Genomic DNA, 144179 nt, shown 5'->3' on the forward strand with positions numbered 1-144179 from the left:
CTTCAACGCAAGAGTAAAGGAAAAAAAATTTAACGCTTTCGTAAGGTGTACTGCAGTTATTGACGATACTTTGTGACGGTGAGAATTTTTCGTCTACTAAGATAACCACTGAGGTGAAAGATAAGTAGATGTGGCAGGGCACACTTGGGCCCTAAACTCAGATGCTTGCGTGATGAAGTACGATGACCGAAATATTGAGCAGCGTCTCCCGTTTCGTAACTCGGTGAGCCGGTACTGCTGCATGTGTTAACGACTTTTCCATCAACTCTTGATCAAGAAAAATTGGCACAAGCCTTCTTTACCGAGGATCGCCGGATTTCAGGCGGTTTGAGGAAAGAAACTGGAGAGGCGCCTAGCAACGCAACAGGCGGCGACGACTTGGCAGAAAAGCAGCAAACGACAGTCGTCGGAGACGTAACCGGAGCTAATTAAAGATGCTGCGGGCCTATTCCTATGCAGCTCGTCGGGCAGAGGCAGGTCAACATGCACAGCGAATTCCCGGAAACATAGTTCAGCCCTAAAGGATACCGTTTTTTATTGGGATTAAAAAGGGAAAGCCAAAAGAAGTAGGCTCATAATCACCTCACTTGAGTACACATCAGTCTTTGCGCACTGAATGCATTTCATCTTTGCCCAGTGATATCACGAACTCTGTTTCAAAACTGAATTTTTCAATTCGGGGGGCTTACTTTGACTTTTTTTTGTGCTTTTTTTTTGTGCCAAATGACGAGACCGGGGAAAAGAGAATGAGGCAAGGGCAAAGTTGAAACTGTGTTTTAATGATGAGAGAAAGTGCACATTATAATCTTCATCATTGTAACTGCGCACACTGCAAGCCAAAGACCTATCCTGTATGTTTCCAATTAACCGCGGCTGCGATAGCGCGCATTGTTTGCTGCTGCGTACGTGAACCTTCCCTTATGCATTCTTCACACCCCGCGTACTTTAAAAAGCCAATTTATCATTTACAAGATTTTCAAAACATAACTTCGGCAGCTTAAGGGTTATTGGAAATTTAGGTGCATTCTGTTTGCTCCCATGTAGTCGGCTTTTCAAGATTTGTTTGTTTATAGCGGCTGTCCGAGCAGCCTTGATATTAGGTTTATTTGTGATATAACCACATCTCGGCTCCCAGAGGTCAAGAAGCTCCCATGTTTCTCTTTGTTTACCTAGGAATTATTTGTAATTTTGTTTAAAAATTTGATTTCAAGCACATTTTGTCGCGCCTGTACTGAACTTTAGATATACGGCATAAGAAGATTCTGCAGCGCACCCATACGCCCACAGTCCCATAGAGAAAAGCATCGAGGAAACTCTTAAACGATGTGACGTCATGTCTGGAAATGTTTTCTTGCACTCTCTTCGATATTAATAAGGAATTAAATTGCTCATTAGCGTCAATAGAGAGAATGGCGTTATAAGAGTACAGGTGTCGTGACAAGTAAATAGAAGGCAATATTAACGAAACAATTTAATCGGTACACCCCAAATTCATTCATCCTTGAATACATATGTGCAGCTTAATTGTGACTGTGCGAATTGCACTGTGCACCAACAAACATGGACCATTCTGCTTTAGATTTAAAGAAATTAAATTATTTTGACAAAGTCGCCTTCCATTTACTTTTGACTGCGAGTGTACATTTTGTTAATAAAACTCTTTTCGTAGTTAACGCCTGTCCCTGTCTCCTCCCTGAAACCATTGTTCTTGCTGTGCTGCCCTTCACTGTCTTGGTTATAATTATTGATTGATTGATTGATTGATTGATTGATTGATTGATTGATTGATTGATTGATTGATTGATTGATTGATTGATTGATTGATTGATTGATTGATTGATCGAACAATCTTACGATCGTTAAAATACGGCGTGTTTAATCTTACGGCTAATAAGTCATTCCGATGAACTGAGTGATATATCCAACGAAAACGCATGAGACAGATGAAATGAATCCCCGATTTATTTACTTTTAACAAGTGATTGAATAGTTTGGTGACTGATAACGTCGTTCCGTGTTTAACGTTACAGTTAAACAGAAAGCCCTAACGCTAATCCACAACAACCTTACTTCTCTTAGTGCTTGCGGCCGGTGAACAAGAAAATACCGGACACTGACCCTTCCGTTTCAAGAGCGTTGCGCGGCCACACCTGTTAATAGTGCCACTCTATCACGACATCTTGCGCAACTTCTTCAGCTTTGTGAACACTTTAATTTTTACTACCTTTATCTGAAGTTAACGACGACAGCGACAAGAAATGGCAGCGCAAGTCCGAGGTGTCTCACGTGACTGCGTCAAATTAACGCTTTCACCATTCATTCTAGTGCTTGATGAGAAATTGAGAAAAAAAATTATGTAATTATGAGTCATTTTTTCCCCACGTAAAGAAGGTGATGTTAAAGTGACGGTCAAACTGTCATCGTAGGCACTCTGAAGAAAGAATAAGGGCCAAACGAACAGCTGCGGCAGGCAGCACGGTTCGACGCCGCCGTACTGGGGCGTTCACCTGCTCCAAGTCCACTGACCGACCTGAGCGTCAGGTTACATCCGCCCAGAGGTGTTACGGTAACCGAATGTGAACGTCCGCTCGTGTCAACATGGCAGCATGCTCCGGGGCCAAAGTACCCTCGTTAAGGTGTCGCTGCGACAGCCATTGACAGCGCTTGCTTGGCGGGGCCATTGGTCCTTCCAAGGAAGTGACCGACACGGGGAAGAGTTCACCGAGGTCGAGACAAGGATGCGTTCAACGCCGGGCTCGAATGGGGTTTTGAATTCAAACGGATGAAGATGCCTTTGCGAGCGTGCCGCTGTGCAGATATGTTGGCTCCCGTGGCGACACGGTGCTGAAGATAAAAATATAGTGTAAAAATATTATAGGGATATAGTGTATTACAGCGATGACAGGATATTATTACATCATAAATTAGAAAATTATTATAAAGGATAAACAACATACGGCAATATGTTCATTCTTTTCTCAAAAAGGAATTTATTCATTACAGCGAATGCTGCAAAGAATGAATACATATTGTACCCTTCTCTAGGTAAGAAAATAAACTTTTTTTTTTTCTGTTCCGCTCGGGTAGGCGCTTTCGCTCTCCTTGCAGTATGACGTAATCAAAAACTCAGAATGACGTAAACACCTGGTGGTGAATGGGAATGTCATCCGAAGGGAGGGGGGAGGGAGGGGGGAGGGGCAATTTTTTTTTTCACTGCGCTAGCAGTATGAACGACATTATTCCAAAAGGGTGGCGCGTGAAACCCCGGCGAGTGGAGCCTCCACCCTCGAACGTGCGTTCGCCCGTGGTGTAGGGGAGACGCTCGCTCAAAACTTCATCCGGGCAGACGGACGCGGCTTCCGTGGGTAATCCAGGCGTTCACACAACTTGCCTTTCGGGGCTAGTCGGCGTTCCGCTGCAGCCACGCCGTTTTCTTCCACACGACGAAGGCGAAACGTAACAGTACCCTCAACCCGGGTCTTCAGTCTATTGAACTATACCTGTGTTTTTTTAGCGTTGCTGTAGCCAGCGAACTCGTCCTGGGATGTCGACACTGGGCAGAGTCCTAATCGCAAGCTGGCGTTGAAGCATGCTTGTGAAGGCCATTCACTGCGCGCTCACAAGGCACATTCTCACCTACTATGGAGTGGAGCACTGTGGAGTGGAGCACAAGAAAGGAACATACAACGTAGAGCCGTGTACTGTGTCTCTTCTGCACGTTAGTGTTGTGAAATGATTAAATAGTATTCCGAATACACCTGCTAGAGCAGTACCAATTTCTATACAACAGAGAAGCCTTCGAGACACCGATGGTACTACAATCAAGCGTGAAGAAACTACGATCAACTCCGATATGAGCTGTAATGAAGCCCATGGAGGGCGCGAACTTGAAACCATGTCAGCTGCAGCATTCCACTCAGGGATTCAGAGAAGGTTCAATGGACGTGCGAACGTCCGGACATCGTCCCAAGTACAGTTATATCATCGTAGGACGCTAGCGTTTGTAAGAAAAGGTTTCCTCCAAGAAAACACAACTAAAAAACTTAAGCGGAAAAGAAAGTAAGTGAATACAAATTTTCACGACTGATTCCATGAACTCACAGCCGAGTGGCCAGGGGTACACCCAGCAGTGCTGTTAGCGGTGCGTTGACCGACTCGCATCTTGTGTCGTAACAGCGACCGACTCCTCCAAGCGGCCGGTGTCAGCGTCCGAGACCGTCAACAAGTTACTCCAGGCCGAGCGAAATTCTAGTTCAGAGCACGGGGCGGCGCCGGCGGTCATTGGTGGTTGTGACCGAGCCGAAACCGTCAATGGCCATTGTAGTTTTTGCCCGTTCAAAATCCGAGCTCTTTTGCCTGGTCATCAACAGGGGTGACGACCGTCTCAGGTATACCAGCATCCGCACGCTAATCGTCCAACGTTGCGTTGAACGCAGAGAGCTGCGCTAATGAGAGGGCGAATGATGCTCCAAGCGTGGCGCTAGACTCAACAATACCGCCCAAAAGAGCGAAGTAAAAGAAAAGGTCATTTAAGCCATTAGCACAACATCGAGTGGCGCTAATGAGGAAGGTTATTGTCGGACGTTGCGTTCGTGCGGTGATTTCACGGAAATTACCTGTGTTGAAACCCTTCTTTCTTTCTATTGCGGTTCATTTCGCAGTGACGTCAAGCCGAACTTTGATGCCTGTACGATTAGCAGGAGCGATTTCGATGATTCTTTCGTTGAACTCTCATACTGGAAACCATGGACACGTGCGATCAGTGACGGCACACTATGGTCGCGAGGTTGTTGTCCCGCTCTTGAAGTCGGTCAAGCCCCTGGAAATCCCCTGCATAAGCTTCTTTCATTTTCTTGAAAGTCTCACATCTTTTCCCCACTTTTCTATTACCCTCAGCGGCTACTTTTAGCGGATACGAACCACTGGTTGCGTATATATTTTTATCTGTCCGGTTTCCATTACTGTGAACATCCAGAAGGCTCATATAAATAATTAACTTTCTGTCTGTACCGCAAACTCGAGGCGAGGGACGAAAGGAAGGATGTATAGTCCGTTTCTTCAAGCCAAGGGGAATTGGAAATTTAGCGCAGCTGAGAGGGCATACAGCAACTTGCAGTCGTTTCGGGTCGAAGCCGATTCGGGCTGAGCATACGAACTGCGCATGCGCTACACACACCCGGCTGTCATGTAATACAAATACGTCCATGACAGCATATGTCCGTCTAAATGCTGTACAGAACGTTGTTTGAGCAGTGATAAGCATTGTGTTAGGTAAGTATTATCGGAGTGAAATAAAGTGTTCGGATGGAGGCAATTCAAACAAGAGCAATAAAAGATTGATGAGGGAGACTAAATGGTTCCAGGGCTAACAATTAATTCAATGTGAACTCTCTTCTGAAGTCATGAAATGCTATTTATTGTCTTCTCCGTTGTAAGTTTCCTGATTTTTCTTTAATTATCCTTTTTGCGTTTTATTTTGAACCGAATGCACAGGCTGTCAGGTCTTCGATCCAGATCTGGTTTGCTTTTGAGAAATGTAGTTGAGCATTTACGCCACCTCTGAAGACAAAAGGTCTCGAAAGGGAAAAAGGAGTGTTCTGCTAACGGTACGCAGATTTATAGCTTCGTAGATCTCACGATTGCCATAATACGCGGCTGAAAAAAACAAACACGGGGCCGGAAAACTTTTGACCAAAGCTGTACGTTCAGAAAGCCTGGCAGTACAGTGACCTAAGCGTCAGCCTTTCTCGACTCATTCTACTGACTGCCGATTCGAACTGATTTGTACTTCCAACGTTACTCCCGATTCGTACTCCCTACTTTACTGAATCCGAATCAGTTGAAACATTTTTACTTGTTTTGCATCCCTTCTTGTGATAATAGCCTACGTAATGTTCTCTTGTCGTGTGAAACATCGGCGGCGGTCCCTTATCTTCCCCGGAAATTGCACAGCAGTTATGTAAACTATGCACAGGCCTCGCGTATGTCCCTCGTTGTATTTTTTTTCCTGTTTATTTTCTGCCATAACCCAATGTACACCACGTGCGTGCCTGTCTGTTTGTTAATGCACTGTACTCTGCCCATTCGTGCTTTGGCCGCCAAAAGGTGGCTGGCAGTATTGTAAATAAATAAAAAATAAAACTTTGGTCACATGCACACTAGCTATTTTGCCATTAAAATAATCAAGGCCAGGATTCTTGGACATCAACTTTAATTTCGAGGTCATTATGACATGTTAATACTGTTATGGAAATATTGAAATTAATGGCCTATTCTTCTGATGAGTGGCAAAATCATTCTTTTATAGTTTTTTCACCGCTGGCATCGAGTAGCTTAAACTGCCATAGAAAAACAATGGGGAACTTTTTTGACAGTTTCAAAAACGATACTAAAATGCAAACCTGCCAAGGGAAGATCTGCAGGTATATAAATGTTATAGTGGACTCTTGCGGTGTATAAAAAATTGTGGTCATAAAAAAGTTCCTGCTCAAAAATGCGCTCGTCTATAATTTCTGGGTACGTGGACGAAAAGGGTCTAAGCGGGAACAATTAAGCAATAATGCAAAATTACAACGAACAGCAGCGCCCTGCGTGGATGTATGGACCCCCTATGTGAGCACATATGCAAAAGCGGTCTTAGTGGAAGTTGCCACGACTGCAGCTTTCGAAAAATAATTCAAGATGTTTATTTTATGTGAGTTTATTCTCGGGGGGCATCGTAGAATTACTAGTGACATACAGAACATTATTTGCCAGCTTTGGAGGGCTTTCTTCATATGTCGCTCAAATATAAGTCACCCGCCTTTGTGGTTAGTGCACCCCATTTTATTTTCATTCACTTTTGGTTAACGTCCCAAAGCGACTCAGGCTACGAGGGACGCCGTAGTGAAGGGCTCCAGAAATTTCGTCCACCTGTGGTTCTTTAACGGGCATTGACATCGCACAGAACACCGGCCTCTAGAATTTTGCCTCCATTGAAATTCGACCGCCGCGGCCGGGATCGAACCCGCGTCTTTCGGGTCAGAAGCCGAGCACCATAACCACTGAGCCACCGCGGCGGCTTTCGTTTACTTTTCCCCCCACTCGCGAACTTGGAAAATCATGCAGGTTTCGAAGAATAGGGCTCTTTTTCTTAGGGCTCATCAATGCGAGATATGTTATTAGTAAAAATAATTTGTTATAAATTCGCACGCCATTTCGCTCGCTTAACCTTGCTTCACAAACTGTATCACCATCCCACCCTCCACGACGACGACTTTTTGCCACACCCTGCAGTCTTTCCTCGCCGTGACCACGTTAACAAAATAAAACGCATCACATGTCGTTCATTGCTCTACGCGAAATCATTCATTCCTCGCACTATAATAGATTGGAATAACTTGCCATCACACATAGCTACTGAGGTTAACCCACAATCGTTTCAGCATTCGTTAAAGCAAACCATGGACTAACAGATTTGGTATTTTTTGTTGTATTATGTGCATTTACTGAATATTTTATTCTGTGTTGATCGAGTGGCATGGCGGAGTGGATAGCGTGCTCGTCTCTCACGCCGAAGACCGGGGTTCGATTCCTGAGCTCGACCAATTTCAGCCGCCGCGGTGGCTCAGTGGCTATGGTGCTCGGCTGCTGACCCAAAAAGACGCGGGTTCGATCCCGGCCGCGGCGGCTAGAATTTCTTTGGAGGAGAAATTCTAGAGGCCCGTGTACTGTGCGATGTCAGTGCACGTTAAAGAACCCCAGGTGGTCGAAATTTCCGGAGCCCTTCACTACGGCGTCTCTCATAGCCTTAGTCGCTTTGGGACGTTAAACCCCTTAAACTGAACTAAACTGGTATTCTGTGTTGTTTGTTGTTATTATTTGTGTACATTACTAGTTTTAATTCATTATTACGTGTATTTTGTTCAAATTCCTGTGCCATATTTTTATGATTGTATCGCCCCCCCCCCCCCCCCCATGTAATACCCTCGCACGAGGGCCCTTAGGGGTATTGTAAATAAATAATAATCATTACTTCGTTTATTGATTAACTGATTAACTGATCATCATTCAAACTCGTCGGTTGAGACTTGCGGCCGACGACCTTACGTTTAGCGCTCAAATGCACCTTTGGCCTTCCGACCGGCGAAGTACCACAAAAAATAAAAAAGTAGGTTATGCACTCTTCGTAGCAGAATTTCGTCGGCCGCCCACGTAATGATGCTGCAGTATCTGCTTTTACGCAACGACCACTCAAAACCAATCTTTTATGCCTCCTCTTTCTGAATAGGCTCTTGAAGCGAGTCGTGCAGAGGCAGTCCTACGAAACATTTCTTTTCTCCATCTCAAAGAACTGCTCTTTCCCGTTATTACATCAAAGCCGCGCTTGCGCAAAGTGTTCACTTCGGGCTAATTTTGTTCTCTTTATTCACTCCGTCTTGACCATTAATTCCTGCTCCAACCTTTCCCATCAGATTTCAGAACGCAAGGTGAACAAAGAAATAAAATGCGACTTATAAAGTTTTCATGGAAAAATGTTAGCACATCGCTTCACCGGACAAGTGTTCTCCAGTTTCAAGTGCAATGGCCGATGGCCATTTTGCTTCGCGATTACGGCGACTTGGTAATGAAAAGGACGTACGCGCTTTTCATACGGCTGAAATCGCCGAGTGAACGAGTTGTTGCTCTAGTCAGGACTCCTGTTCAGCTCAAGAGAACACGAAGCGACCGGCAAAGTTCATTCCCACAGATAAAGCCTAGTAGTAGTAGACTTAGTTCTGCTTCAAGTTTTTGCATAAAGGTTTTGTAAGTCAGTAGCCCTGGTTCTTTAATTCTTCCTGACACCGCTGCACATACCTGTTTCCAGAGAAAAAGAACCTTTGTCTAAATAGGCGGTGCACACGTGAAGAAAGACAGATATCGAGTTTTGCAACGCGAATCGCCAAAATCAATTTTTTTCAAACGAACGTTCAATATTTTTTTTTTATAAGCACCATAAATGTGGGAAATTCCTACATCAAAGCACTACGTTTTGCCGAATTAGCATTCGAGGGATCGTGAGGTGATATACTTTTGTTTTTATATGCACATGACATTAGAAACTCGGAGTAAAATGACATCATCATCCTCATTATCAGCCCGACTACGCCCACTGCAAAGCACGTGGGCGTGCTTTCTCTAATTAACTCTGTACTTTGCCAGTTGCGGCCACCGTATCCCCGCAAACTTCTTAATCTCATCCGACCACCTCACTTTCTGCCGCCCCCTGCTACGCTTGCCTTCTCTTGAAATCCACTCCGTTACCCTTAAGGACCAACGATTATCCAGCCTTCGCATTATAGGCGCTGCCCGAGCCCATTTCTTTCCTCTTGATTTCGACTAGTATGTCATTAACCCGCGTTTGTACCCTCACCCACTCTGCCCGCTTGCGATCTTTTAACGTTACACCTATCATTTTTCTTTCCACAGCTCGCTGCGTTGTCCTTAACTTAAGCTGAAGCTTTCCGTTAGTCTCCATGTTTCTACCCCGTATGTGAGTACCGGTAAGATAGAGGTCTTGAATGCTTTTCTCTTGAGAGATATTGGTAAACTGTCATTCCATGATTTGAGAGAACCCGCCATGTGCGCTCTGTCCCATTCTTATTCTAGTTATTTCCCTCTCATGATCCGGATCAGCAGCCATTACCTGCCCTAAGTACACGTCCCTAAGTACATGTCCCTGCCCTTGTCACTTCCAGCACCTCGCTACCAATTGTGAACTGCCGTTCCCTTGCGAGACTTTTGAACATTACTTTGGTCTTCTGCATGTTAATTTTAAGACCAACCGTTCTGCCCTGTCTGTCTAACTCTTTGATCATGCTTTGCAGCTCATCTCCTGAGTTACTTAGCAGGGCAATGCCATCAGCGATCGCTGATTACTTTGGTATTCTCCATTAACTCCGATCCCCAACTGTTCTCATTTCAGGCCCGGAATAACTCCTGTAAACACGTGGTGAATAGCATTGGTGAGATCGTGTCTGCCTGCCTAACACCCTTCCGTACCGGAATTCTTTTGCTGATTTTATGAAGTAATATGGTAGCTGTGTCGTCGTTATAGATATCTTCTAGTATTTTCGCTTAAGCCTGGGCAAGCTGTACGAGAAAGTGATCACGAAGAGAATCCAGTCGCACCTGGAAAACGAACAATGGTACCCGGACAGCATGTACGGGTTCAGAGCCAACCTCTCTACGCAAGACGTGCTGCTCCAACTCAAGGAGGAAGTGCTCGAGGCGATGCCGAAGGCGGGCGAAAACGTCGTCATGGCCCTCGACATAAAGGGGGCTTTCGACAACGTAAGCCACGCTGCCATCATGGAGGGCATCAACAACACCAACTGCGGGAAGAGAACGCACGATTACGTCAGAGCCTTCCTGAGCGACAGAACGGCGACCGTGGGGCTGGGCGAGCTGAGAAGCGACGTCTTCCCCACCCCGTGCAAAGGCACACCCCAAGGATCCGTCATATCGCCCGTCCTCTTCAACGTGGCAATGATTGGACTTTCAAGACGGCTCAAGGAGATCCAGGGCATCCAACACGCGATGTACGCCGACGACATCACGATATGGGTCACCCAAGGATCACTCGGGGAGAAGCAAGAAAAACTACAGGAAGCGGCAACTTGCGTAGAAACTTACACTAGAGAGAGGGGCCTAAGATGCTCGACGGAGAAGTCGGAACTCCTCAGGGTCGGCAAGCATCCCACCCAAGCGACATTGGAGGTCGTTCTCGAGGGCCACAACATCCCGGAAAAGAACATGATAAGGATCCTGGGCATGTGGTTGCAAGGAAGCCGGAAATGCAGCCACACCATCAGCCTGCTGAGTAAGGCGGCAGAGCAGGTGGGCCGTATGATCAACAGAGTCTCCCAAAAGAGATATGGAATGAGAGAAGACGACACTCTCAAGCTAGTTAACAGCCTAATTGTCAGCCGAGTCACGTACTCCCTGCCGAACCACGCGACGACCAAGGCGGAAAGAGAGCAAGCCGACATCATTCTCAGGAAGGCGTACAGGACTGCTCTGCACCTACCCAAGCACACGTCGAACGAAAAGTTGCTCCAGCTAGGCATCAGCAACACCTTCAGCGAGCTCGCCGAAGCTCTGCTGGAAACGCAAACCACGAGACTCAGAGGCACCCCCACGGGACGAGCGCTGCTAAGAAGGTTGGGTCGGGACACGAGCGGACTGGTAGACAGATACGCGGACGTACCGGACCACCTTAGGAAAACCATTAACGTAGGACCATTGCCGAAAAACATGGACCCCAATCTTCACGAAAACAGACGAAAAGCGAGGGCCGAGTACGTGGAGAGAACGCTAGCCCAGTTAGACAACACCGTATACACGGACGCTGCCGTATATCCGCGCGAGAGAGAACGCGTAGCCGCGACGGTAGTGGTAAACAAGGAAGGAAATATGATCACGTGTGCCACGGCAAAGGTCGCCGGCACAGCGGAGGCCGAAGAGATTGCCGTCGCGCTGGCGGCAGCAGAAGGCTACAGAACGGGACGATCTCTCAACATACTGACGGACTCGAAGGAGACGTGTAAGAACTACACGAGGGGCAGGATCAGCAGAACAGCCCTTAAAATACTCAGCGGGGTAACCTCCGCCGAGGAGAAACCCAGGCATAACCTAATCTGGATCCCGGGCCACGCGGGCATAGTGGGGAACGAAAGGGCAGACAGCCTAGCTCGAGGCAACGCATTCCGAGCAGGGCAGTCAAATGCTCCGGAGCTCCGCCTACAGGCTTGCGAGGGGGGATACGCAGAGACCTTGCACTTGCATAGGGGAGCTAGGATTAGATATCCACCACCACACAAAGCCCTAACAAAGGAGGAAGCGACCGTCTGGCGCAGATTACAGACCAACTCCTTTCCTAACCTACACATACTTAATAAGATGTTCCCGACACAATACAGAGCCACCTGCCCTTGGTGCGATGCCACACCTACACTTTATCATATCACGTGGGAATGCGAACGCAACAAAGCATTCCACCAACACGAACACCCGAGTGCGGAGCAATGGGAGAGTCGGCTCACCAGCGGCGAGCTCGCGATACAAAGGGCCTTAGTGCAGCACGCGACTGATGCAGCACGACTCAGTGGAGCCTTGGAATAGGGGCCCAACCTTGCTGACGAGAAGCCTCAAGTCGCCAGCGCCAGGGAAGACGACGGAGACTTCACAACCGCGAATCCCTTGAAAGATACAATAAAGTTTTCACTCACTCACTAAGACACTTCTGCACCCTTAACCCGCAATGCCTGCATGACTGCTGAAGTTTCAGCTGAGTCAAATGCTTGCTCGTAATCAATGAACGCTATATATAGCGGTAGGTTATATTCTGCGCATTTATATATCTGATTGATAGTGCGAATATGGTCTACTCTGGAGTATCCTTTGCTAAAGCCAGCCTGATCATTTGTATGATCCAAGTCCAAGGTTGTCCTGATTCTATATGCGATTATCTTAGGAAATTCCTGGTAAGCAACATACACTATGCTGATCGGTCTGTAATTGTTCAAGTCCTTGACGTGTCCTTTCTCATGAATTAAAATATTATCAGCATTCATCCAAGCTTCTGGTACACTCGGGGTCACAAGGCATTGCGTATACAAGGTGGCTGATTTTTCGCGCACAATCTACCCTCCGTCCTTCAAGAGATCTGCTGTTACCTGATCCTCACCAGCTGCTTTCCCCCCATTGTATTGCTCATTAGGATTTACTTCCTCCTTCGTTACTGGCAGGATGTCCCGTTGCTGTGCTCGACTGCCTCCCTCCGTAACTTGATGATTACATTTGCTTCTGTATAGATTAGTGAAGAACCCTTCGGCTGCTTTGACTACTTTATCCATATTGCTAACGACACTGCCCTCTGTATCTCTTAGCGCATACTTCTGGTTTTTGCCTTTGCCTGCTCTTCTCTTCACTGCTTTTAGGCTACCTCCTTTCTTTAGAGCATGCTTGTTTTCCTCCATGTTAAACTTCCTTCTGTCGGCTACCTTGCGCTTGTTTATTAACTTTGATAGCTCTACCAGTTCTGTTCTGACATTATTAGAGGTGAAATGCTGTGTGCTCGACAATATCGAAGGGCATGCTACTATAAGGTCACTGCTTTGAGAAATACTTTTGCTCTGTTCATCATCATTTCATCATCATTTATTTACCCTTAAGGGCCCCAGGGGGCATTACATAAGGGGGGGGGGGGGGGGGTCGAACAGTAATCGTCACAAAGAACAAAGTTGGAACATAAACTATGCGTTGCGATAAGACCAGGGCTAAATTTATGCCACGCATAGAACTGCCCCGTTATCTGAAAACGTATTTTAAGAAAAAGCTGCGAGTCTGCCATCCTACCATCCTGCCAGTGCCGCCGGGTAGCCACTGGTGATACAACGGGTACAAGATTTGCCCTGCCCTGTGCTTGGCTTCTTGGTGAAATTCTTGGGAAATGGGTCTTTGACCTCATCTTGAGAAGAATAAAAAACCTTGTGCCATGGCGCTCTTTGGCCAAAGCTGACCTTGCACCGTAAAAATTCATCATCATCATCAAAACCTCAAGGCATTCACTTCCGTGGCAATCCGAAATGTATAATCTCCCCTTTCACCGTTTCCTTATCAGGCCTCAGAAGTTGTCGTATTAATAACTAAGCACAGAAGTAATGCAGCAAGTGTCTTGTCAGTTTAATATTACCATCAATACAAAAAGTTTGCTTATTCAATTTTTGATGACACGTTGCAGGTTGTTCGTTTGTTATTTATATTTTTCAATTTAACATCCTAGCTCTTTCACAACCTTTTCATATTTCCCTCTCTTCTTGCACATTCCAGTCGCTTTGAGTTCACAGTTTGTCCAAGGACTCCACAGTGCCCAAAACGTGACAGCGTTATCCCGGCAAATTTCCAATGCTCGCCATGTCAATTGACTTTAGTGCGCTCCGAAGGCGTTTTGCTGCGGTAGCAGTAGTAGTGATATTTTGCAAAATCACGGCGCCGTTGTTGTGAGCGGTGAAAAAGTGAGAAGTTCTCCTAACGTAGCTGAGTCCAACGGCGGCGGTAGTGACCCGGTTTCTGTCTACACACGGTAGCGGTCACACGACGGTTACTGACTCTGCACTGCCTATAACAAGCACTCTCCATAATCGGAACGTCTGACAGCAATTTTCAGTGACTGCCTTACATTTTTCTTCAACTTGTCACTCGCGATATTTTGAGAATGGGTGAATTTTCACGCAAGTCTTCTTAAGAGACAGCTGGCAGCACGGTCGCAAGTTGACGGCACTTCAAGCTTGTTGCCACCAGCACACATTTCATACTAAGGTGTCATGTAACGGCGCGCATAGCTAACGACGTGACCATAATTCTACTAACTTCCCAGGGCCACTCCCGCTGTTCAAGCTCGCCTGATCATTATCAGGTCGCGTACAAGGTGATTGATTTGGTTTATTAGAATTTAACGTCCCAAAGCAACTCAGTCTATGAGGGATGCCGTAGCGGAGGGCTCCGGATATTTAGTCCACCTGGGGTTCTTTAACGTTCTTTAAAGGGTTCTTCAACTTACATGCACAGTACAGGGGACTCTAGAATTTCGCCTTCATCGAAATTCAGCCGCCGCCCCCGGGATTGAACCCCCGTCTTTCGGGAAAGGGGTACAAGGGGCAGCAGTGTGGATAGTATCATTGTAGCTCCTACTTTAGGCGGTGCAGCCTTATTATTCTCCTTGGACCCAGAACGTATATTGTGTCAACGATTTTTTTCGAACGCTTAGGATACAATAACCTGGCCACAAATACAGGTGTGTAATATTCCTTGCGGCATTTCGAACTTTCGACTGTGAGTCCGATGTTTAGTTTACTTGAAGCTGCGACATTTCCAAGGCACATGAAAAAATCAAGAACCCTCATTTCTTCAATCTTCAATGTATGTCTCTACGTAGAAAATTCTATTTCGAATGCTCAGAGATATCTAAATATTTGCTAAGCGTTGAAATGCACTTGAGTTTGTTGACCATTTCTTAGGTGCCTCCTTAAAATGTCTATGTACTGACTTCTCCTTTTGAAAAAAAAAAATCCGCAAGAGAAGGAAATAATGCAACTGGAGCCGTACTTAGATGCGAACAGCTCAGTTTCAGAAGGAAGCCGAGGAACAGGTTTTCACGTGGTGAGACCTTCTTCAATGGCTGCAGCGCCTGTGATTTCGTTGTGCAGTGCATCCGATTAAATCATCGAATGGTGGGAGTCAATGAGATAATATGTTATAGAATAAGCGTTCGCAAACACGATATTCACTTGAAAAAAAAAAAACACGTTGTATTATGGGCTTTTACAGGGGCGAAACACTGGCAAGAACGACGCGCAGACAAAGCGGGGGAGCAAGACGCTAGTAACTTCCGGGCAGCGGCGCGGCCTCAACGTTCGTTATCCGGAGCACCCAGACTCCGACACGAGTCGCAATGTTGATTGGTGGAGGGGGCAGGTCGACGAGCACCAGCTGACCAACCGGCTTCCAGGTGAGGCGCGGGGCGTGGCCAATGAGCGAGAAGTGCGTGTTCTTGTTGACCAATAGCGAGCCAAGCCGCAAGAACCCGCTGGTGGGCCACTGCACCAGGAAGGCGTACACCACGGGCCCCTTGTCCGGAGGTGGAGGTGGGGGGACTGTGGGCGCCGGACCCGACTTGGGCCGGAAGAGGCTGTCCCTCTGGTCTAGTCCCGGTGTCGGCTCGGCGGACGGTGGTGGAGGCGGCGGTGGAGGGAAGTCCGAGGTGGTGTACCTAAACGTAATGAAATAAACATATAGAAAGAAGGAACAACAGGAAGATTAACAAGGCAGAACGTACAGTTGGATTAACTATTTCTCAACGTTTGGAAGGCCACCGCCATTGGACTGTGGAAGGCCCCTGCGAACTCTTGCTCGCAGAACTCGAGAACATTTACGCGTAAAGCTCCGCCATTATCATTTTGCGGTTCGAATATTACCTGTCACGAGGGTCGTCGAAAGGCTGATTGGGATGGAGATTAAGGGATTGAATGAGAATAGAGAAGGATAGGAAATATTACTTCAACGTGCCATAAGATGGGACCATAGACGTGGGTTCATTGCGGTACATAAAAAGCTGAGAACTACGCCCACTGCGTTTGTGGATAGGGGCTGTGTCTTTTTAAATATCTAAATAACAATTTTACAGCATTATGGGATTATCGGAACCGAGAGCCTGATCCCGGATTGTGTTTTTCTTTATGGAGGAGACGTAGCGGATAACAGAAATAGAATGTTCTTAAAGCTACATGTTTACTTACACCTTCCTTTTAAAGTGACAAGGCTTCAGTGATACAATTTCATTTTTATTTCATTCCTCTATCCCTTTTGTCTTCCGTCATTTGCTCTAGTGGTGCTACGGCTCCGCCGTCAACCGAATATGTCAACAGGCGCAGAAAGCGCTCCTATCGCTTCCATTTTAACAACAATCAACCCAGCTTTATAGACCTTTTCAAAACCCTCGGAGCAACCGGTTTCCTGCGGTGTGGGGAAACCACGGGGCAGCTTCATAGCTCAGCTTTTCCCTTTTAGAAGATGATGTGTTCCCAGCTGCCTCGAGCAGCCCAAATTCCTATACGACGGCGCCGTACGGTCTCTTTATGAAAACGCTTGTATCAGAGAAGAAAAGTAAAGAATAGACACGTCCTCATTAGTGTTGAATTGCGCACAATATTTATAAAGTAAAAATGCACAAGCCCGGCCAACTTTCAGTTCTCCTGCGGTATTTCCACTTTGATTTCCAGGAGCAGTAGTCCAGTTGCCAGATGTTTATGGACAGACTGGCGGCGTGCAGTAATACACACTTTTCTTTTTTTATTGCAGCACACGTCAGCCAAAGGCGTTTGACACGTGAAAACGCAAGCAGTTTAAGGAAGAGAAGAAAGAGTGGCAGAAATTGCGACAAATAGAGGACGCTGATGAAAGAAGGAGGGCACGGGGGGGGGGGGGGGGGGGCGGGAAGGGGGAATAGACGTGCCACCTTGCGGTGTATGAAGAGCAATCCACTGAAGGCTGCTACAGTAAGCTTTTCTATCTTGCGACATGGCACCGATCCATAGGAATCATGGGATTTCACAAAATTCTTACAGCCCCGAAAAAAAAAACATTACAGTCGCAGAAATTGGGTGCAATTCAAAGGAGCATCTAATGTGCAGTGCTGCTGTTGAATGGCCTCCACTCACTTCGCCAGGTGTGTCGCATGACTGCTTTCTCTACGTATATCCTGGCATAGCCGAGCTAAGCCACTGCCGATTTTTGTTTTTGTTTTTTTTTATGCGTGCATATTGCAATCACTCAGTTCAGCCCTTGGGCGCGGCCGGGCAGCCACCAAACCACGTGAAAAAAAAAGAAAATAAAAAAATGAAAGAAAATGGAAAAAAAAGGGAGAAAAAAAAGACGGCTGAGCATGGTGGCGGTTGCCACCGCCACGTTTCAAAGGGGGCGCTCCTATCCATCCATGCATCCATCCATACGTCACGGAGGAAAAGCTGCTGAGAAAATCGAGTGCCGCCAAGCAATACCTCGCGCAAAAAGACCGCGCAATATGCAACGCATTCTTGGCTTAACCAAGCTAAGCCTGGCCATCTTTTTTCGTGGTTTTGGTTTCCCAGGGGAAAAATAAACGGTAAGAGCGTTGCTTCTCGACGGTCTTAGCCCGCAGCATATTTCCGGGAGAGACCACCGTACCAGACGTCGTTGGACGCTGAGTCGTTCTGGGCAACCCACGGCTTGCTGTTGTACACGGCTTCACCGTGCAGCGCCAGCCAGGTGCCCAGCATGGTGAGGCGCTCCTCGAACACCATCGGGATGCGTCCGTCGTGCGTGGGGCCCAGCGTGATGAGAAGGTTGCCGCCACAGCTGACCGTCTCCACCAGGGTGACCACCAGCTCGTGCTCCGTGACGAAGTCCTTGAGCTGCGCGTTGCGCCGGTATCCCCACGACGGTTTGTCCAGGGTCATCACGTTCTCGAACTTGTACTTCTGCAGTGTCTCTGCGATGCGTGGAAAAAATTGAAAAATTAATCGGCATTTACCCTTGTGGTAATGAGAATTGGGATGGGTGCATTCGGATGGGTGCATTCGGATGGGTGCATTCGGATGGGTGCATTCGGATGGGTGCATTGGGATGGGTACATTCTGATGGGTGCATTCAAAGAGGTGGGCTGTAGTCCATTTTTTCATAGTCGCTTCGTCGCTGAAGGAATGGGAATAAAATTCAGGGGGCACTTTGGCTTAAGAGCTGCAAGACGAAAGCGTTTCCTCGACCACTGTTTTTTTTTGTTTTTTTTTTTAGATTTTATTTTTCATTTAATTTTTGTTTGTTTTCTTATTTTTTATTCTTTTTATGTTAATTATGAAACCCATGCATTCACTAGATGCGCCTTTATTCATGCTCAAATCTTGAGCCTTCGTGGCGGAGTGGTAGCGTCTCCGCTTGAAATGCCAAAGCCTCTGGTTCGATTCCAGCATCGACGCAGTTTCTTTTTAAGTAGTGACGCCGAAACGCGGACAAATCTGTCGAAACGGCTGCCAACACGGCTGCTAACGACAAAGCTTTCGCCTTAAAACGTTGAGATTTTTTCTAATGGATGAGACGTGGCCAGGCTTGATGCGCGGATTGATCACGGGCGAAATGCTAGCGACGAAGGCGAACGGGTTTGTTTTTTTGGAAGAACATAGCCGCAGGCACACTAATGTAAATACGCTGAGCTCGAACATTCACCTTCAAACCGCAATCACTTGCAAATCTACTCAGTCTCTGATGTGGCGGGAATGTTTATCCTGTGTAAACATAACGCACTTCAAGCTAGTTTTCGCAGCTAGAGCACTACATAGAAGATATAAGAAATGTTATGTGCACTATTTATTCTAATTTATATTTAGTTTCCTACTAATCAGCAAGAAGTTTAACATTTACGTAGTACAGAGTCCGCATCGACGCCGCAAGTTAGTCATTAAGAACGGAAAATTGGGATTAATATACCACTGTAGCATATTCATAAAAGTCGATACCCGTATGAATACACGGCACGCCATAAGTTCCCAGTCCACAGGCTCTTCCTTCTAGCATTTATATTCTGGCACTTAATACGCCTATTAAGCTACCAAGGTTCTCAGAGGGGAGAACAATACTTCACCTATCTCCTACCGAGAACCTGAGGTTCTGTGGTGCCGTGACGCCCCATTACACGACCCTGAAAAGGACCCTTTGGACATGAGAACTTTGGGCGCATTCTGTACGTCTCAACTGGTATACTATATCACGTTTAGGCAAAGAAAAAACTTTCTTTCTTTGACTGGTCTTTGCATAAAGAGCTTAAAACATTCGAGAATGAAGGAGATCGGGTACAGTATTTGAAGAAAATTTTGTCTCTTAGAAAAGAAGCAAACATAGAAGCAAGCACTATAAAATGTTTACGTTCGTCATATTGCTAAGAACATTGATTGAAAACTTTTCATTTTAGATGAATATTTACCCATCTCGGTCGTGTATATCACTGGTAGCTAGGCCTCATAATAATCCTTTTCTTTCCAGTTTATCCTCTTTCGTCTCCTTTTTAAGCCTTGGTGAATTTTGGCTTACCATCCGTTACTGATAGAAACCGTATCTGTCGTTTGAAATTCTTTTTCCAGTTAATTCATGGGCAATACAACATTGACATCTCGAAAATTGTTAGTTACTCTAGTGGTTATGCAACACGCCTGAGACATTCTCTTTCCGTAAAACCTTTATCCGCAAGAACGAACTGCTACAAATATTCCTATTTTCCGAGAACCATTACCGAATGGAACAACCTTGCTGGTCATATAGTCGAAGAAAATAATTTGTCCCATTTTGAGGAGCTGCTGCAACAAGTGAAGAAATTTTGAATGTTCGGTTGATGAGTAATTTGTTTAGATTTACTTAATTATATGCTTGGCTCTATGACTGCAGTATATATATTCTGAGGTTGTGAATAGATACAGTACAGTGTGATGTACTAATTTCGTTGCTGTGACGCCTTGTCTGCTGTATTTCCTTTTCTTTGTCCTTTGGTGTTACACAAATCATGTACCCACCTGCGATGGTCTTGTAGTTCAAGACCGCAGTATTCATAAATAAATAAAAAAAATATTACCGGTGTTAGGCCACATAGACGTTGTTTGTAATTTTACGCGGAACGTTCCCTCCGCCCAGCGACAAGCTGGACAGGGCGCACGCGGTGATCCTCAGACAACTGCAGACGCTCACGTACCCCAACCCGGAACTATACCACAGGCTTTACCCCGGTACATACCCGACAAATATATGCAAGGTCTGCAACGCCAATGTAGCCACTTTAACTCACATGCTCTGGGACTGTAATAAAAACCTTCACGGTGCTAATTCCGGAACCCTCCCGCCGCGGTTGGCCGCTGCCTTGCGCAGCCCCAGCCTCGGGGACCAACTCTGGGCCGTCCAGCAGGCCCGCGAGGCGACGGCGAGGCAGCGCCTCGACGTCCCCACGTGGGAGACCTAAGGCCCCGTCGGCGAAAGCTCTGCAGGACTATGAATAAAGTTGTTACCAACCAACCAACGAAGCATTAATGCGCACTTTATCGGGTAGTATTTGGGGGGACAGAATGTTCAGGAAACAATACCTTTTTGCTTCCGCGACCATTTCCGTAGAGCGACATCCAATTTTTATCATGAGAAAGCTAAATAAATGAAAATATAAACGCGACACTGACGGTTGAAAGTTGGTAAGGACAGAAATCTCGATCTCCATTGCTACAGCAGTAAAAGAACATGTGTTTTCCTATGTGTAGGCAGCCGAAGAATTTTTTTCTGACAAGAAGTGCATGTTCAGCGCGCAAAAGGAAAGCTGCTTCGATTACGACCGTAGAAGCTCCTGCAGCACTCATACTGCTTGGTTTTCTTTACGTAAGGTGTTCTTGCTGTAAAGAAAAAAAAACTTGTTAGGAATAAAACTAATTCGCGCTGTAACAACAGCTGCATCTGTCGCGGCATTCGCAGCGCTATCCAGTGGGTGATGCAATGAAAACACCGTTCCTCGTGAGGGCGCAATCGGCCGTCGTAATCATTGCCGCGCTGTATGGCGTCTTTACTGAAGTACAATACCTATCCAAACTACGATGACAATGAAAGCTCTGTAAGAGACGCTTTGCTATGTTTCCGCCAATACTTTCTATTTAGTAAGGAACAGCAAAGTGACTGTTCTGGCCATGAAAAAAAAAATCCGAAGGTGTTCTGAATCCATTGCGTTTATCGGGGGTAATCATCAACTGCGCAGTACCTCCCATTTGGTGCCAGGCCTTCTCGGAGCGAACGCAATGCCACGCCCGGGCGTTCGCTTTCCGCAGAGATTGAGTACTGTAGCATCGTTCGCACCGCCAGGCACCCACACTAATGACCCGTGGTATTAAAGGTGGCTACCTTCTTGAAGACTGGAGAATTGGTCTTTGGTTTTTGAGGAAAGGAAATGCCGCAGTAACAACCTCGAATCTCGGAGGCCACCCAAAGTGCTCTTCAGAGTACCTGAACTGCAAGACGAATTCGCCAGTGGTTGCTGTGGCCGATCGGCCAAGTGTGCCTCTCTTTGAACCACAAATATAGTGCAAACGAAGCTGCTGACGTCACGTGAACATTCGTTACACAGGACTCCTGAAGTTCATCATGGAACTGCCTACTATAAATGCTGAAAATTTTCATGGGATGCTTAAGGTTCGCCTTAAGGGTAAAACGCGATAGTGTTATACCCTTAAGGGTATAACACTATCACCCATCAGAGGCTTGAGGTGCGCTTTGCGAATAACAATAATAATATATTCATTTGCTTTCATTATATACATGATGGGGCTTCGTGGAGCAAAAGCAGCCGTAAGGCAGAGACTCAAGCCCCAATACTTGCAATGGCAAACGAGTGACCACAGATACAACCAAAGAACATGTGAATGCAAACATCACAGTGCATTTGTAAAGAATGGGCATCAAAAATAAACATTACACAATAGTAATGAATAATGTAATAAACAAAATGCATGGTTTTGCATATAGGTTAAAAAGAAGCAGAAAAACAAAGAAAAAGCATATTACAAGGACTCAGAATACGATGTACACATTTTTCTTTTGGGCATCAAAAATAAACATTACACAATAGTAATGAATAATGTAATAAACAAAATGCATGGTTTTGCATATAGGTTAAAAAGAAGCAGAAAAACAAAGAAAAAGCATATTACAAGGACTCAGAATACGATGTACACATTTTTCTTTCAAACGCTACAGCTTCTTTCTGTGATAAAATATCATAGTCTCAAGGTTATTCTGGATTTAAGAGAGGAAGTGTAAAAGTAACTCCTGAAATGATGGCCCTGATGGGTAACTATTTAATTGGGACGAACTATTGAGCAGGCGGGGCAATCTATTTTCTAACGTGTGTAATGTGTATCACTTAGCAGCGTCATTCTGTAAATTCTTAGATCGCGGACAGTCCCAGATCGCGGTGAAAGTTAGCGGGGCACACCGCCTTGTGCAGTAGGCGCGAACCCACATGTCCATGCTGGACTTACTACTCTGTTCCATCCATGAGGCACAATTGGAGGTCTACGTACAGGAAAGATTCAACTCCACTATCCTTTCCTCCAATTGTTTCCATACCCTTAATTTTGACTGTCATCCACCTAAAATGCTATCGATAGACAAGACGTACGCAAATTTTAAGGTGAAAGCCTTTAATGCTTCATGCTGTCGTTAGCAATCCGTGTCGGCAGCTGTGTCTGCGTCCGTGTCGGCAGCCGTGTCGACAGATGTGTCCGCGTTTTGACGGGTGTCCACCGAGATATGTGAGACAGTTACTGCGTAATTTCCTTTCCTCAAATACAATTTTCAGTTTCTTCATTACGGCCGCTCTTTCTTCTTTCACTGACACTTCCTCCCTTCCTGCACGGTGCGGTTGAGGTGTCCACCGAGATGACAGAGAATTACAGCGCCATTTCCTTTCCTCAAAAAAGCGTTGCGTTCAAAGGGCAAGGCAACGCGCCGAACGGATGGTGGCGTTCCGTGAACTCCCTGGCCGCGCTACAACACGCTGTCGCGTTCCACTCCTAAAGGCGAAACTTAAGCGCCATTAATTAGGTGTCAATTAGTGCTGAGTTATTATTCAGTAATTAGTCATTAATTACTAATTTGTCATTACTTCATCATCAGTCATGTGTGACGTCGTCCAGTGGTGCCGTCACCAGTGTCACATAGGCAAAGTGGTGCGGAAAACGATTTCGCCTCTACGCACTTTAGAGAGTCAAAGTGCCCGCTGAATTTTTTCCCAACTGCTTCTCTCAGCGTCGTAAAGCGAACATGACTTAGTTTAATTATTCTAAAGGGCATTTCTTCCCTTCGTCTTATTCTTATAACTGCATTGTGGACATAGAGCACAAATCCAAGTCCTTCCTTCTTGGTTTTGTTGCTAGTCCTGTTTTTTGCTGTTCTTTTTTTTCAAGCGTGCGCCAACCTGTGATTCGGACGCCAGTGTTACCCTCACGGTAACAGAAGCTGGACGCACAACCCACGTGCAGTGCCACGCAGCAGGGTCCACTTCGAGTGGTTTACGTGCGCCAAGGGTCATTGAGACCGCACTCCACTGCACCCGGATGTCACGTTGACGTAGTGAATGGTGCCTGTACAGAGCACTCGATCCGGTCACGCGTGCTCTCCTGAGCTAGACCTACGCACTCGTAATGATACTCCTTTGCTGCTCGCTACGCGCAGTGGAGTGGCTTCCTTGTCGTTGAGCGACACTCTCCATTCACCATCGAGCATCTTTTGACAACCCGTTAGCAACGGAAACCATCCAATGGAGAGCAGCTATCAAGACCTCTCCGCCATCCTCACCGCGACTAATGTCGACTGACAACCACGAGCGGCCGTAATCGTGGGGGGGGGGGGGGGGGGGGTCATCTGTCTGTCTATCTGTCTGTCTCTTCCTGCCGCAGACTGAGACGTTTTACCTGTATTTATTCAGGCGGAAGCCTTTAATGCCTCATCGTTGCAAGCAGGAGTTGTCGACAGAAATGTCACGCTTTTCAGTTGGTCGAAATGGTCCTGACGTCACAGTGCGCGAATTTCATACGGGGCCAATTTTACTTTGGCTAGTAACCAGGAAACCAATTAAAGGGATCGTATAGTGATGCTCCAAGTAAGTGGGAATGAGTTTAGTTCATTCCTTAATCACCCAATTAGCCTAATAAACCTTTCTAATCAGACCAGATAAATAAAACCGAGTAGGAAATTGGTCGAGTTCGGGAATCGAACCCCAGTCTCCAGAGTGCGAGACGAGCGGGCTAACCACTCCGCCACGTCAGCTTTTCTTTCTTTATTGCACTTTCACAACGGGTACAAACAAATAAAACATGTCAGCAACACTTGCACTGACACAGCAAGTTAAATTTTTTTCAGTTCAACCAAGTCATCCAGCACATTTAACCAAGTTGGCTGATCAGGCAGTGCCTGATACACTTCCCTCAGACGTATGGGAGGCCTAGGAGCAGATGTGCTCAAAAGGGATAAAAGAATGCCAGTTTACCCATCTTTGAAAACTTTCTTCTTCAAACTTCACACCGGAACACTGTCGGTAAAAACATGGATGCATGATAAAGGACTCTTTGTCCCTTGGTCAACAGATTGTTTTCTATGTAAAAAACCTGAAACAATAGATCCCTCCGCCATGTCTGCTCGATGATTTGGAATGAACAAAGGCGCGTCTAGTGAATATGATGTCTTCGTTCACTCCCATCTTCCTCCCTTCCCGTTACGGCGAGGTTCGGGTGTCCACCGAGGTATGCGAGACAGATACATTTCCTTTCCTCAAAAACCACTTTATCGAGCAAGGCGTACAGCCGAATGGGCGATGGCGTTCTGTGGACTCCCTGGCAACGTTGCAAGACGCTGTGCGCGTCGCTCTTAACATCTTAACAACACAGTGTCACGAGCAGCAACACCGCGCTTAAGGCCTTCGCCTCACCGCACTTTAGGTGAACAAAGGGCGCCCCTGAATTTTTTAGGCGGAAGCCTTTAATGCCTCATCGCTGTAAGCAGGAGTTCGACAGAAATGTCACGCTTTTCAATTGGTCTCAATGGTCGTGATATCACACTGCGCGAATTTCAAACGGGGCCAGCTGTACTTAGCCTAATAACCATGCGACCAATTAAAGGGATCGTATAGTGATGCTCGAAGTGAGTGGGATTGAGTTTAGTTAATTGCTTAATTACCCAATTAGCCTAATTAACCCTTCTAGTCAGGCCAGATAAATAAATAAAACCAAGTAGGAAATTGGTCGAGTTCGGGAATCGAACCCCGGTCTCCGGAGTGCGAGACGAGCATGCTAACCACTCCGCCATGCTAGCTTTTTTTTCTTTATTGCATTTTCACAACGGGTACAAAGAAGTAAAACTTGTCAGCAACACTTGCACTGACACAGCAGGTTAAAATTTTTTCAGTTCAACCAAGTCATCCAACACATTTAACCAAGTTGGCTGATCAGGCAGTGCCTGATACACTTCCCTCAGGTTAGGTTAGGTCAGGTCAGGTCAGGTCGGGTCGGGTCGGATCGGGTTGGGTTTGTTGGGTTGGGCTGGGCTGGGTTAGGTTAGGTTGGATTGGGTTAGGTTAGGCTAGGACAAGTGGTATCTTTCGCCTAAATTACTAATAAGTGGCTGAGTGGCGAAAATTCATCAGCTACTTGTTGATAGTAACAGACTTGAGAGACGCAGGTGCGGTCTGGTTCTACAAGAAGCCAGCTGCGCGTGCGAAATGGCAGATGTGTGCGTGCTTGGCAGCTACCGCCACTCCGCCATGCTAGCTCGATGGTTTGGAATGAACAAAGGCGCGTCTAGTGAATGCGGTGTCTTCGTTCACTCCCATCTTCCTCCCTTCCCGTTTCGGCGAGGTTTAGGTGCCCACCAAGATATGCGAGACAGATAGATTTCCTTTCCTCAAAAACCAATTTACCGACGAGCAAGGCGTAGAACCGAACGGGCTATGGCGTTTTGTGGACTCCCTGGCAGCGTTGCAAGGCGCTGTCGCGTTTCACTCTTAGAGGCGAAGGCTAACATCTTAACAACGCATCAGTGACACAAGCAGCAACAACGCGCTTAAGGCTTTCACCTCACCGCACTTTAGCTCAACAAAGTGCCCCCCTGAATTTTTTTTTTGTATCCCCTGTAGTTTTTGTCTCTACGGCTTACTATCTGTCTGTCACATTCCATTGCACGAGCTCCGACATGTAGTTTTTTTGTATCCATCAAAGTTTCTTTCTGTCACTGGGTGTATATAAGAAGCTCCCGCGAGCAACTATACTTCATCATCATTATTACGCCCACAGCTAGGCAAAGGCCTCTCCCATACCTCTCAATTAACCCGAACCTCTGCCAGCTGCAGCTACCTTATACCCGCGAACTTCCTTATCCCATCCGCCTATATGTGACTTTCATCCGGCCCCTGCTGCGTTTGCCTTCTCTTGGAATGCAGTACAACTATATTTAGCCGGGACAAAACATGCGCACAACCTCGTGTGCTGTGTGTGCTTAGGGCCTCCTCCAATGAGGCCCCCAGGCGAAGGCTTGCCTTTCTTGTTCCTCTCTTTCCCCCTTTTTAATACCGAGCAGCTCTTCTGAAGAAATCACCAGCAGCCTTTCCCGCATCAAAAGCTCTCCACTTGCACTCAAACGGCGCCCACTTCGCTCTCCGGAATGATGTCACGTTTTCAGACGCGTGAACAAATACTCCTGCCATCCTCCAGCGAGCAAAAGAAAGATTGACCTGCCTTGCTCGCACAGAAGACGCGCCAATATTGCACCTTGCACCACCTGTCTTCGTGAAAGCAATCTTACATTGCCACGAAGAGTTCTTGAAGTCTACCCTGGGTTTATTCCTTTCTTCTCTTACTTACGACGCATATCAGTGAGCTTCGCGCTACTTTGCCCACTTTCCCATACATGCAATGCCCGACAGCACTTTTATGGCAGGAGCCGCAAAATTCCTTATTAGTTTTAGCGCATCAAGCGGACAACCTTTTGACGCTTGCAATATAGAGGCGCCACCTGTGAGCGATGAAGTGAGCTATTAGTGGCGCCCTGAAATCCTTTCCTGTGCGTGTCTGCGGGGTTAAATTTGTTTCTATCTGGCGAGTGGCGTTGCAACTCGAAAACTCTAAAATTTTTATCACTTGCTGTTACTGCTTTCGCATAACGTGGTCAATGGGGAATCTTGGCAAGCAGTTCGGCTTAAAAAGCTCTGCGCAGAACACAAAACAACAGGTGGCGACGCAGTTCGCGCTTCTAAACACAGATGGCGTGACCAGCTTCACCAGCGCGTCGGAAATTCAAATTGGATGCCAATATTGAGCAGACAGGATATACGGGGCTGCGAAGTTATCGCTTGCAAAACTGCAACGCTACACTCGTGTACGGTGTATTTAATTGAAAAATGTAAGCGCTTTTTTAACGGTCTAGGCACAAATATGTGCCAGCGACAACTCCAGACTTTCAGCTTCACAACGCATAGGTTAAGCCTCGCTTGCGCGAGGTGGAAAAGGTGACAAACCAGGCTTCCTGGAGTAAAGATACTGTGCAACTCGCTAAGAACTGCTGTGCATCGAAAAATAATTCTTCCTGAATGGCGGATATCGTTTCTTCTGCAGCTACGCGGTATTCATGATAATATGATTGGATTTATTGCCTTGAGCGCATGCAACGAATTTAACCGAAACACACCCGCTTCCATCGTTGCAACTTCTGCGACATCCAGTTATATCGCGGCGATAATACAAAAATGCATTTTGAGTGTTGTGCAGTGTCACGTGAGCAGCCCAGGGCACTCTCTCTCTTGTTGTGGTTCTCTTTCTCTTGTCCCCTCCTTTTGCGCAGTTACTTTTTGTTCTCATAATGCTTGAGAATAAAATTACGAGAAATGCTTCTTTGCCCAGTGATATCTTTTGATGTTCGGTGACATGTGAGACACAAAATTGTCGTTGCAGTGTTGCGAAAACGCTCGCGGAACTGCAAAGCAAGGCGACCCTTAGCGAAGATTTGTTCAGCTGGTGGAGTGAAACCGACTACTCCCAACGAGAACTTTACATGCGCACATAAACACCACACAGTGTACGGTTCCTCGCAGGTCCAACCACCAGCATCTAAATTTTGCAATGAGCTACCCTCCTGCTGCATATTTCATGGCATTGCTCCGGAAAAAATTTAGTTAGTCGTTATATTAAAGAATCCTTTCTCCCTCCTTCGTAAGCATTACAGCGGCCGGGAGGCTAAGAGCAACGCTACATATACGATGTAGATTTCATCTCACATAAATAGTTTCCTTCAGTATGTCAAAGTTCATTTAAACGGACTGTTTAGCTCAGGCAAGATCATAAGTATTATGGCGGGCTGGATAGAACAGCTCTTAATTTGAACTATATATAACTCGAACACACTTTCGGTGCAGATCGAACACGAATTATCGATATTTAAGCGCAATATCAAAGATGACATCGATGAATGTTCATTTCCCTTATTGCCTTTTGCATTGTGACAGGAACAAATCGTTACCCAAACATAGCTTCTAGGTGTTCCCGCCATAGTTTCCGGCTCAGTACTCACTTGGATTGTGCCCGTCTTTGCAATTCCTGAAGTCACCGTGCTTGCACCAAAGGCCTTTGCCCCAGCGGTCGTTGGCGACGACTGTCTCTCGAACAGTGCTACGCGCAAGAACAGTTAAAAACAGTTATTTTCACTTCGTTCACGCCAAACTCTTACATACGTTAACAACTTGACGTTGCAAGCCTCCGAGGGTATAGTAATGAAACATTCCTCGTAGATGAAAGTTTATTTTGTTGCTAGCGCTTAGCCTGTCCTCTAGACTTCTCTAGACATGGTATAAAGGCTGGGGGATGCATCAGGTGCTACGTGGATAATCGAAATTTTGTGAATCTGTCGGCTACACCTTCTTATCGGTTTTTCTCTACAACGGAGGACGCAGGTAAACGGAGGACGCAGGTAGGGCTTCCGTAGGTAAAGGGTGCCGTTGTTTAATTCAGCGTCCCGGTCGTATCCGTGAAACGTATCGACAGAAAACTAACGTCTTCACTTGATTGTCTAGGTTATCTCGGACAAGAAGATAATAATAAGCTGTCGGATGTCTTCAGAATAAGCATCTTGACGTAAGACTGCAGAGTTTTGTCGACCTTTCGCCGATTCTGCCAGATACAGAAATGCTAAAGTGGAAAAGCTCCTGTCCGTCCAGGAATTGGTTATTTTAGGAGAGAGAGAGAGAGAGAGAGAGTATGATGAACGAAAGGCAAGGAGGTTAACTAGGTTATGCCCAGTATGCTACCCCACACGTGGGAGGGGGTGGGGGGGACGAAGGGAGATATAGAAAGGGTAGAGATGAAGGTAGGCGAATCTTTTGCTGTAAGGCTGATTCCATTCGAGCTGCATGCACCTGACCTAGGCACATCATTCGTGTGGCTTCACCTGTTCGAGTAGAGCCAGGCGAGGAACTTGGTGCTCTCCCAATACGAGTCGGGCGCTTCCCAGTCGCCGTCCGCCCAGACCACTTCGGGCTCGTACCTCTTCACCAGGTCGTACAGTTCCGGCAAAATCTTGAACTGCAAGAAGGCGGAGGGCGCAGTTTCAGAGAGCATACCTACAGGGCCCATTGCACTCCTTTCTTATCAAGCGTATACAGAGCATTGACGATTCTTCTGAATGTCAGAGCTCAAAATTCCCGCCTTCTCTGCTGGCATGTGAGCCGTGAAGGAGTGTATGCATTTTCCTCGGGATTAGGGGTGTGCGAATATTCGAAATTTAAAAATATCGAATCTAATATGCTCCTATTCGACTTCTAAACGAATTAAATAATGCATTTTACAAATTATTTGAAACAAATCGAAAATGTTCTCGGGTGTTCGAATACTTTTCAAATACTTGGTATGAAGTTCTAATATGGCACGCCATAATTTTTTTTTTTTTACAGCTGTTTAGAAATCAGGGCCGACTTCGAGCCCGCAGAACATGCTCCCGTGATCTTTATGGGCGGGGGTAACGGTTTAGAGCATCTATACGAGGTCTATTCGTGTGCCGCGCCGTTGATAAGACCAGAAGCATTCTGATGAAATACACGGACCCCAAGATTTGGCGACGTTGCAGGTTTAGCAAACTTTGCCCTAAGGCGCACAGCTCTGCTTTCTCTGATCTATTAAGAGTTTCAGTTCTTTATTCACATTTCTCATCAGTAGCAAAAAGTAATTTTCCTATGCGTATGTCATGACAATCAGTTTACATACTCAGTGTGCTGCAGCCCCCTCCTGTTTTTGCAGTGAAAAGTATGACTGCATGCTTTATAGCGCACTGCTGCAGCACCAGCGCTAGCACTGCATTGTTTCGAAGAAATATTCGCACAAGTACGAATATTCGAGCTAATATTCGATTCGCACTGGATTCGGTTCCCAGCTACTATTTGCGAACGCTGTTTGGCAGCAAAGCTGCGGCATTCCTATAAATATTAAGGCGAAAGCCTTTAATCTTTCCAGTTGTGAAGTGCGCTGCGCCTCGGCGATTTCGCTAAGCGTGTTGTGAAGGCCGAGCTGGAGCAAGCAAGAACGACAGCAGGCCGCCAGATCATGGAAAGTCTCGGCATCCGTTACCACGTACAACAAGGCCAGAAAGTCGCCATTCCAAACGCGATCAGACAAACGCTAAGAGTCGACCCGATTCCACGAAACGTCCACCCGGAACACAACCGGGGAAGAAGAGTGGCCAGGGCCAGAGCTCTCCTGCACAGCCATGGAGACGATACGGGGACAAGGTTTGTTGACGCCGCGGAATACGCAGAACGCTCGCGATTCGCGGTTGCGGTCGTCGATTCGTGCGGCAAAACGCGCATAACGTCAAGTGTAGCGTGCGAACGCGCAGAAGAGGCGGAGGAAGCGGCGGTGGCACTCGCCCTCACGGATCCGACGTGCACCGTGGTTCTCTGCGACTCGCGTCAGACGGTAAGAAACTTCGCCAAAGGATGGATCTCACAGAGAGCGGCCCAAGTCCTGAGGAACCGGCAAGTCCAGCAGGAGGTAGAATTCCAAACCAGAATTCAATGGTTCCCGGCGCACATGGGAGAAGTATCGAGGACGTATCGCAACCGCAACGAGACGGCACACGCCAAGGCGCGCGAGCTCGCGAACCGCGCCGGCGACCGTCGTCCGTGGAATAGCACCAAAGACTGCTTGATCAGCTACAACGAAATTACCAAGGCCCTCTGCCTGGCCCGCCGAACCTTCCCTCCGCCCAGCGACAAGCTGGACAGGGCGCACGCGGTGACCCTCAGACAACTGCAGACGCTCACGTACCCCAACCCGGAACTATACCACAGGCTTTACCCCGGTACATACCCGACAAATATATGCAAGGTCTGCAACGCCAATGTAGCCACTTTAACTCACATGCTCTGGGACTGCAACAAAAACCTTCACGGTGCTAATTCCGGAACCCTCCCGCCGCGGTTGGCCGCTGCCTTGCGCAGCCCCAGCCTCGGGGACCAACTCTGGGCCGTCCAGCAGGCCCGCGAGGCGACGGCGAGGCAGCGCCTCGACGTCCCCACGTGGGAGACCTAAGGCCCCGTCGGCGAAAGCTCTGCAGGACTATAAATAAAGTTGTTACCAACCAACCAAAGCCTTTAATGTCTCATCGTTGTAAGCAGCAGTTCTCGACAGAGAACGTCACGCTTTTCAGTTGGTCGAAACGGTCGTGACGTCACAGTGCGCCAATTTCAAACGGGCCCAATTGTACTTTGACTAGTAACCATGCAACCAATTGAAGGGACCATATAGTGATGCTCCAAGTAAGTGGGACTGAGCTTAGTTAATTGCTTAATTACCCAATTAGCCTAATTAACTTCTCTAGTCAGGCCATATAAATAAATAAAACCTAGTAAGAAATTGGTCGAGCTCGGGAATCGAACCCCGGTCTTCGGAGTGCGAGACGAGCATGTTATCCACTCCGCCATGCCAGCTCGATGGTTTGGAATGAACAAAGGCACGTCTAGTGAATACGGTGTCTTCGCTCACTGCCATCCTTCTCCCTTCCCTTCCGGCGAGGTTTAGGTGTCCACCGAGATATGAGAGAGAAATACATTTCCTTTCCTCAAAAACCAATTTACCGACGAGCGAGGCGTAGAACCGAATGGGCGATGGCGTTCTATGGACTCCCTGGCAGCGTTGCAATACGCTCTCGCGTTCCACTCTTAGAGGCGAAGCTTAACATCTTAACCACACATCAGTGACCACACTTTAGGTCAAAAAAGTGCACCCCCCTCCCCTGAATTTTGACGGGTGTCCACCGAGATATGTGAGACAGTTACTGCGTAATTTTCCTTCCTCAAATACAATTTTCATTTTCTTCATTACGGGCCATCTTAGTCTTTCTTCTTTCACTCCCACTTCCTCCCTTCCTCTACGGTGCGGTTCAGGTGTCCACCGAGATGACAGAGATTTACTGCGCCATTTCCTTTCCTCAAAAACCGTTGCGTTGAAACGGCAAGGCATCGCGCCGAACGGGTGGTGGCGTTCCGTGGACTCCCTGGCAGCGCTACAACACGCTGTCGCGTTCCACTCCTAAAGGCGAAGCTTAAGCTTAAGCTTAATTAGCAGTCAATTAGTATTCAGGCATTAATCAGTAATTAACCATTAATTAGTGATTTGTCATCACTTAGTAATTAGTACTCAATTACATGTGACACCACCAGTGCCACAGAAGCACTGAAAGTGGTGCGGAAAACGCTTTCGCCTCTACGCACTTTAGACAGTCATAGTGCCCCCTGAATTTTTTTGATTTGTTTTTTTTTTTAAATACGATTCCGACGCCCCAACTAACACCTTAATTAACTCAAAAACACCGGCTAATGTATTTCGCAGGGCCACTTGAACAAACAGCCCTCGTCAAAACTACCCGGTCCACATGGTTCACCGTCGAGCCATGCAGTGAGTACTTGGGCGCCGCTAAAAGTTAGAGAAATCCGGCGGGATATGTACAAGAGGCACCCTCCCAGAGTTCAGGCATTTGAGTGGCAGAAGTGTGCTCCCCATATCTCCACAGCGACTCCTGTGGACCGGGAAGTTTTGAAGGAGGCTGCACGTTTCTTTGCTCCGTTTGTGTTCGTGTTTTTTTTTTTCGTATCCGTTGTCTTTCAACCCTATCTCACGGTATCAGTGAATTGCATGCTAGAACGACAAAGCACTCTTACTAGGTGCACGTTTCCAGGCACTCCAAATAGATCATCAGGTATCGTACCGGGGGAAACGACAAAACACCCCGCTCAGAATGGAAACTTGGGCAAGTTTGGTACGGTTCACTTGTCACATAGCGCTAGACACGGACACAGGGAGACAGACAGGACGTAGCGCCCGTCCTGTTTGTCTCCCTGTGTCCGTGTCTGTTTAGAGCTATGTGGCAACTGATACACGCTCAGAATTGCTCACAAAAAATCAGCACAGCAACAAAAAAGCAAAGGGAACACCGGACACGAGTAAACAACAAGGGGATAAAAAAGCATGGTGGCAGAAGAGCACAGGGAAAAAGCAGCACGACAATACAGCACAGCGCAGTACGATGCAGCGCTGGGGGAAGGGTGAACTATCATAGCCATAACCGCAATGGGTAAAGCCCACCCCGTACTGCAGCGGCGAAGTTAGTGTCAGGTAAGTTAGGCATGCTTAGATTGTATGGCACAGTACTTGCAAAAACACCTTTTCTATATCTCATCTACACGTCTTCCTTCAAATGACATTTAGTTTTTCGTTAGCATTATGAACTTCTTAAGTACTGCAGCGGATAATCACATTTAAGTACCTCAAGTGGCTCGGGTGATAAGGCTAAAGGGCCAGTACCAGACTTCACTGTGATTCTCGGCACTCGGCAATAACTGGTGTCGCAATAAAAATCAGGTGACCAGAATTTATTCGGCAAGGTTGGGTAGATAGTGGACGCAAAACCGAAAAACAAAAGGCAGACGGATGTGCAGTCCAACTTATTTTCTCAGTTTCCCAGAATCGTCTTGCATAATCGAGAAAAAACAAGATCATTAAAACCAGGCAAGCCAGGACTTCATAACAGATAGTTCTGCCGTACACACTCTTCGAACATGGCTACACCATACTGCGCTGCGCTGTTTTGTCACTGTGCTTTCTCCGATGTGCTGTTTCTTTTTTCCTGTGCTGTTTTCTCGACGTGCTGTTATTTCCTGTGCTCTTTAATCGCCGTGTTGTTTTTTCCTGTGCTGTTTAGTCGCTATGTTATTTTTTGTGCGCTGTTTTGACGCATGCTGATTTGTCATGTGCTCTTTATATGTAGGCCAGTTTATACTGCGCAGGCAAGAGAGCTCTTATGATCTTGAGGAAAGGCCAGACGCTGCGTAACTATGGGGGGGGGGGGGGGAGATAAAAAAATGGCTGAGGCTTAGCTAAGGTTAAGCTTAGTCAGATGCGAAGCATATTGATGGCTAGGCTTGATAATACATGGCTTTCCTTGGTTGAATACTTGGTCATTTTAATACAACCACTAGAAGTGTTGCCGTGGCAGCTATATACGGGATCATCGGTGAATTCAATGCAGAGTGTACAACCGCTGCCCCAGCACCGGCTACAACAGCATTCTTGGCACCCATGGAAAGTACATTGGAAAGCTGAGGCAAGCTCAGCTTTATACCGCTGCTGTAGCGTCACGTGGTCAGCTGCAGCGCCTCTGATGTGGAGCCTCCACCGCCGCGGCCGACCGCGTGAGCCGGCAGCCCATCTCTCCTCTGCTGTGACGTCATGTTGTCACGTGGTCAGCCGCCGCGCCTCTGATGTGGAGCCTCCACCGCCGCGGCCGACCACGCGAGCCGGCAGCCCATCTCTCCTCTGCTGTGACGTCATGTTGTCACGTGGTGTCACGTGGTCACGCTAAAGGTCAATGGTAGCTCCACCGCCGCGCTCGACGGGCTGTAGTGTAGCTGTAGTAATATGCTTCGCATAAAAGAAGGAGGGACGAACGAGGAGAAGAAGAGAAGGGAAAGATGTGCAGACCCTACCACGCGCAACGTCGGGCATGTGTGGGTGAGCCTTGTCCATGCGTGTTCAGAGGCGCAGTGTCGCCGCTCACCTCACGCCTGAGCCTTGAAGATGCCTGTGTAAGTTCAGAGCCTTTCGTTTAATCTCCTTTAGTCATGCATTACCTCAGAAGAATGCAATCGCTTCTGTGCTCACTGCCTAAGCTAATAAACAGACGCGCACGTGTTCGGTTACTGCAACCCAATTAGTTGGGTACGGCTTCTAAAATGGGCGGGTTTTTGGCTGTGCAACTGCCAGCAGCACGTGTCTAAGCCAGTATGCGTTGCACGTCGAGGTAGCTACTTCGAAATTCCATTTAACGGGCTCGTCCTGTGCAACGAAACAGCTTCCGTGAAATGAGATTTCGTTCCAAAAAACGGTTGCCAAAGAAAGAGGCTTCAGTCTTTCTATTAATCTGTGGTGGCGCAAGTGGGCAGCGCATATTAAGGGAAGAAAGCAGAAGCATCGCTTTCGCTAAAGGGATGTTTTCGTTGGTGAATTTTAATGACCGTGAAATTAGAAATTAAGCTTGCAGAATTCTCGTATTTGGCAAATTAACCCGAACAAACCCGTTCCTATGTGCAGTGAAGTTACATCATTGATGGTTTTATCTTTGCTCCTTTTTGGGCCAGGTTTCAATATACCGTTAATTTTGCAAGGATTACGCTTCAACGAAGATACCATTGAGTGCCCATGGCCGCAAGGAAGCTTCAGAAACCGACAGCACGAAATGCGACTTTGTATTACTAATGGAAAAGCGGTTCTTCATTTACATGACCGGGCAACAAAACTGCAATTACAGTCACACAAAATTGCATTTCCAACTTAAATTTATGTTCAAATGTTTTGAAGTTCTGAATGTTCATGCTTAGCTACCAGGTTAAATTAAATCTACATTAGGGCAAGATTAAATCGTGAACTTTCACATTTGTTTCGTTAGGGCACCTTGCAAAATGAAATGCTTTAATTCGCCTTTAGGGCAAGGCATCTACTGGCTCATTGTTTTAAATGCCTGTGGTCAAGATTAGTGTAGTTCAGAGGGCAAATGGGTATTTCAGAAAAGGCTGCAAAACGAGTCTTTGAGTGAAGCAAGATATCTTGTGAATTTAATGAGGAAAATATGATTAAGCGGACATGAAAATGTGCTCATCAGATATGTGTTCTCTTTATCCCATGCACTCATTCGATCCGATGGGCATATACTAAAAGTTTCGCACATGAATTTACGCCATGTCTCTGAACGAAACTGCGACGTACATGTCCTTAATAAAGTCAGACGAAGACTCAGAGAGATAATCTCAATCTCGGAATCGGTGGGTCACTGCAGCCCAGATTTTGTTCCCAGAAGTGACATAACAAGACGAAAGGCTGTCGATATTCCATCCACACTTAAACGTAGTTGTCCCGCGATAAGAATGCTGGTCAACTGAATTCAGCCTTTTCGTGACGACATTGTAGTCGTGGGTGCAAAAGCACCGTCACCAGCACAATATTTTTTTACTGCACCATAAACAGCTGCAACACTGCTTTTTAGCTATATTTAGTACATTTTCAAAGTGCTGAGTGTCAACCACGTGATGATGTACCGAACAAACACTAGGAGGCGAGTCCGACTCGGCAGAGAATAGATAGTTTCAGCATTGGGCGTACCGCTACTGCTTACCGCGTACCGCCAGAGCCACCTAGACTATACCGCGCCCCGCCACTGCGCATGTGCAGTTCGCCCGGACGACGCCAGATGGCGCCACGTTCTCGTCAACAGCGTGGCTGCCTGCCGCGTTTGGACCAATTAGCGCGTGCGCAGTGGCGGAGCACGGTACGGGCTATGCTAAAACTATCTAATACCGTGAACACGTGTTTTCATTCGCCTTCGTCCCTCGATTCAGTTGCTAGACGCGGCTCCTACGCCTGCTAACACTGTGTCTTGCAAAACTTTTACGGGCACACTTCAGTCTTCAGAAGATATAAGCTTGCGCATCAGCTGCACACTTTCCACGGAACTGTCTCCGAGGGTGGTATTCTCCCGGTGTCGCCTTTTGCGACATGTCGCATTCGCTCTTCGCTGATTGTATCAAGCCGCGGTGACGGCGGCGTGACGACAACGGATCCGCCTTCCTGCTACGTCATCGTGACGTCGCCTCCATTTACTACGCTTTGCCGAACAACGTAATGCGCTGGAGCGATTCGCACGGGCGACGGGCTACGAAATTGATACTAGTCGCTATGGATCCCACAAGAATGCCGTGTCCGCGGACATCGCTACCCGTTTGCCTCGCCCGGCGAAGCTTTTCGGCGGGATTACCGGCTGCCGAAGAGCGCAGTACTGTGGCTACCGTCTGCTGAGCCGGGCTGCCGCTCGCCATGCGAACTTCCTTTGCACCATCGCAAACAGACGACGAAGCAGACGTTGCCCGCTGCGACGAGATGGCCTTGGCAGCGTTTGCGCTAGCGGCTACATGAACCTTCAAGGGGATTTAATGCACGTTAGCGGCACGAAATAGTGTCCGCACGAGCCAAAGAGGATTTAGACCAATGTGACGACTTTTACAAAAATACAACTGAACATTAAACACCTCCCTGTTGTCGCTCATATATGTTTCAGACACCGACACGAAAAGCGTCATGTTCTTCACGGCTTAAAACGCACTCGCACTCGTGAAACGAATGATAAATTGAAATAAGTGCCATCAGTCCTGCATTGTAAATACTCATTGACTGCAGTACGTACATTATGCTGCTTGAAATAAAAAATAAACGTCTTTGCAATAATTAACAACTACTAATCAAAGATACGAAACTACTGCTCCTAGTGAAACAGCAGTGGTATATTGTCGCTTCTCGGAGGGAATGAAAGCACCGCCGACGAAAGTGTCGGCGGCGTTTTCCGTTTCTTCGAGCCACCTAGACTACTTTTTTAGGCACCGCACTTTTTTAGGCACCGCCCTAATGCGACCTGTCGCAAAAGGCGACACCGGGATAATACCACCCAGAATCCTGCGACGGAGCCTTTTTCTTTCAAGCTGCTCATGAAACTACGGCTGGATCGTTTGGTCCCCGCAATTTCACGTAGCCTATTCAGCCTACTCGCAATGCGGGACATGCTATGAAGTTAGGAATGCGCTCGGATCAGTTCATATTACATAATTTTCTGCGTTGCGTGAGCACAGTGGAAAAGTTGAACTGAGTACGAGCCATAAACCTGGGAAAAGTTGAACGTAATGAATTGCATAAGAGTGGATGATTGCCACGTCAATGATCGAAACACATGGATCAGCTTCTTCTTTTCTGCATCATGCAAGAACTGGCCCATGTATGCAAGAGCGAATGTAACGAACGCCATTCCAGTGATTTTATTGTCAGGTGACAAGCTAGGAGTTTATATAATCCCTAGGCAGGTTTGCATGAATATTAAGGTGTGCTTTTATGTAAGTGTAAAGAGAGACGAAAAATACGGAAAGAAGGAACTGTGTCGGAAACTCTTGATAGTAATTTATATTCTTATCTCCTGTTTCAAAAGTAAAGACGTGGATCCTTATCATGAGCATTCTGTGCGGAGTCATGTGCTCTTCGTTTAAACCAATCGCAGTGAGCCGAACATTGCGGCAGAGTGGGGTCCAAAATATCACAAAAGGTTTTTTCGTCATAATGTAACAAGAAATTCTTCGGCAGTATTGTGAAGTCACCTATTGTCACAGCAAATTACCATAGGAGTGTGCTAAATTCGGCACAGACTTTGGGGTATGAAAGCACGAAGAACAAGGAAGAATACATCAATCGCCAACTTTCAACGATATTCATTTTCAGTGGTGCGCATTCTTACAATCTTTTTATTACCAGATACGAAAGCACGAAAAGTAACGAAGAAGACAGCATAGCAAGAAAAATAGTTATAACATGAATAGTTGTAACCTTTGCGCACCCGCTATTTTTTGTTAATATCTGTAAGCTAAACACTTTTTTCTTTGTTAGCAAAAACTACCAAAATGGTCACTTACATAGCCCGCCCCCCCTTCCCTCCATCTATGAACGAAGCCATGGGCAATGTCTCCAATGGCTCTCTTATGGCTTTGTTCTTGTATCTGAGAAGAAGCGACGTCTTATATAATCAGGTTTTGCACTTGAGCTGTTTGTTTGACAGGGCATCCGTAGTGCTACCTGTAAGCATGCCAGGCTTCCGAGCAAAATAAACAACCTTCTGTCAATATCGCCGAAAGAACCTTCAAAAGGTGAGACAATGTAGGCACTAGGGACCTTGCGAATTCAGCAAAATTGATTGTCGAGTTCTCAGTAAGATGGTGTCGTTTTGCTCTGTAGTGAGCCTGCAATCTCGCATAGTCAAGCGTTGGATAAGCCTGCTACACAAACTCGGATTAGGCTGGATTAAAAATGCTACTTGATTCGGATTATGGCATGCCATGAATGAAAGCGACTTCCAAACTGAACATGACTGCATGTGCTTTCTCTGTGCACATGGCGTCAGTAATTCATGTAACATTTTTTTGTTTGCTTTTCAACGACAGTAGTGCCATAATTTCGCAGACAACACTTTCGTGAATGCAGTGCTCGTTACCTGCATAAAAACTTCTGCTCCGTATACAAAAAATGAATTTCTTTCTACATTAGCACATTCAGTGGTACATTCAGTGGCGCCGTTACAAGTTTATTGGCGCCTTCTTTGGTAGAAGTGTCGTACTCTATTAAACAACATTCTAACGTCAAAATTTGATTCTCTTGCGACGTGGAACAATTTGATGGTGGAACAATTTTTTTTTTCACTATATGGTAGCTTTATCAAACGCGAAAACCAAACCGCATTAAAATCGGTGTTGGTATCATGTAATGAAACCATTTTCGAGCGCACATGAGTACTGATGTCATAATCGGAGTGATGCCCTAGCTACAGCATCCTCTTCAGGCAGAATCACAGAAGAATTGAGAAGCAATAATCGAGCATATACATCATGTTATCTGGGAACAAGATTCACACTTTGTTTTTTTTCTGCCTGACTTCGCTTCCCCAAATATTCAAGTAGCCCTTATTTTGAGAAGAATATCTTCCCATGTTGTTTCCGACGGCGTGCTTTTTTTCCCATTCTTACCCCCGAGCAAATATCCCGGTTCTTATGAACCTCGGCGCTATAAAAACAAATTCATTTTTATCTTCTTTGCTCGGGTTCTTTTGAAATTCAATTCCCCTGAACCAAAAATAAGGTGAAATGAACAAATCTGTGGGCTTTCCGGCATTTTGTGAGTTCTTCATGCTGAAAAGTCTTTTGTCTCCAAGAGATGCAAGGAGCATACTACGTCACTTCCTGCACGTGCACCATCACTTTTATTTCCGCCTTAATCGGGCACCACGAGCTTTGTTCTCCTTTTTCACACATTCTTGCCTCATGCATTCTATAGAGGATTTTAATTTTGCTCAAACGTGCCAGCCGTTGTTTTCGTCACTTCAGTGCGTAATCAGCTTCCTTCCGTAAGAAAATCCTCGTCTTTCGATTCATGCTCCTGCTTTCAATGTTATTTCTCGCACGTGCGGTCTGGCCACGTGTCGAAGATAAAACAACAATTCAAGCACATGCAAGGACATCCTGAGCAATGAAGAAGAGATATCAAGTGGGCAAGAGCTGCCTGTCACGGGGAGGATAATAACGCACATACACACAGGAGAAAAAAATGATAAAAGGCAGAGAAATTTGCCCGAAGGGCCTTCGATGTTCAACCGCTCTAGCTTGCTTGCCAAGAGAGACAAGGGTGGGGATGGGGGGTGGAATTCTCGGCCTTCCGTTTCGACCTCGGGCGTCGCTGTCAATTTGCATCGCTAATGTGAGCTGGAGGCGTCACGTGGGCAGCTGGACGTGCAGGGGAGATAGGGGGCGCTGGCATCGGACCGGAAGTTGGATGCACCACACTGGGGCGTTCTGCCGCGTGTGGTTGCATCCGCTTTAGTTTGTCCTGTTCCAGTACTCTTCGCCACCCAGACATTGTGGAGAGGAGGTGGGTTTAAACTAAGTGCTTGCAAAGTGCTTGCAAGGAGTGGCCATGAAAAAAAGAAAACCTTCTGTACGCAATTTTCGAAGGTGAAATTAATGACTGTAATGCAAGAGTGATGCGTTGAGTAATAATAATAATAATAATAATAATAATAATAATAATAATAATAATAATAATAATAATAATAATAATAATGATTTATTTCCACCACCATACAGTGTTGGAGGGGATGGGAATAAAAGCGGTTACCGCTTGACAAAGTTCCCACCCCCCTGTACAGCAAGTGGGCAATGGCATGCGACGGCACTTCTGAGAAAATAAAAGAGAGAGAGAGAGAGAGAGAAAGAAAAAAAGAGACAGCATACAAATACACAAATCGCCAGTGTGTATAGAAATTCAATGCGGCTTTAAGAAATAACAACAAAAGCAAAAAAAAACTGTTATAAAGATTATAACAAGTGCATGAAAACGCGGCATACCGCAGTAACAAGCAAATAAATAAAAAATAAATGATGTAATGGAAAAGGTTCACACGAAATAAGATGGACACCAGAATATGATTTAGCTCAGCAATGAAGAGGACACGTCACGTGCGGGAGGTTGGGGTTGGATTCCCAGTGGCGCTGGTTTTCCCACCGGTGGTACAATCGGTGCAAACTTTCCCATGGCCTGATTCTCGGCTTCTCTGAATTGACATCTTGGAAAACGAGCATCAGATGTAATCTTCTGCATGCAAAAATTCCTTGTGCAATGGAGCTCTTTGGCGAAATTTGAACTTGTGCCATAAAAAAAAAAAACATCAAGAGGACGAAATATATGTATATTGATAGATGAAAAATGTCTTAAACCTCGTAGTAAAACCTACGTATGGTTTCAGCACACATATCATGGCCGAAGAACTAAAACTAAAAAAAGGGGTGCGCTTGGTAACATGAAATTATATAAAAACATAAAACACAGGTATTGAAGTGGTACAAGCACTAAATATGCGCATGGTCACCAGTAATGCACATCCTTCAACAGCTGGTTTGTATTGAAGTGTTGCGCAGGATCCACGCAGTGAAATTATGAGAAATAGGAAGCCCGCAAAGTATGAAAATACATTGCCGCATCCTTTCGGTATGGTTACCCCATGATTTCCGTCCTATGAGCATCGTGTCACGCTGACTGCGTATGCATACGAGCTTTCCGCATGCGATGCCTGCATAGTCCGCGAAAGTTCCCTCTGCTCCGAATGAGTCACATAGAAAACGTGTGGAATTCATATAAAATTTCACACTAACCGAACAGAAAACATAAACAGTTATGACAATAGCCACATGGAAAGCATTAATGAAGCCGCGACCAGTCCATGTGTCAGCTGTATGTATGCATCGTTGTGTGTGTGTGTATAAAACAGAGGTACACAAGCGCGAGTGTCTTTACCCGGAGGTAAACATTTCGATTAAGCGGTCCCAGTGACTGCTTCCGCATAATGAACGGCGAAGAGTATCGGAGATTTACAAAGCACCTGTAACCAATTTATTTAAGTAGATGGGCAATGCGGACAGAAAGCCTCTACATAAAGCCACCGTTATATCTGTCACAAAAGGAGCTCCATGCAGTGGAGATAAAACTTGCACAACGTGGACAGGCGCCAGCTAGTGAAAGAATAGACTTCATGCTTGTTCATGGTTAGCGCTTTTGTTGTTTGTCAGAACAGGCTCATTTCTTTTACGAACAACCAGCACGGAAAGAAAAAAGACTGTTAACGCGTCCCTGTCTGTTGATATTACTGCGGCGCAAGGTAAAAAGGGTATGCAAGAACTTAGAAAATCAACAAACAGTGAGAAGAAAGGAAAATGACGGTGCTATATTCCTCCGGAATGAACATCTGCCTGCCGCGAACATCCGGTAGAACGCGTGTGCCATATTTTGTGAAAGGGCATCAACCACATTAGTATCACCGGCTTTCAGCAACTATTGTGCGAGCAAGTTCTCGATTTTTTCTAGCTAGAAAACCGTCCATTCAACGTGCCTTTTTCGTAGATATGATTCCCTGACCTATTGACATGACTTTCACGCGACCATTTGCATAGAGCCGATGCTTTTCTCGCCAAAATACATTGCTTAATTGAGAGAAAGCCCACATACTTTACTAATACTGCCACGGCCTGGAACAAACAGCTATACCTGCACCGGCGACGCCTCCATACGTCGGTGGTGACCCCCACTCAAAGGCCTCATTGATGGAAAAGCGCGAAAATTATCTGTCATGCAGTAATCACGTGACACAAAAGGGCACTTGCTCGCAAGTGCCTGGTCCCCGTTATAACTGGGTAACATTCTTACCGCACAGCAGGCAACGCGGGGGCTTTTGATAACGAGGTGCTATGGCGGTGACGCCGAAGCTATTTCAATCCAGACAAAATCCTAATATCCAGTGATTTCTACCAAGCATTTGTGCTGTTTTTCTTTCTCACCTGTTGTTATCTGAGAAATAAATATAATCTTGTCGTTGTTGCTGGGTGCCGCCCACTGGCGGACAACTCTATAGCATGTTAGAGAAACGCAATCTTAAACATCTCTAACATCCCTAGCTTCCACAGTGCTGCGTGCAATTAGCGGGAGGCAGGGGGTGAAGCCGTCATTCTGAGCGGATCGCGAACAGGGTGGGGTGGTCAGAATGGCACTCGTGATTGAAGGGAAGAGGAAACGGGGCTGACTGAGGCAGACGTGTTCTCATCGATTAGTTAAGGTCACGGGAAAAGACAAATATTAGCGCAGCTAAGTTCGGATGACATGGTGCTAAAGAATGTCTGACGATACGGATGACCTTATAATTAACATCGGCAAAACAGGCGAGCTGTGATGGCCAGAAGGAAGGCAAACGGTGCCATGACAGAAACTCAGATTGACACTGTTTACTCTTTTACTTGGGCCTCCTCTCGAGTTGGTTCGTCTTGCCGTTGAATATATGGGCCGTGCTCACCCTAATAAATCTGCAGAAGCTGACGGAAGAGCTAGATCGGGTAAAATATTCGTGTCCAACATTTTCGGACAAAAATTTTCAAAATTCATAAATTGTATGATACCGATGTAGAAGCATTAAAGGTAATAGTTCATTCTACCGATATGTAGCGAAATCTTTCTTTTATAAGGCTTCCATCGCTCGCATCGAGCCGTAGAAATAGACAACCAATGGGGTACGCTTTTGATGATAGCAGAAACGTTAATAGAAGAAAAAATGCAAGGCTGCCGACGAGAGATCTCCGGATATATTAATTGTTATAGTGAAATCTTAAAATACATGAAAAAATTGCGCAGATAAATTCTTTCCTGTTTAAAAGTACTCCGGTCCAGACTTGTTATTAAGTACGCGACCATATAAAAGGTTAACACTCTGAAGCAAACAGTGGTGTGTAGAATGGTCAGGAATAGAGTGTCTGAAGCAGTGTTATGAAAAGATCTCGCCTATATTACACAGAATGAAGAATACTGCTTGAAAAATTAAGAGCAAAAAATTGCGTGGACACTTTGGCAAATAAAGTGCTGAGAGGCGAAAGCCGAGGACACTGCCGTGTTAACTTCCGGTGGATGTGACGTCACACTGTTCCCGTGGGTATATCGATACCATATTGTACATCTTTCGGGAATCTTAAGTGTTAATCACGCTTAATTACACAGTTCTCCATCTAATTTGACACAAATCCGACGTTTTTCCGACCACTCTCTCACAATTTTGGCTATGCCGTGACGACTTCCAGTGGATGTGACGTCACACCGTTCCCGTGTATATATCGACGTCCACGCTATTTCGACGCAATTTAGAAATTTTTGCCTATAATTAGTTAACTAATTACTCTACAGTCATCAAACTTGGCTTCTAGGTTCATTGTTTCTTCCTCTATCTGAAGCAGCCATTGGTTTTCTTCTATCTTTTTTAGTTTTCGAGTTAAACACGTGTGACTTGCTTTGTTAACGTACGATAGTATGAGCCATTAAAGGCTTTCGCCTTAAAAAGAAAACTAGAATTGAAGGATATTCACATCCATGTGCGTTGCTTTGGGACATGAAACCCCCCATAAACCTAAACCTAGACCGCATGCTCAGCTGCACAGCGTAGAAACAATGAGGAACTGCCGGAACACGCACACGAACCGTCTACACCGCAGTGGCTCCTTTCGAGTTTACGCGCATTCCTTTCACAAGAAAAGCTCCTTAAGTGCATCTTTATTTTACGCGCTCTAGGGCCGCTTCTGACGCCACCTCACACGTCACTATATTTAAATACAATGAAGGCAGGGTTTCGGGTGGCAGCTGCAATGTCGGAAGCTCTCTGCTTGGCTTGGATGAAAGTGATGAAGTAGCTAGCAGCATCGAACACCGGTTAAGCCAGCGTTACTTAAAATGACACGCGATTTATATACCACGAAGAAACTAGTTTGACCGTTCCTGGAATCATTCACCGGGGGTTTAATCTTTAGTTTAGTTGTGGTTTGGTTTACTGCGCTTTAACGTCCCAAAGCGACTCAGGCTATGAGGGACGCCGTAGCGAGGGGCTCCGGAAAAAGGAGTTTTGGGGGGGCGGCTGTTGGTGATTCATGAATTCGCAGGATGGCTTAGCGTGAAACAAACGAGAACAAGGGAGGGATACAGGACGAGGGACATAGGACAGGACACATCTCCGGAAATTTCGACCACCTAGAGTTCTTTAACGTCAACTGACATCGCACACAGCACACGGGCCTCTAGAATTTAGCCTACTCCAAGATCGAACCCGCGTTTTTCGAATCAGCAGCCGAACTCCTTAACCACTGAGCCACAGTCTTTGGATTATGAAATTAATGAATGCTTAGGTGTTGTGTAGGTTGGAGCAATTCAACGTCCCGAAGTGGCACGTAGGCTACGATGGACAATTTAGTGTATAGTTCCCGACTTTTTAGACCATACGGCAGGTTTTGACATGCACTGATTTAGGAGCGTTAACGAGCATATTTTGCATTTCGCCTCCTAGGAGGGTCAGGGTTGGGGCTAGTGGGTAGTGGGTAGCCAGTGGAAGGTTAGCGCTTGTGTTGTGTCCCTTCAAATTTGTGCGCTATGGATCCTCATGCCTCCTAGGAGTCTCATAGCTGAACGGTGTAAATATAATAAGAAAATAAATGGTCATTTTCATCCACCCAAAGTTCATTTATGGCATACCATTGTCGATGTAAACCACCATCGATGATTAGTATCAATGTAAACAATGCTGAAATAAAGAAAACTTGAATTTGAGTATAAAGATTTTAAATATGGCCTGTTTAAGCTTACGATCTCGTCAGCTTAATCAGGACTACGCATACGATTTGGAAATTCGCCTATATGTTCGGAATCTTTTAGGCAAAACAAAAATTTCACGTTCGTTTTTTTTTTTTTGTCTTCGATATTCTACTTCCTCATGCTAAAAGTTAAAAATATGTTCAGGAGGTAAAAATCAGTGGCACGTGGACCAGCTTTTGTTTCTCTCTGTTCTGCCTTCTGTAGAAGAATCGGCAGGATAACGACACCTTATATCACAAAAAAAAAAATGTGGCAACCTCGGATTTCTTTGTACTTTCAAAGAAGCAGCGATGCCCTTCCCTAAGTTTCTCCTCAATAGCAAAGACGATAAGATGTTTATCACAAGGTGAAAACTTTATTATATGAAAGCGTTGCTTACTCTTTCAGGTTAGCATTGGTGGGGAGTTAATATCTTTTCGCACGTAAAAAAATCCGTGCAGGCTTATATTCGACAAAAATTTTCAAATTTCTCTTTCACGCTTCCAGGCGGTGCTTTGGAGACCAGCTATCTTGCGAAATTTAATTATAGCCGGCTGCGTTGATATTGAATCAAGTACATTACATAAAGACAGCGCGGATTTTCACCTCAACGCACACTTTCAATCTAGCAGTGTGCATAGCGATTGCCGTGAGGCGATTCTGTGAAATGATAGCATGGTGATAATTCGGACGCCGTGCAAAGCCTCGGCAGACCGCAGGTCTAATAAGAAGGCGCTTTCTTACGTGTTGGTTTTCATCAATAAGCGGTCAGCCAGAGGAGCGGCAAACAAAATGATTGGATTTCGCGCGAAAGACGATCTCAAATTGATTGGATTTCAGACGAAAAACAGTACACCAGTTCTTCCCAGGAAAAAAAAAATCACGAAACACGTGTAGCATCACTCTTAAATGCATCAATTGTGAATACCTGGAATACAGTAGACGGTCGATTATTCATGCTCCTTTTATTTGAACGCCTGGTTTGGCCGAACTTTGGCTGCGTCACATCGTATCAGGAATTGAAAAATGACTTACATTGGAGCTATGCGTAATTAGGACGCATTGTCTCATTCTAGTGCTAATTATGGACCTCAAGAGCTCTTTATGGACTTCTGGCCATTCTTGATCATTTGTGACACCCAAACGAAAATAAAAAGTGTTTCACAAAAAAAAGGAGGTCGCACTGCTCTCGAATTCATACGGAGGGCCACGTACGAATCTTCACGTTCTTCTACAAAAACAGCTTTGACAGCTGCTGCACCAACCGCCTTTACCAGACCATAATGAGGTTCGAAGACGCATAATTTCGCAGATCGATTGCCTAATTACTCAAGAGGCGCGACCTCTTTCCTAATTACGGGTCTTCGAGCACTGATGATTCCCAAAGACTTTCACTGGTGTGAGTCACATCTGTATACGGGAAAGGCTGTAACTAGTTCGCTTAGTGCTTCATTAGCGACACGTAGTCTCAATTAGGTCACCCAAATTGCCGCTATAACAACCGCATGCCTCATCTTTACTGACAACAAAGAGTGGGAAACAAAAAAATTTAAGGACGATTCTGAATGACAACGTGTCTTCAATATACAGTTATAACCTTTCCACTTGAGCGTACAGAAAAAATTTTCATCCGCTAAGAACGATACTACCGTTTCCAGGTGGTAGCTTGGTGTTGCAAGACACTGAGGCCTAACACGAACTTCTGGGTGCAATAAATGCGTTCATATATAAAACTAATTAACATAGGACTAAGTAGTGTCGTCGGGCTAGCTGGTACAATACTTTAGACATGGTAGTTGCGCAAAACACACACAAACAAGACAGAGTACGGGATGAGCAATACCTGTCCCGTGAGCTCGTCCCGTACCCTGTCTTGTGGATGTGTGTGTGTGTGTGTGTGTGTGTGTGTGTGTGTGTGTGTGTGTGTGTGTGTGTGTGTGTGTGTGTGTGTGTGTGTGTGTGTGTGTGTGTGTGTGTGTGTGTGTGTGTGTGTGTGTGTGTGTGTGTGTGTGTGTGTGTGTGTGTGTGTGTGTGTGTGTGTGTGTGTGTGTGTGTGTGTGTGTGTGTGTGTGTGTGTGTGTGTGTGTGTGTGTGTGTGTGTGTGTGTGTGTGTGTGTGTGTGTGTGTGTGTGTGTGTGTGTGTGTGTGTGTGTGTGTGTGTGTGTGTGTGTGTGTGTGTGTGTGTGTGTGTGTGTGTGTGTGTGTGTGTGTGTGTGTGTGTGTGTGTGTGTGTGTGTGTGTGTGTGTGTGTGTGTGTGTGTGTGTGTGTGTGTGTGTGTGTGTGTGTGTGTGTGTGTGTGTGTGTGTGTGCGCGCGCGCGTGCGCGTGCGCGTGCGTGCGTGCGTGCGTGCGTGTGCGCGTGTGTTTCGTGCATCTACCATGTCTGAAGTAATTAACATATCCGGCAGAACTGTACTGCAGCGTCAAGGCTGAGGGCGGTATTATACCCCTGTCACACGGGCACTTTCGATCCTCATTGAGTCAATGCTCATCGAACTCAATGCAGATCGACGGTTGTCACACGGCCACTTTCAAGCGCAATCGAGCTCGATCCTGCTTGACTCGATGCCGGCCCCTCAAGAGTAGAGATGTAAAATTTCATGAAATTTTGAATGGCATGAAATAAACCGTTTTTTTCAGGGTTTTTTTCACGAAAAATTGGAAATTTTGCAAAACATTACAAAAACAGATTTATTTGCAACCGCACGACGATCAATAATAATGCTCCGAAGTTCAGTCGAATATGTAGTTATAGATGTCATATTGTGAAACAAACTTCTTTTTCTATGGCACCGAGAAGATAAATAATGATTTGCACTTCAGGCGAATATGGAAATATAAATATCATATTTGTGGAACGAACTTCTTGTTCTATTGCACCGAGAAAGGGAACATGAAAACTGATCTATAACCCACTCCACATCGGACTCAGAGTCACTGTCGCTGGATGTGGCACTACGCGCAGCAGCATGGATTGAAGCTGTGTCCACAGCTAGGTTCGACTGCACATACGCAAGCTTTCGAACGCGTTCCCCTGAAAGCCTGTTGCGAATCCTTGGATGGACGTTTCCGGAACGGGACTAGTTTAGTTCGCAGCTGGCGAATGAAGGAGGTATCTGCATAAGCCGGCAAGCCAGACGAGTTAGCGGCTGGTTGGTGCAAAGGTCTTGCCACCAGGTAGATGGGGCCACGTGCTTCGCTGAAGACCCCTGTCCTGGACCAAATTCCTGCGGATGTCCTGTACTCTGCTACGTTGGAAATCAAGAAGCTAGGCTTGTATTTGGCTGAAACCGCTTACGTGCACAGCAGCCTATGTTATTTAAGCCGTGTGTGTAGCGCTGTAGAATTTGCAGCCATTTTGTTCAAACTATTAGTGTGTTTTTAAGTCAAGCCTGGAGCTTATATGTGAGCTGGCCTTCAACCCGCGCACTCGCAGCACGATCGTTTTAAAAACACTACCTGGCACCGGCGATGACGACTGCTCTCCAATCTTTTAACGATGCATGCTGTAGTGGTTTTCAAAGCAAAAACAAAAACCTAAACTGAAACCAAACAACCACAAAACCTTCAAATTTCATTTTGAAATTAAAAATTGAAATTTTCGATGTTTCTTTCCATTTTCCCTCGTCTGAAAAAAACGAAAAAAAAACGGTTTTTTTTTTCAAAATTGCAGTGTTTTTTTCAGGCCTTCACATCTCTACTCAAGAGTGCTTGAGGTTCCAAGCACGATCGAAAGCACTCTCGCTCTCACGAAGCTATAAAAATAAACACTAGTTAACTAAACAAAACTACAACTGTTGTTGTTGTAATTGATTAAAATGCAAGACAGAACATTTTCAGGCACTATGCCTGCTTATATGCAAACATATTTATATATAATCTCGGCACCACGCTCCAAGCTTCGCCGTCAGTGTAAACAACTAAGATGGCGTCCTCCTGCTCGTCGACGCGCAAACTGTAGAGCGAGCGCGAGACAGCCGCTCTCATCGACTGCTGGCTAGACCGCCGAAATAATTTGCGGCACCAAAAGAGAAACGCCGTAGTCTACGCAGAAATCGCGGAGGCGTTGCGGACCCTCGGGTTCCATCGCACAACAGCAGAAGCACAGAGGTGCGTCGCACGTCTGGCTACGGATTTGGCTGCCGCTGCCCCCGACTGCCCAGTGTTGCCGGACATCACCTTGTTATAGCTGTTGGAGAAACATTTAGCGCCACCTAACACACATGAGGGAAACTTCTCAAGGAGCATTGAAAATGCCCGTGTAGCACCGGATGTTTCGAGCGTGCTCGAAAATCTCGATGCAGATCGAGTTCAATGAGCATCGAAAGTGCCCGTGTGACAGGGGTATTAGATACTTTCAGCATAACGTTTACTGCTACCGCTCCCACTTACCGCGTAACGCGGTCCGCGGCTGCGCACGCGTTCTATGGTCTCGACGAGCAAGGTGCGCGCGCTACTGACGGGAACGTGGCGCCATCTAGTAGGCGTGGTAGGCGGCAGCGATAGCAGTACGCGTAATGCTAAAGGTATCTGTTATATTTCTTTCTCATTGCTGAGCACATGGACTCACGGAAAGTGGGTGCACAGACAGAGCTGAAGCAGCAGGGAAGGCTTAGAGGATTGGAAGAATGAAGAAATGACAGAGTCAATAAAAAACAGAAAGAAGCATTGAAGAACGAAAAAAAAAAAACTACGAAATCCCGCAGGGTAAATCTTTCACTCTAAAAAGGCACGAGACAAGCACCAGCGCTCTGAGAGCGGCTAAGGACGACTGTACAAAAAAAAACGACCGAAAACATAATAGTCAGGGATCCAATCGTACTCCTAAAGAGGAGTGTTTAAAACGAATTTCAAGCGCAGAAATTACGAAGAGAGGAAACGGACCGGAAAGAAAAAAAAAATGGCTGTTCGGTAACAGACCGCAGCGACAATTAACGTGGGATAATGAGAGACTCTGATATACGAGCACGTCGCAGGAAAGATTTTGGCAGAGCGGCTACCTCATTCGTCCTTGAAACACTCACTGTGCCGCTGGAGTTTTATGGCTGAGCACAGAGTAAGAAGCGAGGAGTTTTAAAGCACCCTCCCAATGAAACAAAGGACGTAGCTTCGCATATCTAGAGCCAGCCTATATCGTTAGGTACCCGCTTACGCAATACATGCAGAAGCGCAATAGAGATTCAAGGTGAAAAAAGAGAGAAGAGTGAAAAACCATGCAAGCTTAAAGCTGTTCAGATGAACAGACGGTAGCATGAAAAAGGTAAGTGGAATAGAAAGGTCGCTCCATCCTTTCGTTTTCTTTTTTTTTTCATAGAGATTGCCAACCGCGAAAAAATTCGCAAAAGAAGTCAGAATAAAGGAGCTGTTTTAAAAGAGGAAGATGGATTCTGGAAGAAGCGGGAAACAAATGGGGATGTGTTAGGAGCTTTTTATTAGCGGGATTAGGAAGACAAAAGAGGCAGCGTGACTCTAACGAAACCGAGTTTCATGAGAGCGAAGGCGCGAAGCGCGACGCTAACCTTGACTATTATGTTCGGAGATCGGGAAAAGAAAGATAAGAGTGAACTGTGGTGGAAAAAAAAAATCTCGAAAGAAGCGACGGCAGTGAGATTCGGGGACTCAGTTATGCGGTATTTTTTCTTTTTTACTTTTTGTCTCCTTTCAGTTTCGAACGCTGTTGCCGAGCACCACTCCAGCGATACGTGACTGTCGAGGGTCGTTTGGGTAAAGCGACGTTTGTGCAAAGCTTATCCGAGGTTGTCGCGCTTTTACGCTAAGCGCTTCAGTCTCAGCGCGCACATTTATTTTCTTACTTCACAAAGGAACTGAGTGCTTCTTACAAAGCAAGGAAGATGGTACTGAAACTTGCACCTTCTGTAGGAACAAGAGACACCTCTCAGGGTCCTAAGTAATTTACTCCTTAGAAAAAAGACTGTAAAATAATGAATGAATACGATAGCTAAGAAAGTGCGTCTATTGCTGCGCACTTTTAATGTGACAGTAAGGTAAACTTCCTTTTTATTGTTGTCTTAGATTGGTTATGCGTTCAGTTCACTTTTCTGAACTGATTTTAAATTTCTACCCCAGAGGACGGAAACTTGTCAGACAGGAAACGAGAAAAGAGGAAAAAATCAATGTGGTTTCGCTGGCCTTCTATAACTTCCTTGAAAGTTGGCAGTGAACAGAGAAAGCAGTGAAGGGGAAGCGGTTCTTTAGAACGTTCTAGCGCTGCTACACGCCGCAATAGTTGATTAGCTTCCTCAATTACATCGTATAAGTATTCGCAGGACTGTGTTCTGTGTTTGCGAAATAAAACTTCAGGCTTACAAGAAACGGAATCGACCTCTGAGAATGTTTGATAGTAGGTTTAAGCAGATGTGCTTGTTCGCTATCTGATTAAATATAAATTCCTTCTCTGAACGATAGCTTTCATCCCCTTTTTTACCAACGTATTGTTGCCTATTATTTTGGGCTTTCTTTCAAAATAAATATCCTTATTTGAAAAGAAGCTATTCTAATGTACTATCGCGCTCAATATGAGTTGCAACGCGCGGTTATCGACCGGGGTTCGTTCCGTGGTGTGTCTCCTCCAAACAGACGCTCGGAATTCTGGGAGAAACTTTTTCCTGAGCGGGGGTGCTGTTGTTTCCTGAAACAGCAGTTTCTCCCAGAATTCCGAGCGACTGTTTGGAGGAGGCACACCACGGAACGAACCCCGGTCGATGACCACGCGTTGCAACTCATATTGAGCGCGATAGTACGTCTTGCAATAATTGCACTGCAATATTTACGCCAGAGTAATAGAGATATTGAAATTACGCCAGACTAAAAGAGATATTGAAAATGTAATATGAAACTAATACGCTTATTTTTTCTAGCACTAATGTCATTTTTTCTAGCGGGAAATCTGTATCTCTGCTGCACCCAACTGAACTTTTTATGCCCGTCACAAATAGTTGGTGTGACCTCAGGGAGCTGTTTCGAAGAATTACATGTCGTGGGAGAGATTGCTTTGCCTGCTAGTCTCCGGAAAGCTCATGTATTTTGGCACGATGAAGCCAAGTTGATTGGGCTGCAGAGCCGATGGTAACTGCGTTTTCCAAATTATAAAAACTGTTATAGATATTACTTACGGTTGGCTAGACGCCTTTCAATAATTAAGCGCATAACAGTAATAGTTAAAAGAACTATTCACTATTAGTAGCCAGTCTGGTACGTCTCAGCTGCATTCTAACGTACTTCCACCACTGGCAATGCTATGCGAAAAATGCGCTGCTCTAACTCAAAACAGTATGCTTAAAAATTGTGTACAGTCTTAGGTGAACTACCCTGTATATGAATCGTTCATACTGTAACTCATTATAACACAACGATAAAAAACACAAAAATATCGGTGCTTGAAGGCGTCATATCTTTTGTAATGTACGACATGGCAGCCATCATCGTCTTGCATAGGTCGATAAGAATCGGTCCGCCGTCGTGGTGACTCAGTGGTTATGGTGCTCGGCTGCTGACCCGAAAGACGCGGGTTCGATCCCGGCAGCGGCGGTTGAATTTCTTTGGAGGAGAAATTCTAGAGGCCCGTGTACTGTGCGATGTCAGTGCACGTTAAAGAACTCCAGGTGGTCGAAATTTCCGGAGCCCTCCACTACGGCGTCTCTCATAGCCTTAGTCGCTTTGGGACGTTAAACCACATAAACCAAACCAAACGAAACCAAGAATCGGTCCGTACATAAAATAACATGTTTGGGAGAGAGCCGGTACTGCCCCTTCCTGTTGGTTCCATAACGAAGCGACGTGTTTTTTGCGACGCTTAGCGCTTGCGGGTGTCGCAACCCGTTCTGTTCTTTTTTTTACGCAACGAGAGAACTTCGAGCATGCAGTTTGCCTATCTATCTGATCCTGGCTGGACGTAGCGTGTTTGCCTGAATATAATAAGCCGATTTCGAGTATTAGGCAAATCTGAAAATTTGTGAAGCCGTTAAGAGAAGAAAAAAACATCGAACGCGACTCAAAAATAACAAATAATACCAAGAAAATCAGGAACAACATCTGACGCTCATCATAAACTGACTGAATATTCGTTTGCCCTCATCAGTGAATATTTCTCTTTCAGTTTCTGTATCCTAAAAGGCGATACCCACCGCAGTGCGTCAGTGGCTCTATGGCTTTGGCGTTCGGGTGCTGATCCGAAGGTAGCGGGTTCGATCCCGTCTGCGGCGGCTGTATTTCGATGGAGGTGAAATACAAGGACTCCCTTGCGCTGTGTGACAACAGCACCCTTTAAAGAAACCTAGTGGATCTAAGGTACATACGAAGCCATACGGTATCCCTCATAGCTCATGAGTAGTTTCTAGACCTCATGCTGCGCACACAAGTACCAATGCCCGTAACAAAGGTTATAAATGCCATTAAAATTCGCTACTTCAGCTTCTACAACATGACGACGGCCTCGTCACAGTCCTTAAACTGCATTCTAGTTTCAGCGCAGCTGAACAGGCCCGCCCGCCCCTAGTCTATCCAGCAACGTGCAGCTGGCAAAAAGAAAAGTTTACGGGATGCGGGTAGGCGGAGAAATAGTTCATTTCGGCGCCGACACGCAAGCCAGTCGCCCTAAACACGTGCAGGTGTTGCGGGATGTGTGTGATCCACCTTTTAGTACCAATCGCACGACCTGTCGGTTAGAAATGTATAAAATCTTTCACCGAAAAATAAAAAATATATTAAGAAAATTATTTGCTTCCACCGCATTTCAGGTAAAACAGACTTGACCACGGATGGAAGATTAGAGAAATTAAATGCAAAACTACACTTATCAAAATGCATTTTTTGCATCTACCATTCATTACTGGAATCGCGTGCCCCATGAAATTGTTGATTGCCGTTCCGAACCTATGTTCCGCGCGTTGCTATCGGATGTATGAGTGCGCAGTTGGCTTCTTTTTTTTTTCTTTCTTGTCTTTTTGCTTTCTGTTTCTACATATTCATTAATTTTGTACTTGGTGTGTCATGCCATGTTTCATTTCTTTTTTTTCTTTTTTTCTGGCCTATTCTTCTTTTATGCATCCCCCCTCCCCCCTGAAATAATGCCTACGGGTGCTGCAGGTCTTTCGAATAAATAAATAAATAAATGCAAGGCAACTGGGTTCCCAAACAACGGTGCCACAAATTTGCTGCCAAGAGAAAATATCTGCGGCCCATTGCGTATGCGATGAGTCCGTGCTGTCTGCGTTCAGAGACTTAACGAATTATCCACTGCTACGAACTATTTACGCTTGGAAGCAATATTGTTTTGGCAAGCTTACCCAGAAGATTCGTGTTGCGGAACAAAGTTTTACGCAGGTAGTATAGCTTTTGCGCCCTGCTCAAAGGTGGCGCCGCGATGAGGTTGCCTGAGTCGCATTTTTTGATCGACACTCTGAACAGAAAGGAGTGAAAAGGTAGTGAGCTCTGCTTCAGCGCACTCCGTCTTAAAGAAGGGAATGCACTAGACGACAATTTACTCCTTCTTTACTTCTATGTATGCATATTCTTGTTTAGAGTGTAACCTGACCAGCCAGATTTGAATCCGTGATTTTAGTGGGGCCCTCAGGACAAAATTAAGCTTGCCTGTACCGATATATTCTCCTTTCTTTCTTTCTGTCTTTCTCTCCTCCTTTCCTTCTTTCTTTCTTCCTTTCTTTCTTTCTTTCTTTCTTTCTTTCTTCCTTTCTTTCTTTCTTTCTTTCTTTCTTTCTTTCTTTCTTTCTTCCTTTCTTTCTTTCTTTCTTTCTTTCTTTCTTCCTTTCTTTCTTTCTTCCTTTCGTTCTTTCTTTCTTTCTTTCTTTCTATCTTTCTTTCTTTCGTTCTTTCTTTCTTCCCTTCTTTCTTCCTTTCTTCCTTTCTTTCTTTCTCTCTTTCCTTCTTTCTTCCTTTCTTTCTTTCTTTCTTTCTTTCTTTTTTCCTTTTTCCTTCTTTCTTTCTCTCTCTCTTTCTTTCTTTCTGTCTTTCTTTCTCTCTCTCTTTCTTTCTTCCTCTCTTTCTTTCTGTCTTTCTCTCCTCCTTTCCTTCTTTCTTTCTTCCTTTCTTTCTTTATTTCTTTCTTTCTTTCTTACTTTCTTTCTTTCTTTATTGTTACTGTCGGCCCTGTTGAAGGGCCATTAGAGGAGTGGAAAGCACAAACAAAAGAAAAAAAGCAATTCTAACAAATCAATAAGGCTAACGCGCAAAGTATGCGGCTACACGTATGAATTAACAGTAGAACAGCAGCAATGTGTGTAATCCCTACAGCACAATATGGCACACGCAGACACACAAACACAACCACAATGGCACTGCTATCACTGATAATAGAGTTTTTATAAACCAGGAAGAGGAATAAAGTTAAATAAAGGTGTCTCGATCACCGACCGATTCCGCAAGTAAACTTTGAAGCTTCAGCACAGATTACTATGCAGGGATTCGAGAGCGTGGGATATTGAGGCGTTCACTTCAAAACGGCGATCACGTGGTGTTTTGTTTTTTGGCGTAAACGTTAAGTGTTTGTGTCGATTGACGTAAAAAGTTCTAAAAGCAATAGTCTCAGAAATAAAGGCGTCTTTTTGCTGAAGGAAAAACATGAACGTATATTCAGAAAGAACCAGAGGATCGATATTCAGCCCGAATGAAAACTGGCAAGAGTTACACTTCAGTGTCGCTTTAATAAAACACGTCGGCTTATATTCGAGTAAATACGGTAAATGCCAAGGGGAAACGCAGCGAACGCGGCAAAGTTTAGCGACGTAGCTGTTTCGAGGCTTGCCGGATTGAGCAAGAGCGGCAACGCGACATTAGCGCTGTCCTCAAACGAGAACTTGATTGCGCTCTGTCGTGATAACGGTGGGCGCGTTAATGTCACTTCCTCGCCCGGCAGTTGTGCGGATGACCATGTTTGATAGTTTTCCGCGTTCCCTAGAGTTGCGTAAGCTAACACGCTAGCTGTCCTTAACGTCATTAAAAGTTCAGTTTCTTTGTGCAATGCATGGAACGAAACTCCCAAAAAAGTCGGAAGCCATGGGAAAGTTTTAAACATTCGACACGGAAGAGGAAGCCCTGAATATATACCACAGCAGAAGAAGGAAAAAAGCAGAAGTTACATTGCGCATGCGCAGAATGTAGTTGGAAGCATTGCAACTCCTGAAAATGTATTTAAAACTTCGTCTGCATCGCTGTATTTATAGTACTAGGACTCGAGAATTCTGCGGATACTTATATATAGGACTCGCGATAGTTGCTAGAGAATAGGGAAATTCCCTATTTCCCAATTCTAGAATAGAGAGATAGTTTTCCTTGATATTTTACTACTTGGTATGAAGTAGTACCATGAATCACATGCCATGAATCACAGTTACCGACCCGCCCAAGTTTCTACCCTTGTGAATTTTACCACTATTAGGAAAAAGTTATTGCTACTAGGAAAGGCAATGAGGGAGGATTTTTCTTTTGTACGTTACACAACCGCTAGGAGTAGAGGAAGAGGGTCTGCATATTAATTAGCAATACATTACGAATTATTAACGAAACCAGTATTTCTTAGTGCCTTAAAAGAAGACTGAATACAAATTAATGCTTCATAATAAATATATCGACTGACAATCAGATTTTAAAAAATAGACCATGGATACTTTCACTAAAAGCGGAGTTTTTCTAAACTGGAAAAGGGCAATGAAGTGATACTGCTTCTTTTCTCGAACAAACTACACTGACGTCAAAAGCAATTGTCTCTTCCTGACTGCTGTCATAAAATCTCGACGCGGTTGCCGTCAACACCAACGTTACGAGTTTGAATCAGATAGAGGAGACAAAAATAGTGAAAACTTTGAATCCAAATTTCTCACACGCCAATGCCTCATTGGTGCCAAAGAAACACCGGAAAAAAATGTCTCACTTCTAAGAAAGAAAATTCGATGCAGTTGCAGGTGCAGGTATTTCACCATATTGTTTTTCTTAATTTTAACTCTGGGTCCACAAGGTGATCACTTTGGTGAAGAGGAAGAGATCGTAAAGATATATATTTTTTTTATTCCCGCACCCCAGTGCTGTGGAAGAAGTCTAAGAAGTTTATTTCTTTTTGCTATTTAGCCGCTATAAGCGCACAATAAATATTCGGCGAGGAACCCCAAAGAACAGCAGAGCTGAATGTACAGCGCATAAAGGTAATGAATCGTTGCTTGGCATGCCCTGAAGCGCGGACAGGAGATACGCCGTGAACCGCACGTGGTGAAATATATAACAAAAACATGCAAACGCAAAGGTGAGCTCATCACCGCAAGAATGATAACCGATCACGTCTTCTTAAGAAACGCTAATTTCGCTCAGAACAGCGGCGGAATTGGGTACGCAACGATAAATTCCCGCAAAGTTGATTACACAGCGTATATTCTCGGCTTTTAATCCCCGAAGAAGAAATATCCTCGCGTGTAGCAATTTTCAGCGCGAGTATGCGAAACACGTGGCTAAAATATACGTTAACGTAATACTATGAGCAATGAATTTTTCCTTCATTTACTTCCTCCCATTTTAATAACACGCACGCGCCGCTGAAGATTAGTAGGAGAAATAATCAACACATCCACAAAGCAGCCTTCCTCCTGCCTCGAGTGTGGTGTTTGCTTGAGAAGCGGAATTGTATGCTGTAACCGTCACTGAAAAATTAAGCCTCGTGCCGCCGCCACAAGCAATTTACGAAAGTCTTTCAATGGTGGCCACCGCCCTAGCCTAATGCGGCTTCTCTTTGTTATGTGTGCGGAGTTTATTTCGAAACAATGTCGTATTACAACGGCTCTTTTAAAGCTGCGCCCTCTCCTTCCTGATCAAGAAAAATTGGGCAAGTGCTCATCTGAGTTTTGTAAGACCGCACGTTCCCAAGACACCAGTGAAATTTCTTCATGCTACAAAGAGGATTGGGAGGCAGAAAACCCGGTTTCAATAACAAAACGTTCTCGCTAGCCCTAGCTAAAACAGCCAATTAATTTCATACCTTGTAGGCTGTGCTTACTATGCTTAGACATAAGTACTGTGCTTACATGTCAACAGATCGATATGAAGAGATGCCAAAAAAAAAGTTTATATGCACCGCGAAGCTCGGACAAGCATCATGCCACAGATTTTGTCGAAAGACGACAGATAAGCACCTCTTCCGCAAAAAAGAAACATAGGGGTCTTCTTAACGAAGACAAGGAGACAACATTTATGCTAATATTCCGCAGTGCGTAAATGAGTATCTAATATTCTTGTTCCTTCCATTGTATTATCAATGAGATTATACTAATCCGACCCACTAATCTATCTTAATCCATTTTCTGGGAAAGTCATTCTAACATTTTAAAATTTGGCGGTGCCCTCTTAATTGATCCACTGGCACTCACGCGGTAGTGATGAAGCCACGACCCTCTCTCTCAATCGCATTCATAGATCGCTGGGAGTCCTGACATCGCTATGAGCGGAGTGGTGCAGCTGTTAATCGATGCGCCACCGGCCTGCAGGTTGCTGTTCCAATACCCAACCCCCGCGCTGGTGTGGCTTCTGAGACATAGGTTGCTCTTCCCGAACTCCCGTAAGGCTCATGCACAGCGGAACACTGTGCAGGTGGCAACTGCACTAAATCTGGCAACGGTGGGCAGGTTGTGACGACGTCACAAGGTTACGTCCCCTCTCACAACCAATTAGGGCCTTTCGTGGGGAATTTAAAATTTCGCGGTGATCTCTGATTGGTCAAATGGGGTTACGTGACCCCGATGACGTAATAAGAGAATTGACCAATCAGGGAATTTCGTTAAGGTCAAGGCGCAATTTTTTTTGGGAGACTACAGCCTAAATGCTATCGTATTAAAAAAAGTCTGGTGCGTATTTATATCCATAGCTAACTCTGATCTTGATAATTTTGAGGAAAAAAGGAAAAAGATAAAAAAAACTGAAGAATAGTAAGTCTTTGTGGATGCTGACTATGAAACCCATATCTTATTACATCAAGTCTGACAGCCTTCTGGATGCAACGACGGTACTATAGCCGCGTTTACAAGGATGCGACACAAGTTTTTTTTTTATTGTTTCACGGATTCTCTCCGTGTAAGGGGCAGAGGTAAAGGCAAAATTCCTGACAGAGCCTTTGCGCCCCCACAGTTCAAGGCAGCATGACGTTTCATTCACACACATATTTGCTAAACATATTTTTAACACATAACTGAAAGCAATAAAAAATTCGATTATTCAGATCACGTGTCTTCAAAGCATTACTTTTTCTTGAACATGATAGATTTTGAAAAGGCAGAAGAGACATATGCAATGGGTATTATGTAATAACACGCAATAGGTATTATGTAATAAGTCGACTCCAATGCCCTTTTTGAGGGAAAGAACAGGTTTTTAGAAGGACAGGCGTGACCCGTCCTTTATTCCATGCCTGGAAGTTCTCGCACTTTCCCTCTAAAAATGGACTGTTGTCGACTCCTGTCGCCTTCATGTAACCGCAGCTTACGTCTAACTCATCTTTCTGTGACGTCGTTTGTGGTAGCACTGGAATGCGTCGCGTAAAATAACTGCTAGCAACTGACTGCAGTGCGGCTCGCGCTGGCTGCTGATACGATGGCGGGTACGTAGGTCCCTCGCATGCCGTATTATAAAGCCGGGAGTTTCATATTAATAATACCAGAAGACAAGTCAGCCCCCCTATCATCGATTCAATAAGGCATGACGGGAAGTATACGTGGATGTCTACAGAGGCGCCTTCGAATGTGCATGTGGCTTTTTTTTTTTGTTTCCAACCGGTTTTGCTGTCTTTTCACTACAAAGCGTTTCGTCGTCGTCGTCATCCCCATCAGACAGATAACGTCCACTGCGCGAGAAAGACCCCTGATAAAGATCTCCGATATTCTTTGGCTTAGACTCACCATTACCACATATCCCCAGCAGCAGTCCTAATACCATCTCTAATACCCCCCCCCCCCCCCCCCAGCTGTCTTCCTTAAAGGGCAACTGCAGCAGTTTTTTGAGAATTCCGCGATATTCAAGGATTCAAATCTATGTAGGCTGTAGGTAAAGCATGCCAAGTGTTTTTGCACTAGCATTTAAAATAATGACGTAATCGACGATTGAATTTTTTGCTTCTCCTCAATGCAACAGAGGAGTGCAGGAAAACTCAGCGTGACGTCACGGAAGGTATGATTTCAAATTAGCGCTGTCGTCAGCCACACCCTGCCCTGACGCGTTAGACGCTGCCAAACAACTCTCGGCAGGGTTCGCCTTCTGTGGCGTTGGTTTTGTCTCCTTCAGAGCAGGCGTTTGTGCGTTGGAAATGTACCGATACCTTCGATGACGTCATCATGCGCACCCCACGGCGTTGTGCGCTGCGGAGAAGCTTGAAGGACGTCCGGATTTTATTCAGCGATTACCTCACTATTTCAAGTGCTAGCCCAAAAAGACTTCGCATGCTTTACCTGCAAGTTTCACACATTCGACCCACTTAAGCTCGTTGATTTCTAAAACCTATGCAGTTTCCCTTTAAGTTCAAATCTACTCTGGTAGCCTGCAGTCCATTGTTTACGTGCGTGCCCTACTACATGTCAAGCACTTTTTTTTCCCTCTGATATATCACTACTGTAAGATTACCCCGAGTTCGTTTTCTAATCCACATTCCTCTCTTTGCTAGCAAGGCTACTTCTCCAATCGGTGCTGGCCTCTAATTTCAAGCCTGTTCGCAAGTCTTGTTATTTGGGCACCATAGGGCGCTACTGATAAGATACAACTGTTATATTCTTCATCTAGTAATTTCGCTTTGTGTTTGGATTCTTCAAACAGTGGCAGCATTCTTCAAATGGGTGCTGTTTTTTTGTTTATGTAAACGATAACTCCGCTTCGAAGCTTCGCAGAGAAAGGACACAGTGTAAGAAGCATATCGCATTGATACTCATACGCGCAGTACGTAGAATGCTAACTGCATTAATTATTGGTAACTACTTTTGTTAACGTGCGGCATTTACATATTTTAACATCCGGCAATATAGTACAAGGTTGGAAGATAGTCAGGTTGGCCGAGACGAAAATTTGCGGATATAGGGGGCAAGATGAGCTGGTTCAAGTCTGGTTTAATTGGAGGTCAATTGGAGAAGCATTTTGTTCTGCCATGAAATTATGTTTGCTCCTGCTGTTACTGCTGATTATGATGAATTTCTTGTCTTGACAAATTGGCCGTTAACTTCCTATGTTAACCAAATGAACATAATAGTGCGCCCTCGAACGTACCCCCCCCGCCCCCCGCCTTCACGCCTCTTATAAACTTAAGCGCTACGAAACTGAGAAATTAAGCCGCTCTAGAGTGCACTATTCCGACATTCTCTAACGCATCACAACGTCGCAAGTGTCACACGAAAAGGCTGCTGTTTTGTTATTGTCCTCAAGTCGGATAGAGAAATTCATACGACGTCTTACATCTACGAAACGAAAGCTACGCCATTTTGTTTCACGTACTAAGTTTTTTGGTGCCACATTAGTATTCTGAAAGGCTACAATTTCGGTTGTCTCGGCCATAATGTCGTGCAGTAGAGCTTCTAGATATAGAAGTCTCATTTCGGGCTGAAAGTTACGAGCTTCGTGGCCATACGACAAGTGCAACAAAATGGCGTCTTCCGAGTGAACGACGGTTGTCACCACCCTACACCGAGTTTCTGTTTTGGAGGCACCCGACCTGCATCTCGACCGACCAGCCCTCCCCCGAAAAATTCGAGTCTCGTGAAATATGCGGAAACTGATTCTTTCTTCTCTCTGGCTCGAACGCCCGAGTGGAGATGAGAGGGAGCGCAGTGGAACCGCTGTATGTCGCTTCTAGGTCGTATTTACACTGTCAGCGTTAAACAAGAGCTCGCGGAACGTATCATACGGGATAGCGGTGGACGGCTGAACGGAAGAGCTCGAAAATAGGGAGAACGGCAATGAAATGCGCGTAGGCGATGAGGTGCACGCACAGTGTTTCAACTGAGCTTAAACTATTTTGATTTCTGGTGGGGATAGAAGCATCGCTTCCCCATGATTCGCCACGGCAATGAATTTCTTCGCAGTGAATCTTCTAATAGGTGCTACTACAACTACAGCCACGCAGGGCACTTAACCTGAGGTAAAGAGCACAGTAATCGTGTGCTACAAACTAGAACTTCCGCCTTCACGTGCTGGCGAACGAGACTTTCCTTCATATCGGAATGAGGTACGAGCGTGGTATGGGTCGTGAATTACGCGCTCTCCAGAATCTACCATTAGTGGTGAAGCAATCCCAAGTCGTCTTCAACTGAAGCTATTTAGGCGGGCAGCCTTCCAGACTCTTAAAGTGGTTAAAATTAAGCTCAAGTGGTGTTCTAGTGAAGCTATAAAGGGAGCTTATACAGTAATGCTGTCCGATTGTGCTTCTGCTTAAGTTATCGAAGAGAGGCTTAGCAAAGCTATCAAAAAGGGCTTTCACTGAAACCGTCCAAGCGGACTTCTAGTGAAGCTCTCTAAGTGTACTTCTGCTCTAGCTATCAAAGTGAGCTTCAAGTGAATGTATTCAATCTGGATTGGAGTGAAAGCATCGAAGTGGGCTTCGAATGAAGCCCACTTATTTCTTGTGAAGCTATCAAGGTGGACTTATCCCGAAGGTATCCAAGTGGGCTTTTAGTGAAGATTATCAAAAGGGCAGACTAAAATTAATGTGGTCCAAGGGGCCTGACAGGGAAGCTATCCAAGTAGGCTTCTTCACGCAATAGATTATCAAAGGGCAAATTGCTCCCCCCCCCCCCCCCCCCCCAACTTTATGTAAAGAGCAACCCTAGGATCTTAACGGACAGTATATTATGATGATGACAATGTTAATGACGACGAAAAACGCGCGACGCAGATGCAAACACTATATGAAAGTGGGCCTAGCCCTTGATGTATGCAGCCTTTGTCAGTAATGTGTGGCACACTGCGTTTGCTCTCAGGCATTCAGCGCGGCTGTCGAATGTGTGAAGTATTTTCGCCTTCCCCATTCCGAAGCTTAGGACTAAAAAAGCGAAGCGCAGAGCTCCTTTACACGACTTAGAAATGAGAAAACCCTAGGGGTTACATATTTCTCATAGGCTACCGATGTGGGGGAGCAAGTGAGAGGCTGTCAAAATGTGCCATACCTGGTCGTGTGGACTAAGAGCGATTGAGAGTATGGGGCCTGTGTTACTCTCGCCCACTTTTTCTCCGCCGAGGTAAGCAATATGTCTAGTAGTTTCTTCTTTCTTTTGTATTCACTTTCCCGTGTTACGTTAGGTGAAGCGGCGGTGTTTCAGTAATTCTCTGTGATTTGCCTATGGGCCAGAATGTATGGCTAAGCGTGCGTGCGGAGATGCATACATCTAAGCGCCTTTTTATTGGCGGCCTTATTCCAGGGTAACCAAAATATGACAAATGAGAATGAGCTATCTTCTTGCATGACGCAGCATAACACTGATGATGATGAGGGAAAGGTTATGGCGAAAAGTAGCACTATGTAACGAGGCGTACAACAATCCTACACGAATACCACATGTTTATCAAACGTAGCCAGTGATAATACATCTGGTTAGTCTCAATCGCATCCACTACACTCACTGTGCTTGGCGTAATATTAAGGCAGATGCCGTGTTCATCATGCAGCCTGATTCTATTCGACCTCAAGGAGTCTTCAGCTCCCGTGCTGTGAGAAACCTGAACAAATAAAGCCTGCTACTGAAACCTTCGTGACCCCTGATAGTGCCCGATAATCCTCTTTGGCTTAAGAAAACATGCTACACCGGACGACCCAGCATATGCGGAACACGCGGCAAGATAATCCATTTTGCCTCTGCCAACGGCGCTCACCTGTATGAAGTCGTTCGTCCTGAAGTTGTTCTCCCGGTCGTCCAGGAACAACGGATTAAACCACTCGTACAGCGAGTAATACACACCCAGGCGAATGTTCGTGGTAGTCTTGAGAAGCCTGGCGAAATCACCTGCAGGAAGTTCATGGAAACTTATCAGGCTCAAAAGACTTGTGAACCCGCCTTCAAGAAGTGTACAAGCATAGATTGGGCACAACAACCGTGACGAACTTTCTGTCTTTAGAAAGTTTAGTTTAGTTTAGTTTAGTTTAGTTTAGTTTATAATAAGGGAGTAATTACTCATTGACATCCACCCGAGCGCAGCCATACGGCTACAAAGGACAGTTATATAGCTTTCACAGAAACTTCGTAGTTAAAGAAAAATTCGTCCTGGTCCGGGGTTCGAACCCGGGACCACCGCTTCACCGGAGCAGTCGCTCTACCAACTGAGCTAGCCGGGACGGCAAGCTTATGGTAGGGCGAGAGCGAATTGATCGATAACTCGAAGTAGGAACAGTGTTGGTCAAATGTTTTCCTACTTCCTACTTCCTAGTTCCTACTTCGAGTTATTGATCAATTCGCTCTCGCCCTACCATAAGCTTGCCGTCCCGGTTAGCTCAATTGGTAGAGCGACTGCTCCGGTGAGGTGGTGGTCCCGGGTTCGAACCCCGGACCAGGACGAATTTTTCTTTAACTACGAAGTTTCTGTGAAAGCTGTATAGCTTTCCTTTGTAGCCATATGGCTGCGCTCGGGTGGATGTCAATGAGTACTTACTCCCTTATTACAAAATCTACTGCACCTCAGGGGATTCCCCTAAAATATTTGACCAACACTAGTTTAGTTTAGATTAGTTTATGGGGGTTTAAGGTCTCAAATAGACTAAGGCTATGAGGGACGCCGTAGTGAAGGGCTCCAGAAATTTCGACCACCTGTTGTTCTTTAACGTTCACTGACATGGTCCAGTACACGGGCCTTTATAATTTCGCCTCCACCGAAATTCGACCCCCGCAGCCAGGATCGAACCCGCGTCTTTCAGGTCAGCAGCCGAGCGCCATAGCACTCAGCCACCGCGGCGGCTAATTACAAGTGGAGGTTATGAATTTAAAATCTAAAGAACTTTAGACGCCTAATTTTGATAGCATGTTTTCTTTGATGCCTACGACTTTGATATATATGAATCATAACATGGTATTTGCCTGCGAGCGCTGAATAAATTATAATTGAATTTCTTCCCCACACACACACACACACACACACACACACACACACACACACACACACACACACACACACACACACACGCAAGACGCACGCACGCGCACACACAAACACACACACGCACGCAGACATACGCACGCACGCGCGCACGCACACGCACACATTTTAGTGCCTCGCCGAAAGCTGCCAACCCTCCTGGATCATTCATTTCGATGGCGTGTGATTTTTTTCTTTAGAGCAAGCGTCCTTGCCTTCTAAATTTACCTACCACTGAGGAAGATATCATGTGTCCCCAACCAAGGGCTGCACAGTGCAGAGAAGCCTGGACACCGTCGCCACTTTAATCGGCGATTACCTCACTATTTCAAATGCTAGCACAGAAAAACACTTCCTATATTTTTCCTGTGCAAATTTCGTACATTCGACGACTTTAACCTCGTCGAGCCCTAAAGCCTCTTCACTTTCCCTTTAAGAAGAACGCTGTTTTCCAGTCTGAATAAAGTAACACGACAACAATGATCCGGACATCGCTCGTCCGCTGAGCGACGCATGTGCCTTCTAGGAGATTTTGTTTTTTTTCTGCCATTTATTTATGATATCCGTGCCGCTAAAGGGGGACCCACAATTTGATTTCTATCTTTCAGCCTTGAGCGATGAGGCCTTGTACTGCCTGGCAACGACAGTGTGTCCTCGAGTCTTCGCCACCCGCGGCCATTTCCCCGAAAGAAAAAAAGCGGGAGGGGGGAAGCTTAGCGACCAGAGTGATAAATCTGCCTCTAAGAGAATAAAGCGCGCTCGGGGTGAGTTAGCGCGGCATAAATGTTTTACCACAAGGCTCCATTGACCTTGTGCACGTGGGCATCTTCGAATTTCGTCGCCTTAAAAATGGCGGCACGAAAAGAACATCAAACTGTGCCCGCAGGCTCGGCTTCCGAACGTTTTATCCAGTCTGCCCTCTGCTGCATTTCTGTACGCTAATATTGGGCAATAGATTTCTTCAACATTTCTCGGCAAAAAAAAAAATATAGAGAATTTACAACATTCGACTTAGAATGAAAATCACGGGCTTTGCCTTTGGCAAAGACTGTGTTTACTGGTTTTACATGCATTAATGACTGAACTGAGGCACACACATGATGATTGATTCCATTTTTGTGTCATTTTTTAACGGACACGCACGAGATGATTTTGCTCGGGTCAGAACCACTGGATTATTAATAAGAGAGCCTTATGTGGCTCTTTCGCGGCAGCAAACACTGTCCGCAGTTTGGTCCACACGATTACGTCATTCTCTGAAGATAAATGTGTGAAAGTGCGATCGTGACAGTGTGATAAAATGTTGCCGTTGGAAAAATTTGGTTGATGGGGTGTAATCAGGTGATTAAACGCGAAATAATACATTAGATGACAAAATAGCCATAGACGTCGATATAGTACATGGACGTCAGAGCAGCCAAGGACGTCGACGTGGTATGTGGACGTTTTCCTTTTGCATTACTCCAATGCGGGTAGCCGCAGTGATCTCAAAGTTTTTGCTGGGTAGCAGAAGACGATGAGGAGCGATCGTCCTAAGCATATACACGCAAGAGACGATGACATACGCAATTTTTGCCAGGCTCTGAACGTCCCGGTTAAAGATTTCGCTCTAAAATAGGAAAAACTGCTGCTATTCTATGCAAAATTTCTCGCTCAGCCAGAGTGGTGTCGACCTTTTGCTAGCTGTCGTTTAATTCAGCCCTGTGAGCACTCCAGTACAAACGGCCGTCAGTCGGCGCTCGTTCGGTGGCGCCGTTAAAAGACAGAGCTGGGGCAGTTAAACAAATATAAAGAAAAATCTCTGCCTCTTCCGTAACGGAGAGTAGAGTATGCATGAAATGTTTACGGGCATAACACATTACTTGTAGATGGTACTAGTCAAAATCTTGAAATGGGTCTAGTCGAAATGGGTCTAATCGAAATTCGGCCACCGTGGCCGGGATCGAACCCGCGTCTTTCGGGTCAGCAGCCGAGCACCGTAACCACTGGAGCCACCGCGGCGGGTCAATCCAGCGGCAGGTCTTTTACATGCGTGAGTGTGGGACCGCTGCGCCATCCTTGGGGAAGGCGCGGAAGTAGTTTTTCCGCTCAAAGCCCTTCTCGCCCTGAAGCTCCCCTCTTGCTCTAAGCGGCCCTCTCTCAAAGCCCCTATGAGTCTCGTCAAATCTCGTACGCTGCCCGGATGCTCTCGTTTCAGCTCCCGGATGTGTGGAATTCAGTGCCTGGATGTTGGCTCTCGGTCTCGGCGTGACGTCCCCCCACTGCCGACAACGGGAGCTAAAAGCATTTCATGCTTAAAAAAGCGAGTATGGTGGCAACTGCCACCATCCCATTTCAAAGGGGACTCTCCTATCTTCCATCCATGCAACGAACATATGTTGCGCCACAGAAATCCATGCCATTCTCTCGTCCCAGCGTATTGTGAAACGATTGAAAGTTTTTATTCTTTTCGCTTTTTTTTGGAACCCATTCATAGAGCTTGCGTTAACGAGAATGCAGCATGGGCGACGTAATGTCGTCACTCACGACGAGCTCCGTTACCGCTTACGCGTGGGCCCCAAAAACGAGGAGTTCCGAGGAAAAAAAAATTTCACTTACCGAGCAGATCCCGTTTCGAACCCACGTCTACCGAGTTCCAGTTCCATGAGCGCTTGGACGGCCATAGCGTGTAGCCTTCGAAGTGCTTCGCCGTGAACACAGCGTACCTGTGGGTGGAAGTTAGAACGGCTATTCCATATCAGTTTCGAGCCCTGGTTTTTCTATGAAGCAGGAAGTTTCCAGTGTGCCGAAAAGCCTCGAAGCAAGAGCAACAGCGACCTTTACGTAACTCTCAGTATGAAATACGAGACAAGTTTCCGTGTTTAAGGACTAAAGTTCATAAAACTTTTCTTCTACTAATTTTTTTTTCTGCTCTTACGCCTACTTGACGTGGTGTTTTATTTCAGATTAGCGTGTTTTAACCGGTACTAGGGGTCACCATTCCCCATAGTAAAGGCTTAAAGAGAATTATCATTGTCTTTTTTTTGCATTCGACGTGCACCTTTCGTTACCCTCTCTGATGGAGTATTCTGCAGACCTGTCATTAGTTGTGTCTCCCAATTATATGAATAAATACAATTTCACATCTTATAGTACGATTCTAACACAGGGTGGCTTCAGCCGAGCCTTGTCACATCACTGGCAACCGAGGCTTTCGTTTGAAATACCTACATTAAAAGTGTTTGAAATGCTGCCTTAACACATTTTGGGCTCATAAATAAAAGAACGTCCGCGAAACTTGCTTGTTATTGGGTATGAAACTGCCATTTCATGCATTATTTACACTGTTTTAGAGGCGCACTGTATTGTTCTACATAACACTGCCCAATGCCATTTAGTTATGTTTAGATGTTATAACCTAACAAAATCATTCTTAAAGAAACTGCGAGTGAAAAAAGCTATTCGGATAGTTGTTTCGGCGTGCAGCTGGCAAGTAGTGGTAAATTGCACAAAACGTGATCTGTACTACTTAATTTCTTGTGAGCTTTTATTCTTACAAGCATTCCCTTCAATAGGCAAGAAGTTTCGCAAAATTGTTTCGGTCAAAAGAGGTATGAAAATTTGATTACGTTAAAATACTTTCATTTTCATGTTTGTCACATGATTTTCATGTTTAAAAAAAAAACCATTTCAGAACCGCTGCGTGAGTTTTAGGCTGCTATGTTTATACACAACCATTAAATAAAAATCTGACGAAATGATCTGACACTGATCCCGGTTGTATTTTTTTTTTCACATTTTGTTGACATCTGCGTGATCTTAATGATGTAAGTTTTCAAATTATATTGGGAATATTTGAAAAGCGCGGGTTCACCATTTCAGACGTCAGAAATGCTCGTTAAAGCGCTTTGGTAGAGCTCCTTAGACTGCACAATCACCAAGAGGTAAACCAGAGTAACAAGAAATCAACAAAACACACTTTAAAGTTTCCGCAGTCCACAATCTCACTAATGAAGCAGCGCGCCAGCTGGTTGCTCGATCGCTTGTGAATAATTAGGCACGAATCGATGGCTACAAGTGCAGCCGCTCACCTTGACAAGTGAGGCGGTAAGTACTTAAGCGTGGCAAGCCGAACTATTCACCTGAAGGCCAAGGAAAGCCCTGACGAGCTCGTCGCAGGATCCTGAGAATTACGTTAATTACGTCGCAGTCCAAACGGCATAGCATCAAAAACTTGGCCGTAGCGACAGCAGATCGTTGCAGTAAAGAAAAAGCGCGCCGTGTTCTTTCGCTCAAGTAAATAAAGTTCTGAAGCCTGAGCTCAGTCGTAGTGAGAAATCTACCGAACCCAGGAGTCCGGCCCGCGCTGGTTCGGAGTTCGAATAATTAGAAGGGATCTGTGGGCCTCAGACGATTTGTTCTCCGTGGTCTCAGGTGTTGGGAAATCCCGGTCGGGCCTCTTGAGGTGTAATCTCAGCGCACGTGGAGATGCTAATTACTTCTCCGGGTCGGAGTTCCCGCGCTTGTTACCAGTAAAAGGCTTATATGCTTTGCGCAACTGTAATAATGGTTGCTGCAGTCACGAAGGTAATATACTGCTTTAAAATGTAGAGCTCATTATTGCTGATGTCAGGTATACGCGTAATTTATTCGAAAACAAAATGACAGTTTTCAACTACAATGCAAGGAAATTTGCGGTGCTAAATATCTCTTCTTACCACGGACGAGAAGTGTCTTTATTGAACTATGAAATTTCACGTGTGTTGGAGCGCTGTAACTTTTCTAAACAATTTAATACATAATGCTTCTTATGTTAGGTACTATGTGCACTACGAGTTTTAAAGCATGAGTAGGTATACTAAACCTTATAAACTGTAGCGTGTTTTAGAAAGCCTAAATAAATGTTAAAGATTTGGTCATTATGAGCATGAATTATTGTACAAGTGTTTCAGTGAAATCTTTACTACGATGCAGCGTCTCTTCACCTCCTGTGATCAGATGAGAAACGGTCTTCGCATGTTGAAATTAATCATAATTGATAAATGATGGTTTAAGTTCCGAAGCTCTAAGGGGTTACGTAGTGGAGGGCTCCAGATTAATTTAGACTGTCTGGAATTCCTTAATGTGGGCTGATATCGCACAGCGCGCGAACGTTTTTGTATTTCCTTCACCGAAATACGAACGCCATTTTCGTTATCAAACCACAACATTCGGATGAGCAGCCGGACTCTAAAGCCCCAGAGCCACCATGGGGGATGACATATCAAAATCAATCAGTAATTAACCTATTAATCTAGGCTTACGTCATAGTCATCTCTAGAGCCTGTTTTTGTCAAGCGTGCCCGTTATACCTGACACCGGACTTGACGAGCAGGTCGATCCACCGCTCGGGGTTGTAAAACTCGCACGTGAAGCCAGAGGCGAACTCCTGGTAGGTGACGTTCGGCCGGAAGTTCAGTCGCATGAAGTCCGAGAAGAGGCTGTTCTGGCGTCCCTTCCAGTGGTACCAGAGCCACTCGGAGCCGAAGCTGGGCACCGAGAACACGCCCCAGTAGAGGAGCACCCCGACCTGAGAGCGGCGTGAAAATGCAGGAATGACGTCACTCGCGCCACTTCTTTCTCCGCTCCTTCACCTGCTTATAAGCCTGTCCTCAAGACTCGCTTAACGCGCATACCCGGTCTCGCCTTTCCTTTCGCCATATTCGTCTCCTCCTCTACCTTGCCAGGCAAAGAACGCGAGAGTTAACGGGGCAAGCACACATGGTCCGCAATGTTAAAACAAGCACGCTCCTAACCTCAGTAATGCTCCGCGAATTCGGGTGGTGTGACACAGCTCACTGTCACAAAAGCCCGCAGATCAGGGTACATACAGAGCGTCCTGTACCCATGTAACGCCTCTACTGTATTCCCTTAATATCTACCCCCCCCACCCCCCTCTTCAGAAGTGCTCGGCGCCACTCTGTCTCGGCAGTTAAATAAGGGCCCTAGCGAAGCAAGCGCTCCTTTTCCCTGGGTTTTAGTACTTGCCTCACAACAAAGGTTTTTTCCTCCTGATCTTCTGAGCCAGAAGGGCTGCGGTTCGATCCCAAGGTCAGCGAGGATTTAAAGCGACGAAAAATGTTTCAAATCTGAGGCCGCCTAATACGCGTGCAGGTGTGCACAGAAGTTTTCGGAACACAGAAAAGACGAAAAAAGCCAATTTTTTAACCGCGATGCTATTTAAGCCAGAGGTTGTTTCGTTAGTCGTGCGCAGCGGCGGCTGTGTTCGCACTAATGAGGTCACCTAAGGATGCCTGACGCCCCCTGTCGGAGAGGACGAGAACTATTGTATTAGTAGTCTTCTGTTCCGACAGGTGGTGTCAGGCGTCCATAGGGGGCGCAGGCGCAGTCGCAGTCGCAGGCGCAGTCACTCTTCCTGAGGCCCTAGGGTTTAAAGATAACAATGGTCATGTAAATAAATCTGCAGTGGAAGTTAGCAAAAAGCGATTGGAGGATTGGTGGCGGAAGAGCAGAGATGTGGCGTAAGGTTAGAATTGTAGGAACCGTAGGTAAAGATGATGGCGATTCTTAATGAGAATTGCCAACGCAGTAAACAAAAAAATAAAGAAAAGCTAAGCATGATGGCAATTGCCACCACCCCGTTTCGACGGGGGCGCTCCTATCCATCCATCCGGGGGGGGGGGGGGGGGACTATAGACGACAAGAGATAGAAATGACGAGCATAATCATACACCCACACGAGCAGCAGCGACGGTGGTGATCGGACGCCCCCTTATCTGCTTTGTTTTCGCCTTACAGGTGGGTTACCCCTGACTGCCTGCTGCCATAGTGCGCTGCCTTGTTCTGACCTGAAGGCGGACATTCCAGTGTGCCTTCCGACGCTCAGCTTCCGTGAATTACTTACATCTGCAGATTTCAACGACGAACCCTGCTGCACTCGACTCAAGACAGCACTAAGTGTGACGTCACAGACTTTTGCGCCACCGCGCTTCTACCGGCCGAGCTGTAAACGGGTCACACGAGCAGCAGCGACGGTGGTGATCGGACGCCCCCTTATCTGCTTTGTTTTCGCCTTACAGGTTGGTAAAAAACCTACTTTTCTACTTGCCATTTTTTCTTTCACCACCGCTGCTGCTGCCGTGTTGCTCGCTGCTGCCTTGTTGCTCGTTGCTGCCTTTGTTTTCTACCGTGCTCTCAGTTGTAGTGTTAGGAGAAAGATTTTCCGAATTTAAACCTGTATGTTGCACAAGCTATACCAAGGCTAACATGCCGGGGACATGCCCTTCCTGCGAAGAATGTCTGCCAAATGACGGACTCGCCATCAAGTGCGCCGAATGTGAGTACACCTACCATCTCGGCAATTGCTCTGGTGTCTCTGCGTCAACATATAAGGGAAAAGGCGAGAAAGGTCGCAAAGCGTGGCGATGTCCAGAATGTCGCAAAACAAACGCAGGAAGCTCTGACACACCCAGTACGCAACCTGACCTTGCTAGCTGTTTAGCCGGCATATGTCAAAAACTTGATGCTCTTGCTGGCCTGCCTGACCAAGTCGATGAAGTGAAGAAGTCCATTGAACTAATGTCAAAAAAATACGATGATATACTTGAACAACAGGTAAAACATGAGAAAGAGATCTGTACCTTAAAGAAACGTGTTAGTGCACTTGAGACTAGAGTCGACGCTGATGATGTTGAGTCATTGAAAATGACTGTGAACGACCTTGAGTGGCGAAACAGAAAGCTGAACCTTGAGGTGCACGGCATACCGGTGACAAATGATGAGAATCTGATGGAAAAGGTAAATAACGTAGCAAAATCTGTGGATTTGCCAGAGCTTACATTGAATGACGTCGATGTTGTGCACAGACTTCCTTCAAAGCCAGGAAAGGTGCCCGGGATCATTGTGCGGTTTTCAAAGCTCTCAACTCGTGACATGTGGTTTCAGAAGCGTACAGCTTTAAGAGATGCTCACTCGGATGTATCAGTCAGCGAAAACATGACGCGCCAAAGCCGTGAGCTGTTGCGCTTAGCAAAGGCATGGGCAGGTGAGAATGATTACCAGTACGCTTGGCACCGGAATGGGAAAGTGTTCGTTAGAAGGAAACAACGCGATCCTGCGATTGTCATTCATTGTCCAGCAGATTTGGACCAGTTGTAAAGCCAGTAATGTGCGGCAATATGCGGCACTCTTTGTCCAATGGCTCTTTCTACTGATCTAGTTAATCTTTCTGACCTCAATAGTTTCATTAAGCCTGATAATCCTCATTGTTGCTCTTGTATTCATGTTAATCGCAGATCTGGTCGAAATAAGCAAGAAGAACTTGACTGTTTTTTCAGAGAAGTGGAAACTCGTTTCAATGTTATGTTTTCTGAAACGTGGTTTACTTGTGAAGGTGACGTCTATGTGATTCCGACGTACAAATGTTTCTATATGAACCGATCCATAAGAAGGGGAGGTGGTGTTTCAATGTTAGTTTCGAATATTATGGAATCAGAAATGGTGCCTGAATTTTGTTGTATTACGCCCCATTACGAAGTCCTGGCAGTCAAGTCTGGCACAAGGATATTTTGTGCCTGCTATCGTCCACCGGGTAGCAGTTCTGCTGAGCTCTTTTTATTTCTTGATTCATTCCTAGAATTTGTGAACATGAACCAATATCAGTTAATTTTAGGTGGCGATTTTAACATTGACATGCTGGCCAACAATAACACAACAATCGAGTTCAATACTTTACTTAACGTCCACTCCTGTGAAAATGTCATCATGTCACCTACACGGATTACGACAGAATCAGAAACACTTTTAGATCTTTTCATAACAAACTCCAAAACAGAAAGCTTGAAGTCAGGCACCATTGCTTATGCTCTGAGTGATCACATACCAATATTCATATCTGTCAATCTTGCTCCGATTTCTCAACGACAACCCAACCAAATGTCATTTTATCGAGTTATAAATCATCACACGTTATGCGAGTTCAAGGAACGCTTATCTATTGTTAACTGGGAATATGTTTTTGAGGAAAGCGACCCTGATGAAGCATACGAAAAATTTTTAGAGATTGTTACTGACATTTATAATGCTTCCTTTCCACTTAAGAAATTCTCCCAGTCAAAGAAATGTAAGAAACCATGGGTCGACAAAGACATGTTGCAGTTGATAAGAAAACGCGATAAACTTTACAGAGTGTTTTTACAAAGTAGATGTCCTGAAGCACTGAAAACATTCAAAAAATTTAGGAACTTCGTTACAAAGCAACTTCGCGTCGCTAAAAAGCTATATATTTATAACCGATTTAATTCAACTGGTAGACAATCTGAAAAAGTTTGGAAGGTTTTAAAATCTATCTTCAGTAATTCTTCCGAACTGACCACAAAAATTAATCATGAAGGCATTGAATTAAAAGGTTCTGATCTAGCAGATGCCTTTAATGACTACTTTCTTTCCTTTGCTGACACATCAAGCGGCGACGTAAATCTTTCCTATATGAGTGCCAGAAATAGTGAAACAATATTTTTAACACCGGTTACAGTAAATGAAGTAATTACAGAATTTTTAGCGCTTAATAATAGTAAAGCTACAGATGCGTCAGGTTTTCAGATACAGCCCATAAAATTTACTATCGACATTCTTGCACCTTCCCTCGCCCATATCTTCAACCTATCCTTAGTTTCCGGTGTTTTTCCGCGTCTTATGCAAAGGGCAAAAGTCACAGTAGTGTATAAAAAAGGAAACAAAAATGAAATGGGAAACTATCGCCCGATATCAATCTTACCTGTGTTTTCCAAAGGCCTCGAAAAAGTTATTCTTAAACGGCTATCCTCCTTCACTGAAAGATGTAACATTATCACTACCGCTCAATATGGGTTTCGTAAAAATAGATCGACTGAGTTAGCTCTCCTTGCTCAGAAAGAATTCATACTAAAACATTTTGAATCCAAAAACATGGTACTTGGTTTATTTTTAGATTTTTCAAAGGCGTTTGACCTTGTTAATCACTATGTGCTGCTTAAAAAATTAGACCACTACGGTATTAGAGGCATAGCCCATATGCTGATTTCCTCATACTTGCGACATAGATCTCAGTTTGTTAGTATTGCCGGTGAATGCTCCCAGTTGAAAGCGGTAGCTTCTGGCGTTCCGCAAGGGAGCATTTTGGGTCCGTTTCTTTTTGTTCTTTATATTAATGATATTGTTCGCATCGATAGCACTGCTAAGTACATAATTTATGCAGATGACACTAGTCTGTTTTTTTCGGGTACTTCAACGGCTGATCTCGCAAATCGAGCTAATAAAACCTTAAAAGAAATAAATACTTGGACTGCTGATAATCACTTAAGAATTAACGTTAGTAAAACTGCAGCCGTCATGTTCCGCCCACGTCACAAACACTTTGAACTTCCTCTAATTGAATTAAACAATACCAGAGTAGAATTTGTGCAGTCTGTGAAAACTCTGGGCGTTTACTTTGCAGCAGATATGTCGTGGAATGACCATATTAATTACGTCGTTCAGAAACTTTCCAGAACAGTTGGTATCATGCGCCGCCATTGCCTTAATTTTCCTACGTCAGTCAACATGTTACTTTATCACTCTTTGTTCTCTTCCATAGCCAGCTACGGATGTATGGTGTGGGCAACAACAACAGCTGAAAATATTAACAAACTCACTGTCTTACAAAAACGTATTATACGCATTGCATGTAAAGTGCCGTATTTCTTCCACACTGCGAGCCTTTTCCACCGACACAACGTTATTCCAATGAAATCCATGTATAACTATAGGCTGTGCTATAAATATAAACTCGCCATAATGAAAAATGATGACTTCTTACTTACACTTGCTAGGTTAGAGCAAAGCAGAACTGTGTATGATACCCGCGCAGCAGAGCCTTGGAATGTTAAGAAATGCCGTACAAACTATGGCAAACAAATGTTGCAGCATACCTTACCGACACTTCTGAACCAGTTGTACTGCCACAAGAATCTTGATGTCTCCAATATTTCTCTGAAAGAATTGCCCCAAATATTCGTGTAGTTCTTTTTTTTCTTGCTATTACCATTTTGAGTGCACCTGTCAGTTCTGCTGTCCTTTATTTTCTCCTCCCTGTGTTTGCCTTTATAGTCTCTTTGACCTAATATAGTTCTTTTTTTCTTTTACAAGCAGAATGTACTGCTTACTGAACGTACATGTGTCATTCTATGTACAGAACATACGAGTTTTTTCTTACTATTTGTTTGATGTCCTATTCCGCCGCCGTCAATGCTGCACTGTAAGAGGAAGCCAGGACCTCTCAAGCTGTCTATACAGCTTTTTCCCTGGCTGTCCTCGCAACACCTAGTTGCGGAAATAAACCTTCAAACCTTCAAACCTTAATTAAGTCAAACCAAACTCAAACAGCATCGCTGTGTCATCAGTCTTACACAAGAGTGTAATCTGCTCTACTTTTTTTTAAATCTCAAAATACAGACACGGTATGAAGGGTGAGCCTTTGTATCTCGAAGCGCTACCTGCTCAGTGCACCTGTTAATACCAGGCCACCTTTCCAGACAGTGAGTAAAACCGCGCCTTGCGTAACTGCTGCGTTCCGAAAACTTCAATTAGCACCTTTACGTCTGTTTCAGGTAGTAGAATCGCCATGAGCTGCAAAAAGAAGAGCTGCCTTTCCAGGTGCATAGGTAATATACTGTGCTGTAAATAAACCACACTTGCCCTTAGCATTTACTTTATACAATTAATGCTAGCAAATCAGCAGATTTTAGTACTTAGTGCCTACTACCCATTAACACAAATTGCATTAGTCAATGATAGACGCACTGCAATCAGCGCTTTAGCAAAATGGCTCAGAAAAAGCCATATTTCTTTTCATGCAATAAAGATATTAAAATGGGTAAATTTTCCGCAAAACTAAGCGTATTCTTCGTAATCATACACAATCACAATTCCGAAGTTACCTGGTTCAAATCCCAATACCAATACAAACCGACAGGTTTTTCGAATGAATGTAAGCGTCCCTCATTCTCGTCCAGTAGGACGTATTTTTCAAGCATGGAACGTATGAAATATGTTTTGTATCACGCTTACTGTACGAGGTGGATTTAAATTGCTCTACAGGAGGTCAAGTCATTGACCTCTTGATGCAACACTTTGGTCACATAAGAGAAGACAAGTCAGTAATTGTCTTTATTGAGCTGTTTCATATGGAAATTCAAGTCACTCTAGAAGAAACATTTACAGGATTATCGCCTTCCTGTTCAATATAGCCCATATAGTATTTTCGTTTATTATGTTGGCGTATAAAATGTCGTGCTTATCGCGGTTACCAGGTAACATACCTTAGCCTGATCGTACCACGGGGGCAGCGGCCGGCTGTCGAGGTGGTCCCAGCGGGCGTAGTACTCGTTGGCCGAGCTCACAGGCACCAGGAGCGTCAGCAGCGCCAGCGGAAGCAGCAGCGGCAGCTTCGGGCAGAAGCGGGCATTTGTCGCGTGAGCCGCCATTTTCTTCGGCTTCTTGCTACGAACTCCCACCGCATGCACGAAGCTTCCAGAACACTGTGGCTGCTTCCGCGGCCGGCTGAAAAGGAATGTGCAGCGAAATGCATTATTTATAGCCAAGTCTAATTTCCAAGGCGTTCAGTGTTCGTAAAGCGCAATTTCTTTGTCTACGAAAATAACTATGCTCACGCCTGGTTGCAGTTTTCAAATTTATTGACATGCACAGCAGAGGCCATAATAGCGCACCCTTTGTCCGGTCTGTTCAGTCTTTCCGAACTTCGTCCCTTAAAGATGATATATTATAAAAATAGAACCATTACATATATGGCACTCTTCCTCCCTTTTCCCATTCCTCGCGCCATTTCGAATTGCTTCACTTATGTCTGATTAAGACCAGCTAGCTGGCAGTCTTGCTGGAATTAAATAGCCTTACTCGAAGCTAAAATAGGCAAGGTGAAACACACACACTTAAAAAAGCATTAAATAAGCCTCCTCAAAGTTTGACGTCACTGACTTTGGCACCGCTGCGCTCCTATCAGCCGAGTTGTAAACGGGCCGAGCGGCAGCGATGGTGGTTAAATGGCACCCACCATATCTATTTCCTTTTCGACTTCGGCAAAATACATCATGATTTTAAATGTTTTTATCACTGTGTCACTTATCACCGCTGTTGCCGTGCTACTCGCAACCTGAGGGGCATCAAAGCGACGTTGTTCTGGGGCGCGCAGAATCAAACACGTGCGCTGATTGCCGAAAAAATACTAAAAACACTATTGACCTGAGACTCACCCACGATCACTGCCACGGAGGAAGCGTTACCATCGCGCGTACTCCTACAGAGTCTTCACATAACCGATAAACTCCGCATGCCCTTAATCGGACTCGTGGGTCCACGCCTGAAGCATACGCATGCTCAATGCGGTGGTCATCCTAAGCATAAATGCGGCTGACTCCTTTTTTTTTTTTCATCTGCGAACAAGGCCCACATACGTGACCCGGAATGTGATTTGTTTTTAGCCCAGTTTTATTCCTTTTTGCGACTGCTAGTTTTACAGCGAGTTTTTTTCACGTCATACGATCGGAGTTTAACTCCACAAATCGACTCCAGCTGTGAGGGAAGTTGTAGCGCTGGGCTACGGATAATTTAGACCATCTGGGTTTCTTTGACGTGCACTGCACAGTACGCGGTCTTCAAGCATTTCACCTGCATCAAAATGCGACCATCCTGGCCGGGATCGAAGCGGCGTCTTTTGGGGCAGCAGCCGATTAACTCAACCACTGAGCCACCGCAGTTGCCCTTGCCGCATGTGTTTTCGTTGAGCATTGGCTACTAAATTAGTTTACTGTCAAAGACCAAGGAGGTCGAGATGCGAAGTGGCATGGTTCTTCACCCTCAATAATTTACTTTTTGATAACGTGTAAGAATCGTCGTTTTGGCCTCCATCAGCAATAACTTTTTGTTTTGTTATTGACTTCTAAGTGCACGCATCCTCCATGACTTCCTGCGGCGAAGCTTGGTTATGCTTGTTTTTGTATCATTGTTTATTCCCACAACGTGTGACCGGATCGCGCTAAGTCATCGCGTCCACGCGCTAGTAATTTTTTTTAATGATCGGGATGGCTCACGACGTTGTAGGCCCACTAACTGGAAAGTTCGCGGTCATCTTGAAGATGGAGCGCGACTAATACCGAGCGGCATTAGGATTCCCGATGATCGACTTGTGCGTTTGCCGTTACCGCTGCCGCTGCCGCTGCCGAGGAGCTCTCTCGGGGGCACAACACCCTTCCAGCAAACATTGCGCCAACCTCCCCTTCTCCGTCCGTACATGTCGTCGCAGTCACGTGACAACAGTGTCGTTGATGTTCTTCTATTTTATCTGTTGTCTGGCGCGTTCACGATAATTTCCTCCTCGGTGCGAATAAACACAAAAAAAGAAACCTCCCCTACGATTGCCTTGGCGTCGCTGACTGCTGGACTGCTTAGTACCTTGGCAAGATCTCGGCCTTGCTAGACAGGCACAATAAGTCTCAGCCAGGTCCACGCTAGAATGGTCCCATTCTGTCTGGCTGATTAGAGGGAAATAATGCACTCACCGCTTGGGCCCAGCGTTTCTTCGCCAACGGACCCCTGTCTGACCCCCAACACCGACAGCCGCGTCCACTTCCTCCTCTTCTTCATCCCGAATGAACAATGACAGTTTATCGGTATTTATTAACTGAGTTTTCTGCAGAAAGAAACGGGACAACGCAACTTAAGGAACGGAGTTATAGTTTCTTTTTAGATTAATAAAAGACGGCCATATTACATCGTTAAAAATACAGAAACGAGCAGACGAACAAAATGGGCACAGCGCAAATATAGGTAGGAAATTGGCTACGCGTTTAAAAGTGGCTGGGGTTTCAACCCGGGTGAACCTAGTTTACAGAGCTGAAGACGACCGTCTTGCTCTTATTCAGTTCCTACTTCAATCTTGGCACGTTTTCACGCTCTATCCTTCGCCACCGCGCCCAGTCCACGTTCTTGATCATAAGAATCATCAAATTCAATCAGATGTCTTCGATACACAGCCGAAACACTGGTACCAGCACGCGACTCCTCCATGGCTATCTGCGAATGTAAAAGTACTCTTCGGGCTTTTTATTATCTTATCAGATGAACGGTGATTCATGTGGTTCAGCCAACAGCGAGGTGAGTGTAGAATCACGTTGTTCAACACAGTTGGGAAGGCAAGCGAACGCCGCCGGCTCCGCCCACCGCACCTGCGCCGAGGCACGACGAGTCACATGGTATGACGTCACAGCCACACACCCCCGCTCCGCCACTTGGATGTCATTCTTCGGAACAACGTGACCTTGAGGTTGTGCACAGTAGAACAAGTGCTTCCGCTTTAAAAAAACATGACCCTCTATGCCTCCCGACCCTTGGCCTATCCACTAGAATGAATATGCGCCATCTTTTACCAAGTCAACAACAACAAGACGATTGTCATAGCAAATGCCCATGGCCCAAATACCCAGAGGGGTAACATTACAGGCCACGCAATGTTACACCTCCCAGCAGCTGACTACTCAAGCCCAAGGTTAATAAATATAGTGAAATATAGGCAGAGCCAGGATTTGGAATTTCACTCAGACGGCAAAACAAACGAAAGATCTGATTTTTCTTCTCATCTCACACTTTCTAAAAATATAATAAACTTTACGGAGGGCACTTAGCACTACTTACGTACTATGTGTATGTATGTACGCGGGGTATTCGGCTGCGGTGATGGCGTATTGCTCTAGTGAAGTGACCAGCGAGGCTCATCTGTTCGCGCTAAGTTTGTTCGAAACTCAACTTTCCTGATGAAGTCGCGTGGGTTTTCGGACCGTCTGGCGTGGACAACAACACCGGATTTCCCGCCTCATGAGCAATGTAATAATCTCGGATTAGTAAACACTCAGTCCACTACCCATGCAGAATCGGACGCGCGTATTTAACAGCACTATCGCCGTGATATATTCCAGTTCGTGGTGACGCGTGACCCATGCGTGGTTTTGCACAACGTCATCACTGCTGACGGTGGCGCTAGAGTCACAAGTAATTCCTATGTACGCCCCTGCATCGGTCTCCTGGCTCACGAATACCGCCTAAAAATATACCACTAGCTCTCCTTTTCTCCGAAAACTTTCATTAGGCACGCGCTATCCCTAGAAAAAAAGCATTACCTATGCTAAAAAGGGCAATGAGAATGCGGCATGATCTGCCGTTGTTCCAATTTAATATTCCTCGCCCGTCAAACCCACGCGGAAATGAAGTACAGTGTTGTGTCGTAGTCGATCCACGGTGATCGCGCTTATTAGAGATGGCTGAAAATTAAGCTTCCGTACCTATTCGTTGCATGTCCCTAATCGAATCGTTTCTAAAGGTCGCTTAAAATGGCAGCGTGTGCGTTCGGTGTATTCGGAATTCGGGAAGTAAAATACGCCCGCCGATACATTCCGTGCTGAAGCAAGCGCGTAGCCATAGCTCGCTTGTTGAATTCCGCGAGGTCGCGCATCGCTGCACTTTAATCTGCAACTCGTGCTCCGCCTACCTTTCCCGATACTGGAACATGCAGTGGACTACCCAATGTATGCTTTCAAACCAGAGTATTATCCCATGTACCTTACCGCTCCTTATCTAAAAGGCAAAAGAAATATGCTAACTGTAATGTACAAAGCTAGGCTAGGAGTAATTTAGAAAGCGATGTAAAGAAAAATGATGGGTTTAGCATTCAAAGAAAGGAAGAGAGCCGTGTAGACTAGAGGTAAAACGCAGGCCGATGATATTTAACCCGACATTAAAGGAACGAGAGTATGGCAGCTGATCTGCAGGACAGAAAAGCCGTTCGTCTGTTCCACTACAGTGATGGACACCAAGACAAGAAAAACGGAGCCTGTGGTGACACACAATCAGTGGATATAAGAAGCTTTGCAAATTTGCTGATATAACTTGGTCGCAGCTACAGGGCGAAACTGGAAAAATTGGAACTCCTGGAGGGAAGCCTTCGGAAATCAATTAATTCCTTTCAATAAACTTGTTCAATAATTCCTCAAGTGACGTGTACGACTACAATCAGTATGCGCGCGGGTGAACTGGGATGGCCATGCAAATTTAGGAGACGAGAAGACATGTATACGTGATACCTATATCTGCTCGACTTAACCTTTCACCTCTTCATCGTTTTTCTTTCTTCGATTATTTTCTCTTCGTAGAACACGCCGTAGTTTGCATCAGTCCTTAGTTGCAACCTGTCGTCTGTCTTCTTGACCGAATAAATATTTCCAACATCTTTTCGTCAGCGAAAGAAAGTAAAATCTCCATCATCCTGCTTTCCGCGGACGATGATGATGATGATGATGAAAGACTTTTATTGGTAGAGGTAGGTAGGATTGGACCGACTCTTAAAGGTGCACTGAAGAGGAATCTGAACTCGTCTTTTTGCCGCGGGAACTCGATCTACACGTTCTGAGCATTCTTAGAAACCTCGATTTATTGCCCTGTGTGGCAGATTTTCCTAATTAAATCGAATTAACGTCTGGCTCCCGCCTTTTTTTTTAATTCTCTCTCGTACGGTGGACGGAGTCGACCAAGGCGTGGAGTGCCTTGCAGCCAGCTCCGTGGAGGCTTTGCTTTCGTTTTATTTTGTTTTTTAGGTTTCTGTGAATAAATAGTTTCATTCGCAGATAATATAACCGCAAAATAAGCCCGCAGAAATAAAAATACGCGCGGACTATTTGCTTCTACGGACTACTACGTATTACTCCGCCGATGGCAGAGCGGCAAGCCGCCGCGGGACTGGCTGAAAGGCACTCCACGCGTTGGTCGACTCCGCCCACCGTACGATGGAGAATTAAAAAAAAAAAAGGCGGGAGCCGGACGTTAATTCGATTTAATTAGGAAAATCAGCCACCCAGGACAATGAATCGAAGTTTCTAAGAATGCTCGGAACGTGTAGATCGAGTTCCCGCGGCAAAAAGACGAGTTCAGATTCCTCTTCAGTGCACCTTTAAAGGGCCGTCTCTCACAAACTCTAGAGGGGGTCCCTAGTACGGGACCTCAGCGTCGATACCATCTGGACATTCTTAATTCCGGAAACCTTTCCTCATTCATGTTAGTTGCCCTTCCCATGCTTTCATGCAATATTAAGGCGAAAGCCTTTAATGCCTCATCGCTGTCGAGAGAAGGTTGTCAGCAGAAGGCTGTCAGCAGAGGTGTCACGCTTTCTCTAGTGAGACCAGAAAAAAATCCTTCTGCACGATGGGATTCGAACCACCATCCTTACGTTCCGCAGCCGAGTGTGCTAATGGTTAGGCTACTTCCTGCCTTTTTTTTCTTAATTGCATGGAAGAACTTCCGTAAAAAGGGGAAAACTTCAAGGAAACTGGTTCGCGTCTGAAGTTACCGGGCTGCTTAATAGGAGCCCGCCATAGCCCTAACTCAACACTGCACCCCCATCAAAACATCAAAATTCAGGGAGGCACACACATGCATCTAGGCACGGCAGCCAGCTTGGAGGTTCTTCGCGTCCAGCATATACACTCCTCACCAAAGCACACTGTTCACGAAACACAGATTTGGACGATCTTGGTGGCTCGGCATGTCTGTCCATCATACGGCTTTTCCAAAGACTGAATAGTCCCATCAACACAAACAGGTCATAAGGCACAACACAGTTTTTGCCAACAGGCAGAAATCTAATAGTGTTTGGTGTAATTTCAATGTCCTTCTTAAGAGTTCGTTGTAGTATGTCCCAAAAGAACATGGCATCACGGCACAGGATGAAGCAATGATCAATTGTCTCAGGCACGTTACACAGACGGCAATTCACATTCCAGGGTACAAACATCCCCTTGTCATTAAGAAATGTCTTGACAGGCAGCGTCGCTGTGTGTATTTTGAAAAAGAACGTTTTAGCGGCTGCCAACGCATACGCAATTCTCCTTATCTAGGTCGCTGGAGAGTGTTTGCAGATAGGCGTCGAATCAGACGTATGCCTCCCAAATGCCCTCCATTGTCTCGAGCATTTAAGATTCGCAAACAATTGTGTACTTAATTAACATCGTAACCACACATCAGTGACACGAACAAAAACACCGCGCTAAAGGCTTTTGCCTCACCGCACTTTAGGTCAACAAAGAGCCCCCTTGAATTTTTACTTATTCAGCACTTAGAAGAGGAAAAAAAATGAAAGCGGGCCAACGAACACGCGCCGAAGAATCATCGCACTCGGTCGAAGAAGAGGAAGAGGAAGAAGAAGGCAGTGGTGGTCCGGGCGTCTCCGGCGAAGCAGCAGCCATGCGCGACCCGATGTACTTCGAGAACTACGGCGAGCCGCTGGACTTCGAGGTGGCCGACAAGGGCGAGAAGGTGCTCGTGCCCAACTACATGGTGAGCTATGGCTACTGTCTCCCCGTATATCTCCAGAGTGGGACAGACAGAGATACGCCTCATTGTGGCTGAATGATGGTGGACTGGTAGAGGAGAATACACTGCCGAAGAGCCGGCTTGCTCCTGAAAATGATAAGTTGATGAATGTTGCTCTGAATTAAAAAAGGAGCCCAAGAGGACGAAAAGCAGACGAGAGCAGACCAAGCCAAGCTCTTGTGTGTTTTGTTTCTCCATCGTCCATCGTCGTTGTCACGCTATCGTTTGAATTACTCATGAAATGTGGACTTTGCAGAAAGCTAACCCGTAGTCCATCATTCCATTTGGAACTAGTGGCCTGGAGAAGCGGAGAGGAGATAACCAATAATCAGCGAGGACTAATCGAATGGTTCCCTAGAGAGGACAAATACGACAGGGGGTGGATGAAGTCGGTTGGGCGGATGAGAGAGGATTTTTTTTTTTTTTAGAATTGGGTGCCCACAGCTGGCACTGGGCAAAAATTATTTTAGAACAGTAGGAAAGTCCTTTGTCCACCATTGGGCGTAGATTGGCAGATGATGATGATGATGGTTACTAGAGGACAAAATATCCTTGATACCATCTACCATCTGTTAGCCGTCCTGATCAGCTCTATTGGCAGAGCGATTGCCCCGCAAAGTTTGTGTTCGAACACAGGACCAGGACCAATTTTTCTTAAATTGCGAAGCTTGTTTCAAAGCTGAAATGCTTATTTCTGTCTCCGAATGGCTCGCTTCGGTGAATGCTAATGAGTAATTAGTCCCTTGTTTTCATTGATTGCAGACGAAGTGAAGTTCATGTGAATTTCGTTAGGTTTCCAGGTCTTTTCAACGAAAAGCGATGCCGATAGCTCTGTATCGGCATTGCCGGGCACTTATTGCTAGGATAGAGCCGCCGCGGTGGCTCACTCGGCTGCTGACCCGAAAGACGCCGCTTCGATCCCGGGCGCGGCGGTCGAATTTCGATGGAGACCAAATTCTAGAGGCCTGTGTACTGTGCGATGTCAGTGCACTTTAAAGAACCCTAGGTGGTCTACATTTCCGAGCCCTTCACTACGGAGTCACTCATAGCCTCAGTCACTCCGCCACGGTAAATTCCCATAAACCTTATTTCAATTAATGCAACCAGTAGCTTGAAACAATCTGAACTGGAACTGCATCGCTTAACCGCTGCACCACTGCTTCGGGATTGGTATCAGGACTCTAGTGAACTATGAATGCAGACAGTTACCTATGTCACGGCGTTAAAAGAAGATGACGAGAACGAAGACGCCGAAAAATAACAGAAATTAAAAGGAAATCGGTAAATTATCGCCGTTAGCAACGGCAACCTCTTAGGCATTTCCGTCGTGTCGTCAAGCGAGCGCCACTGGACTTTTTTTTTCCCCTACTTCAGAGCACATTAAAGAACCCCAGGTGGTTGAAATTTCCGGAGCCCTCCACTACGGCATCCCACATAGACTGAGTCGCTTTGGGACGCTGAACCCTCATAAAACCATAAATTATTTCAAGAGTATAGCGCACCTTCGAAATAGAAGTTACTTTCGCGATCGTTCGCGTGCTTACTTCTTCATTCTCAGCATCTCGATGTCGATATTTTATCAATTATAATACCTTGCATCAAACTTTGCATATCCCTTCAAAATATTTACCGCTAGTATTTTGCGCTTGAAAACAAACGCATTGTCTTTACGAAGGCCTGAGTATGCTGTGTAGGCGGAAAAATAGTTCATTTCAATGAAAACAAAAGTGTCCTGGTATAGTAACTTGAATTTCAACCGCACTCGACAAACTTGTGCCGCTATTCTTACAAGAAGCTATAAGAAAACATTAGTGTCTAATAGTTACACCGGCTGCTACAAGTGCCAGAGGTGAACTGAAACATCCACAGAATGACAAAAAACAACACGAAATTCAACGTAGCCGCAGCACCAAAACTCACAAGGCAATTCGCAACAATTTTATCTCTAATCTAACAAAATATAAAGCGGAGAACTTTGTGCATCGAAGTGGACGGTAGCAGCAGCGAAAGAAACGAAAGTGAGATGAAAACACTTCGCTAATCTTACTTTTCTGCTATTCTCACCGTGTCTTTCTCTGTTCGGTTCGTTTGCTCACGTCTCAGCTCGCTTCACGGCCGCGCCGCGCTGCCTGTTTGCTGAGCACTTGGAGCTTGCACTCATCAGATGCGTCCGGAGATTGTTCGTTCTGCCGTTTCTTTTGTGTGCGGACTAGTGCGATATTCGCCGCCATGTCCTCTCGCTGCTGACGAGCATTATACGAGGTGCGACTGCTTTCAAGCTAGGCAAGCCGCCTAGCTGGAATTGTGCTGCTCTAGCGGTGTACGGGATTCTAGGTGTGCCCATGGTTTTATGACGAGAGTGAGGTATTACTGCGCTACCTCATGAGCTGCAATTTGTCTCTGTACAACGTCGTTCGGATTGCTTTGCCTTAGGGTCCACAAACAGAGAGGCATATACTGTGTACTCATGCAATTTTTAGTGCAAACGGACCTTGATGGTCAATGTTTGAAGTTATTTTTCCCTTTATTACGAGACACAGGCAGAAACTATCACCCACATTCCGAATGCAAGAATAATCCCGCCTGTCCAGTAAAACCTTCACCCACCGCTAGCTATCTTGGGTCTCCTCATCTTTTGCAGGCGTACTAACCCCCCACCCCCACCCCCCTTTTTTTTGGAGGGGGGAGGGGGGGTGGGGGGTTAGTACGCCTGCAAACGATGATGGCGGGGGGGGGGGGGGGGGACTGCTTCCGTCATGGTTAAGCCGAATGCTCCACAAGAGCCTTTTGATTGCTACTGTTCGGATAGCCTGAGGCCAATGATGGCAGTGCATTACACATATGCCGCTAAGCCGAAGGTCGCGAGACTGGTTGCCGGCCGCGACAGCACTGTTTTCGTGGAGGCTAAATAAAACACATGCCCGTGTTGCACGTTTTGACATGCACTGGCACTGCTGGAAGTGCACTTAGACTGGAACTGGCATCCTGCAATCAAACTGGCACCTGAAATACTCGAAATTAAATCGGATCCCTCCGTTGCTGCATGCATGGGAGCTCAGTGTGCAGCTTCGACGGGTAAAAATTCAGTTTATAAAAAGCGGCTTGCTCTTTCGCCTCGTAAGGAAAATGTAATTTTGGAAGCCAAACATAAGATGGGCAGAGGAGCTTCAGGGATTTGTAAAAATGACATTTTCGCGGCTCGGGCATGACCTGTCTATGAGAGGGTTCTCTTTGTGGTAGTGTGAGAGCGCCGGAATAGTGCGAATACTGGTGGTTCAGACGGCGACAATGACGACCCAGCGATGACCCAGTGACGAAGAAGATTCCGCACCTGATGCTGATAAAGAATGCATTGGGGGGGGGGGGGGGGGGGGTTGTAAAAGGCTCTGAGCAGTACTCCCAATAAAGGTGCGGTATTCCCCGTAGGTTAAAGAACCACGCTCCACGAATGTCTTTCAGCAAGAATTTTCAAAATACGTTTTAGTTGAAGCTGAGTTATGTGCAGCCATAAATTGAATTTCAACGCAATCGCGCATTTTTCTCTCCTCTGATCACTCTTTGCACGCTCAAAGGTTGGCGCTTCTCCACCAGGCCCACTGCCGACTCACGTGGTAATTGCTCCTGGCCCCAAGCTTGTTGACTCGCCAGAGCGACGCTGCTTACTAGCCGCGGCCATTTTGGCTGCGTGAACGGCAAAACGCTGTTTTCTCAAACGATAGTTTATTTAAATGTGAACCTGTGACCAGAATTGATACAGAGGCCATCACTGTGGCATGGAGTCACTACCATCTCTCAACTTATGCACAAATATCGCATGCTAATTTGTTATTGTCAACGAATCACCGTCTTCAGCATTGTTAAGAAAAAATGGAGAACATGTATATGTTCTCACTGTAGCGATAAATTCTTCTAGGAGCGCGGTTGGCGTTTCCTGTCTGTGTAATCGACTGTATTTACCTTAACTTTATATAGTTACTCGCATTGTGTGTTCTGGAGACCGGTTTGTAGACGAGAATTAACATCTAGGCACTTGCGCTTTTTCGTCAGCCTCCTAGACAGATCTTCCTTGTACTTTTCTTCCTCTCTTAACTACACGTTCGTTCATTCAACTGCTGCCGACCTCTATGCAACGCCACCTGTTGTATGGCAGGTCAACTTGCTCAGCATCATCACAGTACTGGCCACGATAGCCGTTGTGGTTCGAGTGGGCGTAGCCTCGTTCCGCGACTCGCACACCGCCAAGGGCCACATCGGCCCGAACATCGCTGCGCCGCCGCCGCCGCCGCTCTCCCTGCTTCCCGAGGCCCAGGAGCCGCTCGAAGGATGGTCCAACGAGGAGTGGCGAGCACTCATGCCCAGCCCGAGACCCATCGTGTGCTTCATCAACCGCGACGGATTCCTCAGGTGACTGTGCGCCCTCCCTCAACGCTTTCTCCGCACGTAAATGTTAAAGGCGCAGATCTTAGAACATAGGAGTTGGAGGAGGAGACATCGTTTACTTAAACACTAATGTGTTATAAGAATGGTTTCGTTTCGTTTGGTTTGGTTTACAGGGGTTTAACGGCCCAAAGCGACTCATGCTATGAGGGACACCGTAGTGAAGGGCTCCGGAAATTTCGACCACCTGGGGATCTTTAACGTGCACTGACATCGCACAGTATTAGAACAGTCTTAGAACAAATCTTAGAACATATGAGTTGGAGGAGAAAACGTTTACTTAAGCACTAATGTGTTATAAGAAAGGTTTGGTTTGGTTTGGTTTATGGGGGTTTAGCGGCCCAAAGCGACTCAGGCTGTGAGGGACGCCGTAGTGAAGGGCTCCGGAAATTTCGACCACCTGGGGTTCCTTAACGTGCACTGACATCGCTCAGTACACGGGTCTGTGTGATGTCTATGCACGTTAAGGAACCCCTGGTGGTCGAAATTTCCGGGAGATCGGATGGCTGTTGTGCAACTTCTGCGGGCAGTATGCTGACCTATACTATATGGTGTGGGCCTGCCAGTATAATGCAATTATAAACAGTATAGAATGGGAAGCGGCCCGGTCTAGCTCAGAACTCGAGTCTCAGCGGGCACTGGTCCAGAGAGTTCGGGCAGCGGCGGAAATAGGGACTCCCACCCAGCGCAACAGTCGTATCAGTTGTGAAAGTCCGCTTAAAAAGTGACAACTCCTAAAGGCCACTTTGCAAGTGCTTACAGATGGTGGCTACCAATGAAAGCTTTGGGTTCGATCCCAGCCGCGGCGGTCGCATTTCCATGGAGGCGAAACTCTATAGAGGCCCGTGCGCTGTGTGATGTCAGCGCACGTTAAAGAACCCCAGGTGGTCGAAATTTCCGGAGCCCTTCACTACGATGTGCCTCATAGCCTGAATCGCTTTGGGACGTTAAACCTCATTATTCATAAACCAATAAAAGTTGTCGTTATATGTCGCCATTATCTTTTGTAGCGCGTTCCTTTCTTGGTTCTTTACCTCTTCATTTATCCCTCGTACCGTTATACGCATGTAGTTTTGTTACTGCATCTGTTTCACTGGGTTTGTTGCTACAAGTATAAGTGTTTATCAACAATATCGAAGTTTGTAGATTGAATACAGTTAACGTTCCTGACCACGGGCGTCACTGCACTCCATAAAAGGTGGCACATGTGCTGTGCGTGGAAAATTGAAAAAAAAAACAAGGGAACAGCTCATATTCGGATGCAATGGTCTCCGTCCGGATGTCGATGCGAGCACAGTCGCTCTGCCTGAGGCGCTATGGTTCTGAGGTAACAATCATCATGTGAATTAATCTGTGTTGGAAGCTATCAAAAAGCGATTAGAAGATTGGTGGCTCAAAAGCAGAGAGGTGACTTAATATTGGAAGTGCAGGGTTAAAAATTGTATTTAAATAAAATTGTAAATGTAAATAGACATATCTATAACACCATTAATGAAATGTAAAGAAGAATGTATGGAATAAAAGCCGAGCATGGTGGCAACTGCTATCACGCCGTTTAAAAAGGGACACTCCTGTCTTAGATCCAACCATTCACTGAGATTTTGGCCCACTAGTGCCGCCGTTTCCTCATGCATTTAGAGTATAGGAAGTTCCTTAACTGATAACATCAAAAAGGCTGTTAATTGGCACTGCGGGCCATTCTATTGAATTTTTTTTTCCGGTTAGAATCGGCAGTATGGCTCTTTCCAGATATTTGCTGGTATCTTTCCGCCAACACATAGCTTTCGTTGCGTGCTGCCGTTGTGTCATTCCAACTCGTGACGTTAATAACGAAAGGACCCCGTGATCGCCGTTCATGAAGTGAATGGCGGCGCAGCCTAACATCAGGAATCCGCGCTGAAAGAAAATGTTTTGAGTGAAACACCGCAGTTAGCTTGCGAGAACTGCCAGTGGTGGCAATACCTGTATTTATTTCTTTTTACATTTTCGAGCTCGCAAATCTCCGTTTTCTGCAAAAGTACCGTATCTCTAACAACAATGCGGTAACCAGTAGATACTGGATAATTTTAGTTCTTCCACAGCGTTCCTTCAATAACTACAATATTACGGAGTCCATTGTTGTTGTCAAAAGTAAGCCGAATTCTAATGTTTGTCGCCCGCATCGACAGTATTCGCATATCAATGTGACTTGAATCTCGCTCATGGGTCACATTATCCATGTGACCCTCTGGTCCTATCAGTGAGTCGTGTGAAATGCTAAGCTCCATAAACGCGACCATGACTTTGCACATAATGGCCCTCATGACTTTCTTCCTATCGTCTGACGCTGAAACTTGGTAGGGGCAAAATCTGGGTCTGTAACTTGACGCGCCCTCAGCGGCCATAAAAAAACACACTTCGTTTAAATATTTTCATGTTTCATTGAACCGTTATATATGTGACATCCAAAGCATATAATTTACGAGCAGGTCCCATAGCACAAAAGCTTGAGGTGGTACTCCAGTGGGATATTTCCAAGGGATATTAAAAGCACTGGGTATATATTCAAGCTATTGATTAAAAATGAAGTCCAGGTAAGATATCATTTTATCATGTCTGTTTACAGACTGCAAATCTAAAGCCCAGATTTTATACCACATTCCTTTTCGGAGCAAGAAGTCTAAAATGAACACCGGCTGCTGTTTTACATCCGAATGATGCGACGGAAGAGCCACAAGGAAAGAAGATAACTGCCTTAAGCGCTCTATTTGTGGACAGTATGCACTCGCATAGGTGCTTGCAATTTGTCTAAGGTGTCCTTGCCGGCCTTTTTTACCGGCTCAATATCCTAGAATTGTAGTTTGTCAGTGCCTCTTTAATCCATCACTCACCTTACCTGGCAGACCGTACATAAACAGAGATCAAACCGATACGAGCGTGGCCTGGGAACTTTTCCGTCTCTTTGACTCTCCTCTCGACGATTGGAGGTGTAGCCGGAAGCCCCAACGATAAAGCAGCGTCGAATGATTATTTGAGAAAACATGGAGTACCGCCGGCTGTTCCACAGTTTGTTTTACCTCTTCTTCCTTTTCTTGTCTTGACGCGGCAAATTTGAATCGAGTGGCGCGCAAAAAAAGTTTCATCTCAAATACAGTTTTCACACGAATACACTTCGTCTTTTGCTGCCTCGCAACATCAACACACCCCGCACAAAAGCATAGAACGCATTTACACTAACAACGAGAATTGAGTGGAGGCACCATCGGGATCCCTTCAGAAAAAATAAGAATGCTTACGTGCCGTGAATGTGAGCGAAGCATTGATTACTACTTTATTCGTCCTCTGTGCCCCGCCCATCATGCGGTCTATGATGACACTTTACTAGCAGACAACGACGGCGTACGATTCGATTGCTGATCACGAACGCTGCAATTTACATTTGGCAACAGTGTCCACATTCAGTTCCTTTACGTCTTTCGTACTCAAATAAGTACCGGTAATAAGGGCTAACCTGAATTGGCACTAGAGTCACGGTACTTGGCGCCACAGTCGCGACCTCCGAGTAAGCTCTCTTTAACTATTTAATTTACTTTTTCCTATCAAAAGGCCTCCACCCGACACGCTCGTCCTGCGGAATTTCCCGGGCTTCTACTGCAACGAGATCGTGTACAACGGCCTGGCATTCGAGAACAGCACTCTGAACCTACTGGCAGACGAAACGGACGATACCATCATCCTTCAACTGAACCGCGTCCGTGATGCCCTGTTCCCCCACTGGAAAGTCATCCTGAACATCTTCGTGGACGCTGCCACAGCCAAGCGAATGCACGAGAGCACCGTCTTCCTCGAGTCGATCTTCGGCTGGCTCGAGGAGCGCCATGTGGATGGCCTCAGTTTTGAGTTTGATGACGACACCTTCCTGGGTGACCTGGACAGCGCTACCAAAGTGGTAGCCTTCTTCACTGCTGCAAGGGCGGACCACCGCTGGACCAACCTCACCCTCTCCGCCATGCTGCCGTACGGGCCCACTGTACTTTTCCGCGAGGAACTGTCCGCCGTCCTGGACCGCATCTTCATTAAGACCCACGGTCTCCTGGACGAACGGTCCGGAATCACGCAGCTGGCCGCTCCTCTCGACAACGCCGGATTGATCCACCGCCATTCCAACCACCACACTGTCATGAGTCTTCTGGAGGAAATGGAGGACAACCTGAGCAAGAAGACCTGCTTCACACTCTCCCTGTCTGGCACGGCGTTCACTCTGCTCTCTCCGTCGCAGAAGAACGTCGGCGACCCGGTGAAGCAAGTCCCGCTGGAGAAGACTTCTTTCTCGGACGTCTGCGGAGTGGGCGCTGGTCGCGTGAGGAAGATTGAGGATGACACGGCGTACTCCGTTGAGGGCGACACGTGGGTCACGCACGAGGACCAGTTTACCATCTTCGAGAAGACGGCCAAGGTTCTCAGGCATTGGCACTTTCTGTGCGTGGCGGTCGTGGACGTTGACCTGGATGACGTCCGTGGTGAGTGTGGCCGTGTCTACCCGCTGCTGCGGCGCATCTATGAGACTTCCTACATCCTGAAGTACTCCTGACCTGGCTTTTGTGTTTGTAAAGTGCTGTTGTTTCTTATGCAACCATTACTGAGAAAAAAAACCATCACCGTAAACTCGTCGTTAAGTTGTCTTCTGCGTAGCCGTTTCGGGTCTTCTTTTGCAGCCATCTATTTCTCCCAGACAACCGCAGTGCTGTCGCCATCCTTCCTCTTCTCTTTTACGTCTCTTTTTAGTGGTTTTCTGCGACATAGCGTATTCTGGAAGTCACATTATGTGCATTTATGAAAGACGAAGCAGAAAAGGGGGGGGGGGGGTGGAGGCGGGCTGTAAGCCGGAACAGCAATTCTGTAGTTATGTACCTCCAGCATTCCCTAGAAAAAACAGAACGGACGTTCTCTCTGCTTAAGAGCCTGTTATAGCTAGCCGGTAATCACTTTCGTGCATCGTATAATACACTGAGGCTTGATAATGCACTAGGTTTGGGGTCAAAATCTCTACGAGCCGCGGGCGTCTGAACTGTGCAAAGAAAGGAATACCTGCTTTCATACTACTCATACTGCTAATGCAGTAAAATTTGCAACTACTTCCAGGCTTCCCTCCCATGACGCGAACAAGCGAGAAAGGAGGTTTTGCTACCACCTTATCTCTCCACGATGAGTGCACCTATTTCGAGGCTCACCTGTACAGTACGGCTGCTCAAGCCACATCCATCGCAGGAAAAGTGCATGAAAGTTTGTAATGGCTTCTGTGCTCTTTCGTGATTAGTAAAATTCCGTCCAGTTCCTGCTTTTACATTTGTACGCAGAATGCATGTGTACGCGGCCAAATTTCTCTTAGTTGTTTTCTTATGGAAGCTCGTGAAGTTAAAAGAATGGGGCGAAGCCCTCACAGATAATACACGAAACGCCCAATCGTTCGCTTCCAAAGTTATACCTGAAATACAAGATGCTTGGAAAGCAAAATCACGTACATTTCGTAAAACTGCATGCCGGAACCCCTAAGGCGCCTTAATTCTTTTGTTTTACCCGTCATCAATGATAAGATTTGAACGACGTCTAGCATATGTTCTAGAGAGATTTGTTCTGGCCCTGGGAGACTTTTGCGCAGTCTGTCAGCTTCTTTTTTTTTTTGTTTCTCGCGTATATTTCATTGCATTTCCCCTACGACCGATTTTTTTTCAGGGCCCATGAATGAAATGCTCTGGTGCATTTCTTACATGTGCCCATCCATTACACTGCGATGCTAGTCACATTACTCAGTAGACAAACTCAGGGACAGTATTTATCTATTCATCAGACTGACTAACCCAAACGTCTTCGTGAAGGAAGAGAAAAATTCCCTCCAGGAATCGCGTCATATCGCTGGGAAAATAACGTGGGGAGCACGTGTGGACTCAGCGGCTGCAGTCCTCAGACAATCCAGCGAGCAGGCAAGAACTGAAAGAGGTGCAGGAGCGTCTAGAGATTGTCCCCACTCTTGTTTACGCCAGAGCGCGAGCCCACCTGAGGCCTCGTGAGAGTCTGCGCGGAGCTGTCAAAGTGCCAGCTCCTCGGTTCCTCATCCGATGTGGCCTCTGCGCTATGCAAAGCGCACGTCTTTTCTGCGTCCTTCAGGCACTTCCGCGTTAACAAATAATAGCAGCAGAACGTTCTACATATATGATGATAAAACAGCTTGGTAATAAACTACTGAAAAAACTGCCAGATATAGAAAGAAAAATGACAGAGTGGATGAAAGAACAAACGCGGGTTGGTGACATCCTAGTCACAATCAGAGAGAAGAAATGGGCCTGGAAAGGACGTACAGTACGAAGGCAGGATAACCGCTGGTCCTTAAGGGTAACGGAGTGGATTCCAAGAGAAGGCAAGCCTATCAGGGAGCGGCAGCAAGCTAGGTGGGCGAATGACTTTAAGAAGTTTGCGGCGATAGGGGGGCTGCAGCTGGCGAAAGACCGGGCTATTGGAGGGGCATGGGAGAGGCCTTTTTTTCCGACAGTGAATGTAAATTTGGTGATAGCATGGGGCGGCAGAAAGTTAGGTGGGCGGAAGAGATTAAGAAGTTTGCGGGCTTAAGGTGCCGCGGCTGGCACAGGTCAGGGTTAATTGGACGGGTAGGGGTATCCTCCCGCCTTTTCCCGATAGTGGATGTAAATTTTGTGATCACAGTGATTATAAAGATGTTGAAGATGACGGTATGTATCGCTTTCAACAAACTTTCACTCCCTGCCCTCCTTGTGGTAGACTCCACCTGTGTTGCTCTCCCGTGTGCTTTTCTTTTGCCTTTAGTATGTACAGGTGAATAGCAACCTTTACCTCCCGATTCTTGGCCGATCCCCCAGTGTGGGTATGTGCCATCTTTTCAAAGGCTAAGAACAAAAACTATTAATGCGTTCACTTAAAATGGCGGTCGAGTTGAAGCAATGCAACATAATTCGAATTCCCGGCCTATTCAGACGAGGGAGCTCGTTAATAGACAAAAGCGATAGAGGTTACTGAAATGTCACTATTAACGGAATATTTAGTGGACCCGTTGCATCACTTTCCGTAGTAGCGCTATGCATGCAACTGATATCTTTGCGGACCTGAAAACCACAAACTGTCCCGCTCGGCAAACGTTGCAGTTCTTTTTTAACCACATGATATATTCATAAGACATACCCAGAATAAACATTTTCTTCTTATGACACATTTTTGCCTTAATATTTCGTTTTGTTCTTGAGCTGCGGCGCTGATTCATTTTCAGCCTCTTCAATATACGACGAGTATGTTGACTATTTTCAGCCCATCCATGGTTAAGAACTGGATATAAAACACACTGACAAAAATATCTGCTTTTGAGTTATGAGCCTCCATCCCTTATTAAAGGATCCCTGCTCATGACAACTCTCCACAGTGTCCTTTTGTGTGTCAGATACTGTCAACTGAAGTGTAACCAGCAAAAAAAAAGAAGAAAAATGTGGTACGGGCAAGCAATAAATGCAAGAACACTTATAAAACTTAAAGGAATGCAGGTTTTGTCATAATGAACAGAAAATTACTGAAAAGTTTCAGCAGACTTTGATTGATTATTGTTTAATTGGGTACGGTAAACAAATTTCTTTCCTGGTTTCTAACTGCTTTTGTTCCTAGTGTACAATATCCAAAACTAGTTTAAACTTAAACAGAAAAATTACCTGAAAAGTAATGTTTTTGTGTGCATTGGTTGTTCCCTTTTATATTGGAGGGACCCGCACGTGTGGATTCTGTTAGCACAGCTTTTGAAAAATGGATTCGCTACCATCACTCACACGTCTCCCTTCTTTTATCGCATGAAGGAGCCATTACGGGCAGTTATCAGGACAGTGTTGGTATTTCAAAGCGCGTCATTTGAAGTCCAGCCTTTTTATCCTTGGGGAATAATTCAATGTCTTTCACTATAGAGTTTTCAGTCTTAACCTGCGGTATTTGGTGAAATGGACCTGGAAATCGTGCTCTTTTCATTTTTAAGTGATTCCCGGGCGCGATAGCCGCGTTTAGATGTAGGCGAGACCCAAGGCGCATTTGCACTGTGCGATGCCACTGCACGTTAAAGAACCTCAGCTGGTAGAAATTAATGTAGTCCCACACTACGACGTGTCTGATAGCAGTTTGTGCCTGATAGCAATGTTGCTCTGGCACGTTATATCCCACACATCATACTGTACCGTTTCGTACCATACCATACTATGCCATACCATACCATAGCATACAATACCATACCATACTATACTATATTATACTCGTATTTACTAAACAATGCCATACCATGCTATACCAGACCATACTTTGGAGCGAAAAATTAGCGGCGCAAGCCAGCCAGGTACGTGATCGAAGACCTCAGTTATTGTTTCCAATGTGTGCACTTCGTTCCGAACCAGTCAAAAGATGTCTGCCTTGAGAGCGAGCCCTACATGGAGCTAGTCCCATCAGCTTACTCGGTCCTGTATAGCCGCTGTTAAAAGTATACTTCCCAAGTGTTTTCCTTTTTTGCACTGCAGTGCTGACTTCTGAAACTTCCGGAAGAACTCCTCTCGACTTTGAGAGACCTGCGACGTGGGTGATGCAGAAGAACCCAGACTGCATGGTGCAGTAACAAACCCTTCTGGCGGTATGTTCTTCACAAATGCTGTGGGCTCGAGCTCGAGATCTATACTCTTCCAGAAACAAGATGTCGTTTTTGTCGCAAGAAGTTGACTGCAACATCCTGGCCAGCGCCCGAGGCAACCACGTCGGAGTCATCACAGAGCAGTAGCCAGACACAGTTTGACCAAACTACGGTTATGCTTTATGTTGGTGAGATCGGCTCATACAATAACCTCACGTGCCGCTCTGAGGCATTGTTGATGACCACTCTTCTGGTTCGAAACGTGACCTTTTCGTAGATTTCAGTATCGGTTCAGTTACCCTTTGGCTTCAATCAAAGTGCCCATCAAAAGCATTCTCGGAAGTCGAGAACCAGAATGGAAAAACAAGTATAACGGCTTCAAAACAAAACTTCACCCTCGGACAAAGCCTGAAGCTTTGCTGCATTGTCCACTTAGCAGGATAGAAAAATAAATGAAAATTTTTCTCTAAGTCAAAAAACTTGGACATCAGAACTGACGGCGAAAGATATCTAGTCTGGACTGTGCAGCACTAGTTGTGCTCGAGAACAATAGCACGCAACATAATGAAAACTGAACACTGCAGCGCCATGCAGGTCTCTGAGGGAACTTGAGCACGCTTCAGGTCTAACCTTTCAGGAGCGGTTCGGATCTCTCGGCAGCAGAGCGAACATCGACTGACACGTGCCATTCTGTTCAGCCCGTGTGTCTGGCAGCGAGCATGTGGCGCCCTTTCCTTCACGCGAGACTGTTTTTTGCTGCTTTAGCATCAGTGCTCGCCGATATTTCCTTTACATGCTCCATTGCGACTGTGCCTCGAACTACTTCATGTCATGTGCGCTTCAGATACACTTATTACATGTAGACATCTCTGTGCACCTTAAAGCTGGAATTTTATTTTGCAGTTATGAACTTCTTCTTCTTTTACTGTGGACAGTATTCAAGAGGAAACTCTGGTCATGGGATGTTTCCTCTTCTTCGACTCCCTGTTATACCACTCTGGATCGATCCTCCTACATGTATCAGGTCCCAAATCGCAGAAACATAGGCAGCAATCGTGGCTGGAAGCCCTTATCGGACTGCTTTCTACGTTTAGTACCGTCATGTACCGCTAAAAGCATGCCCGTGTCGTTCGGCCAGCACGGAAGAACCAAAGAACACAAAGTGAAAGGAATCTCGACTTCGGGAATTGCAGCAGGCCATTTTTATTTATTTATTTATTGTTATTCCAGGTACAACTCCAATGCACAAAGCTGAGCGGATCCATAGCCAAAAGCTAGTAACGAATACATACACATGAATATGAAAAAATGAGGCGGAAGAGTGCACGCACGAAATTTGTAGTGCGAAAGGAAACATTTGTTTCCTTGAACGCTGTTCCTCTGTGAGTCATTTTATCATAACTATTATTTATTTGATTATTTCATGGTGTCAGTTATCACGTTGTAACGACGGTCACAGTGCGGAGGTGCAAGTAAATATGGGCTGACCCTATTGTAACGTCTCTCAGAGGCATGTGACACCTCTGATAGAGAGACATGCTTGACCGGTCGTGACTCGGCTGAGAGGGTGGTGGTGGTGAAAAACTGTAAATGCTTAACAAAGTGAAACCCGGCAACAGCACTTGACATGCAGATTTACTAAGTCAAAATAGCATTATCCCGTTTTTTTTTCAATTAAAAAGAGAAGGATAACGAGCTGGTCCATCTATGACATCTTAGTGTCTTATGTCTCTGCATCATTACTGGTGCGTTTTAGTATGGTTGCGATTATCAGCCTTTTCGTTTTCCGTTTTCTGCGCCAGTGTTTACGTAAATACCCAAATTAATAAGAAGAATAATAAAAAGAATAACAGTTGAGCTTCTTCTGTAATCTTAAATCCTTTAAATTCTTTGTCACAGTTCACTTGTTGCCTCTTCTCGCACATCCTGACTAGTTTCTGATTCTTTGACTTTTCTTTTTTATTCTCACAGATGTCGCTTTTTGTTTTGGCTGGGATCTAAAATCACCCGGATACTCAACGAAGGGCAGCTCCAGCCATTCAATTGCCCCTTCTTAACGACGTTAATCCAGCCGGCTTAAGCCCCCGTCGCCACCATTAGCGTACCGTGCTCAGCGTTCCAAACAAATACACGCACAAACAGCCATTACCGTACCTCTGAGCAATCTTCTCGGCTTCTCGGGAACGTTCTCTCCAAGCCTGATGAGCGCGCCCAGAGTCGTTCCGGGGAACCTGGGGAATCCTTCCCACTTTTTGAGTGCCAAGTAAACACGCATGCAAGCTCGTCGGTGGCGAGAGTTTGCCTGCCAATTTGTTCGGGAAAAACACTCAAGCGCCAGACTTGGAGCAAACATCGATCGGCTTCTCTTGCCTCTCTTTACTTTCATTTCCGTTTCAACATCGAGCAAGACTGCTTGTTCCCGCGCTTTGAGGGAGTGGATGGTGTGCAAGACACCCACTTCGTGCTCAGATACGCCCTCTTGGAACGCGATCACGATGATTTTGTGATGACTTTGTGATGATTTTGTGATGATTTTGTGATGATTTCGTGTTGAGTGCTGCAGACATGTTTTTCGAGGGCATACTTGAGAAGTGGTTTTTTTTTTACTTTGTTGAAGTTTTCACAGTGTTGACGCAGAGAATATGTTGTGAAGAATTGCTGCACTTCATGCAAAGGCATGGATCGGGCCCTTCACTATAAGAGACACCTGTCAAAAAAAAAAAATCCTTGAGAAGAAATTTTACCGCCGGCAAAATTATGTGTTGATTGTTTTCAATGGAGAGAAAAGGTCATTGAACACACGGCCAGTCATAACATCACTGTTTTATTGAGTGGCAGGTGGAAAAACAAAGAAAAAGTCGCGTCTTATTGTGTAGTTTTTCTGTCACTTTTTTTCTGCACAGCCGAGGGCTGCCAATACACGAGTACTAATTTTCGTCATAACTAGGCGCTCTTATTTTCTAGAGCAATACGGCCCCAGTTCGTAAAGAAAACGCCGCCCGTTGAGTTTGTAATAACTGTCTTGAAGAGACCCAGTGGTGTTTTAGCCTTTTTTACGGGTAACCAGTTCTCTCGACGAGGAAAACATCATATTAATTCACTCTCATGAAATTATTTACCGTTCCTGATCAATCATCAGAGCGCACAAACCAATTTTCTCTGCGCCATTTTTTTCTGTTCCACCGCAAGTGGTTCCATATATTGTTTGAGTGCCTCGCGCTGCGTGCTCGGATGAAAGTGCGGTTCAAAGCTGCCAAAGGAGATAAGGAAAAATGACTGAAAGACAGAAAATTACACGAATCTTCGATTTCATTGAAGGCAATTAAGAACTTGCATATTATTGTTACTTCCTGCTTTTCTGTGCCATGTACGGGCTCCAGTGCGTAAGGCAGCCCCTCAGACGAAAAAGGCAGCGCAGAACAAGTCTAGCGCTGCAAAATGAGACGGATGTTACCTGTTTATTTTTGAGTATCAATCACTGCTCTGTGCTTCAGTGCATAATGATGTTTGTTTTATCATCAAATGTGAATTATATATTTATAGCATATCCCTGTATTCCCTTGGGCTGCAGTATGGTCTGTCTTGAGGCTATCACTTCAGGAGGGAAGACAAAATCACGCAGGTATGGAGGATATAGTGATGGTTGCATTTGTCGTGGCATTACCGCGCAATATTCTGCGTAAAGACATGGTCATTTGCCTTCTTCTGTGTCCGTTTTCGCAGTGCAGTGTCCCGCCTTTCTCAAGAGTTGTGTACGTTTCTACGCCTGGGCGCTCTTTACGCTACATTCGTTGAATACAGTGCGCTATCCTCTCCGTCTTAATTTCTGCACTTTGGCCTTAGTTAATGGCCTCCTTTTTAATTTATGCTGCAGTCATCAAGGCCATATATATGTGGCTTTGACAGAATGCCTGGAAGATATAAATGCCAACATGCGACACTGCATTAGGACGCTCTGCATTTCCTCTTTCGACTTTTGTTTTCTCTGAGGGAATGCATGCGCAGCTAGCAAACAACAGCAATAGGTAAACGCTAAACACGAATACGCCTACATTAGAGTAAAAAGGGATTAAGGTGTCCTCTAGCACGTGCAATTTCATAAAAGAGAGTACAATAGAGTGCAGCTTATTTCCTTTTACTTGTTTTAGTATGGAGTCTACAGGAACTATGGTAAGTTGTTTTTCTCTTTAGTTAGACTCGCTGTAACGACCGACGTAAACTAGGCGTACCATCCACCCTTACAAGATACCCCCCCCCCCCCCCCCCCTTTACTATCCTGTGCGTTTGAGTCGCATGGAATTAAATCCGCCGCCATGACTGATGCGTTTAGGAAAGTGTCACTAGGTTTATTTTCCTCTCCTGCTCCAACGACGAGCAAACTGGAGTAGCCGTGTAACGCAGTGTGATTCCGTCTCACCCGTGTGTAATATTATATAAAAAAAAAATATATCCCGTCAACTCTGCGGGAAGGGACGTCCCCACACACTGCCGAACCTGTTCATCCTTGTTCAAGCATTATTTGTCCCTCTATAACGGCGAAAGCCGTTAGTGAGACCCCATCCTCAGCGGTCGCGTAGCTCAAGGCCGTTATAACCATCGAAGTTACATATATCCACTAGCAAAGGCAAGTACAACCAAGCCAAGTGCTGAAGGAAGAAGAGAAAGAAAGAGGAAAAAGAAAAAGCAAAAAAAGACAGAAACTAATGCAACCAAAGAGACAGGAGAAAAGAAAGAGAACGAAGAGAGGGCAAATAAAAAATAAAGACAAGGAAGTAGGAAGAAGGAAAGCAAAATGAGACAGAAGCCAAGCCACGACAAAGAAAACCAAGAGAAAGAAGAAGAGAGAAGGATAAGAAGGAATAGAAGGAAGAAGAAAGTGAAAAAACTAGGAAATAAAGAAAGCAAGAAGTAGAGAAAATGAAGGGACATCACGGTTTTCTACGGTATGTTCTTACTGAGCCTTAGCCTAGTTTGGTTAATCTTTGTAAAATATCTTTTCTTTCAAGGTCACCTGAATAACACGGATGAACACCTCTGCCACATACGCCTTCATCTGTACAGTCTGCGCTATACGTGACCTCGTGCGTTATGTGGCGTATGAGTGCTGAGGTATTTTATCACTGTTGTCTGAATGAATTTCGAACAGGACTGTTATGCAGGTGAATTTTTCGCTGCGTACACAAAGATGTCCCGAATTGCGGCGTGCAAGCTTTTCAAGCAAGTGTACATTTTAAAAAACCCCTCACCCGGTGTCGCACGCCCAATCTTCAGCACCCATTCGAACTCTCGAGTGGTCACCGGTGATGGCGAACGAACAACTGCGAGCAGTAGTGGTAAACAAAACGGCTGCGGGAACGGTTGAACGGGTGCGGCGAACGGCGCATGCCCGCATGCTGTCGCTGAGCACAAAAGGCGCAGCAACGCATCGACAATAGGCTACGGGAGCACGGCACGTGTCGTTGGGTTGAACAGCGAATAGCGCGCAGCGCGTTTCTCTGCGCTTAGGAGAAACGAGTTCGCCAAGGAGCGGTGCGGCCTGCGGAGCGGCGGTCGTCGCTTTTGCACAACGTTGTTGTGCAAATGCAAATGCAAAATATTCACATGTTAAGAACAATCACACGTTTTATGGCGAATGTAAGGTGCAGTGCGTATACCTCACTCTCGCTGGACACTTGTACCACGCCGCGAAGGAAGACGTGATGGACGGTATGGGAAGAGGGGCGCAGGAAGTGTCGCTGTAGTTGAGGCATCCGGGTTAACAGAGGGTTTACAGCAGCGTGTACCGGCTACCGTCACCGTTTACCGCGGCCGCCAGCCCTCAATGCTCGTACGCAGATGGCACTATCTACTTGCATCTTCACCGTCGACGACATCTGTGCATGCACATTGTTGGCTGGCGACCGCGGTAAACGGTAGCGATAACCATTGTATACGCTACGCTAAACCTTTCCGATTTCCAGCAATCACTGCCATGGTTTGCCCAGACAGTGATGTCGGCGGCGTAGAGGCTGAAATGGATGTCGGGAGCTAGCTGATGGGTTGAGCTAGCTGTTGGGGTAGGTGAAAAAGTGATATGTTGAATAAAATAGGGGGGAGGACGGCTCCCTGGGGCGTACCTCGTGCTCCCAGCGTGATCCCTGGCAGGCTGCGGTCGCCGAAGGTAAGCCACGACCGCGGTAAACGGTGGCGATACGCTGCGCTATCGCTATCGCTGTGCTATCGCTATCGTATTGCATACGCTGCGCTAAACCTTTCCGATTTCTAGCAGTGTGGTTATATATAAGCACTGACAATAGAGCCTTTTAGTACAGGCGGTCCCTATGTGTTAGGGAGATAGGGGAATACCGGACCGCAGGCGCGCAGGTGCAGGACAAAAATGTGTCAGGTTATTGTTCTGGGCATGCGCAGTACCACCTCGCTGATCCCCTATCCCCGAAATCGATAGGGTCCTCCTATTCTAAGTCTCTAGGCTGCAGCGCATTGGCTTCTTGCAGTTCGCCTCAATAGAAATGCAGCCGGTACTACTACCTTGTACCCAGCCGTTGAATGCCCTGACAACTGAGACACTGCTCAGCTTCTGAAGGACGCCGTTTCTAAATGCCCGAAAGCGAGTATCGATCTCTATAATGAGCGCTGTCCTGGACGTTGTCATATTGCTGGCTGTACTGTTATGAGCAATTGGAGCACGCGCAGTGGAAGCAGTAGCACGAGCGATTTGCACGAGTTCGGAACCACCTAATAATTAAGCGTTTCGAGTTCCTGCACCCTGCCCAGAAATCTTATGGGAACGAAGCGGGTGCTTGCTAAATGCCTAATTTAAGAGCCTGTTTTTTTTATCAATTATGTTTCAGTTCTACTACTGCCACCTCCATGATTTATAATTATCCATTCTGTCTTTCGCAAGTAAGATCAATATATGGGTTTTTACCTTTTTTTCGTTATTCCTTTATTCAATTTTTGGGTTCAGTTGATTCAACGAATTGCTATCGGCGTGTTCGGTTACACAATTGTTTTTTCAGAGCGCTTGTTCATATGCCATTTCTCGTTGCGTTTGTATAACATTTTTTGGTTTAATTATTTCGCACCATTTCTATGGCAGGTTTGTACCAATTTGATACATATTTTGCATGCTGCGACGTTCTTTTCGTTCTTCATTTTTTCTGCAACTCGTGTACGATTATAATACCTTGCTCCTTGCAGATTTATCAACTGTCCAATTATATATCACAGGAAGGCCCGGTGTATTTGTTTGAATGAGGCCTTTTTATGTAAATTATTCTTTGCGGATACCTTTATTTTTAATAATAAAATTCTTTTCTTTTTTTTGTTGCTGCCACGGCTGACGAACGTCAGAGAATCAGGGCATAAAGATTGATGCGTGCTTTTTAATGCAATAATAGACACTAGGCGTTCAAGCGCATCGTTTGAGTCGCAATGACAAAGTTTGCAGTAATCCCAGTCTTAATTCCTCTTTGGCGAAACTGTAAAACCCTCTACTCATAGATGCAAAGAGACAGTTGCTAATGCTTTTCTCGTTATCGTCTTAGAAACAAGCATCCTTTCAAAGAAAGTGTCATCTGGAATCCACGCGAAATAGAACCACAGGCCGCGATTCTTCAGAAATGACTCTCGGCAATATAACCGCAGCTTGTTTTACAGAGGCCCATGGTTTCGCTGATGGCTCCTTTTCCGGTAAGAGTTCTTTTTGTGGTGGCTATTCATTCTCTAGACGTAAACTGCCCCGTGCCCCACTGAGCTGGCGGTATCTTCTGCAACGAGTAGAGCTGGAATTTAGGTGATTTTGAGTGTACTCATATTACCTCAACAGCGCAGCAGAAACGGGGCGAAACGGGAACAACAGACAGGCGCTGACTATCAACTGATTTGTTTAGTAAAAAACACAAAATATATATACAGCAAAAAACAGATGCATTTTTGTACACATGTATATTACGTTGAGTTGTTTCCGCCATAAATCAGTTGGTAGTCAGCGCCTGTCCGTTGTTTCTGTTTCGACTCGTCCCTGTTGCGCTGTTCAGGCAATATGCGTCTTCTGCAATGGCAGAATGAGAAAAATAGAGGAGGCTTTTCTGGATGTCCCCTTGCAGCCATAAATAATATGTTTAATTCGCTGATCTAAGCATGTGAAGCAAAACATCTCTAACATCTCCAAGACAGTGACCGAGCAACCTTTCGCCGGGTAGTAAAGCATATGAAACAAACACCAGACCTACATCCAAACTACAAAATATGGCACAGAGACCCTTGATTTGGAGTCTCTCATAATGCCTACGATAGCAAATATTTTTTTTCTTCTTCTTGAGCCCTGAAAGTGGATATGGTGTTGCCGACAAAAGCACTACCAGCTTTAACTAAAGGTTTTTTTTTTTAGTGGGATTTGACGCACGATCACTCGTGAATAAATGCGAGCACAAAAAAAGTGAGCAAGCCTGGAGTTTTCGCTCTCATCCTCACTTAAAATCAAAGATTCCGCATCGACTCCTTCCTCATTTGGACGTATTGTTCCGCGGCCTTCGTTTGAACGCAGAATTGACTAGGTCGGGTTCATTAAGAAAGTAATGCTCTGAGACCCATAACCAACCCTACTGGGAAGATACGCACGGTTGCTTTGCAACAACGCAACTTGAAATGCCCAGCTCGTAAGAACCTGTCGCTACCTCAAAATACATGTATTCACTTAAAAGCGCTTGCACTGCAAAGCACACTTGTATACAGCCATTTTTCATGAAATTCTCAGCAGAGCCAAGCTTCGCACTTGGTTGGTTAGTTGGTTGGCCTCAAATTACTGTTTCCTCTCTTCATATTCTTCTTTGGCCTCGCTTAAAGGAGTACATACCCAAACTTTTGAAAGCAAATAAGCGTTATGATTTGTTTCATGGGCATAAAGAGATGCCTTCTAGCAAGTTTCAATCGCAGGTGTTTAGTGAAACAAAATTCAGTATAATTTTTAATGTTATCCGAGGAGCCACTCGGGGTATCCACCCGCATCGAGTGACGTCAAGGTAGACTTGCTCCAATAATTATGATGCACCGAACCGGGTGGTTGTTCGGGGGAACAACAAGTCTTGCCAGTGACGCTGATGTCAACAAAAAGGGCTGATCCAGGTTGGCCAGTCGACCGTGACGTTAAGGTGCATCTCAGCGCTGGTGCCGACCAAGACCAAAGCTGCAGGAACAAAGTCCTTTGTCATTAATTATGCACTCTGCGTACTGGTGTTTTGAGCACATTTTCATGATTTCTCTCCAGCTTTCCTTTTTTTTATTTTTGGCGTTTTTTTTTCTTGCGCATTTGTCTCTCTTAACTTCCTCCTGCCAGCACAGACGTATTTTGAGGCTTTCAAATACGTCGGCTAAAATCACCGCTTTCCAGTGAAGACATTTTTTTGTGTGTTTTCTCTTCTCATTGTTAAGGAGCGTGCTGTTGCGGACTAGTTGGTTGAACATTGTTAAAAGGAAACAGCGCAAACACGGGACACAGAAACGTACAACACAGGCGGTGACAGCGCCTGTGTTGTACGTTCCTGTGTCCCGTGTTTGCGCTGTTTCCTTTTTTATTTATTTATTTATTTTATTTATTACAGATACCTGCAGCGCCCGAGGGCATTATTGCAGGGGGGGGGGGGGGGACACAATAACTTCTGCTCATTTGGCCGAAAGTACACATGATAACAGAAATACAATCACACAACTAATAGATGAGGAAAAGCATGCACTGAAGGAAAACAACCACGCTCCACAAATAAAATGACACTAATGAAATGAAAAAGACAAGCGCAAGACAACTGCGCGCCACGTCACACATCAGATAAGAATGCACGGAATTGACCTTCCGTGCAGCACTCAGTGACGCCGGCTGGTAGCCTGTTCCACTCATTGATCCACCTTAACAACCTTATCATTGTTAAGGTTGTTCATTTGAAAATGACAGGTACGCTTCCTTGTCTCAAATGAAGTGCGTGTCAGACAGTGCCGCGTGTGTTTTAATGACACAAATAAGTGTTGGTAAATGCAGTATTCAGAAAGGTATAATGGTGCGCAGATTTCTAAGCAACTGGGTAATAGATTCCGAACTTTTGGTTGCAGATGCGGGAGAGTGGATTTTGTTGGAAACTACGACGGTGAAATGGTATTTCCCCAGAGCCGGTCGCGTCTTTCATAAGTGTTTTTTTTTTCTTTTGCAACTCACTATGCTTCAAAGTTCATAACGGAAACGAGATTTGAAATGGCGCTGAAAGATGGAATGATTCTCGCGTGCTACGCACAGGATAGCAAACCGTGGTGACCTGTACAAAATAACTGTAGGCAACACCCAGCTGCAAGATGAAAGCCGTAAACAAGTCAACCACCTTGCTCAATCTTGGATGGCGCTGAGGATGATTCGAAAGTCGGGCCTAATTTTTTCAAATGTACAAGAACACCAACCTTCAAAACAAAACCATGTAAAAGAAAGATGCTTACGTCAATTTCCTCAAAGCTGTGACTCTGCTGCAAATCAAGAACGCGTCGACGTAGTTCGCGATCGAAATGGCCGCGCATCCGGTCCGTGTCGATTCTGAACAAGTTACATTCCCTAGCTTCCCTCTTTTTGCAGTCACGTCCCGTCCAGTGGAGCCGTCGCCATGGCATTTTGCCCGGGCTGGCCGGGGGCCCGGGATTCTTTCTTTTTCTTATTCCCTCGTCCAGTCCCCGGGAAATATAACTGCGCAATGCGCATCACCGGTTCCGAATTCCCCTTCCCTTTTTTTTTCTTTTTATGTCTTCTCAGGAGATTCTGTGTTGACCAATCTCCGCCGCCTTCTTCCTTAATCTCTTTCTTTATTTCTTTTTCGTTCTTTTTTTCCCATCCTGCCTTCCCTTCTCACGCCTCTCTCTTCCTTCCTGTCTTCCACATTGAGGGACATAGTTCTGGTCGATTTATCACTTTTCCTTGCTCTGCTCTCGTTTCCAGAAAGTGGATCACTGTTCTCGAGTTCTTATCTTTGTCACGTTGTCCGTTAAATGTAAGAAGGCTGTCATTGATTACGTGTCCTTCTTTCGTTTCCTTGTTCTTCTCTTCTTTTTTTCTTCAGGACCGACCCTCCACCACTTCGGCGTGTCTCGATGTCGCTGTCATCGTTTTTTCCTTCTATTTTTGTTAAAGGGGTGCAGACACAAAATTTAGAACGCAGACAGACGATATGATTTGTTTCATGGGCGTAAACTATCCTTCCTAACATGTATCATCGCAGGCGCTGAGTGAAATATAGTTTATTTAATTTTTGAATGTTGTCCGAGGAGTCGCTCGGTGTTTCCACCAGCATCGTTTCACGTCAAGGTGCACTCACCCCCATCATTGTGACGTCTCCGAACCCAGTGGTTGTTCTCAGGAACGATCAGTGCTCGCCGGCGACGCTGAAATCATCGGTATTGTTATAGTACAGGTTGGCCAGTAGACGTCAAAATCAAGGAGCGCTTCAGCGCTAGGGCCTACCGATACCGAAACTACGGGCACAAAATTGTTTATAATTTGTTATTAACGTTCCTACCGGTGTTTTGATCTCATTCTAATGATTTCTAGTCCCATGGGTCTGTTCCAAAGCGAAAAAACACACACCCAAAACTTTGGGCTTGTGACCCTTTATTTATTTATTTACAGAATACTGCAGACCCTAAGATGGGTCCAAGCAGGAGGGGCAAAAGCACAAAAAAAGAGGCGCAGCAGATTACACAGCACAAAACTAACATAACAGTAATAGAACATAGTAAAGAACAAGGAAAAAAAAACAACTCAGCAATTATCAATAAGTAATTTTGTTAACGCCATCGATGCTGTTTACAACCTCAGGCGGGAGTTGATTCCATTGAGTTATTGTGTGAGGAAGAAATGAGTATTTAAAACCATTGATTCTAGCGCTGTAAGCTGTTAGGGATTCCGTGTGACGGCGTCGTGTTAGTCGCGTGTTTTTTTTTAAATGCCGAATAGAGAGCTTCACAACAAGACGAGATTGAGAGGCAAATGAGACTTTGTAAGAATGGCTTTGACTCGAAAGGGAAAGTCATTGTCATGCCGGCTTTGTTGTGCATAAGTCTGTTCATTTCACTATGAGTCATAAAGATTCGATCGCGTACCTATTCGTGCCAACTGTTTCGCTCTGAGTGCTTTGAATAAATGGGGCTCGGATGAGGAAAAGGGCAAAATTGAGTCTGTGTGGTGCGCTTTTGATTTTCATGATTCTTTCCTTTCCTCGGTTGTTCTAGACATCTCTGCGGTCTTACAACATTTTCCCCTTTTTTTATCTGTTTTATTCGGTGCGCTAAGCCAAATTCGAAAGAAACGGCACTGATTTATCGGTACTATGGCCGGCTTCTCTCTTTAACCCTGCTTTAAAAGTTTGCTGCCAGTTTTCGCTCATTTTGTCAAATAACCAAAGAAACCTCTCGCCGCGCTTGTCCGCAATTTATTGGCGAAAAAAAATTACTCCTTCTAACCGCGTTGTCATGGAGATTGCTTTTCCCTGTTTCTCTCTGTGAGATTCGCTCCCGTTTCATGCGGACACAGTCGACGGACAAGAAAGGTTGCGACAGGAATGTCTTGCGTAACCAACCTCATTCTGACCTTAACCTTCCGTACTTCTCCGCTTCTGGCAGATGTCCCCATTGAAAAACTGCGGTTTTCCTTTCTCCTTTCCTTTCTTCCTTCCTTTCTTCTTTGCTCCTTTCTTTACCGTTAGAATGGGGTCTTGAATTTTGACCACAAACCCAGTAGGGAAGCTGGAATAGTGGGCAACACCGCTATACGTGGTTTCGTTGCGAAGACGGGAACTTCCTTTGTGGGCATACAGTTGCTTTGTACAAATTTCGAGTGGTTCGCTCTCAGACGTTATCCGTGCCTGGCACGGTCCATCATTAATGTACACAGGGAGCACATTGTGCATAAGGTATGAAACGCTCACAGATAATAGGACTAGGTACGCTGTGGGCGACTAGAAAACAAGAATATTTAACAATTACGGTTTCATATAGAAAGACTCGTCCCCGATGATCTCACTCTAAACTTGCATATACAATATTCTCACTCCAAAATTTTGAACATTGGAAAATTGCAAGGTACTTTTATGTAAGTATTAAAGTCCATGGTCCATTATTCTGATCTGTAACAAAATATTTCTTTTAAAGCTTTTGCATCGCTCGCATCGAGAAGACTGCCATAGAAAACCAATGGGGAACGCTTTTGATTTAGAAAAAATGTTAATAGAAAAAAATGCAAGACTGCCGTCGAGTGATCTGAGGATATATTGATCGTTGTAGTGAAATATTACATTATATGAAAAAATTCCGTTCATAAACGGTTTCCCGATCAAATGTTCTTTTGTCCAGAATTATTGGGTAGACATCTTCAGAAGGCTTGTGTCTGCAGTGAGAAGTTTCTGGCGCTCTTCTGAAAAACTTCAGAAATTTCTCGGATGACGGTTTCAGAAAGGTGGCCAATGTATTTCATGAAGTGGGACAATCTTAGTGTGCTTGATTTTTTGCTTTTTTTGGCTAGCACTCTTGCGAAAGCCACGAGAAGTCAAAAATTAGAAATTCTGTGCGTGTGTTCTTTTTTTAGTGGAGCCCCAGTGTTCCTCCAACATCTGCATTTGAGAGCGATTTCAGAGGTACAGAACCGTCATCAAAAGCATTCTGACCATAGCGGAAGCTTGGGGCCTTGTAGAACAGTATGGGTGACTTAGGAGTATGACCGCATAGACGCGTCCAGTTCCAGTTGGACAATGTGACATCGAGTGACACTGTCCCGAGTGCGTATACTTCCTTATGTAGAAGGCCATCAGGGACTGAATTCATAACCTATAAGTACAAAAAGTAGTTCTATGTCCCTTAGTGCGCCGTCCTACTTCAGCATCACTGATTTGTCTTCAGCTCACGAGAAGAAGGGAGTTTTCGACTCAGACAAGCTACACCGATGACCGATGGCAAGACCGTTTTTCATGGAGGAAGCCTTGCGTACACCTGTATAGATTCTAAAGGTTTCAATGATGCTGTGAAAGTCATAAACTAGGAATTTCACAGGTCGCAAACTTAACATGTCATTGCAGTAGTAAGCGTGTTTCTGACGATCTGCCTACGTCGCTTTCAGCCCGTACGCTCTAGAGAAGGAAGAAATGCTGGGCAATCAGTCCTCGCTTAAAATAATGGAACATAACCCTAACTCATGGATGTGCCAAAATCCGCAACCTCAAGGGCTTTCGGCACCCTCATATGTATCGGCACTCTCATATTATGAGCCATTTGTTCCGCCAGCAGTTCGGTCAGCGTTCGCGCTGTCATTCCAGCAATGAACTCGGCCCGATTAATCAATCGCTCGAGCGTGCTCGTTTTTCCAACAACCGGCTGTCGCCCGAACTTGGCGTGTTTGCAGACCGTCCTATACTAAGCCTGCTGTACTCCTGTACATAGCCCCCTGCCTTCCTGGCCACGCGGGGTGTTTCAGCATTCTGTCCGGTGCTCGGGACGTTCCGTGTAGAAATCTGTAGCGAGGCCCAATGTACATACACGTTGAGTAGCCAAAACATTCACCGTCACGAATACCTACAACGCCGCAAAGTGGACGTGGTAGCGTTCTTGCCGTCCCCAGTTTATCTTTATTCATATTCTTTGCTCGGCATCTTTACACTTTCAAGTACATTATTCTGCGCCGTGAACTTTTTGCGGCCACAGCTGCGAGCTGGCTGCCTCATTACCTGCATGTAGACTTTTCTTTACGTTTACTGATGCGTTCAAGAGCTTGCTTCGCTACTTTCTGTTGGAACACCGCCAAGTTCGCCTTACCTACTGACTCGCTTCCCCACCCAGCCGTTGTCTGTTGTGACGCTTCCCTGCTGTACTGCTGTCATTCTCCTAAGCTTCTTCTCACCCTATAACCCATTCTTCTTTGTACTTCCCCTTTCTGTTCGTTCTATCTGTCTATATCCTTGCTTCAATATTCTTATGTCGTCAGGACCCTTCTTTCACATTTTTCCATTTTCTTGGCACACACCAAGCAGCCAGCTGAAACAGCCTCCAAAAAGCAATTACATATCTCGTTGAGATCAAGTTCTTCCTATCTCTTTTTTTCTATATGTTTGTTTGTTTGTTTGTTTATTGTGCTTAAGACAGTACAGAAGCAGTGCCAAGGGGCAGAGGCAAGAGGCGATAGCAATGAACGCCTGACTGGGCCAATGTCCCTACAAAACTTGCAGCACAAACAGCACACACATAGGAATGACTGCAAATAGAGCAAATTTGCACATGAACAGAGGCAATCTCTCGATTACAGAGGAAATTAAAAAGAGCAGGATTGAAGCCAGTACTAAGTAGTAAGATTATACAATTGTGTGAACTGCCCCGCCGCGGTGGCTCAGTGGTTACGGCGCTCGGCTGCTGACCCGAAAGACGCGGGTTCGATCCCGGCTGCGGCGGCTGAATTTCTTGAAGGCGAAATTTTAGAGTCCCGTGTGCTGTGCGATGTCAGTGCGCGTTAAAGAACCCCAGGTGGTCGAAATTTCCGGAGCCCTTCACTACGGCGTCTCTCATAGCCTCAGTCGCTTTGGGACGTTAAACCCCAATAAACCAAACCAAACAATTGTGTGAACTAAGCACAAAATGTATGCTGATACTTCACCTATTCATCTTGCCCTTCTTATTCTTCTTCTCCCCATAAAAATGGCACATACCCTTCTTTCTTTACCACTCTTCTTTCTTTTCCCAGCACTGTTCTACCTCTTTCTCGCGTGCTGTACCCTTCTATTTTCTCCTAGCCGTGTTTTCTCTTCTTTCCATCGCACCGTCGCTCTGTACTCTTGAGCGCGTGTGTGGCGTGCTGTCGTCGCGTGCCGCGTCCACCAAACAGCCACCATTAACCCCGCCGTTTGTCTCCGGTGTTTGATTGTTCGCCGGCGTTGTGGTCGTTCCCGCCGACAATCGGCTTTGGGGACACGTGGAAGCCGTTCGGCGCTTCGCTCGCCCGCTGTGTCGACCAAGGACTCGCGAAGTAAAAAGATTAAGCGAAGAATGGCTGTATAGGCTGAGGTTTATAAGAAGGGACACGAGAGACGCGTTACAGTAGCGAGCGAAAACAATGAAATAAGCCCCGGAGGGCACCCACTGCAGCGGGCGAGGGAACGGATACGAACACGCACTCACACAGCGCCGCCGCGCGGCAGTGAAGGGAAATCAATGCCCCGGTGGCGTGTCGCTGTGCGGACACGGACTGGCTGGTTCCGGCCAGCGCGATTCCCGCTGTCCCCGTCTCGCGTGTTCAAACAGGCGCTATTTGCGGGGCCTGAGAGCTCCACCAAATGGCCATAGCCGCGTCCGGTGGTTTCGATTGCAACCGGATCCAGGCTCTTTCGCCGCTTGAGGGAGTCGCGATAGCCTGGCTTGCGCAATCGACCTCGTCTTCATTTTTCTCTTCTTGGTGTGCTGAACTCTGCCACGTGGCCATCATTCCGTTCGATTTGTACATTAGTGCGTCCAACTCGCTCCGTTTTGGAGTGTCAGGGGCAGAGGGAGGAGGGTGCTGGAGAAGTGTCTCGCAACCTTAAGCCGACAGGCTTCCATCGACAATAGGCAAGATGAACATGATGCACTGAGTGAATAGGAGGAACATGAACCTTGAGATTTATTCGTATTTCGCGAATGGGGCACACGCGTAAAGAACAGCTTGAGCGGTGGGGCTGAAATTAGTAAATATGTTTAATTGTGCTCTGCGCGATTAATCTACTTAGTAAGACTGCTTGTTTGACGTGTTCTGCAGTGACTCGCTCCACGTCGCTGGACTGGTTTTAAGATCAGTCCACATGCAGCCCTAGAATGCTTATGCTAATTTTGCTATTAGGTTTCACGTTACTTTTCACCTTCCCAGAATAGTTTGCATGCCTAATATTTTATCCCGCTACAGCTTTTCTTGGCAATGAATGAAAGGATACAGGGGTGGAGCATCCTTGACAATGTCATTCCGTTAAATAGTTCGACGGCACGAGCATGAGCCTGATCGCCTGGCATGTTGCTCACTCGGTGGTAATTTAACTCAGTCGATTGTTTAGCTGGCTCCATCTATGAAACCCAATTGTAATAAGACGTGTAAGGCAAATTCGTTGTTCTCGAGAAAACGGCTCTTCCTTTGGCTTCTTAACATTGAAAGCTGGCAGCATTGTTATGAATATGCCTTAAATAACGATTAAGGACAGCATGCTATGTTTCAAGAGAATGTTAATAATCGCAAACAGGGCCTGCATTCCTCTGCGTTGGAAGGGAAAGCATGTTACGGTTACATAGCTTCCGTTCCATAGCCAGAAAAAGTTGATGCAAAGCATAGTGGCAAATGTTCCCGATTTGTTGCAGTATAACCAGAAGGCAAAGACAACGTGTTTGAGGCCATGAGCGTGGACGTAATCGGGAACGCGTACTGTCGGGAGTAAAAGTGTTGTACTCCACGCAAACTAGAGGAAGGAAAACTCGGAAGAGGCCCTGGCTATTTGAGCTGCACACCAGATAGTGTGCCAGAAGTAACGCGCTTTCGCAAGGACTACTGGGAGTATTTAGCTGCTGGGCACAGCGGCGTCGTCTGCTGCATCCTCTCCTGCGCATGCATAAGTGGGCGAAGTATGTCGGCGAAGAAAAGGAAGTTCGATGAATATCAACTGTCACCCCGCACTTGCCGCGATACAGTAGTGGTGCGGCGAGGTTCTCTCTATAATACAACATTTTGGGCGAGTTGGTTACATACATTCATTATTACAGCGCAAAGACGGCACAGAACAAGAAGGGGACACAACAGCGCTGACTGTCAACTAAGATTTATTCGAGACCAGCAGGGTTTTTATACCACCTGGCGATCAGAACAGGAAAACAAACATACAAGAATAGCTGTAGGCACGCGCAAGGGTACAGTAACGGCGGTTATCCGGCACGTGTCAGATTTCACAATCAAGATACTTCATCTCTTTCTGGGACAATGTCCCAGAAATTTCACAATCAAGATACTTCATATCTTTCTGGGACATTGTCCCAGAAAGAGATGAAGTATCTTGATTGTGAAATCTGACACGTGCCGGATAACCGCCGTTACTGTACCCTTGCGCGTGCCTACAGCTATTCTTGTATGTTTGTTTTCCTGTTCTGATTACCAGGTGGTATAAAAACCCCGCTGGTCTCGAATAAATCTTAGTTGACAGTCAGCGCTGTTGTGTCCCCTTCTTGTTCTGTGCCGTCTTTGCGCTGTAATAATGAATGAAAGGAGGTTCTCTCATAACCTCAACCTACTATCTGTCACCCCGCACCTTCGCACCGAGGCCACCGCCCTTGCCTGCACAGTTTTGGCATACATTAGCAAGCTACGGATGTCGGCAGAACATTTGCCGCCATCCTACGCACATGAGACCGACTTCTCAACGAGCATGCTCGAAAATTTCGATGCATATCGAGTTCACTTAGATCGAAAGTGCCCATGTGACAGGACCTCTCTTCTGTGGAACAGCTCACTGCAGTTCTGGACGCTTGCCTATTGAGCTACCAGACGGAACGTTAACTTCTGGCACTTATTAAGCATTTGCCGCTTGCTCGAAACTGAACTCGAATGAGGTTAAACAACCGCACCCCCTTCCATCCCAGTGTCACAGTATGGGCATACAACTTACGATATTATAGGATAGGATAGGATAGGATAGGATAGGATAGGATAGGATAGGATAGGATAGGATAGGATAGGATAGGATAGGATAGGATAGGATAGGATAGGATAGGATAGGATAGGATAGGATAGGATAGGATAGATAGGATAGGATAGGATAGGATAGGATAGGATAGGATAGGATAGGATAGGATAGGATAGGATAGGATAGGATAGGATAGGATAAGATAGGATAGGATAGGATAACATTTTAAGCTCTAGCGCAGGTACTTTTATGCGGTTGAGATGAGTCCATCTGGTTTCGGTTACTTCTGAAGGGTAATATGTTAAAAATGGCAGCACATTGTCGAAATCATTTTTGATAAGCCATATAGATCCATTCCAAGCTGCGCGTTCCGAATTGAGAAAAAAAAAATGTTTTCTAATGAACGTCTCCGTGTTTTATAGCAGCTTTGGTATATTTACGGGCTTTGCGTGCTTTTTCTTTGCTTGATAAGCATGCTTGAGTTCTTTAAAAAGCACGAAATATTCTTTTTTTTTCTCCATGAAAACCTCTTATGACATGAATGAGAGAACAGATGTATAATCGACGAGCTGAAAGCAGCGTAAAATCAACGTGTGGACTTACTGGAACCAAATAGCAGTTGTATAATCCATGATTCGGCAGGATATGAAGTTTCAGTGCACCCCAGCCGTGTTGTTAGCCTAAATCTCATGATTTTTAAGGTTTTCTTCCTCGGAATAGTAACTGATGACTGAAGGGGGTAGTGTTGGGAGATTTAATTTGGAAGCCTACCTAACGGGTTATGAAATACTGCCTCAGTTCCGGGCCCTTATCATGCGACTGTTGCGTTAGCCTAACTTCATTAAGGGCCCCGGTTCATTGCCTTCTTGCTTCCATGATTTGTCTTTTCTTTCCCTAAAGACTTCTGTTGCTATACACGGAACGCAAATCTCCGGTCACCGACCTCTCCGAATTGCATAACTTAGGCGCCCAAAGCGATCGTTGCCACACATAGGTCACTAGAGCCGCCCCTTACTGCAAGCGAGAACTGGCCTTTACGAGCCGAGCGTGCACGGGCATGAGCTCACCAAATTGCGCGGAATAATGTCCAGCGTTTTGAATCGTATCACAAACTAGCAAGCCTGCAAGCACGTTATTTGACTAGGCTTGCAATGACTCGCTGCGGCACGAAAACGTTCTTTCATGGCCCATTCGCCTACTGCCACTCGTTACTTGTAGCGTTAATGCTAGCTGCATAACGCACACTGCACTGTGGACACGAGTGGATTATAGGTCAAAGTAAAAGGTCACTTGCCTGTTACTTTTCACTGTTTGTGACTTGTTAATGCCGCTTTTAATTGTTCAGTTGTTGTTAGCTTACATCACTGTCAGGAATTCAGGGCAGCTTCTATACGCGACGCCCAATGCCTTTCGACCTGTGGCACTTCAGTGGAAAAAGTCCCGTTTTTGAATATCTAAACTTAGACAACAGACCAGGCTCATCCACAGGATTGACCTGTTACAGTGGAAAGACGGGTTAGTTGGTCTTGGTACGTAGAATGCATTTTTTTGAGCGCAAAAAAAAAAGAACACATAGGACGAAGAAAAGGCGGCGTACTACGTGTTCTCCTTTCTTCGCCCTGTTTTTTTTTTTTTTTTGCGCTGAGAAAATGCGTTCTACGTACACGGGATTGAAGTTCTAGGTCACGTCAAAGGCCACGACGTCTGGATGCGATGCCAAGTTAATGTTCCAAATGTTTTCAAAGTAACAGGGTCTATGAAAGATGCCGAAATTAAAGGTCGTTTTCGGCTAAAGGAACACTATCCTTGAATAATCTAAAGCTCCAAAACGCTTTTTACCAGAGACTGAAAAAGAAACCGTTTCCTCAGTTCAAGGCAGCGTTTATGCAAACAATGCAGAACATTGTCGAAAAGTGCCATTTTTATGACACCGTCACGCCACCTCGTGTCATAGGTTTATTAGTCAGTGAGTCCACTTGTACTGGATCTATGACGACAATAACCGTGTGATCTAACGCAGCACTGTACCGATAATTAGCTGCCCATACTGAGCCTTCCGAACTAAGTAGGTAGTTGCCATTTTTGAGACAAAGTTTCGTTTTCATACGCCACACTGCGGCGACACGAGTGAACTATAGTGATGTCCGGAACTACTTATACAGCACTGATAAAAAGTAAAGAAAACAATTGCCTTCGAGCCCACTGTCTATCGTACAGCTACGTCACGTTTTAAGCATGAAATGCTGTTAGCCCCCGTTGTCGGCAGTATGGTGACGTCACGCCGAGACCGAGAGCCATCATCCGGGCACTGAAATCCACTCATAAGGGCATTGAAATGCACTCATCCGGGCATTGAAATCCACTCATACGGGCATTGAAATCCACTCATACGGGCACTGAATTCCAGTCATCCGGGCACTGAATTCCAGTCATCCGGGCTCTGAAACGAGAACATCCGGGCACCGTACGAGACTTAACGAGATTTAACGAGACTCTGTAAGCCCTCCTACGCTACCAGCATGCAAGCGCCGGTTGGTCTCCAAAGGAGTCACAAAAAATAACTGCTGCCAGTGCCTTCTCAATGTTTATCAAGATATCAGTCGCTGTGCGTTTGATAATGCACGGAATTATAATTTCCGATTTCTAATAACGCTTGCAAAAAGCACATAAATGCCACGATACACTTCGTTGTCATACGTGATCTCTTAGGGGCTTCGCGCATCGAAGCAAAGCCGCGCAGGCGCATAGGGGCCCGGGGGAGAAGCGCTGCGTTCAAAGGGCAAGGCATCGCGCCGAACGGGTGGTGGCGTTCCTCCCTTCCATTACGGTGCGGTTCGGGTGTCCACCGAGATGGCAGAGAATTACTGCGCCATTTCCTTTCCTCAAAAAACCTTGCGTTCAAATGGCAGGGCATTGCGCTGAACGGGTGGTGGCGTTCCTCCCTTCCTGTACGGTGCGGTTAGGGTGTCCACCGAGATGACATTAGGCCCGTAAACATTTCATGCTTACTCTACTCTCGGTTACGGGAGAGGCAGAGAATTTTTTATTTGGGTTTTTCTCTTGTCCTCGGTATATGATAGCAGAAGTCATAGCGCTTTCATGCAGTTTTCGCCTTTCGCATGTGCTGATTATGTGCTTCGGTCACCCCAGTGTTTTAGGTTTTTGTGTCTTAATTCTTGTCTATTATATGTTTTTTTTCTTGTGTGTGTAGTCCGTATGTCTATCGTACAGATACGTCACGTTTTTGTTTGGGTTTTTATCTTGTTGACACGTGCTGATTTTCCTGGCGCATGCTCACCGAGTGAGAGGTGTTTGTACGGCCACGCATCAGTTGCTAGTTTTTTGATTGACGGTTACTAACTAGCCCAACTTTCTGCTTTGCTCAGCCCACTTATAATGGCCGCAGTTATAACGAACGCTCGCTTATTACTAACGATGGCGGTACCGCCATCCCTCTCTCTCTCTCTCTCTCTCTATATATATATATATATATATATATATATATATATATATATATGACAGAAGCCAACAGCCACTGAAACCAAGGGGCACAGGGGATTTTTTTTAATTATTTTTTTTTATTTTGTGGCGTTGATCAATTTAGAATATTACTGAATATGTTATCGCTTAAAGATAATTGATTAGAAAAGCAGAAGAAAAAAATCTCTGCCTCTCCCGTAAATGAGAGTAGAGTAAGCATGAAATGTTTACGGGCCTAATGTCATCTCGGTGGACACCCGAACCGCACCGTACAGGAAGGGAGGAACGCCACCACCCGTTCAGCGCAATGCCTTGCCATTTGAACGCAAGGTTTTTTGAGGAAAGGAAATGGCGCAGTAATTCTCTGCCATCTCGGTGGACACCCGAACCGCACCGTAAAGGAAGGGAGGAACGCCACCACCCGTTCGGCGCGATGCCTTGCCCTTTGAACGCAGCGCTTCTCCCCCGGATCACGTGTGACAACGAAGTGTAACGTGGCATTTATGTGCTTTTTGCACGCGTTATTAGAAATCGGAAATTATAATTCCGTGCATTATCAAACCCACAGCTCCACTGATATCTTGATAAACATTGAGAAGGCACTGGCAGCAGTTATTTTTTGTCTCATTTGGAGACCAACCGGCGCTTGCATGCCGGTCGCGTAGGAGGGCTTAGAGAGTCTCGTTAAATCTCGTTAAGTCTCGTACGGTGCCCGGATGTTCTCGTTTCAGAGCCTGGATGACTGGAATTCAGTGCCCGGATGAGTGGATTTCAGTGCCCGGATGAGTGGATTTCAGTGCCCGGATGAATCGAATTCAGTGCCCGGATGAGTGGATTTCAGTGCCCGGATGACTGGAATTCAGTGCCCGGATGAGTGGATTTCAGTGCCCGGATGATGGCTCTCGGTCTCGGCGTGACGTCACCACACTGCCGACAACGGGAGCTAAAAGCATTTCATGCTTAAAAACTGCGGGGATATATATATATATATATATATATATATATATATATATATATATATATATATATATATATATATACATACGCCGCCGCGGTGGCTCAGTGGCTATGGTGCTCGGCTGCTGGCCCGAAAGACGTGGGTTCGATCCCGGCCGCGGCGGTTGAATTTCTTTGGAGGAGAAATTCGAGGCCCGTGTACTGTGCGATGTCAGTGCACGTTAAAGAACCCCAGGTGGTCTAAATTTCCGGAGCCCTCCACTACGGCGTCTCTCATAGCCTTAGTCGCTTTGGGACGTTAAAACCCCATAAACCAACCATATATATACATATATATTCGGGCAATGACATTGGCTCTCAGATTCAGCGAACACCTGTGGCTGCACGACTCGATGGCAGAGAACGAGGAGGCGATGAAAACTCGGCCCCGCAGTTTAAAACCACAGCTTCTTGGAAGAGCAGTGAGCGATGAGCGTCTGCAGGCCAAGTGGACACTCCCTCCCTGCTTCCTAACGAAATAGCGCGACAAACCAAAGAAGCAAGAATAAAAATCTCTGCATAGAAAATTACTCACTATTAAACCACTTCCAAAAAACATGCACCCTGCTTTTCACGAAGGCAGGAGGAGAGTCAGAGCAAAGGCCCTTGAAGCCAAGCTCGAAGGCTCGGAACACACAACCTATGTAGACGCGGCGGAATACGAAGGAGGCGACTCCTTTGTGGTCGTGGCCGTGAACGACTCGGGTGAAACATTAACGGCCGGTTCGGTCAAAACAAAAAACTCAGGGACAGCGGAGGAGGCGGCTATCGCCATGGCAATGGCCAGCACCAAAGCAGTCACCATAATTAGCAACTCCAAGGTGGCTATCAACAATTTTGCGCGGGGTATGATCTCCCAGGAGGCAGAACGAATATTAAGACATAAAGACTGGGACCAAAGAGAGGTGGAACTAATATGGGTGCCGGCACACTCGGGGAACAGGGGAAACGAGTTGGCTCACAGTATAGCTCGAGGTTATGTCAGCCGAGCAGTGAGCCGGGTCGAGTCCCCAAATTTCACGAGAGATGCATTCATATCATTTCACGAATACACCAATCAGTTTAAACTGGAAAGGAGGATCTATCCGCCACCAGACAAAAAGCTCGACAAAAGCCAGGAGGTAACGTGGCGTCGGCTCCAGACGCGAGCCTTCTTTAGCCCGTCGAGACTAGCACACATGTATCCAACACAATACAACGCTACTTGCAAACAATGCGGCGAGATAGCCGGATATGATCACATTTTATGGAGCTGCAAAAAGGCGCCGCCACCGGCGGACCTACTACCAGTCCCTTCTCTAGAGCGGTGGGAGGCTATACTGGCCAGCTCAGACCCGTTGACGCAAGTCCGGGCCACTGAGTGGGCTCACAAGGTCGCCAAGAGCCATGGGCTCGAAGCCACCTAGTATAATGCCCACTAGGGCTCAGTGCTGACAATAAACGTTTTCCAATCCAATCTGCCTCTCCCGTAAACGAGAGTAGAGTAAGCATGAAATGTTTACGGGCCTAATGTCATCGCGGTGGACACCCGAACCGCACCGTATAGGAAGGGAGGAACGCCACCACCCGTTCAGCGCAATGCCTTGCCATTTGAACGCAAGGTTTTTTGAGGAAAGGAAATGGCGCAGTAATTCTCTGCCATCTCGGTGGACACCCGAACCGCACCGTAAAGGAAGGGAGGAACGCCACCACCCGTTCGGCGCGATGCCTTGCCCTTTGAACGCAGCGCTTCTCCCCCGGATCACGTATGACAACGAAGTGTAACGTGGCATTTATGTGCTTTTTGCACGCGTTATTAGAAATCGGAAGTTATAATTCCGTGCATTATCAAACCCACAGCTCCACTGATATCTTGATAAACATTGAGAAGGCACTGGCAGCAGTTATTTTTTGTCTCATTTGGAGACCAACCGGCGCTTGCATGCCGGTCGCGTAGGAGGGCTTAGAGAGTCTCGTTAAATCTCGTTAAGTCTCGTACGGTGCCCGGATGTTCTCGTTTAAGAGCCCGGATGACTGGAATTCAGTGCCCGGATGAGTGGATTTCAGTGCCCGGATGACTGGAATTCAGTGTCCGGATGAGTGGATTTCAGTGCCCGGATGAGTGGATTTTAGTGCCCGGATGACTGGAATTCAGTGCCCGGATGAGTGGATTTCAGTGCCCGGATGATGGCTCTCGGTCTCGGCGTGACGTCACCACACTGCCGACAACGGGAGCTAAAAGCATTTCATGCTTAAAAATAAGTAACAAATGACAAACACGGTACGTATGGAATGCCGACAATACTTTGTTGTTGTTTTTTTTTTCGTGAAGGTGCGGAGAGGGCAGAAAAGGGGGCCCTATAATGGTAAGTCCGTAGCAAAGTTTCCACTTCGTGGGGAACCACGTGCCGAAAACATTTCACGAAAATGTCTAATATCACTCAGACAAGTTCACGCATAAGAATAAACTTTTTTTCATGGAACTCGGCTCCTACTATTGCCAAATTATTTGCGCTGCGTGTTTCATCATCGACGCAGCAATCGTGGTGTTTGTCGGACACTTTGATTGACCCCTTCAGGGTTCTGCCCTAACGCAATGCTTACCCCTGAGGATTTGTCCGTTTCGTAGTGTTTGTCCTTTTTCCTATAACTTTCCCGCGTTCCAGAGGCATTTCCTTACTTTTTTATCTCGTCCTCACTCAGATATAACCCCTAGTTATATACTGGTTTATTGAATCCATCTCTTTTTAGAGCCCACTTCGAGGAACCAGATTTCAATTACACTCATCTCAAGCTTTTCTTACTCCTTCTTCTCTACGTTTCCTCAGGGCAGTGCCGCTGTCACTACTCTTGTGAGATTTGCATTTTTTTTTTGTCCTTGACGCGAGAGTGCTTTCTATATCTGTAGTGCTTCCTTCACTTCTTCGGGTGATTTCTGTTGTCGCTCGCTTTACTTTTGAAGCCACACAAAAAGAAGCCCAACAAGCGGTTGCTAGGGCTTCTTCTCTGAAGTGCATCTGGGATTGCTTTTTGCGTGGTTTCTTCCATTCGACGGGCCTTCTGGATCACATGGTTCTTTACTGCAAACCGTTCCCTCTCCTCGCATCTAGTGAATAAAGATAAAATAAATGATGCATCCCAGGAACTACCCAGCCTGTTCGAGGAGTTTAGATTCCTCAAGTTCTTCCATGCATCCACACAAGTTTGTTTAACCTCCGAAAAAGTTGAAAACCCACGCTTTGCATTCCAAGAGATCGCTGGCAGTAATTCCCTTTTTAGAAAAAAAAAGACAACGGGAAATCTTTTTTTTTTATTTGGTGAGGTAGAACTGATTTTGGTTCCTAGTTTTTTTTTTCTAAATTAAACTCTTGCTATGGTCCATGGTTCCTGGAACGAAGATTCCAAATTTTAGTTTTGCAGAACTTACGAATGAATAATTTCTTATTTGGTTAATTATAATTAGACAGTGTGCGGTCGACTGTCGATTCCCAACTGATCTTGCATGTGAAGAGCGTTAGATGTGAAGAACAGTAGAAAGCATCGTATGGACGATGTGGTTGCAAAGATAAAGCTTGCATCAGGCTTTGATACGTAGGTCAGCGCCAAGAAATGTTAATGCGACTGTCTATTCTCCTACTCCTTCTTGATATCTACATGTATGCGGCCCAATTGGCCCAATATTTAAAACGAGCATTTGCTTAAGCTGTCGTCATCGTCCACATCACCAAAGTACAGTTCAAGGTTAATTGAAAATCATTGCTTTTTGTCCCGAACGACCAAGAACAATGTTTTTTCCTTGTTTTTACAGTTACGTATTGCTGTACGTATCGTGCTTACTGATGCAGAAGAAAGGGAAAGGTGGTCCATCGTCAGAATCGGATTAAAAAAAACCCTGTACAGCATGTACAATCAGGGACAAAAGACTCTGAACCGCGAGCTCCTTAAACGAAGCCAGTAGCTTTGTTATAGTCTCGATCTTGCAACCGCACTTGTTGAGGTCAAAGAAACACGAACTTTCACTTCCTTTATTGTGGTCTCCAGCCGGCGGCTAATAATGGAGCTATCGGCTTCGTTCACGGATCACGTGGTCCATACACTTTTGTCCCCGACTGTGCTTTAAGGTCGTCAGAAAAGCCCACATGATATACTAGCTTCTCGAAAGCTTCCGCATAAAAATTTCGCCAGATGAAAGATGTGATAACCCGTCACGCCCTCGGTTTCCGTTGAGAACATACTGGAATCGGAGACTGATTACGAAATCATTCAAACGGTCTTAAACGAAGAATCTAAAGAGGAAGAGGGAGTATAAGAAGATGAGCAATCGCAATCTGTGCAGTCATTGGAAATGCATTTCTGTTGAAACTGTCGAGAGCGTTTCGCAAATGTTTATCCAATTTTCTTTGTTCATCCTGAACAAGCAATGATATCAATCCTCAGTTCACAAGGTTCAAAATTATACCCCAGTTAGATGCTTGTTTCAAAAGCCCCGGAGCACTCACACCGACGCAGACGACAACAGCTCACAAGGTTCAAAATTGTACCCCATTTAGATGCTTGTTTCAAAAGCCCCGGAGCACTCACACCGACGCAGACGACAACAGCTCACAAGGTTCAAAATTTACCCCATTTAGATGTTCGTTTCAAAAGCCCCAGAGCACTCACACCGACGCCGACGACAACAGCTCACAAGGTTAAAAATTATACCCCATTTAGATGCTTGTTTCAAAAGCCCCGGAGCACTCACACCGACGCAGACGACAACAGCTCACAAGGTTAAAAATTATACCCCATTTAATGCTTGTTTCAAAAACCCCGGAGCACTCACACCGACGCAGACGACAACAGCTCACAAGGTTCAAAATTATACCCCATTTAGATGCTTGTTTCAAAAGCCCCGGAGCACTCACACCGACGCAGACGACAACAGCTCACAAGGTTCAAAATTATACCCCATTTAGATGCTTGTTTCAAAAGCCCCGGAGCTCTCACACCGACGCAGACGACAACAGCTCACAAGGTTCAAAATTATATCCCATTTAGATGCTTGTTTCAAAAGCCCCGGAGCACTCACACCGACGCAGACGACAACAGCTCACAAGGTTCAAAATTTACCCCATTTAGATGTTCGTTTCAAAAGCCCCAGAGCACTCACACCGACGCCGACGACAACAGCTCACAAGGTTAAAAATTATACCCCATTTAGATGCTTGTTTCAAAAGCCCCGGAGCACTCACACCGACGCAGACGACAACAGCTCACAAGGTTAAAAATTATACCCCATTTAATGCTTGTTTCAAAAACCCCGGAGCACTCACACCGACGCAGACGACAACAGCTCACAAGGTTCAAAATTATACCCCATTTAGATGCTTGTTTCAAAAGCCCCGGAGCACTCACACCGACGCAGACGACAACAGCTCACAAGGTTCAAAATTATACCCCATTTAGATGCTTGTTTCAAAAGCCCCGGAGCACTCACACCGACGCAGACGACAACAGCTCACAAGGTTAAAAATTATACCCCATTTAATGCTTGTTTCAAAAACCCCGGAGCACTCACACCGACGCAGACGACAACAGCTCACAAGGTTCAAAATTATACCCCATTTAGATGCTTGTTTCAAAAGCCCCGGAGCACTCACACCGACGCAGACGACAACAGCTCACAAGGTTCAAAATTATACCCCATTTAGATGCTTGTTTCAAAAGCCCCGGAGTTCTCACACCGACGCAGACGACAACAGCTCACAAGGTTCAAAATTATATCCCATTTAGATGCTTGTTTCAAAAGCCCCGGAGCACTCACACCGACGCAGACGACAACAGCTCACAAGGTTCAAAATTTACCCCATTTAGATGTTCGTTTCAAAAGCCCCAGAGCACTCACACCGACGCCGACGACAACAGCTCACAAGGTTAAAAATTATACCCCATTTAGATGCTTGTTTCAAAAGCCCCGGAGCACTCACACCGACGCAGACGACAACAGCTCACAAGGTTAAAAATTATACCCCATTTAATGCTTGTTTCAAAAACCCCGGAGCACTCACACCGACGCAGACGACAACAGCTCACAAGGTTCAAAATTATACCCCATTTAGATGCTTGTTTCAAAAGCCCCGGAGCACTCACACCGACGCAGACGACAACAGCTCACAAGGTTAAAAATTATACCCCATTTAGATGCTTGTTTCAAAAGCCCCGGAGCACTCACACCGACGCAGACGACAACAGCTCACAAGGTTCAAAATTATACCCCATTTAGATGCTTGTTTCAAAAGCCCCGGAGCACTCACACCGACGCAGACGACAACAGCTCACAAGGTTCAAAATTATACCCCATTTAGATGCTTGTTTCAAAAGCCCCGGAGCACTCACACCGACGCAGACGACAACAGCTCACAAGGTTCAAAATTATACCCCATTTAGATGCTTGTTTCAAAAGCCCCGGAGCACTCACACCGACGCAGACGACAACAGCGCACCGTACAACCAACACAGGTCCACTTCGCTGTAGTGCTCTCAAGACTCCATAATAAAGAACACTCTACATTCATACTCAGTTCTGGGAAAATCAAATTTATTATTTCATAGACGCGATAACCAAGTGCTACCAAGTTCTTAGCTGCTGTTCGGAAGAAGAAGAAGAAGAAGAAGCAATCTTCTCACGGACGCTGCCTTAATGGAACCGTCAAGTCTCATCTCTAACCTTTCAATCATTGAAGCGATGCAGACATTGGAAGTTAGGAAAGATGCCGAAGCCAAGGCACACCGAATTTCGAGCCTTAGCTTCTATATTCTGGATTTCTTTATTATTCAGTTGTTTTTCTTTTTTCTCTGGCCTCAGTTTTTATGCACTTCGAAGGCACGTGCATGAACTATCTACTTGAGAACCCCTGGTTTTTGGCACTCGGCCATTGTTATATCGGTTAAGTTAGAAAAGGAGATACGAGCGAGATAAATAACCGGCATTGAGACTGACCTTCCCCACAGTTTATAGGATACACATACGAGAAAACAATATATATACACACAAAAACACAAACACACCCGGCACGTGGCTCTGCAGCCTGACCGCGAACTGAGCGCCCCCTGGACAATGGCACCACGTGGCACTCAGCGGTAACCTGGTATGACAGGCCGCTGCAAGTGAGACCCAGACGTGAAGCCTTCTAGCGTTACCACGGAGTTCGCGTTTCACTATAGTTTATTTTCGTTGTGCCTTTGCTCTGTTTATACTTTGTTAGGAGCCGTTTTCCAAGCTACATGCACCGCTGGGAAATGATTCGAGCCGTGAAGTTTTCACAATGGTTTCATTTTTGTAGAACACAATAGAGTATGGTACAATAAGTTCTGGTAACGATCATGAGCCCAGATGCATCCAATGCCCGACAAAGCCTTTGGTTTGGTTTGGTTTATTGGGATTTAACGTCCCAAAGCGACTCAGGCTATGAGGGACGCCGTAGTCAAGGGCTCCGGAAATTTCCACCACCTGGGGTTCTTTAACGTGCACAGACATCGCACAGTACACGGGCCTCTAAAATTTCGCTTCCATCGAAATTCAGCCGCCGCAGCCGGGATCGAACCCGCGTCTTTGACAAAGCCTTTGTTAGTGACTGGCACGGTATGGAATGCTATGGCATAGTATATAGCATAATATGGTATGGTGCTGTACAAGCAACCTGCGATAGCCATGCAGCGTCCCTGGAACGCAGTGTTCACCACCATCAACGGCAGCGCCTAGTATCTGAATGGCGGCCGCCGCGGCCGGGTTATTTTTGAAGCGCCCTACTGGCAGTTGAGCAAACTCGCTATACAAGGCCGCTGTGGCTGTTTACACTTTTAGGGCCGTTGAGTGCACTTTCGATACTTTTGACTGTTTTAGGCCACACATATTGCCACACGCACGCCGCCTTTTTAAAACGGCCAGATATAAAGCCTGTAAGGAGTGGACGACAACGACCTCAATGCGAAGCACCTACAGCAGCGAGATGTGTACGACGTTGAAATTCGTGTTGGTAAACAGATCATTTTGTCCGCGCTTGCTTACGTGCATGCTTTATGTCTGTAGCCTCGATAAACCAGTACGTGTGTGCGTGGGATGTGTACCTCGGGAAACATTGTAAGCGAGAAGGAAGTTCAAAAGATGTGCACAGCATATCGCGGCATGCACCTCCCAGTGAGCGCGATCGCTGCGTATCAGAAGGTGTTGACGTTAACGCTGTGTGTGTCGACTCGTTCGCTGGTCCCTTGTCTTGGTTGCGCTGCTGGTCTGAAGGGTGGTAAACCCACATAACATAGCAAAGCAACACATGTATTATCGCTTAATACACATTTATTATCACCTGTTTCCAGGCTTAAGCGAAGAACAACGTCTTTCGTCAAAAGGAAAAAAGCCAGGCGAAGTAAGGATACTCACAGCTTGGTTCGAACACAAGGTAAGAAGTAAGAAGTTGACAACGAAGGCGGAGCATAGCCGAAATCCTCATCTTTCGCCAGCGGGTTCGGTGCAGTCACGGAGTCGTCGTCGGTGCCGATGCCCGCCCAGCCTGCGCGCCACGCAACAATACTAATCTCGCTCTGATGGCCGGTTACCGCAGATTCTTATTCCACTATTTTCAGCAATACGCCTTCTTTAGCTTACGCGTGCGCTAAGGCGAATGTAGAGGCAAAAACGTCACAAAGACCCACACCCCTGCACCGAGTGACTAGACCCTCCCATTGCCATACGCATTTCGCTCCAACAGAGCCATCGCTGGAAGTCGAACTGGCACAGGGGTAAAGGCGTAAGCATAGGGTGAATTTTTCCTATGGTCCCTACGGGAAGCAATCTAATTTGTCAAGTGGGTCAACGCGTCCGTGACCACCTGTTTCGCGGCTGTACAGGAGCTGATATTTCTTCCTATTAAGAACCGTGCCAGCTGAAGCACCATATGTGGCCAGCAAAACTAATTAAGATGAGCCCATTAAGTCCAATCCGTTGCAAACGCTCACGTTCCAAGCGAAACGAAGGCAGCAACTAATGGCTGTAGCACTTCTTGGCCGCCTCTATGTTTATACTCGTGGCCGCTGGGTGGCGACACGGGTCGCAGCACAATGCATTGCAGGGATCCTATGGTATGGTATGGTATGGTATGGTATGGTATGGTATGGTATGGTATGGTATGGTATGGTATGGTATGGTATGGTATGGTATGGTATGGTATGGTATGGTATGGTCAACCATACCAACCTTTATTCAACCTTTATTCGATCCCTGGTCCGACCATCCCTCATTGAAATTCAAATTTTCTTTTGTTCAACTTAGTTCACAAGAAGCTGTATTCTTTTCTTGTCAACGTGCCCTGCATATTTACACTGATCGGTCTTTCACTCCTCGCTCAGCTGGTGCTGCATTTGTTGTTCTTAGCTCAACACAAAATCTTGTACATGTTCATCGTCTCTCTTTAGAACCACCCTCCAGCGCCTATGCCCCTGAGCTTGTAGCCTTTCATTCTGCTGTAGTTTATGCTATTCACAACCCTCCCTCTACGCCTGTTCATTTTTACACTGATTCTCTATCTCTGCTATCTGCTCTGTCTTCAGTTACTTCTTACAATCCGACTATTATTGCCATTAAGAAAGATCTCTATCGTTTGTCTTCTTTAGCCCCATTTCTTTTATTTCATATCCGGGGTCATTCCGGAACTTTCGGTAACGAGTTAGCCGACCAAGCTGCTGGTAGTGCCGGGCAGTTTGGAAGTTTACACATTTCCACCCTTTCACGTCGTTGCGTGCGTTCCCGTTTGCATCATTCTTCACTTCTTTTATGGAGCATTTTTTGGCGCGAGAATAATGGTGGCACTGAATTATTCAATTGGATCCCGGATACACTTAATATTCCCTCTATTCGACTACCCAGGAATCCTCAATTACTTTACTTACGGGGCATGGTAGATTTCCCTTCTATTTTAAAAGATTTGGCCTGCCTCCGTCTTCAACTTGTTCCTGTGGATTGTTATGTGAAAATATCCGTCATTACTTCCGGGACTGTTCCCTTACTGCTTCTTTAGTTTCTCGTTTAAAATCTCTTTGCTCATCGGACATCACACCATCTGTTTACCCCTCCCTTCTCCGAGACCCTGCTGCTGGTGCTCTTTTCCTTCAAATGGTTCACCTCATAAGTAGTACAATTCCAAATTATTCACGCTGATTTCTCTTTTTCCTCTAATTTCTCTTCCCCAAGCTTTGCACAGAGGAGAGCCCCGTGCTCCTTTATTGAGCATAGGCGGGTTCGTCGTGGCGTGACTGTGACTGCGTCCTTCACTGTGTGACTTTGACTGTGTGACTGTGACTTAGGTTTCGTGTTGATTATGTTTTTATTTTTCTGATTTTTATTTTACGGCCGGTACCCAGTGCTTTCTTAGACTGTTACTGTGACCATGAATTAGCAGTGACTTGGGTTTTCTCTTTTTTATTATTATTATTTATTCCGCGGACTGCACGTTGTGCTTTGGCTGTCTGCCTGCGACTATCTTTTATTGTGCTGAGTCTTTTGTTTTCTTTTCTTTTGAGCTTTTTTTAAATGCTCTTTTTTGTTCGCTTAATTTTTTTTCTTCTTTGGAACATTTAGTTCTTTTTCACTTATTTTGAATTAGCGTTAAGCCTGGCAAAGCATTGCTGGTCCAGGCATCCTCTTTCTTTTTTTTCCACTTGTTTTGAGAGGACCAGTAAAAGGGTATGGTATGGTATAGTATGGTACGGTATGGTATGGTATGGTATGGTATGGTATGGTATGGTATGGTATGGTATGGTATGGTATGGTATGGTATGGTATGGTATGGCATGGTATGGTATGGTATAGATGGTTCAGGTGTGGACACGCTACCTATGGCACCGGCAGCTCGTTTCCCCTTTGAGCCCAGGAGCGCCACTTTAAGTAAATACTGGGAAAGCAGCGCGCTATGTCTTAAGAGTTGCAGACAAAGCCAAAGCCTGCGCGTCGCGCGCTTCGTTTACGTTCGTCGGGCTCTTAATGGGTTATGGATTCTTTGAACCGCGCCGCCACTAGGTTTACGACAACATAAGGGTTCAAGAGCGCTTCAAGGACTGTTTCCCGCAGACAACTACAAGGGCTGCAGAGGGCCTAAGACCCATTTGCAGAGAGCACGTACGAGTGTTCAAGATGGCTCGCAATTAAAGTTAACTGCTTCCAAGACGCCGTCGAGGCCTGGCTAGGTGCTGCTTTTTTTATATACGTTTCAGAGAATGAAGTAAAGCCAAAGCTGGGCGCCTCAATGGGATACGCACTTAACGAACAGTTCACGCGCATTGCGCGCCCTGCGAGGTCCCGGAGGCGCGGCGTCTAATGGTTCTAGCTCTGGCGAGCCTTAGGCGCCGCCCTCTTGGGTATACCTTTTAATGATTAGTCTTTGGTAGAAAATTGGCGAGAGCACGAAATAGTATAACTCCTCCCAAATACCAAAAGCTATATAAGAATCCGCAAATAATGAAGTAGGGCAGACCGCGCTGATGCTCAGCTCCTTCTAAACAGGCTTTTTTTTTAACAATTTGTATCTTCTGTTTGTCCCTAACAAACTGCTTTGTTGTCAAGTACGAGGTCTGCTGCCCCCAACGGCAACATGCAACCGCACAACGGACGAAGCCGTGAGCAATCCATGGTATCGCTCCGACTGCCTTAGACCAATCAGCGGCCATCGTGTGATCATCGTCCAGATTTATCGACCGTGCTGGTCATTCGCCAACCAACGAGCCTTTCTACGCGACAGCGTAAGGCTCAGTGTCGCAGAAAAGCTGGTGTGAATGTTGTCGTCGGCGTCGGCGTGACGCAAAAATCCGTATTGGTCGAAAAGGTGGCTGTTACTAGAGGCTCCCATAGATGGTGCCAGGAACGCCAGCGGTGCATCGAATCTTCAGGGATCGAAGCAACCGCGTGCAACGCGTCAAGCGCACGGGCCTTCGGCCGCAGTCTTCTTTCTCACCGTCATATATAAACACGGAGCAGATGACGACCCACGTTACAAGCGTCGCCTCTATAGCTGCTACGCAGCAGGCCCATCGCGGTATTCCTAGTAACCGCACTTATGCAACCCAGAGATGAACCAAACCTCTGACCCTTCCTGCCGAGTCAGACACGATACCGCTACGCTACTCAGGCACGTTCCTACGGCTTGCTTAAAGCTCCGTGAGGCACATAGTGAAATACTGTCCGTGTCTGCGTGGGCAAGAGAAACCGCTGTCGCGTCATGGTATGGTATGATACAGTACGGTTTGGTATGGTATGGTATAGTGTGGTGTGGTATGGTATGGTATGGTATGGTATGGTATGGTATGGTATGGTATGGTATGGTATGGTATGGTATGGGATGTGATGTGATGTGATGTGATGTGATGGTATGGTATGGTATGGTTTGGTATGGTATGGTATGGTATGGTATGGTATGGTATGGTGTGGTGTGGTGTGGTGTGGTGTGGTGTGGTGTGGTGTAGTATGGTATGGTATGGTGTGGTGTGGTTGGTATGGTATGGCATGATATGATATGGTATGATATGGTATGGTATGGTATGGTACGGTACGGTAGGGTACGGTAGGGTACGGTAGGGTACGGTATGGTATGGTATGGTATGGTATGGTACGGTACGGTACGGTACGGTATGGTATGGAATGGAATGGAATGGTATGGTATGGTATGGTATGGTATGGTATGGTATGGTATGGTATGGTATGGTATCGTACAGTGTGGTATGGTATTTGGGATTTAGTTTTTGCACGTAGGTTGTAGGAGACGCCGTAGCGACGGTCTCCGTATTTATTTCACCGGCTAGAGGCTTATTTAAAACGACATCGACAACTTCCAGTTTTGTTCGCCTCAATTTTTGTTTAGAATGCACTGCATCAGTTCAGGTGCCGCGTGAGACTCTCGCTTCCCGTCTTCATTCCCGCATTGCTAAGTTTTGCGCGTAGCTGGGCAGATAAACGTGGCTGCATCCGATATATCTGCTCTTACGGGCTGAAAACAGTTCAATACAGCGCTTCAGGCATCGACGTCGTTGTTGACGAAGACTCCACCGTGACGCAGTTTAGCAATGGCCTCGCGATGTGCTTGCTCAACAATATCGTCATTTTATGATCCTATTGTTGCATTTGTGCACGCTGAAAAAAACTGGGCCTCTCCTACATTAAAGGCTCAATATTTACAGTAAACAGATAAACATTTTACGCACAGTGTTAGGTCAATCTTTAGCTTATTAATAATCTGGTCACCTATTTTTGTTCAAATAAGGGTGCCATATAATATGATATAAAAATATTAATAATACAATAGCATTAAAAAACGGAGCATAATGAATCAAAAGAGACATGTAGTATAGATTTTTTTGCATGATTACAGGAATGGTGATGCGTGGACGTACGGTATTTCCTTGGGTGCCTCGTGGTCCGCAGTCACCGCACAGGATCACGCAATGTACAAAATTTAATGCCCCGAACATTACGGTTAACACCTAAGCCTAGAGGACAAACTTGTGTTTTTCATTCAATCTCATTTTATTAATACGTAAAAAAGAGATACAAATAAAAAAATAAAGCGGTCTATACGTACACTACAACAGGGATCTTGCTGTGGTCAAATAAAAGAGAGGATTACACTTAAGGGACGATGACTAGAAGGCTTGTTTAGAATGCGGAGATTTCGCTAGAGCTCAGCTGAATGAACTAGGAGAAAAAAAAATTATCCTGTTCTTGGCGCAACATTTTACATGCCAATTTATTTGGTTCTGATGCATCCGTACGTTGCTAATACACAGGTCTGCGTCGTGCTTTGTTCTTCACATCGCCACCACTGAGAAGCGCGTGCGTGCGTGCGTGCGTTCATGCCTGCTTGTGCGTATGGTAGAGGAGGAGGGTGGTGGGGAAAGGCTTGAACGTCTCTTTCAACGTAAAAGAACTTGAAAGGTGCACCCTACTTCTAATTGCCTCTTCACCGAGATGCGACGTGAAGAGAATGAAATGAAAGAAGCCTAGAGGGCTCAGTGGTGGCAGCAAACAAAGCAGCTCTAAAGGTAAGGTTTCCAGGGCACGCCTCAGGGGATGATCCGGCGCGCACTGTCCAGGCCAAGGTTTGGGGCGAGTCCAGAACCAGCCCTTTTGTCCCGTCTCCCCAGTGAACTGGTGAAGGCCGCTGAACGCTCACGCGTGTGTTGTGGACTAGAGCTTGTCCTAGGGAGGTTGTTGCTAGACCGCGGTTCTCCACTGAGGAAACTTGTATAGTGTTAGCTCTTTGAGGTTTTTTTGTGTATGAATGCCTGTGTTTATTGTTTACTTAAATGGAGGCTTTAAAGTTTCTGTCTCTCTCTGCCGTTTTCGCTCCTGTTATTACTTAATTTTTCTACTCCCTGCTTGCCTAACCTACGCTTTTAACTTCCGTTGGCAGCAATTCAGTTCAGGCGCTTGGTGAATCCAAGGAGGTTTTCTCGCGTAGTCGTCTTTTGCCAGTCGAAAGCTATCCCAACCACTCCTATTAACCCTGTTCTACGAAGTCGCGGCCAGACAATAATACTGAACATACTACGCTCATCGCCGAACCTGAATTTATGAAGCTCCCGGCTAAGTCTCGGTTGCCGTAGAATTTCCTCTGTGACGCAAACTGAACATCGGCTATCGATTCCCCGCCCCGTCCGAGTCCAAGTTCTACTCTTGATTTTAGCCTCGATACGTCGATCAATACAAGTTTGTTCTCTTATCTACATTGCTGTCTTTCTATCTGTCAAGCTTAGAGCTAAGGTTTTAGATTTCATATAGCACTGTTTCTCCCTAACTTTAATACCATAGGATTAGGAATGTCATAAAGGCGAAAACTTTTCGGCGTCAGCGGTGACACTGGCACATGGTGACACCTGCCAACCATCCTCCTCTTGCCTTCTCTCCATTTGAGAGGGAGGGAGGGAGACGCCGGACTAAGAATGACTATTGAAAATGAATAAATAAATTGATTACCAGAATGGAAAAACAACAGCATCATAACGGGAGTAGAGACAGAGCTGGAGTACGACCAGACTTCGGCTAGAATGAGAATTTGAATACTTCGGTGAATTAAAAAACGATGGGCTCAGAATTGGGATAGATTCGTGAGTGATAGACAATAGAATTAAAGTCGGAATAGACTGGACAGTTTTAGAAAAATACAATCACATTTTCTTCGCATAGATCCAAAAGATCGCCCTTAAATTTGTTGCTCAATGTTTTCTTTAGCTTTGAGGTTTCGGCCTCTTGCCTGAACACTAGTACAGTGTAACTGTCATAGTGCATTCTTGTTTTAGTCCCGTTTTGTGAGTAGGCCTCTGGACAACCCTTTAGCTGAACTAGAAGGTTTCTTCGCCGAGAAAACGAAGGCCCGAGAAAAAACAAAATAAGGACAAAGGAAGAAGAGAGTTTAAGAAGGTAGAGAGAATCTAAGAGTGATGAAAATGTGGCGGAAACCAGGCGGGCATGCAGTTGCGCAAGCTCTAAATGTCGGCAGGAAGTTTGATTGGACGTAGACTGCGTAACGGTTACGAAAAGTTTCGTCAGAATCTATGGGAGGAGACTGTACTATTATGACAAGTTGCGTGGGCAGTGAAGAAATACAGAAAGGGTTCTAAAGCACTGAAACGCTCAGAAACATTGCCTTCGCGAAAGTTCGGGAAAGGGGGATGGAGGTGGCACCTTCTATAAGTATATTCTTCCCTGCGTTGCAGGTTTAGCGCTTTAGGACAAGAATGTTGCAGGGAGAGGTCTTTATTTGCCGAGTCTTCCATTTGTAGTTGGCATTTGCGGCACTTCAGAAGGTTTGATGCTGCTGAAAAGGTCACTCAGATGTAGGAGCAATAACGACGCTGAGACAAGTGCACGACTACACTGATATTTTTATATTTTTACAAGTGTTTCAACATTTAGTACTTTTTCATCAAAAGTATCCACCTTTGACAAAGATGTAGTAGGCGAATGAGTTCTGCATGACGTGCTAGGGACTTAAACTTCCACTTGCCTAGTGCGGGCATACAGAGCAAAACTTCAACGCAAAGCCGCTTACGCAACTGGAGCTCGACATAGGCTGCTGATGCCTACTCTTCGAATAAAAAAATAGCGGGGCAAGAGATTCAGAATAAAAAAAAATGTGGAGCCTTTGGTCTTGCTTTCTTCTACCGACTTGTTATTAGAACATTTTAACGCACGTTGACCGTATGTCGCCACCACGGCTACCGTGTTAGGCCGCTGGCTTCGCACATTTGGCTGTAAGTAAAAATTGGAGGCTTATCAAGGTTAAGCCCAGTGGATGCGAAGCATGTCCTTAGCGTTTGGAGGCATCTTGACCGCATACACGCCCGGCGCAAAGTCGCTGGCGCGGTTGCGGGCACAGAGACTGACGCGACGGCGGGCGCGCGCCGCCTCATCCCTGGCGTGATGTCACATATCACGTGATGCAGCGATGGTGGCGCCGCCGCCGCGTCGCGCACGACGGCGCGAACCGAAGCGTGGAGACCTCCGCCGGGCAACGTCCGACGGCGCGATATGAGGCCCCATCTGCAGCCAGTGTGACGTCATCACGTGACGTCACATCATGTGATCTCACATCAAGGTCAATGGTGGCCACCGCCGGGAGGTGACCGACGGCGCGATATGAGGCCCCATCTGCAGCCGGTGTGACGTCATCACGTGACCTACTTGAAGGTCACTTGAAGGTCAATGGTGGCCACCGCCGGGCGTCGCGCGAAGGCCCGAAACCTACGTTAATATGCTTCGCATAATAAATACCTTTAGTGCACCGTTCACAGTGTTACCGTGACAGGAGCAGCGGGAGCCCGCGCCGCTAATGTAGATACGCAGTTCGCCTTAAGGGCGCAAGATGGCGCCAGCTACCCAGCAGCTGTGCGTACACATGCCGCATCGGGGCCAATCAGCGCAAGTGCACTGAAGGTGGCCGGGCTTTCTGCACTCCGATAACGGTAACACGGTACGCAGCATGCTGAAGATGTCTAATCGTAGTTGCAACTGATCATCAAATTCTAGCAACTATCGCTTTCACATGATCACTTCAGGATACAGCCATAGGACTGAGAGTTTTTTTCAAGAATAATACGAGAGGCATACAATCTAACCTAAAATGGAAGCAAAACGGCATAGATGCTCCGCTTACTCCTTGTCTGCAACGTTTAGTCCATTAGAGGAATAACTGTTGCTGGTGTCCTTCCGCAGCTATTGTTTGGCTGGTCGTTTAAGGGATTAATGGCATTGGTCGACGAATTGTGGGGTCAACGCGTTTAGTCTCTACAAGGCTAACACCTGTGCCATTTTTTAATCCTTTATGGCTTGTGCATAGCAATAAATAAAGGAAAACAACTGCGTCTTTCAGTCCCGCGGATAAAACGATAAGGTAAATTCGAGCTGTCAAACAAATTGCCTGACATTTCGAACTCAGCTATTCGAGAGACGCGTGGAAAGAAGTGCTGTTGGAGTACCCACTTTACTGCGGACTTCATAGCACGTCGCAGGACCATTAGGGCATGCTTTCTCTTCGTTGCCGCTGTCGTCGATCATTTCAACACTGTGGTGATCAAGAAGTGGGCCCACGCTTTAAGTTCAAATTTATGCACGCTTTCCAGCGGTCAAGGTCCGTCTGGAGGCTCTACCAACGAGGCTCGAAAAGTTGCACTCAAGAATCAGTGGGCGTTGCTAGGCCATCCCACGGCACAAAAGTGACGTGGCGTGTGACAGATTGCGTTCGTCTTAACTCTGTTTGGAACTGCTGGTACCCGCACGGCTCGTCTCGATGGTTCTTATCATCCATCACTCCCTCTATAGGATGGATTCGCTGTACATTTCGAAGAGTAGAGTGCTGCGCTCAAAAGAGTTCCAACTGAGTTTCATGAGATTTCGCATCTTCCGGAAGTTGATAGAAATGGCGATCATGTCATGAAAATTGCACAGAAGATATTAGCCCGCGCAAATACCTGTATGCATGTCCTTCGCTGTTTTTCATTCTAGTGCTCAATAACTTCGCAGTGCAAAGATTTGTGTGAAGCCCTGCAAAAGTCTCTTTATTTTGCAATCCAGAAGCTTTGCTGCATTGAGTGTCCTCTTTCTCTACCATGCATTTTGGTCCTCGTTTTCGCTAAACTATCAGCATAATTTTGACAATTAGCAGCAAACTTCAAAAGCTTCAGTTTCTCTCTTTGCGCCGACGTTCTTTTTGACCTTTTGATTTTGTTTGGTTTTATTGCTTGCATATTAATTCCACTGCATGGTGCATATGCAATGTAGTTATGATGTTACGTATAATTATGTGGAGTGCAAATACAGAAGCTTTAAACCTGTCATCACTAATTTCATATCGCAAACCGAATAAACATGACAAAAGTCTTCAGAGTTTGCGAGCTGTGCACAAATGATATGAATTTGACAACAGAAACTCACGACAAAGGTGAAAAAGAATTTTTTTTTATTTTATTAGCGGTTAATCCGACCGAAGTTTTAACCTTGTGACACACACGCACGCGCTCAAAGAAAAAAATGAAGACTGCGAAATTAAACAGCACAAGAAACAACGCTACGATCATGACTGGCCAGTCCGAACAATGAATTGAAGTTTTAGTAGCTCATATTTTTCGTCACCTACTTTCAGGCCCATTTCGAAGGCCGAAACCACAGGCGAACAACGTCAAGAGTGGGTAAACTAATTATCGTGTAAACAACATCGCTAATTTCCTATTGCTGCTTGCTATTACACTCTCTCTTGATTTTTTTTTATGGGGGGGGGGGGGGGGCGGGTGAGGGAAGGCGGGGTTGGTCCTTCATACGCATTTCTTTGCTCTACTACTTCCTCACTTAGTTTCCGTCCTTTTTGTGGTCTTTGCATTTTTCGTGTCCTTTTTCTCCTTTTCTTGCTAGCACAGAACTAAAGTCACCAAATGGCGCTGACAAATAGATCTTCCCTTCAAGAAGCTCGGCCCTAGTGTCCGGCTCTTTCAGAATAAATATTTTGGTCGCGCCCAGATCTTTAATTCTCCTTTGCTTCAGGAGAGTGCCTTAATGTGCACTGACAACATTGATTGCAAACATTTTCTCGCAAAGTAATCACCATCCCTCTTCTCCATGCGCCACTCAGCCCTTTTATTTTCCCTAGATTGATACTTTTTTCCCTCTTCGCGATCTCCTCTTCTTCCCTAGTCTGTTCCATCACCCGCTGTTTGCATTCCGGACACAGCGAGAAGTGGGTCTGATCCGCCCAGAACACGCGTAGACGGGAGAAAACAAACGTAATGAAAAAGAAAGCAAAACTGTTCGGCAGCGTGGTCGATGGCATACGCTTTCATTTACTTCATGTCAGCTATGGCGGCCACTATTCTTCCTGTCTTCGTAATCAACGGCTGTCTTTCGAACACTCTCTGACCTTTTTATACCGTCTTTCTTTTGTTCAGTTCTTCATCGTACTCCGATAAGCACGTGCGCTGAAGATGCCTTCAGCCTGAGCGCAGTTCTTCTCCCTTTACGAGCCTTGGCCCCACCGCCGATTATTGCACCACCAGCTCGACTGGTCGTACTTTCCGCACGATGCGGAAAGACGCGGAGAGCCCGTATTTCCAAATTAAATCCTGGACGGGCGGGCGATAGAAGACAAGCGATGCAGCGCGGTGTCGATAGCACTGGCATCGCTTTTCTTTCACTTAACGTAATGGATCTTAATCTTATTTCGTTTTTGCACACCGCAGTGGGGCGAGATGGCCCAGTTGTTTTGTTTTTTTTTTTGTTTTCTTCTCCTGATCTTTCAGAAGGAGCTCAGAAAATAATTTCGGTTTCTTTTACTTTCGTGTAGATTCTTCTTGTAATGAGTAGAAGCACGAAGACAGACAGTCGGGTTTGCCGACAGAGGGGTGGATGGATGGAGAAATTACAGAACGGAAGAGCGTTTAAAAGAACGGGAAGGGCAATTCAATTTCGTACCTCGTGGGTCAATGCTTCCTTTATTTGTCTGCGTTTGATTGAAAATAATCGTGCGCCAATTTCCGCATTTCTCTCTCGTATGCTGCTATTAATGTTTTTCAACTTGTATTTACTTCTTATTCAGCGCCGACGAAAGGTCCTCCCGGCAGTCTTAACTCTGGGACCTCTCTCGGAATTTTCAGCAGGTATTCTAAAAATGTTGACGCAATAAAACTTCCCTTGACCTTTCAACTTGAAAGTGTGGGATGCAGTAACGTGTAATTCAATTTAATGCACTAGACAGCCCTACACTACGTTACAGTACAGCTCAGTACAATAGAATACAATACCATGTACAATACAATGTACAATAGAACGCAATACAATGCAACACCACACTACACAACACAACACAACACAGCCCAGCACAGCACAGCACAGCGCAGCACAGCACAATGCAATATAATGCAACACAATACAATACAATACATTACAATACAATACAATACAATACAATACAATACAATTACGGCCATTCATGGAGTAATGAGCATTCACTGCGAAAAATACCTAAATCCCGTCATTTGTACACATGATGGCGTGCTCACACTTGCACACATCGACACCTTCATAATTCTTAGAAATCCGGATACTCCCTTTTACTCTTGTATCAGAAATAAAAGTGTGTCTTCTTGTAGATGCCATTATTTTTAACACTCATCTCCTATTGTTTACATTGTTCGTTATGCGTATCAGAAACAGAAACACAAGTAATGCTAGTAATGTGAACTTTGGTTTTTACGGTCAACGCCTTGCGAATTCATTAGCAGAGGGATGTGAAATACAGCTTTTCTTGAAATTAAAATCGTCAGTAACTTAATATCTTCTATGAAACGATTATGCTTTAGATAAATTGCTTCCTGATTACGTTGTGTAATAGAAGATGCTAACTTAATTTTTTGCTGCTCTAACATGTTCTTTTTCTTCTTTTCTCATTAAGCATTGCACTTCGGGTGTCTTTTTCTAAGTTGTATAAATCATAAATCATGGTTTTATGCATTTGTACGCGTCCTTTTATTTTTCTTTAGTTATTTTTTCGTGTGTTTCGGCAGTTTTTCAATATGCTTTATCCTGATAATTTTCGTGATATCATTCAGGCGTGTTTTCACTGCCGATTATGTTTTAAAAAATGGGTCTTCAGTACCTTCAGATATTGGCTGAACATTTGCGCGTATGTACTTGCCCATTCATTGAAATGAATGAAGGAATGAATGAATGAATGCAATAAACTAAAATGCACTACAATGCGCTACTATAAAATTCAATACAATATAACACAAATTTATACAGCGGCTAATACAATATTATCCCAGCGCTGGTGGACAGAGCTGACAGTCATCTGTAGCAATTGCTAGCACCTCATGTGAGCGTGGAGAACTGCGGCCGACAACGTAACGTCCTCAATACACGCTAAAGTAAAATGAATGAATAAACAAAAACAGTGAGAACCAACCACTAGAAAATAATGAGTTTGAAAAGAGAGAGCGAAAGAACAACTTTATTACACATTAAGTCGGGCACCACACAGAACGAAGAAGATGCGATAGGCTGCGCAAAAAGGAAAGCAAAAAAAATTTGGGGTTGAATAAAACGGAAACGCATTGGAGCAAGAATGTGGAAGGAACCAGAAAGATGGTCAGGAAAACACGCACTAGTTTAAGAGCAGAACACAGCACCACAAAAGACTAATAACGTACAGAGGAGCAACTAATTGCTCTCAATATGGGCATGGAGCTCAAACTTAAAGTGAAATGCAGAATTCTGCGGCACTAAAACCACTACAAAATGATAGAAAGATAAAAAAACTTCCGAACGAGGCTGCAAATCCTTTTTAGAAAGGACCTTGCAACCAGTGGCGTCTACCTGCTGCCATGATGTCCTGGTCGACTGCATTGCAGCTTCCAGCACGGTATCAGAGGTGGCTCCAAGCGCAAGAGAATTTACCACGTCGTCAT

General features: G+C 45.7%; 2 protein-coding genes across 2 annotated transcripts; one reads left to right on the forward strand and one right to left on the reverse strand.

Moving 5' to 3' along the window:
* Window positions 1-15379: 15379 nt before the first annotated feature.
* On the reverse strand, window positions 15380-79021 carry LOC149348216 (alpha-L-fucosidase-like). The gene is made up of 8 exons (XM_089588007.1): window positions 78857-79021; window positions 71873-72090; window positions 69141-69247; window positions 65289-65419; window positions 29557-29690; window positions 28684-28781; window positions 17743-18046; window positions 15380-15790 (listed from the first exon to the last, which is right to left on the reverse strand). The coding sequence occupies exons 1-8, from the start codon at window positions 79019-79021 to the stop codon at window positions 15400-15402; spliced, it is 1548 nt and encodes a 515-aa protein (XP_089444133.1). The 3' UTR covers window positions 15380-15399.
* Window positions 79022-85838: 6817 nt separating this feature from the next.
* On the forward strand, window positions 85839-94974 carry LOC149348217 (uncharacterized). The gene is made up of 3 exons (XM_089585770.1): window positions 85839-85931; window positions 90118-90371; window positions 93990-94974. The coding sequence occupies exons 1-3, from the start codon at window positions 85839-85841 to the stop codon at window positions 94972-94974; spliced, it is 1332 nt and encodes a 443-aa protein (XP_089441896.1).
* The last annotated feature ends 49205 nt before the right edge of the window (window positions 94975-144179 follow it).

This window comes from Amblyomma mixtum, chromosome 4, assembly GCF_055824585.1.
Source record: "Amblyomma mixtum isolate Tamu chromosome 4, ASM5582458v1, whole genome shotgun sequence".
Lineage (NCBI taxonomy): Eukaryota > Metazoa > Arthropoda > Arachnida > Ixodida > Ixodidae > Amblyomma > Amblyomma mixtum.

Excerpts from the sequence above, each read along its gene's own strand:
- LOC149348216 (XM_089588007.1), bottom strand. The coding sequence starts at position 79,021 with ATGGCGGCTCACGCGACAAATGCCCGCTTCTGCCCGAAGCTGCCGCTG. Across the intron at positions 69,248-71,872 it reads CTCGTCAAGTCCGGTGTCAG|GTACGCTGTGTTCACGGCGA; the intron begins GTATAACGGGCA and ends TTCCACCCACAG. Across the intron at positions 28,782-29,556 it reads GCCTGGCTCTACTCGAACAG|CACTGTTCGAGAGACAGTCG; the intron begins GTGAAGCCACAC and ends TCTTGCGCGTAG.
- LOC149348217 (XM_089585770.1), top strand. The coding sequence starts at position 85,839 with ATGCGCGACCCGATGTACTTCGAGAACTACGGCGAGCCGCTGGACTTC. Across the intron at positions 85,932-90,117 it reads TGCTCGTGCCCAACTACATG|GTCAACTTGCTCAGCATCAT; the intron begins GTGAGCTATGGC and ends GTTGTATGGCAG. Across the intron at positions 90,372-93,989 it reads AACCGCGACGGATTCCTCAG|GCCTCCACCCGACACGCTCG; the intron begins GTGACTGTGCGC and ends TCCTATCAAAAG.